The 142,966-nt window shown below is 46.7% G+C and overlaps 2 protein-coding genes and 2 long non-coding RNA genes across 15 annotated transcripts; 1 reads left to right on the forward strand and 3 right to left on the reverse strand.

Moving 5' to 3' along the window:
- Positions 1-23,633: 23,633 nt before the first annotated feature.
- Positions 23,634-80,886, reverse strand: ZNF449 (zinc finger protein 449). Of its 9 annotated transcripts, XM_082717650.1 has the most exons (6): positions 48,509-48,910; positions 47,681-47,775; positions 46,357-46,805; positions 44,118-44,322; positions 26,768-26,881; positions 23,634-26,576 (listed from the first exon to the last, which is right to left on the reverse strand). In XM_082717650.1, exons 3-6 carry the CDS (start codon positions 46,708-46,710, stop codon positions 25,693-25,695), a joined length of 1,557 nt encoding a protein of 518 aa, XP_082573776.1. In that variant the 5' UTR covers positions 46,711-46,805; positions 47,681-47,775; positions 48,509-48,910; the 3' UTR covers positions 23,634-25,692. The 9 variants fall into 9 exon arrangements, with proteins under 9 accessions (XP_082573776.1, XP_082573773.1, XP_082573774.1 ...); XM_082717647.1 differs by lacking the exons at positions 47,681-47,775; positions 48,509-48,910 and adding an exon at positions 80,867-80,886 and having other exon boundaries at positions 44,118-44,367; XM_082717648.1 differs by lacking the exons at positions 47,681-47,775; positions 48,509-48,910 and adding an exon at positions 48,938-49,013.
- Positions 60,235-64,466, reverse strand: LOC309855986. The gene is made up of 3 exons (XR_014307022.1): positions 63,810-64,466; positions 63,537-63,614; positions 60,235-60,610 (listed from the first exon to the last, which is right to left on the reverse strand). It is a non-coding gene; the product is annotated as an uncharacterized lncRNA (long non-coding RNA).
- A 22,049-nt stretch (positions 80,887-102,935) lies between the features above and the next one.
- On the reverse strand, positions 102,936-115,988 carry ZNF75D (zinc finger protein 75D). 4 transcript variants are annotated; one of them, XM_082717300.1, is made up of 6 exons: positions 115,719-115,988; positions 113,729-114,255; positions 112,097-112,289; positions 111,348-111,439; positions 110,887-111,013; positions 102,936-103,869 (listed from the first exon to the last, which is right to left on the reverse strand). In XM_082717300.1, exons 2-6 carry the CDS (start codon positions 114,173-114,175, stop codon positions 103,160-103,162), a joined length of 1,569 nt encoding a protein of 522 aa, XP_082573426.1. In that variant the 5' UTR covers positions 114,176-114,255; positions 115,719-115,988; the 3' UTR covers positions 102,936-103,159. The 4 variants fall into 4 exon arrangements, with proteins under 4 accessions (XP_082573426.1, XP_082573427.1, XP_082573429.1 ...); XM_082717302.1 differs by lacking the exon at positions 102,936-103,869 and adding an exon at positions 110,496-110,640 and having other exon boundaries at positions 115,719-115,977; XM_082717301.1 differs by lacking the exons at positions 111,348-111,439; positions 112,097-112,289 and having other exon boundaries at positions 115,719-115,977.
- An 18,030-nt stretch (positions 115,989-134,018) lies between these two features.
- LOC309855987 lies at positions 134,019-142,193 on the forward strand. The gene is made up of 3 exons (XR_014307023.1): positions 134,019-134,279; positions 141,392-141,629; positions 141,831-142,193. It is a non-coding gene; the product is annotated as an uncharacterized lncRNA (long non-coding RNA).
- Positions 142,194-142,966: the final 773 nt, after the last annotated feature.

The raw sequence follows: 142,966 nt of genomic DNA on the forward strand, positions 1-142,966 counted from the left end.
TGTGTGTGTGTGTGTGTATCTCCATCCATTTCATCCCATGTCGGGATTTCTGTAATCACCACTACAATCAGTACTCACTAAGCCATGTGTACATATTTTGCTAGAGTCGTATCTATTTCACTTTGTTTGGAGTGGCTGTAGTACTATGTGTTTAATTTCAGTTTCCACATGTTCATTGTTAGTATATAGAACTGCAATTGAATTTTTAGTTTTATTTTGAGATAATCATAGATTTACATGCGGTTGTGAGAAAAAGTACAGAGAGATCCCGCGTACTTTTTCCTACTTTCACATAGTCATAACATCTCTCAAAAGTGGTACAGTATCAAAATCAGGATTTAATACATCTATCTGTTTTGTTTCTGTCTGTCTTGTTTCCCCTGGTTTACTTGTTTGAATGTGTGTGTGTTTGTGTGTGTGTGTGTGTGTGTGTGTGTGTGTGTGTGTGTAGAATTGCTCTACGCAATTCTACCATGGGTATAGATATAGCATATAGTTCATTTCTTATTTTTTTAACAAAAAGCTATAGCTTAAGGATTTATTTATTTATTTGAGAGGGAGAGAGAGAGTGTGCACATGCACCGAGGGAGGGCAGGCGGAGAGAATCTCAGGCAGACTCTCGGCTGAATGCAGAGCCCGTCTGGGGGCTCCATCTCATGACCCTTGAGAACATGATCTGAGCCAAAACCAAGAGTCTGGTGCCCAACTGACTGAACCATGCAGGCGCCCCTATAGTTCATTTCTTTTTATTGCCAAGTAGTGTTCTTTGGTATAGTTGCTTCATAGTTTGTGTGTCATTCACCCATGAAGGCCATCAGGGTTGTTTCCAGTTTTTGCCATTATGGATAAAATTACTATGAGTATTTGTTTATAGGTTTTCATGGAAACAAAATTTTTTATCTGGATAAATCCTCCAAAATTCAATTGTTGGGTTGTATAGTAAGGACATGTTTGGTTTTCCAACTCTGCCGAACTATTTTTCCAGAGTGGCTGTAACATTTTATTTTGCCATCAGCAATTTATGAATATATCCAGTTTCTCTGCAACTTCGTCAGCACTGGGTATTATCACTGTTTGTTTGTTGTTTTTGTTTTCATTTTTGCCATTCTGACGGAGTGGTCTTTCATTGTGGTTTTGATTTGTATTTCCCTGATGGCTAATGATGGCAAAAATCTCTTTATGTGTTTATTTTCTATCTGTATTTCCTCTTTAGTGAGATGTCTTTTGTCATTTTCTAATGGAGCCATTTGTTTTTTATTATTAAGTTTTGTGAGTTCATTATATATTCTACATATGAGTCCTTTGTCAAACACGTAGTTTGCAAATATTTTCCTTCCAGTCTGTAGGTTGTCTTTTCATTCTTGATTCACAGAGCTAGATTTTTAAATTTTGATGAGGTCCAATTGATTCATGTGTGTTTATGTGTTTAGAAAACCTAACCTATGCTATAAATAGTGTTAAACTTAAAGACCACTTACAGGGAGAATTGACATTATTTCTGTTTGAAGTCTTCCAATCCATGAACACAGTGTGTCTCTTTATTTATTTATGTAGATCTCTGATTCCTTTCACCAAAATTTGTAGTTTTCTGCATTTGATCCTATACAAGTTTAATAAATATATTCCTAAGCATTCCTTCTCTTTGAAGCAATTATAAATGATACTTTTTAAATTTCAGTTTCCACATGCTCATGGTTACTATGTAGAAATTTTGTTGAATTCATTAGAAGTGTGTTGTTTATTTTCCACATGTTTGGATATTTTCTGGCTAATTTTCTGCTATTAATTTCTAGTTTGAGCCCATTGTGATCAGGAATCGAACTCTGGATGTTTTCAATTCTCTTAAATATTTTTAGGTTTATTTTCTGATTTTAAGAAGAGCACTACTCTGCCATGTCTCCAGAGGAAGCCAGTGTGGATGATAAAAGAACTAGATCCATTTCTTGTGATGAATGACTGAAAGAAATGTTCATAATTTAGAGAACATAGACATAAAGGAGATGTGACAGCTCTTTCAAATACTTGATGGTCCGAAAGTCTGGGTCACTCAGTCGGTTAATTGTCTGCCATAAGCATCTGCCTTTGGCTCAGGTCATGATCTCAGGGTCCTGGGATAGAGCCCCACATCCAGCTTCTCCCTCTCCCTCTGCTTCTCCCCCTGCTTGTGCTCTCTCTCTCTCTCTCAAACAAAATAAATAAAATATTTTTTAAAAGTCAGAGATATCATGGACAACCTGCTTCTCCCTCTCGTCCCCACTTGTGCTCTCTGTTGCTATCTCTCTCTCTCTCTCTCAAATAAATAAATAAAATATTTAAAAATACATACATACATACATACATACATACATGTACCTGAAGGTCAGGGCACCTGGCTGGTTTGGTCGGTGGAGCACATGACTTTTATTGGGGGAGGGTGGGAGGTTATGGGGGTGTTGTAAGTTGGAGCCCCATGCTGGGTGTAGATTACTTAAAAATGAAATCTTTTTTAAAAACACTTGAAAGTCTACTATGCTCAAAAGGGATTAAACTATGGCTTTACTATGGGGTGCCTGGGTGGCTCAGTCATTAAGTGTCTGCCTTCAGCTCAGGTCATGATCCTGGGGTCCTGGGATCAAGCACCACATCAGGCTCCTTGCTTGGCAGGAAGCCTACTTCTCCCTCTCCCACCCACCCTGCCTGTGTTCTCTTTCTCACTGTGTCTCTCTCTGTCAAATAAATAAATAAAATCTTTAAAAAAAAAAAACACTGCCTTACTATTCCATGTTTTAGAATTTAGACCAATCAGCTGAAACTGTTCTTGGCCAACATAAGAAATGGACAGCCCTAAGAAGTAATGAGGCTCCCATCATCTTGAGTGTCCTAGAACCAATTAATCATTGGTCAGGGATATTGTTAAATTAAGCTTTCTGATGGAGCCATTAAACTTCAGTGGCCTGAACAATCCTTTACAATTCCAGGCTCTTTTGCTTCCAAGTTCACTCATGTTTATGTTCATTACAAAGTTAAGCAATTCTATTTTGTAATTTATTTGGAAGCATATTTTTTGTATAAGAAGCATAAAATTATGCTTAAAGGTGAATAAATCTTTAATGTAAAATTTGTAGTGGCACTCTTGTAGACAGCATAGAGTTGGATGATGTTTGTAAAAAAAAAAGCTACTCTGTTAATTTCTTTTTTTTAAAGATTTTATTAATTTGAGAGAAAGAGAGCACAAGAAGGGGGAAAGAGCAATGGGAGAGGGAGAAGCAGACTCTGGGGGAGCAGGGAGTCCGACATGGGGCTTGATCCCAGGACCCTGGGATCATGACCTGAGCCGAAGCCCCTTTTGATTGTCATTCTTACACCACTTACATTTAAAGTAATTATTGATATGTTAGAGCTTAAGTCTGTCATTTTACTGTTTTCCATTTGTTCATTTTGTTTCTCATTCCTCTTTCATTTTTCTTATCTTCTTATAAGATACTTGAACATGTTTTAGGAATCCCATTTTTATTCATTTATAGTGCTTTTTAGTATATCTCTCTGTATAGATGTGTATCATTTTGTTTTCTTTATTTTATAGTTTTAGTATTTATTTTATAGTTTTTCAATGTAATATACCTGTGTACCTATCACAGTTTACTGGTATCAGCCCTTAAAGCTGTGGAGTGACATAGAGAGAATTTACTTCAATTGAGGTCCCTTTATCCTCCTCCCCTTTAAATAGAAATAGGTTGGCTATTTTCCTCTATGTATACTGAGTCCACATCAGATGATGTTATAGCTTTTGCTTTAACCGTAAAACAGGATCTTGGGTGCCTGGGTGGCTCAGTTGGTTGGGCGACTACCTTCAGGTCAGGTAATAACCCTGGATTCTCAGGATTGAGTCCCTCATCAGGCTCCCCGCTCAGCAGGGAGTCTGCTTCTCCCTCTGGCCTTCTCCCCTCTCATGCCCTCGCACTCTCTCTCAATAAAACAATAGCAGCAACAACAACAACAAAACAGGCTCCTAAAAACTCACGAGGTGATGGTGATTCTATTCTATTTGCTGCTACCTTTTCTCACTCCATCCATCTGCCTTACTGCCTGGAGTGCCATCCTCCCTGCCTTATCATTTCTTTTCTGATTTTAGGGGATTCCCTGTAGCCATTCTTTAAGGGTAGGTCTTCTGGCAACCGATTCTCTTGGGTTTCCTTCATCTGAGAATGTCCTTGATTTGCCTCATTCTTGAACGATATATGTGCTGAATATGGAATTGGTGGTTGATGGTAAGTGGAAAAGCAGAAGTCTAGATCTGTCTGTTGTCAGGAGGGGGTCATGGACGGGGGACTGAAGGGCGGCTCCCCACCCACCCTGCTGAAACTGAGAGGAGGAAGGTGGGTATTGTCCAAAAGGTGTCCCGTTGGGGTGCCTGGGTGGCTTAGTCAGGTGGCTGGGTGCCTGGGTGGCTGAGCTGCCTTCAGCTCAGCTCGCGATCCCAAGGTCCTGAATTTGAGCCCAGAGTGTCACGCTCTCTGCTCAGTGGACAGTCTGAGTCCCCCTACCCCCTCATTTTTGTGTTCTTTCTCTCTCTCTCTCTCAAATAATTAAATAAAATCTTAAACACACACACACACACAAGGTGTCCTATTCTGCTAGGTCACCCTTTTCCCAGCCTTGAGCCAGGGAATAAGCTTTTCTTGAAGCTTTTCTTCGCTGGCAGTTCGGGGCTGCTGGCTTCTCCAGCAGCACATTAGGCATATATGGCGGGCGAGGGGCAACCCAAGAAACTCGTTGTCGTGTCCTTCCTCAAATCTCAAGTTCCCCGGGCAGCCTTACTTCCAGGTTTCAGAGTTTTTCTATGTTTGAGGAGCCATCAACATACAATAAAATGCAACTCTATTATTTTGAGGAGTTCTGTTTAAGTGATACATCTGTGTAGTCCTCACTACAATCAAGATAGGGAACATTCCATCACAACAGTAAGTGCCCTGGTGCCCCTCCCAGTCCCTCCTCCCCCCCACACCCACACCTAGGCCATCCCTGGTCTGTTTTCTGTCATCACAGATTTGGCTTCACCACCTTGAATGTGGGCAGGACTCACTGACTTAACATTGAACAGCAATGCTCGCTAGTATCTTTTTTTTTTTTTTTTAGTGTGAGTCTTTTTAATTTTAGCCATCTTAAGGGGTGTGTCTGATATCTCACTGTGGTTTTCTTTTGCATTTCCCTTATGACTAATGATGCCAAGTATCTTTTCATAGGCTTGTTTGCTATTCAGTATCTATTTTCTCTTAAAGTGGCCATCCAAATCTTTTACCCCCTTTTAAACGTTAGGCTGTCTATTACTGAGTTGTAAGAGGCCTTTACCTACTTTAGATACCAAGCCTTTCTGGGATAGATGTTTTGCAAATATTTTGTCCCAGGCTGTAGCTTGCCTTTTAATTTTTGCTGTGTATTTCTGTCATGAGCACAATATGACAAGCACACGTGGCTTGTGTCTTTCCACAGTGTCCACTTTATTGCGTCCTCGAGCAAAGCTAACATAATTAAAAAACAGGTTCAGGATCCCAAACTCCATGACATTTCACCACGTATTTGACTTGGCTTCTTACACGGCACAAAAAGCAAAGCACAAGACAAGTCACAAGACAAGTAAGATAGAGTGGTGGGGGGGAGGGTAGGAAGCTAAGGAAACAAAAGGGAAGTCAGTCTGTGTGTGTGCAGTTGAGATAAGGCTCCAGTTCAGGTCAGCTCTCGGGGTTCACTGTTTCTGGTGTTCCAGCAGCCAAGGATCTCAGGTCTGTTCCGAGATCGACTGGGCAGAGCCTTCTGCTGAGTGTGTCACCTGCTGATGCTGGTCTCGTGATATCTGATCTTAGCTGTTCCATCATTGCTTGACACAGGCCCCTGCTTGACAGGTGTGACTCCATGTTGCTCTGGACAGTTTCAAAGACCAGAAGTTTTTAATATTGATAAAGCTTCATGGATCAGTGCTTTCCTTGGGGTGCATGGTGTTTGGTCCTGTGTAAGAAATCTGTGCTGGTCCCAAAGTTACCACAATCTTCTTGTATGCTTGATTTTCGAAGTTTTTTAGTCTCAGGGTTTCACTTTGCTCTACTACCCATTTTATTATTCGATTAAATATTTATTTATGTATTTGAGGGAGACAGATTGAGAGAGAGAGCATGTGCCCACACGGGCGTGTAAGTGAAGGGAAGGACAGAGGGAAAGAATCTGAGTGCGGAGCCGGACAAAGGGCTTGATCCCACCACCTAAGAGATCACAACCTGAGCCGAAACCAAGAGCTGGATGCTTAACTGACTGAGCCACTGAGGCACCCCGATCTGTTACTCCTTTTATTTTTTTTTCTTAAAGGTTTTATTTATTTATTTGACAGAGATCTCAAGTAGGCAGAGAGGCAGGCAGAGAGAGAGGGGGAAGCAGGCTCCCTGCTGAGCCGAGAGCCCGAATACAGGACTCGATCCCAGGAACCCGAGCCGAAGGTAGTGGCTTAACCCACTGAGCCACCCAGGCGCCCCTCTGTTACTCATTTTAGAACAATTTTTGGTCTTCCTCCATCCAGCATGAGTGGTGGCTGGGCACTTTTGACCCACCATGCAAAGGTCTGTCAAGAGAGTGGGAGGGTGGGGCTTCCCAAAGCTTCTGCACACAGGCAGAGAAATTTCCCGCTCTGAAAAATAATAATATGTGTGTACAGCCTGAGATAAAAGATAAGGTTCATTTCATTTATCAGACACCGTTATTCATGTATAACTGACATCCCATATATGCGGAATGTTTAACGTGTATAATTTCATCAGTTTTGGCACACGCATATCCCTTTGAAACCATCACCGTGCTCAAGTGACTACATCCATCACCCTCGAGTCTCCTCTGGCCCCTTTGTAATTTCTTCCTCTCATGGTTTTCTAAGCTCACCTAACCACTGATGCATTCTGTCACAACAGATTCACAGGAGGAAGTCCCCACTCCACCAGAATCCACCAGAAGCTACAATGTTGGACGGACATAGCCGCTGCCAGAGACGCAATGACAAGTCAGGGCTGCAGGAACAGTTGATGGAAAAAGTCCAGCACTGGGGCACCTGGGTGGCTCAGTCAGTCAAGCGTCTACCTTCGGCTCAGGTCATGATCCCAGGGTACTGGATCAAGTCCCGCATCGGGCTCCCTGCTCAGTGGAGAGTCTGCTTCTCCCTCTCCCTCTCTCTGCCTGTGGCTCTGCATACTTGTATGCTCTCTCTCTGTCAAATAAATAAAATCTTTAAAGAAAAGGTCCAGCACTGGTCAGCCTCTGGCCTTCTCATGTGAGGAGAGTAGAACCAGAACTGTTGATCGAGACCAGCCAGACAAGTAAGTGCATTTCTATGTAGTGAGAGGTGAGGGGCGTTGGGCAGAAGGTAGCCCCTCTCTCCTGTCTCCTGGGCCATCATTAAAGATGGTGCTGAAATCCCATTTCTGGGTCTCTAGACATGGGAATTACCAGCAGTGGTAGGGTCACTACTGGGCATTTCTACAACCTACTTTTTTATTGTGTGGTGACTCCTTTCTCCAGTTCTTATTCATGTTCCTCTGTCAATTGTGGGTGCCACTGTTACAGACATCTTGAGGTTATTAAATGGTTCTCATTTAAAAATAAACCTCAATTTGAACTCTTAAGCACCCAAGTTTTGTTTTGTTTTGCATTATTATGTTCTGTAGTGTTCAACGATCTATCAGTTGGGTGAAACACCCAGTGCTCATCATCACACGTGCCCTCCTCAGTACCTGTCACCCAGATACCCCCTCCCCCCACTCCCTTTCCCCATTCAACCCTCAGTTTGTTTCCTGAAGTCCAGAGTCTCTCATGGTTTGTCTCCCCCTCTTCCCATTCAGTTTTTCCATCCCTTCCTCTATGGTCCTCCATGCTTTTCTTTGGCACCCAAGTTTTGATCTTTATTTTTCTCCTTTTTTCCCAGAAAGCCTTGCCATAGCAGGAAGCAGCAGGAAGATGGGCTGGATGGTGCCTTTGTTGCGGGGGCCAGGATGTGAATCCAAATGTCCTTCAAAGCCAGCTCTATCTAGGAGAAAGGGAAAAGATGGGACCGGCGGACCAAGTGGAGAGCAGGGAGTGGTCTGCCCAGCCTCTCCCTGCAGTGGTGGTGTGGGGTGGGTGCTGCTGGGGGTCTTGGAGGCATAGGCTGACAATCAAAGTAATAAGTACATGAGTATCACTCTAATCGTCACCTTTGATAGATCGTCCATTTTTTAAAATTTAATTTTATTTTTGCTTTGCAGACATTGATGGAACCACAAATCATGTCTTATTTACAAGTCCCCCATGTCTGCCGCGTCTGGAAGCCCCTTGGCTCATTCCCTGGAAACCTCAGGTTCAAGCATGAATTTCCTCAGCCATGAAATGGGAATCACGCTGTGCTGTGAGGAATGTTGCAAGGACCCGGGGTGATTATCTTTGAAAGGTGCGTAGCATGCAGGAGATAGTCAAGGTATCAGTAGCCTCATATCCTTAATCTATATTTGGGGCAGCACATAAATGGTGCCTAGTCAAGCATTTCTTCCTACCCCGTCTTCCCACTCCCTGCCTCCCACCCCCCCACACCCACTCCCCATCCAAGCTCTTCACAATCAGTCATCATTTCCTTTCATTGTTTGTGTCTTTTCCCAGGGCCAGCCGCTTTCCTTGGGGATGCAAAGGGCTTCTCTTTGGAAACCACGCTTCTATAATCTTGCTCTGAAACAAGAGGTGGCCCAGGACCCCAGGCTTCTTCTTGTGCTGAGCCCCATTCTGTCATGCACCACTTGGACACTTTAAGTGGAGGCTTCTGTGGCTCAGAACCCAGCACCTGGGAGGACTACCCAGGATGGGGACACTGCACAGGCCCACGGTGCCTGTTAACAGGCAGTGGCAGAAAGCGTTCTGCTCTTTCCCTTCTTATATAAGGTCACTTCTTTTCTGGGCGGTCATTAATGCAATGAAGATTGCGTGAAGACTTGACACTTTGAGACTCAGGTTAGACTCAGTAACGAACTGTTAGGAAATGTTCTCAAAGAGAACTTTGACCTTCATTCTCAACAGACATCTCTAGCTAGTCTGGTTTTCTGGAGGCACGGGTTTGATTGCCAGGTTGACGTCATACCTCTGAGGTCAGGAAAAGCTACAGAATTGGCAGGTCCTCCGTGCAAAATGAAAAGGAGAAGTCTCCTTTCAGGAGTTACTAGGCATTCCAAGAAACCAATAGCAAAGCCTCAAACTGAGCCCGGGGCTTTGCTTCTGCACCTGAGATTCGAACCTGTATATTTCTATCTGACCAGAAATCAAACACCTGACCTCAGTTTTACAGAGGACGTTGACATTGAAAAGCCTTTAGATTTATAACAATTGATTAAATAATGTAAAAACCTAGGAAGGTGGGGATCATTCTACTTTCCACCTGTGAAAAGCTGAGGCCTTATGTATTTAGAAAAAGTTGAAGCCTAAACCACTAATTTGAACTGTGGCAGCCAAGTTCATGTGCCAGGTGCCTTGATGGTGACCAAGGGCCAGTTACCACCCAGATTTATCATCGGCTCTTGACTAAAATGTTGCTTATTTGCTAGGGCAAGAACGTTGTGAAAGAGAAATGTATCTTTAAAACCTCTTTTACCAGGTGTCTGGGTGGCTCAGTCGGTTAAGCATCTGCCTTCAGATCAGGTCGTGATCCTGGGATCCCGGGATTGAGCCCCATGTCGGGCTCCCTGCCCCGTGGGAAGTCTGTTTCTCCCTCTCCCTCTGCTGCTCCCCCTGATTGCACTCTCTATCTCTGTCAAATAAATAAATAAAATCTTGAAACAAACAAAAACTCTTTTACCTTATAAACTCAGTCATCTTGAGTGCCTTTATCGTAGGCTGGGGGAAGGCCTCCCTGACTGATTTGGTTTAATGAGCAATCCCACTGAGAACTGGCATTTAAAAGAGGGCAGGGGTGCCTGGGTGGCTCAGATGTTGGAGCATCTGACTCTTGATTTCAGCTCAGGTCATGGTCTCAGGGTCATGAGATTGAACCCTGAGTTGGGCTCTGAACTCAGTGTGGAGTCTGCTTGTCCCTCTCCCTCTGCTCCATGCCCCACTCGTGTGTGTGCATTAAAGAATTTAAATAAATTGGGGCACCTGGGTGGCTCAGTGGGTTAAAGCCTCTGCCTTTGGCTCAGGTCATGATCTCAGGGTCCTGGGATCGAGCCCCGCATCAGGCTCTCTGCTCGGTGGGAAACCTTCTTCCTCCTCTCTCTCTGCCTGCTTCTCTGCCTACGTGTGATCTCCATCTGTCCAATAAATAAATAAAATCTTTATATAAAAAAGTATTTAAATGAATTCTTTAAAAAATAAATTAAAGTTAAAAAGGGCAAAGGAGAGTCCAGGAAGGGGTACTCTAATTGGTGGCAATCCCAAAACTGGAAGACCACTCCCCCAGGGAAAGGGAAGGAGGTTACTTTCCTCCTTGGATCACTCTCAAGGAGTTGACTCTTAGACAAGCTTTTGACTTTTCACTCATGGACATCCCGCTCAGTGGGTGTTTCCTCACTGGTGGGACTATTCATTTGCTATAAATTAGGGGTGATGTACCCCACAGCAAACAAAGTACCGGATTAAGTGTGTTGTCCTTCTCTTTATTATCATCCTTATTGACAAGAGAATGAGGCCTTAAGACAAGGGCATTGACTTAAACCCTGTGGACTACCTAGCGGGGAGGCCCTTTTGCTAGTAACTGATGAAACAGCACAACGTCCAAAAAGTCTGGATGTGCTCAATTTTTGTGCTTTTTAACATTTTAGTTTTTCAAACAATAGATGTGATATGTGCTTAGGTAGAAGGTCTAGAGGCTTCAGAAGTATATAATGAGATTTAAAATCACCAAAAATTGGGGTACCTGGGTGGCCAAGTTGGTCCAGTGTCCTACTCTTGATCTTGGCTTAGATCTTGATCTCACAGTGGTGAGTTTGAGCTCTGTGTTGGGCTCCATACTGAGCATGGAGCCTGCTTTGAAAAAAATATAAATAAATAGAATAAAATAAAATCACCAAAAATCCACCTACCTAGAATTATACCCACTGTTAGCATTTTAGCATATTTGGAGTTAAGCTTCCCTAACTCTCCAGTTAGACTGGGCGGAAAGTCTTTTTGTTTCTACCATGCTATTGCATAAAGTGGCACAGACTAGCCTAGTAAAGGGCAGATTTCCAAAAAGCAGACTTACAAGCTTCTGCCAGAGCTCTCTGATGATGCAGTAATTGAGGTCTGGGCAAGGACTTCACCAGAGGGGCGCAGCTAGAAGCGTTGTGGGAAAGGTGCAGAGAGAGACCAGACTGTTCCTAGGGCACCAAGGAACCAGCGTAGCCTCCCACTCAAGAGGGTAACTCTATCCCTTCTCTAAATGAACCATCTATGGGGCACCTGGCTGGTCCAGTAGGTGGAGCATATGACTGATCTCAGGGTCATGAGTTCCAGCCCCATGTTGGGTGTGGAGCTTACCTTGGACAAATAATAAAAATAAACATAAATAAATAGATGAATAAATAAATAAATACATATACTATCAACCCAACAAATCCCAATTTCTTGTTTTTGCCATCTTCCCCTTGGCTGCTGAGTAGCTGTCTCTCTCGGGATCCTTGTGAGGTGAGGGTATATGCCAACAGTAGAAGACGAGAAGAAATTATATGTGGGGGCAGGGGTGGAGGGGAAGGCACTCCTCCCCTCTGCCCTCTGCTGGAAGTTTCAGGCCTGTACTTGCTGCCCCGAGTGCCACCTTCAGTCCTCCTAATGACTAGGTTGTTTTTCTGGACCTTAGGTTCAACCACAGGTGGGAAACATTAGCCTTGGGGGCAGAAATGTAGCTGTGTGTATTCTTTCCTGAGAGAGAAGGGGTTCCTATTAAACCAGTCAACACAGGAACCCACAAAGCAACTGTTCTTTTGAAAGAGGCACTAGGGCCGCCTGGGCTGCTCGGTCAGTGAAGCGTCCAGCTCTTGATTTCCACTCAGGTCCTGATCTCATGGTCCTGAAATCGAGCCCTGTGTCGGGCTCCGTGCTGAGCGTGGAGCCTGCTTGGGATTCTCTCTCTCCCTCTTCCTCTGCCCCACCACCTGCTCACATGTGCACTATCTCAAAAAAAAAAAAAAATCCAAAAAAAGCAAAATGTTTCAAAAAAAAAAAAAAAGAAAGAAAGAAAAAGAGGCCCTAACTTGCTGGAAATGACCATTGGATGGTGGTGATGGTAACAAGGAGACAGCCAGAGCCCCCAATGACTCAAAGCCTAACTAAGACCAAGAACTGTACTCAACTCCTCATCTGTCTCAATCTTTTCAAAGCCCCTATGGGATACACAACCACGTTTATCTCCCTTTAATCTCCCCAGGAGATTGACTATTCCAGCATTAATCATCACATTTGATACCCGCCTCGGTCCAGTCGCCGTCTACGTGCGAGCTATCACACATCGAAACTTAGTCTTCTCTAGTAGCCATTTTGCTGCCCGTAGTCTCCTGTGGGACTGTAAAATTATTCCAGCAGCCATTCTCATGGCTGTCAGGCTACAGCGAACCCTCCCCTTACTGTAGCCTCTCTTGTTGTGTTTGCTACCTCACAGCGAAGCTCCTTATTCAGGAGACCGCACTGTGCTAGCCGCCTCCCACTGCGCCTTGACCTCACTGGGGTGCTCATCTTTGTTCCTGGCCCACAGTGCAGTGTGAGCCTTTGAAGTGGTTGTCTTCATGCCTGTGGTCTTGCACTGAATGAATTACCTTATTTCAGCCTTCATTGCCATGCTGGGGTCAAACACACAACTTCAAATTATTCTGGCGGTCATTCTCCTCGTTAGTATCTGCTGCCGAACACTGTTCCTACCCCAGCAGTCCTCTTCCATCGTCATGCTGTTTGTCTCACCTGAATGTTGCCCCCTTATTCCAACAGACGTCTTCTTGGTAGTTATGCCACACTGAATGTTTTTTTTTTTAAGATTTATTTATTTTTATGTGTGAGAGAGAAACAGAGAGCAGGAGGAGGGGCAGAGGGAGAGACAGAGAGTCCCAAGCAGACTCCACACTGAGCATGAGCCTGACTCGGGGCTCCATCCCACAACCCTGAGATCAGGACCTGAGCCAAAACCAAGAGCCTGACGCTTAAACAAATGCCCCACCCCGGTGCCTCTGTGCCACAAAGAATCTTAACCTATCCCATCAGTAGTATTCTAGATTGTTGACACACTTTAAACCTAACTATATTCCAGTGATGTTAATGTTTTGGGGGTCAAACTGAGCTTCGGCCTTTCCCCACCAGTACTTGGTGGTTTGTGTTGCCTTGGTGAACCTTAACTGTATCCCAGCACTTATCTTCATCCTGGTTGCCACTCACTGGACCTCAAACTTATTTCATCATCTTCTTTGTTAAGAAACCTGGACTGGATCATCCCATGGAAGAACCAAGCAGCACTCGTACATTTTGGAGGGTCAGAGGTTTATTTAACACCAGCGGGCTCAGAGGATAGTGATCTCCAAAGGTCTGAGCCCCGAGCACAAGCAAGGGGGGTAATTGATACACTTCTACTTCTGCACACTTCACACTTTTGCTGCACAAGGGAAGCAGAGCAGGGAGAAGAACCCATAAGAGCCCTGGGGCAGGGACTGGGACTCCCCCACTGGCTCACTCAGCCATCTTAGGAAACGGATTTTTCCTCTTCTTCTTCATGGTCTTATTTAGACTGTATAATTCACTCTATCCCAGCAATCGACTGAATGCTTCATATCTCCCATGAGGCAAAACATTCTTCCACCGGTCATCGTCACCCATTTTGTGTCATACTGAAGCTCACCCTTACTTGAGCCATCCCCGTCATGCTGGCTGTCTCATGAGGAGCTTTCATCTAACACCCGTGGCCATGTCGACGCCTGTTGTCCCTTGTTCAACCGTAACCTGATTCAAGCAACCATGATCCTGACAAGGTTCAATCTTATGACACTTACCCTTACCCTGACCTCAGGGGTCATATTCGGGTTTCTGGACTCCCACCGAACCACAGTGGTGATGACAGGGGTCAGCTTCAGGCTTGATGCCTCACAGTCAACCTTATCCATACTCCAGTGGTCTTCTGCATCACTGTAGTCTCACATGACCTTATCCCAGAGGCCATGTTCACACTTGTCTTCTCACACTGAAGCCTAACCTCCTCCAGCAGTCATCTTCATCTTGTTGCCTTGCACTGAAGCTGTACCATTTTCGTAATTCATCAACTTGCTTCTTGGTTGTGCACTGAAGCGGACCCTTATTCTGGCAGATGTCATCATACACAGTGCCACGTGTTGAATGTTAATCATCCATGTGCTTGTGTGTCACACTGAGCCACATCTTCATTCCAGCAGGAATCAGATCAGCGCACTCATTTCTCACAGCAACTACCACTGTCTTCCAGCACTCAATTCCTAGATTTTCTTTTTTTCATTTTAAGCATAGTTTATGTATTATTCAAACTGTTTTTTTTTTGAGTTCTAGAACTCTGTCTTTTTTTGATTGAAGTCTAGTTGGCACAGAACATTACATAAGTTTCAGGTGTATGACATAGTGATTGGACCAGTCTATACATTATGCTGTTCTCCGCACAAGTGTGGCTTCCATCTGTCACCATGCAACACTAATCCAGTACTGCTGGCTATAGTCCCCATGCTGTGCCTTCCATCCCTGTAACATTCATTCCATAACTGGAAGCCTAGACCCCCCATCCCAGCTTTTTGTTGCATGCTAAAAATAACCTGAATTTAGTGGTTATCCCTATAATCACTGACTCACACTGAACATGAACCTCATTCCGGCTGCCATCTTCAGCTGTTGTCTCACTCTGATCCTTAACCATAATCCATCAGCCATCTTCTTGGTTGTTGGGTCACACTGAACATTAGCCTATCCCTGCAGTGATCTTCTAGCTTGTGGTCACACTCAAACTCTTTGCCTTACTCCAGACATCAAGTTCATGGTTGTTGTGTCTCACTAAACTTTATTCCCCCAGTAACCTTCTTTCTTGGTGTGTCACACCAAACCTAACCTCAGCCAGCAAACAGCTTGATGCTCTCTGTCTCACACTGAGGAGTAAATTCACTCCGGCATTTGTCATTAGCTTTGTGTTACGCTGGAACAATCCTCTCTCCAGCAGCCATCTAATGGCTTTTGTCACCCAGTGAACCTGAACATTCCCATAGACATCTTTAGGATTGAGGACAGCCTTTTTCCATTGCTCATCTGAATGCTTAGTGTCTCACACTGGACCATAACCTTGATCCCACTGATCATACAAGGAACAAGTGGTCGTCTTCGTGCTTCTGCTTTCTTTCTTTTTTTTTTAAGACTTTTTTTTTATTTGTCAGAGAGAGAGGAGCGAGAGTGAGCACAGGCAGACAGAGTGGCAGCAGAGGCAGAGAGAGAATCAGGCTCCCCGCCGAGCAAGAAGCCCAATGTGGGACTCGATCTCAGGACATGTGGGATCATGACCTGAGCCGAAGGCAGCCGCTTAACTCACTGAGCCACCCAGGCGTCCCTCTCGCTTCTGCTTTCAACCTGAATCTTAATTTCACTCCACTGGTCACCTGTTTTCAAACCCTGAACCCTTAGTTTATTCCGAGTGCCACGCATACTGGCCGTCTCACTCTGAACTTTAATCTACTTCATGGAAGTTATTTTAAAAAGTAAATGTGAGGAAGTGGGAGGTTGGGGGAGCCAGGTGGTGGGTATTATGGGGGGTGTGGAGCACTGAGTGTAGTGCATAAACAATGAATTCTGTTACGCTGAAAAGAAATTAATAAAAAATAAAGTAGATATGACTTTATCTGTTTGGTGTTTAATATTTAAAATAAAATTGCTGTAGTTTAAAAATAAATTTTTCCATTCTCTTTTAGAGGCCCCCTCCAGGGGCGCCTGGGTGGCTCAGTTGGTTAAGCATCTGCCTTTGGCTCAGATCATGATCTCCAGGTCCTGGGATCCAGCTCCAAGTGGAGCGCCCTACTCAGCCGGGAGCCTGCTTCTCTTTCTCTCCCCTGCTTCTCCCTCTCCCCCTGCTCGTGCTCTGTCAAATAAATACATAATTTTAAAATATTTTTTAAAAATATAAATCCTGCAGCACAAATTAACTCAGTAGGGAGTAGTGAAAACAATTATATTTAAAATACATTTCGAAAACGGGGTGCCTGGGTCAGTTAAGAGTGCGACTCTTGGTTTTGGCTCCAGGGGTGATCTCAGGGTTGTGAGATCCAGCCCTGTGTCCAGCTCCGTGCTCAGCACGGAGTTTGCTTAGGACTCCTGCTCCCTCTCCCTCTGCACCTCTCTCTCAAACAAATAAATAAAATCTTTAAAATATATTTAGAAGGGGCGCCTGGGTGGCTTAGTTGGTTAAGCATCTACCTTCGGCTCAGGTCATGATCTCAGGGTCCTGGGATCAAGCCTTTCATCGGGCTCTCTGCTCAGTGAGGAGTCTGCTTCTCCCTCCCCCTGCCCGCCACTCATGCTCTCTCTCACTACCTCTCTTTTTAAAAAATAAATAAAATCTTAAAAATATAAAAATGTATATAAGTAGGAAAAACTGTCCCTTGTTTATTTTTACCCCAAATTTTCTTCTATATTCAGTAAGAAAAAATTGATACTTTTCCGAAGTCTATGACAGCGCTCAATGAATTTCTCACTTTAACATTCACATTTCATTTTGTGATACATGGGTTCGGTATTCATGATGCATTTTCGCATCGAATAATTTCAGGCTGAGCCCGCGCTGCGTCCGCGGAACCGGAGAAAGCTAGTGCTGCTACTACTGCCCTCTAGTGGGAGCGTCTGGCACAGGCCCGCCAGCGCAGCCATGGAAGCCACAGGAGGGGGCTGCCCTCGTTTCTTGGATTTTTTCTTCTTCGGCCTTGGGAACGCCAGGCACGGCAGAGGAAAGCTCAGTCTTTTTCTTTTCTTTTCTTTTTTTAAAAGATTTTATTTATTTACTTGACAGAGATCACAAGGAGACAGAGAGGCAGAGAGAAAGAGGGAAGCAGGCTCGTTGCTGAGCAGAGAGCCCGATGTGGGGCTCGATCCCAGGACCCTGAGATCATGACCAGCTCAGTCTTTTTCTATAAAGGGTCTTCAGGAAAGGATTCCTCCACATTTATGGGGCCTGATGACATCTGCTGATTCGGAAGACTCCGCCGTCTCTGTAGCTTCTACTGCCGGAACAGTGTGCGTTTGCAGATAGAATAACCGAAGGCTGCGGCCTCTGTTGCTCGCGGGTCACAGTCACGGACGCCCCTGCCTGAAGGTAACTGCGCACTCCAGACTTATGGCTGGGGAGCCTCGCCCAGCACCTGGGCCGGCTGCAGAAACGCGAGCTGAAGCAGGGCTTGAATGCGGACCAGTCTGACCTCTGCACTGCACCCCACGCTACCTCCCCCACCCCGCCACCTCCCCACCCCCGTTAACCACCGCCCCCCCACCCCACCACCCCGCTGACAAACACCTGGCACTAGGCAGAACCTTTGGCAGAAGGGCGAAAGGGCTTCTGGTTAGGCCCTAGGGGCCTGGCATCGTGTGTTGAAAGGGTAGATTCCCTCCTGGACACCAGAATCTGTTCCAAACTGTTGAGATTCAGTTGTTTCCATGATCATTTGTCTTAATATATTTTTTCCTGCCAATTTTGCTCATCATTAAGGCATTTGTAATCAATGCTATACTCCTTCTTCAGTTCATTCAATGATCCAGGGGTGACGTGATTTCTGTAGGGGACCTGGTCACTGAGTACAGACAGAGGAGGGGGAGATGAGCTGCCCACTGTCCCTTGGGAACAGCACCCTGCCCCCGGCCTCCCAGGCAGCTCCGATGTGCTGTTGTCACACACTGGACATTCTCATTATTTGAGTCTTGGTCATCATGCTCCTTGTTCTCCACCGGGAGCTGTCCCCAGTATTATCATCGTTCTTGTTGTCTCACAGTCACCCTTAAACTTACTCCACTGACCACCCCCGTACTTATCTCACTTCTAACTTAAACTTCTCCCGAGGCCAGCTTCATGCTGTGTCGTAGAGTGAACCTTACCCTTTCCTGAGCTGGAATCCTAGGGCACCTGGAGAAAACACTAGGGCCCCAGCACGGTCCCAGGCCAGGTCTGCAGGCTGGCTGCAGGAAGCTGCTATTCCTCGGTGCCCCCCAGGGCCCAGAGCTACAGGCTGCTGCAGGGGCAGGAAGAGGCTTGATAGCAGGAGAATTGCTAAATGTCCTGAACCACACAGAGCTCCCATCCAGCATGATTATGCCAGGAACCACTAGACCATGACCAAGAAGCAGACCACCTCTGTATAAGTTTATTCGATGTGGCTTCAAGTCTTAAGTAAGACACTCCTGAGGGCTGCCTGGGTGGCTCAGTGGGTTAAGCCTCTGCCTTCGGCTCAGGTCATGATCTCACGGTCCTGGGATCGAGTTCTGTGTCGGACTCTTTGCTGGGCAGGGAGCCTACTTCCTCCTCTCTCTCTCTCTCTCTCTCTCTCTCTCTCTCTCTGCTTGCCTTTCTGCCTAATTGTGATCTCTCTCTGTCAAATAAATAAAATCTTTAAAAAAAGACACTCCTGAAACCAATATTGCACAGTACATTAACTAAAATTTAAAATAGACTTTTTTTTTTTAAGTAAGATTGGGCACCTGGGTGGCTCTGTCGATTAAGCATCAACTCTTGGTTTTGGCTCAGGTCATGATCTCGTGAGATCGAGCCTCATGTTGGGCCCCACACTGGGTGTGGAGCCTGCTTAAGATTCTCTCTCTCCCCATCTTAAAAAAAAAAAAGACAATCAAATCCTATAAACCCACATGAAACCATGTATTGTTTACTTCTCAAGGGAACAAGGCTGTTACACTATCAGGTGCAGACAAGAAAGGGTAAATGAGTTTTGTAAAGCGAAATGCAGAAGACCGAGGCTTCACAGGTAAAGCTTCAATAAGCAATACGCCTTTGAGGCAATGCAAGGGTCCCTCTGAGAAGATCCAAATGACAACTCGGTTGGGACTACCAACAGCCAATGGCTTTTAGCAGAGGAGAAAAGGAGAGTGAGCCATTTTCTCGAGGGCAAATCAAGTTCTCCATACTAAGGACTAAATCCTGTGGTAACACGCACCTTTACTATGAACGAGTGACTTGTACTAAGAGGCTTTCTGGCATCACTTGAAGAATGGAATTTTCAGTTCCACCTTTATACCAATATGAGGACCCCTCGCCTTGTTGTTTTTTTAAGATTTTATTTATTTGACACACAGAGAGATCACAAGTAGGCAGAAGCAGGCTCCCCATTGAGCAGAGAACCCAATGTGGGGCTCGACCCCAGGACCCTGAGATCATGACCTGACCCAAAGACAGAGGCTTAACCCATTGAGCCACCCAGGCGCCCCAACCCGTCGCCTTGTATATGGGCTATGGTCTTGGTGCGATGGCTCTGTTAATCCAAAGAGTTGTTGATGCTCTTAACATCAGAGGCCTTTAAAGAGATGAATCAGAGCATAGATCCACGAGAGACTTAAGACATAGCTTCTGAGGGAAAACCAGACTCCAAAGTGTGGAGATTTCACTATCAGAATGCAGCACATGGAGAAGTAGGTCTGAAAGGAACTTGAAGATTTCCAGAGGAGGTAGAAGGAGCGCCCTGGCTTGAATTCATCCCTCTCAAGGAAGGTGGTGTGAACACAACACATTTATTCCACTTCTTATAGCTCCTCAGCAGCTGGAGTGGTTGAAGGCTGAGGGATGTTACATTCAGGGGGTGGTTTCGTTTCTGTATTTCACACTTTTGCCTTCTCTAGATGCATGAAATCTAGGTCAGTTTATGTGGGAGTCAGAGTAGGGGCTTTGGTGAAGCTCATAGAAAAGGAATCTTGGGGCGCCTGGGTGGCTTAGTGGGTTAAAGCCTCTGCTTTCGGCTCAGGTCATGATCCCAGGGTCCTGGGATCGAACCCCACATTGGGCTTTCTGCTCAGCGGGGAGCCTGCTTCCCCCTCTCTCTGCCTGCTTCTCTGCCTGCTTGTGATCTCTGTCTGTCAAATAAATAAATAAAATCTTTAAAAAAAAAAAGGAAAGGAATCTTGTTTTGAAAGGGATTATGACAAAGTGAGTAGTTCAAGGGACATAAAAAATCTGGCGTGATGTACAGCGTATTATTCATCCCAGACATTCTTCTTTAGCAAATAGCACTTCAAAATGCCGACTATGGGGGCGCCTGGGTGGCTCAGTGGTTAAGCCGCTGCCTTCGGCTCAGGTCCTGGTCTCAGGGTCCTGGGATCGAGTCCCGCATCGGGCTCTCTGCTCAGCAGGGAGCCTGCTTCCCTCTCTCTCTCTCTGCCTGCCTCTCCGACTACTTGTGATTTCTCTCTGTCAAATAAATAAATAAAATCTTTAAAAAAAAAAAATGCCGACTATGTGTGGGCGCCTGGGTGGCTCAGTCCGTTGAGTGTCCAGCTCTTGATTTCAGCTCAGGTCATGATCTCAGGGTCATGGGATCGAGCCCCGCATCAGGCTCCACGCTCAGCTTGGAGTCTGCTTGTCCGTCTTCCTCTGCTTCTCCATCACTCCCCCATCACTCTCTCTCTCTCTCTGTCAAATAAATAAATAAAACCCTTAAAAGTTTTATTTATTTATTTGACAGATAAAATATTTAGGGCCACCAGATGCCCCTAAATAAAATCTTTCTTAAAAATTATTTTAAAAAGAACACAAGGACGCCTGGGTGGTTCAGTGGGCTAAGCTGCTGCCTTTGGCTCAGGTCATGATCCCAGGGTCCTAGGATCGAGTCCTGCATTGGGGTCCTTGCTTGGCAGGGAGCCTGCTTCTCTCTCCACCTCTGCCTGCCTCTCTGCCTGCTTGTGAGCTCTCTCTCTCTCTCTCTCTCTCTCTCTGACAAATAAATAAATAAAATCTTTAAAAAAAAAACAAAAAGAACACAAAATGCAGGCCATATTGAAAGGTGAAGAGGTGGTAAGGCGTCCAGGAGAGGGAGGCTCATGGATGAGATCTGCCTAACACATGAGTAATAACCTAATCCCCTCAACATATGAATCAGGATTTCAGGCAATCCTTGGAGATAAAACTTCAATTTTGTGTATCAGTGTTTCATGTATATTGGGTGTTGTGATGGGTTTCCCTCATTCAGAGGAAAGAGAAATATTATTTTCATATCTTCCATCTGCAAAGAATGTGAGATTCGGCCTTGTAAGACCTCTGAGAAGTCTGGTCTGACAAAGCAAGATGGAAAAGGCTGGACAGAGACTAACTTATCCATCACTCTGGTAAGAAAAGCAGCTACCACCACCCTTCAATCCCAGTAGTTAAAATTCCAGAATTAGGGGACCGGGGACATTGATAGCTGGGCACCTAGGAACAACTGCTATATGACATGCAGAACATAGTCCAAAGAAACCTTTCACCGAGGGAACAGGGGGTCCAAAAATGCAGGGAGGCAGAACGGGGAGCAAGCCAATCTCTTCTGTCTCACTGCCCCTTCACACACATCAAGGACACCCCTGAAGATACTAAAGTAACTGAAAGGTCCCAGACTGTTTTCTAAGTGTCTCCCTTACATCTAGAACCCTGGTTTTCCAGGGCTTTAGGATACGAACTAAATTTTATCCCATATAACTCTTAAAAAAAAAAAAAAACCTAAATGGGGGCACCTGGGTGGCTCAGTCAGTTAAGGTGCCCGACTTGGTCTCGGCTCAGGTCATGGTCTGAGTGTCCTGAGACTGAGCCCCACCTGGAGCTTCCCCATCCCTCTCCCCCTGCCTTTCCCCTCCCCTGCTCTCACATGCATGCGCACATGCGTGCACATGCTCTCAAATATTTTTTTTAAATATAAATGAATCTTTTTTCCTAAATGAACTTTAAAAGCAGAAATAGGATGAACCTAATATTCTAATCACAGTGCGGCAAAACGAGAAAAGTTAAAAAGAAAATAGCAGGGCGCCTGGGCGGCTCAGGTCATGATCTCAGGGTCCTGGGATGGGCCCGCATCAGGCTCTCTGCTCAGCAGGGAGCCTGCTTCCTCCTCCTCCTCCTCTCTCTCTCTGCCTGCCTCTCTGCCTACTTGTGATCTCTCTCTCTCTGTCAAATAAATACATAAAATATTTTAAAAAAAGAAAATGGCAATATCATATAGCTTTGAATCAAAGAGGAATTATAATGAAAACTGCAATTATGAATAATTCTGAAATCATCAGTAATAACACCGTGGTGATTAATTTAATGTGCCCACTTGACTGGACTACGAGATGCCCAGAGAGCTGGTAAAACATTATTCCTGGACTTGTCCGTGAGGGTGTCACCAAAAGAGATCATTAGCATTTTGACTCTGTCTCAGTAAAGCAATTTGCCTTCAAGAGGCGGGTGGGCTGCACCCAAACTTAAGGGCCTGAACAGAATGAAAAGGTGGAAGAGCAAATTGCCTTGCTCTCTTCTTGAGTTAGGATGTCCTGTTCCTGCTCTTGAACACTAAAGCTCCTGGTTCTGTGATTTCCAGCCTCTGGGACTTACACCTGCGACCTCCCAACCTTGGACTGGGAGTTACTACATCGGCCTGGGAGTTACATGTTCCAACTAGAATTGAATTGTATCAGCAGCCCCCCTGGCTCTCCAGCTAGCAGACAGCCGATCACGGGACTTCTCGATCTTTGTGAATGTATGAGCCAATTCCCGTAATCAATCTGTCTCATTTTCTTGCTACACACACACACATACACACACACACACACACACACACACACACACACACACACACACCATGGGTTCAGCTTCTCTGCAATGTCTCTAATACAGACATTACCGATAAAACTATAGAATGTGGGGCGCCTGGGTGGCTCAGTGGGTTAAGCCTCTGCCTTCGGCTCAGGTCATGATCTCAGGGTCCTGGGATCGGTCCGCATAGGGCTCTCTGCTCAGCAGGGAGCCCGCTACCCCCCCTTCCCTCTCTCTGCCTGCCTTTCTGCCTACTTATGATCTCTCTCTGTCAAATAAATAAATAAAATCTTTTTTTTTTTTAAAGAACTATAGAATGTGACTAAAGCCATATTTAGGGGAAAATCTGTTAAGTGTTTTTATCATTAAACAGAATGAAAGCTTATACCGTGTAAGGCCTGGACAAGAAACATTTCATTTAACCCTCAGAGCACTTATGAGGTGGCTGCTGGGTTTTGTCCTTCATGGCACTGTGGAGGTAGGGACTGTATTTTGCTATTACCTTTTGGAAACGTTCAGAAATAGAATTAGGCACATCCACGGGGACATCTGTTTCCAAGAACTACTTCACCTATTTCTTGACTCAGTGCCACAAATATGGGTTAATGCCTGTTACATACAGGATACTAGAACAACGATAGGTAACAGACATTCTCTCACCAGCAAAATCCAGTTGTGCGTTTAGGCTATAGATGGGGGGGAGGAGCTCATGTGATGATGGCAGCTAAGCCTCCCAGCTAAAACTGACTGTATTAAATGTTCAGAATGATGCCTAAACCCAGCACCGTGGTAGGGACTGCGACGTAGGGTGGGAGCAGGAGTCAATCGCAGTGCCTGTCGCCACAGCTCAGGGAAGTGGTCCTGAGTTGCGCAAACCACTATATAAATATGACTGAAGCAGGAAGAGCATACACATTTCCACTTTATTAAAATATTGCATAGATACAGAGCAGTTGGGCACATCCATTCTAAGGCACTGTCCTGGTTTGAATGCAAGTCCACAAGAGAGAAAAGAGAAGCCGTTACATTCCGTATTGTTCATCTCTACATTCAGACTCCTCCCACGTTATGTGTTTATTGCTACTGGGATCTCAACGTGAACCCCACACTTATAGCAGCATCATACAGGGACCCGGATGACAAGAATTAAAGACACACCCTGGCTCTAGCACTTGGTATGATTTGGCACTTAATTCCAAACTCTCTTGCATTGTTCTCCATGTGTTTCCCAACTCTTGTTTAACTAACGATATCATAAACTCCTTATGAACCGGACTCATGGATTCATGTCTTTACTGGTTTCCATTAAGCCTGGAACAGGAGTAGTTGGGCACATAGTAGTTGCCCCCGAAATATGTATAGTCAATATCACTTCCAAGAACGTCAATGGAATAGAAAAAATATATATACTTTCCCTCATTCTTGATTAGGGAAAGGATGACTGGTGTCTTCAAAAAGGGAAAATTCTTGAACGTCCTACCTCTTGTGTTTCGTAACAAGGAACTAGGCTGAATGATTATTTTCAGGTACCAACAGCTATAACTGACAAAGAGAGTTCTTCCCTTGTTATAGGACTTTGAGTCATTACCATGATTACATGAGAATGTTTATATAAGTAGCAATATGTGTGTGTGGTTATAAGTAAATTCCAAAGAGGCTGAGAATCACTGAGCGATGTACAAATGATCTCAAGTAGTGACCCCCACCTCCTTAATGATGTGTGTATTACATAAAAAAATGTATATATGTAGAAAACTTTTCATAACACCCCTGAAACAACTGGAAATAACTAGGCTTGGGAGCAACAAGACTATACTGATAGCTACAGATATATTTGTTAAAGACAGTGTGTTCCAAGGAATATTTGCAGGATACTAGTTCCGTGGGTTATCACTGGGTGTACATGACAAAGGGTTCTGGGGTCAAATAGGCTGGCAAAACACTGTGCCAAAAGAGGTGCTTTTTTCCACCTTTACCAGAGGGCCTCTCAGACACTCCCACAGGCTGATGGGCACTGTGAATCTAGAAAGTGGACACAGCAGGGAGTCCTGGAGTTATTTGTAAAATATCTTGCAGAACTAAGTGCCCTATGACATACAGTTAGGGGGCCACTGAATTAAAGAATGGGTAAAATTTTAAAAGCACTAAGAGACGCATTGGGTGAATACCAAAGGAGAGTACAAAGCAAAGGACACTGGTTCCTCAGTCAGTCTAAATTGAATCGGATTCTACTTGTATGACATCAACCGTCAAATGGACTCTTCCACAAAGAGCTTACTTACTCTATGAACAAAAGAAATCCTCAATGGAATACTCAGTTCTATGTAGCATCACCCCAGACCGCCAACTAAGCAGACTAGCAAACTCTGCACAACTCATAACTAAAGGTTAAAATTTTAATTTCCTTAAACATAAAAACTTCCAATGGACATAGCCCCATTCTTACCAGGTACATGTGTTCCCAACACATTTCTATCATTTGACAAAATACACTGTCTCCTTTCTTGCTACTTAGGACACATAAAGCTTTGAACTAATATAATCGCCTTTAACAATGACAGCAGAAAAATTCTGGGGCTGCTATAGGAGATACGTTGATGGACATGGTTATCCATCATATTAACACTACCCTTAAAAGGACTGTCATCGATTATATGCTTTATGCTTTATATCTATGATGCGGTTGGCCTGGAACACAAAACATTTCATTGTAATAAAAAAAAAAAATAAGAGACAGAATAAATCAACTCTGGGAACATTGCAAAGGTAGATGGATACTCTAGAATTCAAATACTTTGGAAGATGGGGTTCAGAATAGTTTTTAAAACCTGTTCTCACAAGCTCAAACAAAAAGGTTCTTCTAAGACAAACAGGCTGCTTTAAGTTAGTGTCAATTTCTTTTTTTTTTAATTTTATTTTAGTTAGTGTCAATTTCTGTGGCAGCCTGTTGCCTTTAACAATTCTCAAAGAAGTCCTCTAAAGTGAGTGACCTGGTGCATAATGAGGCCTGCCCTCTGCCTGAAGCTTTTAGAACAGTGACTGCACTTGTAAGGCTTCTCCCCTGTATGAATTCGCAAATGAATAACAAGGCTGGGTCTCTGTCTAAAGCTTTTCCCACAATAATTACATTTAAAAGGTCTCTCTTCCGTGTGAGTTCTCTGATGCAAAGTGAGAGCTGTCAGTCTACTAAAACTTTTACCACAACTGTGACATCTGTGAGGTTTTTCACCTGAGTGCGTTTTCAGGTGTCTTTTGAGACTCGATCCATGACAAAAGCTTTTCCCACACTCCAGGCATTTGTACGTTTCTTCTTCCGAATGGGTTCTCTGGTGGCCAATCAGGTGCGACCGCCGAGTGAATCTCTTGTTACACACGGTGCACTCATAGGGCCTCTCCCCTGTGTGCAGCCGTTGGTGTCTATATAGGTCTGAACTACGGAGGAATCTTTTTCCACACTCGGGGCATTTATGGGGTTCCTCTCCTGAGTGAATTCTCTGGTGCCCTGTAAGTTGCGACTTCCGAGCAAAACACTTCCCACACTGAGGGCATCGGTGAGGTTTGTCCCCTGGACTCTTTTTCTTCTGGGGCCTGGGGTTGAGAGGTTCTTCCAAGTTGGAATTTTCAGGTTTCTCTCCTGCCGAGGGCTCCTGCTGATCTACCAGTTTTGTTAAATCTGTCTGTAGGTCCTCTGGGGGGCTCTCCCACTGATTCTCCAACGGCACATAGTCCTTCTGCAAAATGGGACCATGGAGAGCATTCCCCTCTAGAGTAACAATAAATGGGTACATGCTCTCCAGTTTTTTCTGTTTGGAAGTTTCGTCTTCATTTTCTATCCCAATCTCAAAACCTGAAAGAAGAAACAAAAACAGCAGCTGTCACCGTGTCCCACAGAGGAAAAAACCGTGAGGGAAAGTGAAGAGTTGTATTAAACCACCTGTAGGAAGGCAGAAACTTTGAGGAGAATCCCAAACTCTTTATCCTGATCAAGGTTGAATTTTTCTTTTTGCTCTTCTGTGGGATCCGCGAATAATTACTTACCGATCTTGGAATCAAGTAATTGCTTCATTTCTTTGGACTCTTGTAGTTCCTTCACCCACGCTTCTTCCCGAGGCTCCAACGGAAAGCTCACGTCAAGCTTTGGTATTGGATATCCTGCCCGTAAGAAAGACGAGAAGTGTAACAGTTGATGTCACCAAGGTTTTTCCTTGATGGTATCTTGGACATGTGGCTGCTTAATGTCTACTTCCTCCCCAGTTAGAATGACTTGACCCCCAACTTCTTACAAGAGTCTTTTTCAAAGATGAGACAAAACATGAAATTCAAGGCTACTCTCCTCTAATCTACCGAAGGGGAGTAAATTTTTCTGTGTTGAAATCAATGCACTAAATGATTTCTGTATCTATTTTGATATTCAATTATTCAGGTCGGAGCCAAAACGGGAAGTAAATCTTCACAATGTTCTGGCATATTAAAACCGAGAAATGCTGCTCTTGAGCACCAAGCAAAGAGAGAGCTGAAAGTAGGGGTTATGAAACTGTTTACTAGCATAACTTCCATGGAGATTTTCAAATTAAAATGGAAAAGGATGAAGCTGGCAATGAGCAAAAGCAGTGTTTGTTTCAGCCCAAGTCCAGAAGTGCACTCTCTTGAAATGAACCCAAACAACTCTCAAAGTGTTTCTCACTGCCAGTCTAAGAACAACTCAAACAAGAGAGCGCCCAGGGGGCTCAGTCTGTTGAGCATCTGACTTTTTTTTTTAAAGATTTTATTTATTTATTTGACAGAGAGAGATCACCAGTAGACAGAGAAGAGGAAGCAGGCTCCCTGCTGAGCAGAGAGCCCGATGTGGGACTCGATCCCAGGACCCTGAGATCATGACCTGAGCCGAAAGCAGCAGCTTAATTAACCCACTGAGCCACCCAGGCGCCCCAAGCGTCCGATTCTTGATTTCGGCTCAGATCATGACCTCAGGGTCGTTACATCGAGCCCCGAGTCACACTCTGCACTGAGCGTGTAGCTTGGTTAAGATTTTCTCTTAAAAAAAAAAAAGAACTAGGACAAGGTTCTACACTACTGTTCCCTACCACCCCTTTCCTCACTGAGAGCTGCTGTGGCTTGTGTTCTCTTTCCACAACCTTTCCTCACCTTCCTCAGCTCTGGCGAAGTGTATTGGTCTGCAATACAGTGTGGGATGGAAATTGCTGATTTTAAATCTAAATGGAGGGGCGCCTGGGTGGCTCAGTCAGTTAACTGACTGCCTTTAGCTCAGGTCATGATCCCAGGGTCCTGGGATTGAACCCCGTGTTGGGCTCCCTGCTCGGTGAGGAGCCTGCTTCTCCCTCTTCCTCTGCCTCTCCCCGCTGTGTGTGCGTTCACTCTCTCAAATAAATAAAGTCTTTTTAAAAAATAATATAAATCTAAAGGCAGGATGCTGTTTAAATATCAGTATTAGGGCACCTGGGTGGCTCAGTCAGTTAAGCTTCTGCCTTCTGCTCAGGTCATGATCCCGGAGTTCCCAGATCAAGACCTGTGTCTGGCTCCTTGCTCAGCGAAGAGTCTGCTTCTCCCTCTGCCCCTCAACCCACTTGTTCTCTCTCTCAAATAAATAAACTCCTTATAAATAAATAAATATTAGCATTATCTTCTTAAATATTATCATGATTAAAATAACATTAGCAAGTTAATGACAATTTAAGTTTCAAAACATGTCAAAACAGCAAGTGGACTAAAATACCTTATTTTATATTTTTATGGAAAAAAGACCTTTTAAGATTAGCACAAATGCATTTCAAATAAAATGCTATTTAAACTCATATTGTTTTTGCTTAGATTTCAAAGCTATGACTGGGATCAAAGGGTCATAAGGCACCGGGAAAAGTGAGAGCAAACAGAAACTTGAAACAAGCAGAGTTAGCAAAGGCATACGCATAAAATATGGATTTATGACCTAAACGTAGCAGGGGAGATGGACTTCCAGCATAGGACCACGAGGAGCTCTGTGGACTTACCTCCTGGTGAAATTGGTGAAAAGTATTAAAAATTTTAAAAAACAAAAACTGGTCCTAAGGGCCTATAGCAAACCAGGAAACATCTTTTTTGGTTAATCTGCTAAAATTCACAAATAATAGGGAGAGTCTTAAGATTTTAAACCGCAACAGTGTCTTCAGTGCCTCTCCCAGCTCCACTCTAGACTGGCACAGCTAAGGGTCCGGGGGAGCCGCTCCCTGGCTCCCCTTCAGAGGGCTACCTTCCTGGGAAGAGCAGGATGCCAGCACTTCTCATCCTACACCACCACCACCACCACCACCACCACCACCCCTCCCTGCGGCTAACCACTGTTGATTCTCCAATCCAAGCAATGGAGGCTGAGAGGCTGGAGGCTCCTTATGCACCCAGCCCCTCCCAGTGGCAAGAATAATCTACCCCAGGTACTAAGAATCCGAGAGGACTCCCGGATGGTCCTTGAAAGGCAAATGGGACTCAAAGGCAGTGGTTCTATGCCTGCAGCAGCAACCCAGAAAGGCCTGACACTGGGACCTCAAGCTCAGCTCCTAGAGTGACAAAGTTACTGGGAGACTTCACCCACCTCCAGAGAGAGGGATCAGAGATTTGGCCTGAGGGGCGGGGGAGAAGCAGGCGGCAAAACAGGCAGCTCCTAACATATTCGCACAGTAATGGATTCATTTGCAACAGAGAGTGAAAACAGTTGAGCCTAAGGATACTCTCAAAAAGAGGAGAGGTTACAGTGCAAGGCAACCGGAAAGAATCTGACAGATTTATTGACTATACACCCTGAACTGTAGGCTGACTAGTTTGTGGGAGAGAACTGGGGAGAAAGACAGCTAGGAGGAACCCTCCTGGGATCAGAACAAATCTCAGAAATTGACCTCAGTTATTAGCCCAACAAAGGTATCTGAAATGGACTGGCTTCCTCTCCCAAGAGCTTATGCTCTGGAGCACTGTTGGAAACAGTAGAGCAATTGTTGGCAATTAATGGCTAGGTCAGGTCAGAGAAAGAGACAGGCAAAGAAAACCCTGTAAAAAGTATTGTCATTCAAGGGTGACAGTGACTGTGTGCACACCCAGGGCTGGGCTCCCTTATGAGCAACATCGAATGCTTAACATTTCAGAGTGGACTAGACCTCACTAAAATAATACAGCCATTTACCAAACAAATAAACAACCAACAATAACAAGCCCTGGGGAGAAAAAAGAAGGACAGAGAATTGGTACAATATATTATCTAAAATTTCCAGTTTCCAACAAAACATGCTGAGACATGTATGTGGACAGGAAAGTATGACTCATACTCTGGGGAAAAAAAAAGGGGGCAGGCAACAGAATCTGCCTCTGTTAGTGACTACATACTAAATTCGACAAAGACCTGCAAGTAGCCATTATGAGTATGTTCCAAGAAGGAAAGGAAACCCTGATTAAAGAAGTAAAATTGGATGACAAACATCACAACACATCAAACAGAGAATATCAATAGAAAGTATAAAAAGCATCCAATGGAAATTCTGGAGTTGAAAACTACAATAACTGATATGGAAAATTCACTAGAACAGCTCAGGAAGAGATTTGAACTGTCAGAAGAATTAGTGAACTTGAAGATACATTAATAGAGACTATATTATCAGAACAGAGGGAAAAAGAATGAAGGGAAATTAATGGAACCTCAGAGAGAAGTGGGGAGCCACTCAGTGCACTAACAGGTATATAATGAGAACCAGGAGAGGAAAGAAAGGAGCAGGGAAAAAAACGGAACAAATAATGGACCCAAACTGCCCAGATATACTGAAACACATTCATCTACTCATCTAGGAGGCTCAATGAGCTCCAAGAAGACAAACAGTAAAAGACCTACAAACAGACGTATGATAGTAAAAACTCTTAAAAGTCATAGAAAAGAAAGAAAACCTTGAAAGAGAGGAAGAGAAAAACGACTTGTCATTTACAAGGGAATCCAAATGAAATTAAAAGCTGAGTTTTCATCAGCAACAGTGAAGGCCAGAAGATAGGAAGATAGCATATTCAAAGTGCTCAAAGAAAAATGAAAAATGCCAACCAAAAATCTTTATCTGGAAAAGCTAGCTTTAAAATGAATGTGAGAAACCCCTAGGTGGCCCAGTCAGTTAAGCATTAGACTCTTGATTTAGGCTCAGGTCATGATCTCAGATTCATGAGACTGAGCCCCATGTCAGCCTCTGCACTGGGCAGGAAGCCTGCTTGAGCTTTTCTCTCTCCCTCTGCATCATGCCCTCTCCCAACACTCTCCTCTCTTTCAAAAATAAACAAATAAATAATAATAAATGAATGTGAAATAACATTTCTGATAAGCAAAAGAGGCCCGGTCAGTTGAGCATCTGCCTTTAGCTCAGGACATGATCACAGGGTCCTGGGACTGAGTCCCGCATCGGGCTCCCTGCTCAGTGGGGAGTCTGCTTCCCCCTCTCCCTCTGCCTGTCCCCTGCTTGTGCTCTCTCTCTCAAATAAAAAATTAAATCTTTAAAAAAAGAAAAACTGAGAGGGGGTGCCTGGATGGCTGAGTGGGTCAAGCCTCTGCCTTCGGCTCAGGTCATGATCTCAGGGTCCTGGGATCGAGCCCCACATCAGGCTCTCTGCTCAGCAGGGAGCCTGCTTCCCCTTCTCTCTCTGCCTGCCTCTCTGCCTACTTGTGATCTCTCTGTCAAATAAATAAAATATTTTAATAAAATGAGAGAATTCATTGGTAGCAGTCTTGCCTAACAAGAAATACTAAATAAAGGAAGTTCCTCAGTCTGAAAGCTAGTGATTCCAAATGGTAATTCAAATACACACACAAAAGGGCACAAGTAAGGGTGATTATATAATTATAAAAGACAATATATACTAATTTGTTTCTTTTTTCTCTTAAAATATTTTCAAAGCAATTGTATAAAACAATATATATGTAGTACATATATGTAGTATATATGTTGGGCAAATAATCTAGAAATGTAATATATGAGAGCAAAATGTACTGGGCTAAAGAAATGACTCCAGGGGCACCTGGGTGGCTCAGTGGGTTAAGCCTCTGCCTTCAGCTCAGGTCATGATCTCAGGGCCATGGGATCAAGCCCCATGTCGGGCTCTCTGCTCCACGAGGACCCTGCCTCCCCCTCTCTCTATTTGCATCTCTGGCTACTTGTGATCTCTCTCTCTGTCGAATAAATAAATAAAATCTTAAAAAAAAAAAGAAAAATAACTCCAATTAATAACTAAAATCTACAGGAAACCCCTAGGGCCAATAACACATTATATGTTAATTAAAAAAATAAAATTAAATAAATAAAAAATAAATACATCTATAGGAAAAATGAAGAAAACCAGAAATATAAATAAGGTTAATATAACAAAAGCTATAATAGCTATTTGTATTCCTTCTCTCTCTAGCTCTTTTAGAAGTCTTAAAATTACATAAACTAGTATCTTTAACAATACACAGTTGAGTTTCTAACTTTTTTTGAGTTTCTAACATTTTTAATTTTATATGTATGATAGCAATATCACAAGAAGGGAGAAAAGAGAATACAGCTATATAGGAAAAAAATTTTTAGGGGAGGGAGGGGCAGAGAGGGAGGGAGAGAGAGAATCTTGTTTTTTTAAATTTTATTTGTCAGAGAGAGAGAGCACAAGCAGGGGGACCAGCAGGCAGAGGGAGAAGCAGGCTCCCCACTGAGCAAGGAGCCCGATGTGGGACTCGATTCCAGGACCCTGGGATCATGACCCTAGTGGAAGGCAGACACGCAATAGACTGAGCCACCAGGTGTCCAGCGAGAGAGAATCTTTTTTTTTTAATGTTTAATTTTTTATAAACATATAATATATTTTTATCCCCAGGGGTACAGGTCTGTGAATCACCAGGTTTACACACTTCACAGCACTCACCATAGCACATACACTCCCCAATGTCCATAACCCCACCCCCCTCTCCCAACCCCCCTCCCCCCAGCAATCCTCAGTTTGTTTTATGAGATTAAGAGTCACTTATGGTTTGTCTCCCTCCCAGTCCCATCTTGTTTCATTTATTCTTCTCCTACCCCCTTAACCCCCCATGTTGCATCTCCACTTCCTCATATCAGGGAGATCATATGATAGTTGTCTTTCTCCACTTGACTTATTTCGCTAAGCATGATACTCTCTAGTTCCATCCACGTCGTCGCAAATGGCAAGATTTCATTGCTTTTGATGGCTGCATAGTATTCCATTGTGTATATATACCACATCTTCTTGATCCATTCATCTGTCGATGGACATCTAGGTTCTTTCCATAGTTTGGTTATTGTGGACATTGCTGCTATAAACATTCGGGTGCATGTGCCCCTTCGGATCACTACGTTTGTATCTTTAGGGTAAATACCCAGTAGTGCAATTGCTGGGTCATATGGTAGTTCTATTTTCAACATTTTGAGGAACCTCTATGCTGTTTTCCAGAGTGGTTGCACCAGCTTGCATTCCCACCAACAGTGTAGGAGGGTTCCCCTTTCTCCACATCCTCGCCAGCATCTGTCATTTCCTGACTTGTTAATTTTAGCCATTCTGACTGGTGTGAGATGATATCTCATTGTGGTTTTGATTTGTATTCAGAGAGAGAGAGAATCTTAACCAAGCTCCATGCCCAGTGCAGAGCCCAGCACTGGGCTTGATCTAACAAGCCTGAGATCATGACCTGAGCTGAAATCGAGAATTGGATGCTTCATCAGCTGAGCCACCCAGGCACGCCTGGAGAAATATTTCTGTATTTCACTAGCATTAAATTAATGTAAGTCCAAAGCTGATGATAGTAAGATGTATGGCTAATCTCTAGAGTAACTACTAAGGAAATAACCAAAAAAAATGCTGTAACTTCACTTATGTAAAGTGCTACATTCAAAATAATTACTTTTGTGCCAAAGAACTCAGCAAATGAAGGAAAGAGAAACAAAAAAGATATGAGACATATAGAAAACAAAAAGTAAAATGGCAGGTGTAGATTACACCATATCAAAAATAAGATTAAATATGTATGGATTAAACAATTCAATCAAAAGGCAGAGACTGTCCTACTAGATTTTAAAAATCCAAGTACACGGGATGCCTGGGTGGCTCAGTGGGTTAAAGCCTCTGCCTTCGCTTCAGGTCATGGTCCCAGGGTCCTGGGATCCAGCCCCGCATTGGGCTCTCTGCTCAGCGGGGAGCCTGCTTCCTCCTGTCTCTCTCTGCCTGAACCCTCTGCCTACTTGTGATCTGTCTGTCAAATAAAAAAGTAATAATTAAAAAATAATAATAATTAAAAAAAATAAAAATCCAACTACATGCTGCCTATGGGAGACACTTTAGATTCAAAGATAAAGAGACCAAAGTAGAGGGATGGACAAAGATGTATCATGCAGAAAAACACAAGACAGCCAGAGTGACTACACTAAGAGCAGACAAAATGGACATCAAAACAAAAAAAAAGCTACTAGAGATAAAGAGGATCATTTTATAATGATAAAATGACCAATTAATCAAGAAGATAGAATTATTATAACCATATAAACACTGAAAAACAGAGTACCACATGCATGATTGCAAAAACTGACTGAAGTAGTAAAAGCAGTATGACAACTGAGCAATGACAGTTGGAGAATTCAATCCCTCTCTACACTGCTGGATAGAAAATTAGGCAGAAGATCAACAAGAGAAGACAAAAACTTACAAGCCAACTAAATGTCACAGACATTCATAGAACACTCCAACCAAGGGCGCCTGGGTGGCTCAGTTGGTTGACCTGAGCTGCCTTCAGCTCAGGTCATGATCCCAGAGTACCGCAATCCAGTCCCGTATCGGGCTCCCAGCTCCACGGGGAGTCTGCTTCTCCCTCTGACCTTCTCCTCTCTCATGCTGTCTCTTCCTGTCTCTCAAATAAATAAATAAAATCTTAAAAAAAAAAGAATACTCCAACCAAGAAGTGTCGAATATGCATTCTTCTCAAGTGCATATGGAAAATTCTCCAGGGCAGTCAAAATGCTATACCATAAAACAAATGTTCAAAAATGTAAAAGCCATACCCTTAGGCCATTTCTGCTTCCAAGCAAAGTGAACAGCCAGATAAACCACTCGAAACAATGTTCTCGGAGGCGCCTGGGTGGCTCAGTCAGTGAAGCATCTGCCTTTGGCTCAGGTCATGATCCCAGGGTCCTGGGATTGAGCCCTGCATTGGGCTCTCTGCTGAGCGGGAGGCCTGCTTCTCCCTCTCTCACTCCCCCTGCTTGTGTTCCCTCTCTTGCTGTCTCTCTCTGTCAGATAAATAAATAAAATCTTAAAGAAAAAGAAATAACACTGATTCTACATAATGTCTCACTGAACAAAAGAGAATGCAATACTTTCCAACACTCTTTAATGGCATAAGGAAAGAAAAATGTATCGATGGAATAGAATCAATATTTAAGAAGTATCAAATATCCTTGACATGTATTAGCAACTGACTTGTTATAAAGGTACCAAGACAATTCCATGGGGAAAGAACAGTCTTGTCCACAAATGATGCTGGGACAACTGGATGTGTACAGGCAAAAGCATGAAGGTCCCCCTCCTCACATCACATACAAATGTTAATTCAGAATGGATCAATGACCTAAATTTAAGAGCTAAATCCACAAGACTCTTAGAAAGAAACATAGGTATTAATCTTCATGACCTTGAATTAGGCAACAGTTTCTTAAATATGACGTCCAAAGTATAAACAACAAAAGAAAAAATAGAAATTCTCCCTAAACACTTCCAAAAACTAGAAAAGGAGGGAAGACTTGGCCACTCATTCTATGAGGCTGGTATTACCCTGATAACAAAATCTGATAAAGACAGGACCAAAAAAAACTATAGACCAGTATCTCTGATGCAAATGGATTCAAAAATCTTCAACAAAATATTAGCAAACCAACTCCAACAACATATAATATGAATTATACACCAGGATCAAGTGGTATTTATCTCAGGAATGCAATGTTGACCTAACATTCAAAAGTTAAAGAAATAGGGGCGCCTGGGTGGCTCAGTCAGTTAAGCATCTGTGTTCAGCTCAGGTCACAATCTCGGGGTCCTGGAATTGAGCTCCATATCAGGCTCCCTGCTTAGCAGGGATGCCTGCTTCTCCCTCTCCCTCTCCCCCTGCTTGTGTTCCCTCTCTCACTGTCCCTCTCTCTGTCAAATAAATAATATATTTAAACAAGAAGTTAAGGAAATATACCATTACAAAAGAAGAAGAGTAAAAACCACATGGTCATCTCAATAGACACATAAAAGACATGTGACAAAATTCACCAGTTTCTTGATAAAAACACTCAATATTCCATGAGTAGAAGGGAATTTCCTCATCCTCATAAAAGGAATTTATGAAAGACTCATAGCTAATATTATAAATAATGACAAAAGACTAAGTACATTTCCCCTGAAATAAGGAACAAAACAAGGATGCCCAGTCACACTATTTATGTTCAACATTGTACTAGGGGTCCTAGTCAGGGCAATCAGGAAAAAAAAAAGAAACAAAAAAATATCACTCTGTGGAAGGCTCTTCTCCCAGAACTTGATGTGACTGGCTCCTTATTAATCAGGTCCAGCTCCAATGTCACCTCCTCAGAAATAACTTCCCCGACCAGAAACAAAACAGCCCTGTCAGATTTCAGTATCATCTCCCTGTTTTACTCTCTGACATTTACTACTTTGTAACATTCATTTGTTTATAAGTTGGTCTCTTCCATCTAGAATGTAAGCTTTGTGAGATCAAGGACTTCACTTATCTAGGGGCGCCTGGGTGGCTCAGGAAGTTAAGTGTCTGCCTTCCGCTCAGGATGATCCCAAGGTCCTGGGGCAGAGTCCCCTGCCAGGCTCTTTGCTCAGCAGGAAGCCTGCTTTTCCCTCTGCCTGCCACTTCCCCTACTTGTGCTCTCCCTCTCTCTCTAATAAATAAAATCTTTTTAAAAAAAGAAAAAAGAAAACAATTCCACTGACAATGCTATTAAGAAAGAATAAAATACTTAGGAACAAATTTAATAAATGCAGTTTAAAACTTACACTGCCCTATGACCCAGCAATTGCACTACTGGGTATTTACCCTAAAGATACAAACGTAGTGGTCCGAAGGGGCACGTGCACCCAAATGTTTATAGCAGCAATGTCCACAATAGCCAAACTATGGAAAGAACCTAGATGTCCATCAACAGATGAATGGATCAAGAAGATGTGGTATATATACACAATGGAATACTATGCAGCCATCAAAAGCAATGAAATCTTGCCATTTGCGACGACGTGGATGGAACTAGAGGGTATCATGCTTAGCGAAATAAGTCAAGCAGAGAAAGACAACTATCATATGATCTCCCTGATATGAGGAAGTGGTGATGCAACATGGGGGCTTAAGTGGGTAGGAGAAGAATAAATGAAACAAGATGGGATTGGGAGGGAGACAAACCATAAGTGACTCTTAATCTCACAAAACAAACTGAGGGTTGCTGGGGGGAGGGGGGTTGGGAGAAGGGGGGTGGGGTTATGGACATTGGGGAGGGTATGTGCTTTTCTGAGTGCTGTGAAGTGTGTAAACCTGGAGATTCACAGACTTGTACCCCTGGGGATAAAAATATATGTTTATAGAAAATTAAAAATTTTTTTAAAAATTAAAAAAAAACTTACACTTGGGAAATTATAAAATATTATAAAATCTGAAATAAGATCTAAATAAATGGAAAAGCACCCCATGTGCATGCATCACAAATTTAATATTGTTAACACGGCAATACTCCCCAGATTGATCTACATGATTGAACACAACTCCTGCTAGAAACCCAGCTGACTTATTTGTAGAAAGTGATAAGCTGATTCTAAATATCATATGGAGTTGTAACAAACTCAGAACAGCCAAAGCAATCTTGAAAAATAGAAAAGTTGAGAGCTGTCACACTTTCATGTTTCCAAAATATTACAATGCAATAATAAAGACACCGTGGTATTTCCAAAAAATAGACATATATATCAGTGGAATAGACATGACTGTCCAGCAAAAAGCCCATATACCTGTGGTCAACTGATTTTTTTAAGTTTTTGTTTATTTATTTGAGAGAAAGAGCATGAGTGGGGGGAGGGGCAGAGGGAGAAGCAGATTCCCTGCTGAGTAGGGAGGCCCCCCAAACTGGGGATCAATTCTAGGACCCTGGGATCATGATCTGAACCTAAGGCAGAGGCTTAACTGACTGAGCCACCCAGGTGCCTCATCAACTGATTTTTGACAAGGGTTTCAAGGCCTTTCAATGTGAAAAGAACGACCTTTTTAGTGAATCATGCTAAAACAACTGAATATGCAAAAATATATATAAATAGGGGTGCCTGGGTGGCTCAGTTGGTTAAGCATCTGCCTTCAGCTCAGGTCATGATCCTGGGGTCCTGGGATCAAGCTCCATGTCAGTCTCCCTGCTCAGTGGGGAGCCTGTTTCTCCGCCCGCCCCCACTGCTTGTGTTTTCTCTCTCTCAAATAAATACAATTTTTAAAAATATAAATATACATATACATATTATTTGGACCCCTACTGTGCAACTTACATAAAATTAACTGAATATGAATTAAGTGGTTAAATGTAAGCTAAAACTATAAACTCTTAGGAGAAAATTTAGGGGTCAATTTTCATGACCTTGTATTAGGCAATGATTTCTAAGATCTGACATAAAAAACATAAGCAACAAAAGAAAAAATAATTAAATTGGACTATCAAAATTTTTTAAAAACTGTGCTAAAAGAACACAATTAAGAGAGTGAAAAGAAGGGCGCCTGGCTGGCTCAGTCACTGAAGTGTCTGCCTTTGGCTCAGGTCACAGTCCCAGGGTCCCGGGATCGTGTCCCACTTCTGGCTCCCTATTCAGCAGGAAGCCTGCTTCTTCTCCCTCTGCCTGCTGCTCTCATTCGTGCTCTCAAATAAATAAAAAAAATCTTAAAAAAAAGAAAGTTAAAAGACAAACCACAGAACATGAAAGAATATTTACAAGTCATATATCTAGTAACAGACTTTATCTAGAATATGCAAAGATCATATACAATTCAATAATAAAAACACATATAATCCAATTTAAAAACAGGTAAAAACTCTAAATAGGCATTTCTCCAATAAATATATACAAATGACTGCTAAGTCCATGAAAAGATGCTCAACACCATTAGTCTTTGAAGAAATGCAAATCAAACCTCAATTAGATAGCACTTAACACCTACTAAGATGGCTAGAATAAAAGTGTCAGATTCTTTTCAAGTGCACCTGAGACAATTTCTGGGATACAGACTGTATGTTAGGCCACAAGTTAGTTCCAATATATTTAAAAAAATGGATATCATTCAAAGTACATACTCTAACCACAATGGGATGAAATAAGAAATAAAACAAAGGGAAAACTGTAAAACTGACTAATTTGTGAAAATTAAACAACACCTCTTACACAACCAATATATGCAAGAAGAAATCACACAAAAAAATTAGAAAATACTTAGAAATAGGGGCACCTGAGGGGCTTAGTGGGTTAAGCATCTGCCTTCAGCTCAGGTCATGATCTCAGGGTCCTGCGATGGAGCCCCACATCGGGCTCTCTGCTCAGCGGGGAGCCTGCTCCCGCCCCCCACCGCCTGCCTCTCTGCCTACTTGTGAGCACTCTGTCAAATAAATAAATAAATAAAATCTTAAAAAAAAATACTTAGAGATAAATGAAAATGAAAATGCAAAGTACCGGGAATTTATAGTTATAAGTACTTACATTAGTAAACAAAAAAGATCCCAAAACAATAACATAACTTTATAACTTAAGGAACTAATAAGAAAAAAAACCTAAACCCAAAGCTAATAGAAGGAAGCAATAAAGAATAGGCAGAAATAAACAAAATAAAGACTAGAAACACAATAGGGAAAATCAATGAAACCAAAAATTGTTTTTTTGTAAAGATCAATGAACTTGAGAAACCTTTAGCTAGAAGAACTAAGAAAAAAAGAAAGGCTCAAATCATTAAAATTAAAAAGGGAAAATAAAATAAGATGAAACAGAGAGGGAGGCAAACCATAAGAGACACTGAACTTTAGGAAACAAACAGGGGGAGGGGAGAGGCAGGATGGGGTAATTGGGCATTAAGGAGGGCATGTGATGTGATGAGCACTCGGTTATTTGTAAGTGACAAATCACTAAATTCCACCTATGAAACTAATATAATATATATTAGTATATGTTAACTACACTGAATTTAAAGAATTTTAAAAATTAAAGCGGTGATATTACCAATGATTCTACATAAATAAAGAGAATTTTAAGAGTACTATGAACAATTGTACACAAACAAATTGGATAACCTAGATGAAATGGATAAATTACCAAAAACACAAAACCCACCAAGACTAAATCATAAAGAATGAGAAAAATCTGAACAGACCTATAACCAGTAAAAAGAGATTGAAGCAACAATCCCCTGACAGGGACGCCTGGGTGGCTCAGTTGGTTAAGCAGCTGCCTTCGGCTCAGGTCATGATCCCAGCGTCCTGGGATCGAGTCCCGCATCGGGCTCCTTGCTCAGCAGGGAGCCTGCTTCTCCCTCTGCCTCTGCCTGCCATTCTGTCTGCCTGTGCTTGCTCTCTCCTCATCTCTCTCTCTGATAAATAAATAAAATCTTAAAAAAAAATCCCCTGACAAAGAAAAGCCCTAGACCTGATAGCTTCACTGGTGGCTTCCACCAAACATGTAGAGAAGAACTAATACAATTGTTTTTAAACTTCCAAAAAGGCATGTCTGAGTGGCTCAATCAGTTAAGTATCTGCCTTCCGCTCGGGTCATGATCCTGGAGTCCTGGGATCAAGCCCTGCTCTGGGCCCCCTGTTCAGTGGGGAGTCTGTTTCTCCTTCTCCTTCTGCCCTCTCCCTGTTTGTGTTCTCTCTCTCAAATAAATCAATAAATACAATCTTCTAAAAAAAGCTTTTCAAATAAAGAAAAAAATGAGGGGAAGGAGACACTTCCTAACTAACTTATTATCTGAGGCCAACATTATCAATACCAAAGCCAGAAAAGTCACTATTAGAAAATGACACACCAATATCCCTTATGAACACTTATTTAAAAAAAAAAAAAAAAAAACCTGAAAAAATTTTAGCAAATTGAATTCAGCAGCATATTTAAAGGATGATACATCACAACCATGTGATATTTGTTCCTGGAATGCAAGAATGTTTCAACATATGAAAATCGGTCAATACAATATGCCACATTAACAGAATGAAGGGAAAAAAATTATCATCTCAAACGATGTGAGGAAAGCAACTGACAGAATTCAACATCCTCTCATGATAAAAAAGAGAAACACTCAACAAAATAGGAACAGAAGGAAACTGCCTTCACATAATAAAAGCCATACAGGAAAATCCAACAGGGAACTTTATACTCAATGGTGAAAGACTGAAAGCTTTTCCTCTGAAGTCAAGTAGAAGGCAATGATGCCTGCTTCGGCCACTCTATTTAACACAGTACTAGAAGTTCTAGCTAGAGCAATTAGATGATAAAAAGAAAAAGGCATTCAAATTGGAAAGGACAAAGTAAAATGGTCTCTATTGGAAGATGATATGATCTAATATGCAGAACTCTTGAAGTTTCTACTAAAAAACTGTTAAAATTCATAAACAAATTCAGCAAAATACCAGGATACAAAATGAACTTGCAAAAATCAGTTCCATTTCTATATACTAACAATGAACAATGAAAAAATCTGGAAACTATGAAAACAATTCCACGTCTAACAGCATTGAAAAGAATAAAATACTTAGGAGTTAACTTAAACAAGTATGTGAAAGACTTGTACAATCAAAATTACAAAACATTGATAAAAGAAAATAAAGAAGATATAAAGGAAAACACATCCCATGTTCATGGACTAGACAACTTGATATTGTTAAGATGTCAATACTCCCAAAAGTGATGTACAGATTCAATACAATCTATCAAAACCCCAATGATACTCTTTTTTCCATTAATAGAAAAACCTGGTGTGCCTGGGTGACTCAGTGGGTTAAAGCCTCTGCCTTTGGCTCAGGTCATGGTCCCAGGGTCCTGGGATCGAGCCCCGCATTGGGCTCTCTGCTCAGTTGGGAGCCTGCTTCCTCCTCTCTCTCTGCCTGCCTCTCCATCTACTTGAGATCTCTATCTGTCAAATAAATAAAAATCTTTAAATAAAAAATATATAATAAAGAAAAAAAGAAAAGCCCAGGAGCGCCTGGATGGCTCAGTCAGTTAACCATCCAGCTCTTGATTTCAGCTCAGGTCACGAGATGGAGCCCCACATCAGGCTCCGCCCTGGGCATGGAGCCTATTATAATTCTTTCTCTTCTTCTCCCCCACAACCACTGCTCACTCTCTCTAAAAAAAAAAAAAGAAAAGAAAAGAAAAGAAAAATCCATACCTAAAATTTATATGGAATTTCCAGGGATGCCCAAATAAACAAAAAAAAAATTGGAAAGGAAGAACAAAGCTAGAGGTCTCATACTTCCTGATTTCAAAACTTAGTAAAAAGTGACAGTAATCAAAAAAAAAAGTGACAGTAATCAAAATAGGTTGGTACTGGCATAAAGACAGGCATATAGACCAACAGAATACAATAGACAGTGCATAAATAAACCTTCATATATATGTGGAAGTGATTGTTACCAACAATACCAAGATCATTCAATAGTGAAACATTAATCTTTCAACATACGATGTTGGGAAAACTGGATTATGCACGTGCAAATAAATGAAGTTAGAACCTTATGTAAGAGCACATGCAAAAGTTAACACAAAACGGATCAAATTCCTAAAATTAGGACCTAAAATTATAAAACTTGGAAGAAAACCTAGAGGAAAAGCTTTGGCAATGATTTCTTGGATATGATATCTAAAGTACAGGCAACAAAAGAAAAAAGTGGGCACAGAGTACTTCATGAAAAATTTAAAAATTTATCCATCAAAAGCTTCAACAGAGTAAAAAGGCAACCAACAAATGTGAAAAGTATTCGCCAATTCTATCTGATATGGAATTAATATCCGGAATATATAGAGAACTCTGAAATTCAATGGCAAAAAGCAAGTGGATTTTGCAATGCTCAAAGGACGTGAACTGAAAAGAAGATATCCAAACGGTCAATCAGCACATGCTCAATACCATTAATCACTTGAGAAATGCAAATCCCAACTACCCTGAGAGGGTAGCACCAATGAGGAATGCTGCTATCACAAATCGGAAAGCAACAAGTGTTGGTGAGGATGTGGAGAAACCAGAAAGATTATGCACTGTCGGGCGGCATGGAAACTGGTGCAGCCGCTGTGGAGGCTGCTCTTCAATTAAAAATAGAATTCCTGGGGCCCCTGGGTGGCTCAGTGGGTGAAAGCCTCTGCCTTCGGCCCAAGTCATGATCCCAGGATCCTGGGATCAAGCCCCGCATCGGGCTCTCTGATCAGCAGGGAGCCTGCTTCCCTCTCTCTCTCTGCCTGCCTCTCTGCCTACTTGTGATCTCTCTCTGTCAAATAAATAAATAAAAATCTTTAAATAAATAAATAAATAAATAAATAAATAAATAAAATAGAATTCCCGTATGATTCAGCAATTCTACCTCTGGTGTGTGCCCCAAAGAAGTAAAAGTGGGGCCTCATAAAGGTATGTGCACACCCATGTTCATACGGGCATTACTCACGACAGCTGAAACACAGAAGCAACCCAAGTATATGCCTATGGAAAACAGATCAACAAAATGTTATTTAGCCTTTACTTAGATAGAAACACTGACCCACACTACAACGGGCATAAACCTGAAGGACATTCTGCTAAGTGAAATAAACCAGTCTCAAAACGACAGATACTATATGATCCCGTTTATACAAGTTACATAGCGGAGTCCAATTCAGAGAGATGGAAAGTTGAATCGTAGTCTCCAGGGGCTGGGGAGATGCGGAGGTTTTGTTTAAATGAGTATGGAGTTTCAGTTATACAGAATGAAAGTCGTTATGAACATGTATGGTAGGGATGGTTCCACATTACGAATGTATTCTATACCACTGAACTATACATGTCAAAATGATTAAAACACCAAATCTTGGGATGTGTGTATTTTACAATAATAAAAAAAAAACAAAACACTGAAAAGAGAAAAATGGGCTTCTTGAGCAGGGTCATCAGCTGAAGGGGTTCTGAACCCCACTTGATGTCCCCCACTCTGTTCCCAGCTATTCCCAGAGGGCACCCCTCCTCATACTCCTGATCCCAGTGACCCGCTTCCATCCGGTAATCGGTGTTTCTAACCCAACCCCAAACCTGGGGAGCTCTCAAAACACGAACCACAGAAAGGAAGTGAACCCCTTGCCTTACCAGGGTCCAGGAAGGGCTGGCAGTCCTCAGCAGCTCCGTAGCCCAGCTCTGGCAGCCCTGCTTGGGGCATCCAGGCCTCGGCACCAGGGGCGTCCGGGGCAGGTCCCATCACCTGCAGCGGGGGCGACTCCAGGTGGATGTTTGGTGGTACATGCGCCGGGCCCACTGGTGCCAGCTCCTCCAACAGCATTTCCTGCCTATCGATCTGGGGGAAAGGGCACATCCCATCACTCTCCAGTCGACACCGGCGCTGCCCAGGGACAACAAAAGGAGCCACCCATGTGATTTTAATTTACTAGGACCCACATAAAAAAAGACACTGGTGAAGTTGATCATAATGACATGCACGATTTCACCCAGTATGGCTAAAATACTGTACTTCCAGAATGTAATCAATATGGACAAGCATTCATCAGACATTTCACCTACTTTCTCTTTCTGACTCAGTCTTCTGAATGGGAGGAGCATTTTATACTCACAGTGCATCTCAGTGTGGACTAGCCACATCTCTAGGTGCTCAAGAGCCACTCTTGGCTGGTGGCTACCGCACTGGGCAGTGCACAATGAGGCCAAAGGCAGATAAAATCCTAGAGAGCAAGCCAAAGCCAGCAGACAGAGAAATAAAGGGAACACCATGATTTCATTCTCTCCTGGGGGCTTGGGGTGGGAAACTTTGGAAGACTCTGGCTCTGGCAGGCTACCTGCAGATACCTCTCAACACACGATGCCCGGCCCCTAGGGCCCAACAGGAAGCCCTTTCTCCCTTCCGCCAAAAGTTCTGCCCCATACCAGGGGACTCTGAGTGGGGGGCAACGGTGCCGCCACCAAAGGCTGATGCGGCACCGTGGCAGGTGACTGTCTGAATTTAGCGGACAGAGATGGGAGTCTCATTCCCGGTGCGGAATTGCTCTGGGCCCCCACCAACTCTGGAGTGTCCCCACAGACTTTCATCTAGGGACAAAGAGCCTGTCAGCATCTCCCCAGTACTCATACAGTCACGAAATATTTCTGCATGATTTAGCATGACTCGAATCTTCTGGGAATGCCCTACTTTGGACATCAGGCAACCACTCTATCACTTATTGTTCAGCCTGACTAACACGTGTGGCCACTTGGGAAAGTCAGAGACTAGCCAAGCCAGTGGCTGTCGCCTTTGTGGTGAGTCTCTGCATAGACGTGAGCATGTGACAACCTCATGAGGTTTTCTTTCGGGTGCGGTCAAGCCCCAACGTGTATGTTTGCACACTCATTCAATGGTGACAAACTATATTACTTTATATCTTTTCTGGGCTCAACTTCACTCAGGTTGGCAACATCTTCTTATAGAGTTAGTTAAGGCGCGCCTGGGTGGCTCAGTGGGTTAGGCCTCTGCCTTTGCCTCAGGTCATGATCCCAGGTTCCTGGGATCGAGCCCAGCATCGGGCTCTCTGCTCAGCACGGAGTCTGATCCCCCCAACCCCGCCTGCCTCTCTGCCTACTTGTGATCTCTGTCTAATAAATAAATAAAATATTTTTTAGAAAGAGTCAGATAATAAATAATTTACACTTTATGGGGCATGTTAGTCTACTGTGTCCCGTTCTTGTATTAACAACCCTCTAAAAAGGTAATAACGAGGGGTGCCTGGGTGGCTCAATCAGTTAAGCAGCTGCCTTCGGCTCAGGTCATGATCCCAGAGTCCTGGTGTCAAGTCCCACATCAGGCTCCTTGCTCAGCGGGGAGCCTGCTTCTCCCTCTGCCTGCTGCTCCCCCTACTTGGGCGCTCGCTTGCTCTCTCTCTCTCTCTGACAAATAAATTTTAAAAATCTTCAAAAAATAAAAATTAAATGAATAAATAAAATAAAATAAAAAGTAAAAACAAAAAAGGCAATAATCATTATTAGCTCACAGGCTGCAGAAAAGAGGCCATGAGGGGCATTTGGCCCACAGACCACAGAGCACAGACCACAGAGCACTTCTCATAGTAATGTTTTTGATTTTGTGTACGGAAGCTGGTTACATTCTACATAAATTTCGTTTCAGGATAGTAGAAGGTGCAGTACCAAGTATTTGTTCCAGAACAGGAGTGGGGTTTAACAGCTGAGAATTGCTGAGCCATATCTGCTGATTCCAGCAGAAGGGAAAAACGAAAATCACTTCAGGGAAAGCACGGAGCTCGCAACAGAAAATGTCTGCTCGAGTATCAGATGTCTCTGCTACTTCTTTTTGTCTCATGACCAAGATCCCAAACTCCTTTCTCACCTGCTGCTCTGGGATCTCCAGTTCTCTCTGTAAGTCTTCTATCAATGACACAACTCTTTCTCTATTCTCTGGGCAATGCTCCCTCACCCACGTCTCTATCTCTGTGGGCAGGATGGTTAGGAACTGCTCCAACACCAGCAGCTCCAGAATCTGCTCCTTAGACCGCATCTTTGGCTTCAGCCACTGACAGCAAAGCTCCCAGAGCTTGTTGAAAGCTTCATGAGGCCCAGCTGCTTCTTTGTACTGGAACTGCCTGAAGCGCTGACGGAAGACTTCACAGTCGGCATCGTAGTCTTGAAACACGGAGCCCTGATTCAACGAGGCCTGAATGGCACAACCCAGGGCCACCGCCATCGCCCCGCTCTGGCCGTGTACACTTTCTCTGGGGCCTGAAGTCTCAGATTCCAATGTGCTCCTCTCTTTAGGCGTCAAGGGGGAGCCACCCACAGCTGAGGACAGGACAAAACGAGAAAGGGGGAACAGCAGTGGTTACCAGTGGCCATACTCGGCTCCCTTAACTTGCTCACTTTCCACCACGCCCTAGAGCAGCGGACCTTAATCTTTGTTGGTGATTTTAAGTATCTAATGAAGGCCATGGAATCACTTTCTAGAAAAACACACAGACATATCGAATTCTGCATCCATTTTCCAAAAATTTACAAAATGTTCTAGAACATACACAGACCCTCTAGAGCTCCACTACCCGATATGGTAGCCACAGGTTCCATGGGGCTGTTTCAGTTTAAATCCATTGAAACTGCACATTCAGTTTCTCATTCGAACTAGCCACATTTCAAGTGCTCCAAAGGTAACACTGTAGAAGGTTCTACCAGACAGCTCACCTCTAGAATTCCTTTGATCCAAGGTTAAGACCTCTTCCTATAAATGACCCACCATAGATGTGCTGGCCTGTAAACTAACACCCAGTCTAATACAAGCTATCTTGTGTCTCCAAATATATATACAGGCCACAAAAGAAACAGGGGAGCACTGATGAATGACCGTAAAGTCCATGTGCCTTGCAGTGACCCATGGTCACCTTCAGCCATCGGCATCTCAGCTAGAGCCTTGCCTCCACAGGATGCCAATGCACAACCCTTCATTCTTCTCCACTCAACCTACATATACTTCCGCCCACATCAGCCTGAACCTCGTCCTGTGATGGCAAGTCAGAGGACTTTCTCATGACAACAACACACTGCCACAGGGCAGGCCACCAGCCATCTGGTCTGCACGGATAACCAAGGACACTGATCACATTCATGACACTATGTCCCAGTGCTGTTCCAAGTCTCCCTTACGTGGCAGGTCACGTGTTGCTCACCCAGAGCGAGCAGGTGGGGACTAGCATGATGTCCTGGGTACAGATGAGCTGACTGAGGCTGGAGGCTCTGGAGCACTGAATAAGCTGTCCCGGGTCTCATGGTCAATGCCAGAGGGAAATGGTTGAGAAGGTTAGAATGAACAGATCTCTGCAACATTCATATCTAAAAATCATCCAGATGTTCTCAGTGCAATGTCTGAGGTCACCGCCTGGTACAGACCAGGTCTCAACACCAGTAACCACCCTATGCTATGGATTCTCTCTCTCTATTCGCCAAGATGCCTCACATAACCGTCCTCTTCCCTGGAGTGGCACAGGGCAAAAATAATCTCCCTACTTAGTCATCCCAAACGTACACCGTGACCCTATATCTTGATAGTAACCTGAACTTTTAGCAGCAGACCCATCCACATGTGATCACCTGCTCGCTTTGTGACCCTAACACCCAGTTTCTCCTTAACATGAAAATAATCATAGTACCGAGTTCAGAAACTGCGGTGGCTGCAGCTGCGTGGAAGCGAACAGCAGCCACGCCTGGCCTGGCCCGGCCCAGAGGAAGCGCTCGAGCAAGGTTACTGCTCCCCACGACTCATTCCTAGAAAGCCTCCACGTCCCCGCCTGGGCACCGAACCCTCTCCTCTGGAAGGCATCCAGGAACCCAGCCGGCTTGGGCTGTGGACCCGCCCTGACCCTGCTCAGCCTCGCAGCCCGCCGCCCTCCCCAGAGGGGCCCGAACCCTCCACCGCGTCCCGCGGGGCCCTCACTGTCCCGCCGTCCCTCCACCCGCCCTCCCGCGGGGAAACCTCGCTGCTGCACCCCAGGACTCACGGCTTCTCCCCAGACCGGCCCGAGCGAGCCCGCGCTCACACGGCCCACGGATAAAGAGGGTGTGTGCAAAGCGGGCACTCGCGGAAAGGCGAGGAGAGACACGTCGCGGGAACGTCTAAAAGCCGGTTACAAATCGGCTGCCTGGGGCGCGGGCACGGCCCCCGCGGGCTCCCCACAGGATGTCCCGGCGCCCCGACGGGCGCTCTGGCCCGGGACAACCCCGGGAAGGCCCGGCTGGGTCGCAGGGAGCGGCGGCGGGGACCCGGGCCGGATAGGGGCCCGCCGCCCGTCGCTCGTCCACGCGGCCGCCGCCGGATCAGGGTTGGCGGCCGCCGTTTGGTGTAGCCCTAGCGGGATGTGAGCCCCGCCGCCCGCGTCCGCGCCCGCGCCCCAGGGACGGCCACGCCCTCTGGCCGCTCGGGGACTCACCGCCTCGGCGCCCACGGCTCTCCCAGGCTCCCTGGGGCAGCTGCGCAAGACGCAGGCGCGCGCCCGCCCTGCGGACTACATTTCCCGACAGGCGCCAAGACATGCTCCTCGCTGACTGGGCCCCGGAGCCTGCTGACGTGGGAGGGGCCGCCACTTCCTTGGCCTCCTAGGGGCCTCCTGCCGCTTTGGAAGCGTAAGCGTTTCCGGTCTTAAGCGCTTCCAGAGCCCAGGGGCATGGGTGGGACATCCCTGGTTCCTGATCCTAGCAAGGGTTTCTCTTACAGCTGCCCCGGAGTAACCCCAGCGGTAGGGAACTCCTTTAACTCTTTTACTCCTGGGTCACTGATTCTCAAGCCTCTTAGTGCACAAGAATTTCTTGGGAGAGGCCGTAGTTAAACTAAAGATTTCTGGGCCCCTTCACATCTCTGACACACCGCATCTCCCGTGAGCTGAAGAATTCGCATTTTTTTAAAGATTTTACTTATAAGAGAGGGAAACAGGAGCACAGGCGGGGCGGGGAGGGGCAGAAGGAGAGAGAGCAGTAGACTCTCCACTGATCCGGGAGCCCCAGGGGTTCCATCCCAGGACCCTGGGATTATGACCTGAACCACCCAACCTTCCCTCCCCCGAAAATTCGCGTTTTATTTTATTTTGTATTTATTTATTAGATAAAACAGTGAGTGAAAGCATGGAACGGGCAGAGAAAGAGGGAGGAGCAGACTCCCTACCGAGCAGAGAGCCCCACCCAGGACTCCATTCAGGGAACTCAGGACCAAGACCCCAGCCTAAGGCAGACGTTAAACCAACTGAGCCAACCACGCGGTCCTCGCATATTGATAATCTTTCTTGGGCTTATGCCTTTGGTCTGTTCTTGCTGGTCACATTGGCCTAGAGCTTTTTAGTTTCCTCTCTTGAAGAACCCAGCTTCGACCTTGCTACCCCGACCACTCCTCTCCTAAACGCGGCCACCACCAGAGGGCTCCTGGGTACTTGGGTCACGCCCGTGGCCCGCCTCTTGTCTTCCAGTTGGCTACACCGCTGGGGATCACATTTTCCCTCCTGGGTGAGTTGGCGCGAGGAGAGACGTCGTCCACACACTGGTCCCCAGCTGGAGCTGCTGCTGTTGAGACACCAGACTTGAGTGCTAGGACTTCCCTGGTGGGCCCCGGACCCAGGAGAGAGACGCCTGCGATTGTGCCCTCCAACCCCGGGCCAAAGTGGGTCGAGGGGAAGGCGCCCAGCCGCCCCCAGCCCACAGAGGCCATAGCCCTGGTGACAGCTCCGTGGGGACGGGGGTCCCAGGGCACGCCGATCCTGCCGGCTATTGTCCCCCGGGGTGCAGCTGCTTTCGGGGTCAGAAGGTCCAGGAACCTGACCCTGGCGTCCCGCCCAGGCTCCCAGGAGCGAAAGGTTCCTGATGAAGACACCCCAGGAGTGACTCCGTCTGCCGCCAGGAGTTGCCCCCGCACCCCACCCCAGGGCGCAGCCTGGTGGTCTCCCTCCTGCGCTAGTGGCTTAGTCCCTGGGCCCCGGGGAACCGTCAGGCAGCGCCTGGAGCTTTGCCACCGCTGAGATGCGCACCCTGGAGCAGGTCCTAGCGATGTTGGGGTCCGAGCGGCTCCTGGCCCTCCTGTCCCGGGAGATCCACAGCCCGGTGCAGAAGCTGCTTCCGCAGAGCCTCGAAGAAGCTGTGCCTCCTGCCCCGTCCACGCAGAGAGCTTGCGAGATGAGGGAATCGGTCAGGCGGACAGACAGCGAGAGCGGGCTTTTACATGGTTTGGGTTGGTCCCGAAGACTGAGACACCGCGGACTCTTACTTCCCAGTTCGGGTTTTCTGGATCACCCCGAGGCGACCTTACTTGGGCCAGTGGGTTTTTGTGGTTCCATCTGGGACTTGGAGCCTCCAGATTTGCGCCAGGCGCAGGGGGAGCGCGAAGAGCGCCTGTCCCCGCGGGGAGGCGCTGTTGCGGCGGCAGTCGTCGCGGTCCAGGGACTTGGAGCCCAGAGGTCGCGATCCCGGCTCTCCAGGCCCCTGGCGGTGGGACTTTGGGCAGGTTACTGCCCACCACCCCCTTGGGCCTCACTTCCCGTGGCTCAGAGGCTCCAGGGAGGTTTGGAGGACGGAAAGGGGAGCAGCGTGTACGTTGGACGACCCTGCCGGTGTGTAGCTGGTGCTTCCAACTTGCAGTCCTGCCGTGGTGGCCGCGCCCGGAGACCCGCGCCTCGGGAGGCTGAGGCGGGAGGACCGGGGAGCCCGGCAGCGGGCGCGGCGCTGCTCGGGTGCGCGGGCGAAGCGCGCAAGTTCGCCGTCGCTCTGGCTAAGCTCCCGGGAGCCGGAGGCCGCCGCGTGGCCTGGGGAGGGGTGAAGCCGCCCGGGTCGGGGACGGAGCGGGTCCAGCTTGGCGTGGGGACCGGCAGCAGCCCCTGCCCGTGACCAGCCTCCGCATCCAGCCTGGACAGCACAGGGAGACCCGTCCCGGAACGAACACAGCCTTCGCTGCGGTTCTGTTCGGGGCAGCGGTCTGGTCCGTCCGCGGGGCCGGGTCTCCGCTGAAGGGGAAGTCAGAAAAAACCTTTTGGCCCTGAGGCTCGAGATCAGCTTACCTCGCAGTGAGGCAGGGGAGCAGCGGGAAAGGCGGGGAAGGGAAAGAGGGCGTGCAGGACAGCAGATGGGGGGGGTGTCCTGGGAAGGGGGTCCCCCCACGCCCTCCACTCACAGCCACATACACACATTTTCACTCACCCTGTTCTTTAAACTGTTCTTCTTCTCTTGTTGAATGCGAAGGGACAAACTGTGGTCTTAAGATTGTATTTATTTATTTGAAAGAGAGAAATCACGAATGAAGGGGAGGGGTTGCTGAGGGAGAGGGAAAAGCAGACTCTCCGAGGGGCTGCATCCCAGGACCCTGAGCTTGTGACCTGAGTGGAACGCAGATGCTTGCCGACTGAGCCACTCAGGTGCCCCCAACCCGTGGTCTTCTATTGAAGGTCTCCCCGAAATCTCTCTTAAGAATTTCCCTTGCTTTGGGGCCCTTTTCTGGTGATAAGTGATGGCAGATTGACTTCTGATCAGAATCAACAGGCCGGGAACAGAAATCCTTTTGAAGGAAACTTTGCCTCAGGGAAGAGCATGAAGGTCACTGAGCTTCCAGCTGGAGCCAGTGGACACTCAGGGGAGCTTGAAGTCTGGAGGAGTTGCTGCTACTTTTTGCTCACTAGATCCAGTCAGCTTATCTTCACCAGTCCTAGTCCTTTGTGATATCTTGTGGAAAGAAGGTTGACCAAGTTCCCAGGAAATAAAGCAGGACACAGGATTAGAAAGTTGAGATGTCCGTACAGTGGGTTGATGAAGATATATTGCTGGCCTTGCCAGTTGACCTCAAATGGTTTCTGTTGTTTTTACTAACAGTTATTGAGGAATCAAAGAAGCATTAGCCAGATCACTAGAGGCATAGCAGCTACCAGGTTATCTGTTTATTTGCTCCAGCAATGAAATTGATGTGGGAAACAAAGGTAGAAGAAAAATTATGAGATTCCCTTACTACCTATAGCCCACTGACAAGTCCTTGAAAGAGGCAGAGTGACATTCCTCTAGGGACTCAACTGCCTTAATGTTGATACTTTGCTAAGGGCAAAAGGCAGGCCTAGCCTGACCTCCCCATCAACACAACCACCAGGGTCCTCTAAGTCTACTTTAACGTATAAAGATTGCTTTGGAAACTTCCTTTATCTCTAACCCCCCCGAGATATGTTTTGGCAATCATTCCTCAATCATATGGCCCACCAATATACATCTGAAGGGTCTCTTAACTAAGGTTTTATTTGACGGTAATAAATGATCTTTTCCCAGCAATAGCTAGCCCCTTCAAGGTGCTGGAAACCTTGCTTCCAAAATTCCTTAGAGACTTGCGATATCCCTAAGCCCCTCCCAACTTGGAAGTCCATAATGGACCACTCCTCAGGACCTCAGTGCGGCTCTTTCTGCCCACGGGTTTGTCCCCGTGCTTTAATAAAATCACCTTTTTGCGCCAAAGATCTTTGCACCAAAGAAAGAATTCTTTCTTGGCCATCTACTCCAAACCCTAATAACATCTTTCCTTTATCAAAATCACATCTGAAACAGTAGCTACAACTGGAGTCCCCACCTGCTTAAGTTTACAATAAAGCACTGTGTCCCTGAGATCGCCACCCCCCAGCCAAAACCAAGAGTGGGGCGCTTATCCTTCTGTGAAGGAGCCCCAAGATATATTTGTTTTCTACACGGGCTAAATATGCAAGGTGACTAAATGGAATTTAAATAAAAGTTTGAGAAAGCAGAAAATATGCAAGGTGACTTGGAGTGTAGCGGGAATCACCATTCTTGCATGTTCAGGTCCTTGATGGCAGCGCTACCCTCTGAATCCCTTGAGGAATGTAGCATGGCTTTTGGATTACTCATTTCCTAGGTAGTGGAAGTTCTAGTGGTTTCCACTTGCCCTTTCTTACCATAAGAGCTGTCACTCCACAGGTCAGGGAACCAATGTGGGTATCCTGCCAGTTGCTGAGTATATCTATTCCAGTTACAGTCTGGAACTGGGGAAATAGGAGAGGGTGAGTTTGGGGACTTAATGGGCCCATGGTGAGTCAGGACTGCACTACAATTCCACTGATCACCGGACCTCCATGAGCCCCCACACAGATGGGGGCGGGGCGCAGCAATGCCTGGAATTAGCGCCAGCTCTGAGACAGTGTTCACTACCTCCCCACACATCTGGTTATTTCCTTCTCCCTAATGCACCGTGACCCTGGTAATGGGCCATAGGTCCCTTTGGGAGAGGCTGGCTGAAAGATCTCCGGTATGTGTCTCCAGGTACCTGGGTGGCTCAGTCGTTAGGTGTCTGACTCTGGCTCAGGTCATGATCCCAGGGTCCTGGGATCGAGCCCCTCATTGGGCTCACCACTCAGCGGGAAGCCTGCTTCTCCCTCTCCCGCTCCCCCTGCTTGTGTACCCTCTCTCGCCATCTCTCTCTCTCTCTGTCAAATAGTTAAATAAAATCTTAAAAACAAAAATAAAAACGGGGCGCCTGTGTGGCTCAGTGGGTTAAAGCCTCTGCCTTCAGCTCAGGTCATGATCTCAGGGTCCTGGGATCAAGCCCCGCATCGGGCTCTCTGCTCAGCAGGGAGCCTGCTTCCCCTTCTCTCTCTGCCTGTCTCTCTGCCTACTTGTGATCTCTGTCTGTCAAATCAAAAAATAGAGTCTTAAAAAAAAAAAAACAAGAAAAACAAAAAACAGTATGTGTCTCCAGCTGTGTAGTGAGATCTTTCTAAAGAGGACCTGGCCTCCCTTTCATCGAGGGATTTCGGGTCTATAAACGGACTCAAAGGGGCACCTGGGTGGCTCAGTCAGTTAGACATCTGCCTTCTGCTCAGGTCAAGATCCTAGGGTCCTGGGATCAAGCCCCACATCAGGCTCCCTGCTCAGCGGGGAACTTGCTTCTCTCTCTGCCTGCCACTCCCCTGCTTTTGCTCTCTCTCCCTCTCAACCTGACAAATGAAAAAAATCTTTTAAGAAAATAAAAATAAAATAAACTGGCTCAAATCTGGGAGTCAATTGAGGGGCCATGACTCTGTTTTGATGATTGAGGTTAGATTTAAGTGCATGCACTCTACCAGACACTCTTCCATTTAAACAGCTCAAGTGAGAATTTGGTAGACTCCCATGGGTTTCTCTTCAAGGGACACCACGATCAGCTATGACAAAATGCTAATCACTGGATTTTGGTGGAGAGTATACTCTGTGCACTGTCCCAAGTTGGGGAAGGTTTTGTTTTAAAAAATCATGGTTCCTTCTCACCCAGGGACCCACAAAAAGGGAAAAACCCCATAAAACAAGACCCATGAACCTTATGATCACAAGCGCATCGAAGCACAGGGAAGACTAACCCTTCCATCTGCTTCCATGCACCAAGTACAGGAAGCGAGTCACAACTGTCAAAACATCGCCACTAGCTCTGCAAAGGGGTCACCACTTCTGTTTCCTTTCACTGGGACGGTCTCCACTGTCTCCACGTCACTTTTCCACTGCTCTGCCGGCCGAAGTGGAGCCCAGCCCCTCCGGGAAACACCAGATGTGGAGAAGAGTCCGGATCCCCACTTCCTGGCGCTGAACTTGTGTGAAGCCCATCTGCTGGTGGGGGAGGGACGGTTGCTGCTCCTCTTTGTAGCATAGCACCCACCAGCTGGGGTGTGCATCCTTGACTTCACTTTCCTGTGCACCCCAGAGCCCTTTCTGGATACACGGCTTTTTATTTTTTTCCTCCTGGAGTTTCCCAGTCACATGTAGTTCTATTGCATATGGACACATAAGAATTAGGATCTTGTCATCATATCAAACCCAGGCTCCAAGGTGTCACCTCTCTTCCACACTGTCACCTCCCCCCAGGCAGACCTGCCCGTGTCATCCAACGTCGGTTGCTCTTCCTCAAGGCCTTACGCCTTGAACCCAGAAGAGCAAAGAGCCCCAGGCACTGGAGAGGCAGTAGAAAGGCACCCCAAGGGGAGCCCTCGCCCGGCCCCCAATCTCTCGCCCCTGCTGGCGACTGTCCCAGGCAGAGCTGTTCTCTGCTGCCTGCATCACAAAACATCACATGTAAAACACTCAGCACAAAACAGTAAAATGAAATAAAAGAGAAAAGTAAAACAGCACAGAGCCTGGTGCGCACACGTGTGTGTGAGCTGACTGGGGGCAGATCAAGCTGGCAGATCTCCTTTCTTCTAAGTCCCTGCCCCTGGGGTCAGGGTAAGAGAACACTGGCAGGACCTTCAGCGAATAACCTGCCGTGGGAAGGCAGGATGGATGTCCTCCCATTCTCTCCTGGCTGGATTTCAAACAGCAGGTCCAAGCCCCTTCCTCTAGGATCCTGTGACATCACTGCAAGGGACAGCTAAGTTTTTTATATTCTTACTTGGGCATCACATACTATGCACTTTTATGCTCTAATATTCCTGTAAAAGAAACCAGAGCAGATCTCAACTGGTTTGATATAAAAGCGAGATCGATGCCACGGACAATAAAGATCCGTGGCCCTTAAGACCCAGTGGACACAAGAGAGTATCTGGGAGACATGAACGGACCCTGCAGGAGAGCCATGCCCCTTGTGGCACGGGTAGCAGGAGAGGATGGCAGGAGGCTCCTGGGTAGAGAATTGGTACCATATTTATATAACAATGGAAACAAAGCCCTAGTAGCAGATCTAGGGCGGGAGGTGGAAGACGTTTTATAAAAACAAAAATCACTGGATTGTTTGATTTTTTTCAAGAAGTCACATTATCTAAACATTTTTACAGCAGCAATTAAGGAATGTATAGATCCAAACATCATAATCAGATATTTGAGGTTTTAGGGGTGCCTGGGTGGCACAGTCGGTGAAGCTTCTCCCTTCAGCTTTGGTCTTGATCCAAGAGTCCTGAAATGCAGGCCCAACCGGGTTTGGGCTCCCTGCTCAGTGGGGATTCTTGCTTGTCCCCCTTCCTCTGCCCCCCCCACACCCCCCACACATTCTTTCTCTCTCTCCTCAAATAAATAAATAAAATCTTTTAAAAAAAAGAAATTTGAGGTTTTAGACTCAGCAGCATTTTAAAAAGAGGTTAGAAAGATTACTGTAGAATCACAGTATCCACACACACAGTTTTAGAATGTGCAAAATCACCCCAGAGGTTTAAGAGTTACAACTTCTCAAAACATTTCCCAAGGCGTTGAAATAACTAAGTCTCAATTTATATTACAGGAAGACCTACTAGCAAATTGCTTAGCAATAGAGGAATTCCTGACTCTGAATGTCAGGAGCTCAAGAATATCAAGAACAGCTGAAGGGAGGGGAAATGCATGTATTTTGAAACATATTTTAGCCTTCAATCTAGCTTGCAAGCACTTTTAATAAAAACTCACTTCCTTTCTTGGAAGGAGGTCTCATTTCTTTCTGATAATATGATTTGTTATAAAGAGTGAATTATAGGGGCGCCTGGGTGGCTCAGTGGGTTAAGTCTCTGCCTTCAGCTCAGGTCATGATCCCAGGGTCCTGGGATGGAGCCCCGCATCGGGCTCTCTGCTCGGCGGCGAGTCGGCTTCCTCCTCTCTCTCTGCCTGCCTCTCTGCCTACTTGTGATCTCTGTCTGTCAAGTAAATTACTTCCACAAGAGTAAAGACATAAGATTACCACTTGCCTGGTGGTAACACATAGTCGGTGGGCAGAGTGTGGCTTAGGGAAGTTCAAGTGTGTCACACAATGGTTGCTGATGAAAAATATTCAGACGACCCCAAAAAGAAACCTGATAAATCTTTCAATGAACATTAACATCCTCAGTTTATTCCTCAACCTCATGAAGAGTATCTGTGAAAAATCCATAGCTTAATGGTGAAAGAATAAATGCTTCACCACCCCCCATGATCAGAAGTGAGACCAGGATATTTTATAGATTTCCCCATTCTATGAATGGAATCATACAAAACGTGCATTTTGTTTCTGGCTTATTTCGCTTAGCACAATGTTTTTGAGGTTCATCCATCTTGTAGCATGGATCACTATACCATTCCTTTGCATGTCCAAATAATATTCCACTGTATGGTTATACAATTTGTTTATCCAATAAGCATTTGTTGGACATATGAGTTGTTTCTTCTATTGGGCTATTACGAATAAGGGTAAAATTCACATTTATATGCAAATGTTGGTGTAGACATATGTTTTCATTTCTCTTAGATATATACTAGGCCATTGGGAACTCTATGTTTACTTGTTTGAGGAACTGCTAAATTGTTTTGCAAAGTGTCTGCACCATTTTACATTCCTGTAATGTTTGAGGGTTCCAGTTTCTCCATATTCTCTCCAGCACATGTTAATTTCTGTTTTTTTGTTTGTTTGTTTGTTTTTGGCTAGCCTAGGGAGTATGAAGTTATACCTTATTGTGGTTTGGATTTGCATTTCCCTAGTAACTAATGATGTTGAGCATCTTTTCATGTGCTTGTTGGCCATTTGTCTATCTTCTTGGAGAAATTTCTATCCAAGTCCTTTGCCAGTTTTTAAATTGGGGTTTTGATTTGTTGTTGTGGTTGTTGTTATTCAGTTGTAAGAGTTCATTATATATGCTGGATATTAGGATAATCAACTGATTTTTGCCAAAGACACCCAGACCATTCAGTGAAGAAAGGAAAATCCTTTTAATAAATGATCCCGGGACATCTGGGTAAACACATGCAAAAGAATGAAAAGACTCTTACCTCACACCATAGACAAAACTTAGAATGGATCAAAGACCTAAATGTAGGTCCTAAAACTATAAAACTCTTAGGGGCACATTGATGGCTCAATCATTGAGTGGCTGCCTTTGGCTCAGGGTCACGTCACAATCCCGGGGTCCTGGAATGGAGCCCCACGCAGAGCTTCCTGCTTGGTGGGAAGCCTGCTTCTCCCTCTTCCGCTCCCCCTGCTTGTGTTCCTTCTCTCGCTGCCAAGTAAATAATTAAAAAAAAAAAAACAACTATAAAACTCTTAGGAAAAACATAGAGGTGAATTTTTATGACCTTGGGTTTGGCCCTGGTTTCTTACCTACATTCCAAAAGCACAACTAACAAAAGAAAACAAATAGATAAATTGTGCTTCATCAACGATTTTACAATTTTTGCATCAATGGACAGCAGGAGCCCCAAGGAGATGTGAAGTAGGTGGTGTCAGCTGCTCTGGGGCATCCCGAGTGCCACCCGCTGCTCCAGGTCGGGGACCTGTGCGCACAGCTGTGCGCCCACGCCGCCTGTGGCACCAAAAGGTCCATGGCCACGGCTCTCTGCGCCACGCGTCCCGTCGCTCGAGGTGGCGGCTGTGGGACTCGTCCCAAGCGCCCGTCGCGCCTCTCTTTGTTGTGAGCCGCGCGACAGCGGGTGCGCAAAGCCGCCCCTCCCGCGACCCCGGAGGCCAAGTCAGACGGCGGCGGCACAGGGGACAGGCCCGGGGGGGGGGGGGGTGACTGCATGTGGAGGGCTGCAGCGGTTGCGCTTAACCGCGGGTAGGAGGGACACGGAGGAGCGGGCGTCCCGAGCTGCCGGCAGGCGCCTGTGGGGATGGCGGAGGACTGTGCCCGCCCGGCAGGGGGCACAGGGACTGGAATCATTCCCCGCCTCCCGGGACAGGCGAGCCCAGGGCTGCGCTGCTCCCACAGCTCCGCCCTCGCTCGGGTGCCCTGGTCGTCGCCCCCTCCCATCCCCCGCGTCCCCACGGCGCACGACGGCCCACTTCTGCACGCCCATGTCCTCACTCAGCCCCGCACATTCTCCGCTGCCAGCTGCCGCCCACCAGGCTTTACCCCACCCTGCCGAGAGGGTCCCCCAGGGGACAGCGAGAAGATCCAGTTGCCTTCAGGACTCTTGGAGTGTACTGTATTGGAGAACCGGTTCCCAACTCAGATTCAGCTGCTCAAAAGTCAATACTTGAGAGACAAGTGATGGTGGGAAAGGAAAGGTTGCTTTATTCAGGAGGCCAGCAGCCTGGGAGATAGCGGGCAGAAGTCTCAAAGACCATTTTCCCCATCCAGGAGGAGCCTGGCCATTTTCAAAGAGAAGACTCAGGAAAAGGGGGTGGGGGCGAAGCTGTGCACGGGAGAAGCAGACAGACTTGGACAGACTTGCTGGCACCAGCCGGAGCTGTTTTCGCAGGCCAACAGGCCTTATCTCCTGGGAAAGTCTGGTCCTTCACTCCTCAAGGCCAGCGGTCTGCAAATCTCAAGGAAAGAGGTTAGTTCCACCACACACCAAGGGGCTTAGGTCAGTAAGCAAGGAGCCCCTAAGCTTAAGGCAAGTTCACCCCTAAGACTGGCTGGAGTGTGCTGTTACAATGGGACATTGCCATATTCAAATGCCCAGTGCTCTAAATTCTTTTAAATAAAATAGAGCCAGCAAAGAAGTAATGCTGTAGTTTCTAAATGATAGTCTCATGAGCCTCAGAATTTAAAATATGGGTGTCCTCAATTTCCCAAGGGCTTGAACCCTGTTGTCAGACAATGTGTTTCACCAGGGTAGCGACTAGGTTTCCCAGGGGGCCACACCCAGGCCTAGGGACAGGAGTCTCGGTTCTGGAAGGACCCACTTCTGCATCACCATTCCCCGACTCTTGTTTCAGGTTAAGGTGGACGAGATGGGACCTGCTGTGGGATCTCACCACCTCCCAGGCCGGGAGAGCCCCAGCATTCCGCATTACCAGGCACGGAATCCCCAGAGTAACTAACCCAAGAAAGCTGCTTGGTCATAAAAACGTGTCAAACCATGGGAGTGAAAATGCAGCTTTTATTTGAACAGCTGAAGCAAGGCTATTGTTATTCTAAACCGGTTTTTTGCATTTTCCAAAATTGCATGGAGGCATGAGCACATAGGTTATGTGATTTTTTGGCAAGGGCCACCTCCACCCTGGTGCGGCTCGCGTCAGCATCCACAGCCACTTGGACAGATCCAGATCATTTCTGTGGCTCCCTAACTGCCTACCGAGTAAAAAGCTCAGGACGTTTTTGGAGCCCAGGGTGGGTTTTAAGTATTCGTCTGCCTTCCTCTTGATGCTCGGAATGGGTATGCTGGGACGGACTTCAGAGCATACCCTCTCCATGACTTGTTGGCACTACGGATGGCTTCACAAAGAGCACAATGGAGGAAGCCTGAAAAAGATGAGTCGATCCAGTGAGCCCAGGGGTCCCTTCCCCTGGCCACCTCCCGCCGCACACATTGTCCCAAGTCGTCGGAGGCACCATCTGTCTGGGAAATGCCAACCTTGTCATTTCTTCCCTTCTGTTGTGTACATGGGTCTGCGTCTAGAATCTGTTCAGCTCCACTGGCATATTTTCAGTTCCCGTTTTAATTGCTAACTAAGTCCGGTGTAGATTTTTGTAAGCTCACCATCACAGCTAACCCCACATAGGTTCTCCTCTATTGAATTGAATAATCAGCTCGTTTTATTTCATGGCAAATGAAACCTAATGGGATTCATGACTGTGCTGAATTCGTGGATTTATTTTGGGGAAAATTTAGAGGATCACAACAATGCATTTTCCTCTCCAGCAAGAAATGGTATTTTTTAAAAGATATTTATTTATTTGTATGTGTGTGTGTGTGAGAGAGAGAGAGAGAGAGAGAGAGACAGGGTGGGAGGCAGGGAGGAGGAGGAGCAGAGGGAGAGGGACAAGCTGACTCTACACTGAATGTGAAGCCCTAACCGGGGCTCGATCCCACAACTCTAAGATCACGACCGAGCTGAAACCAAGAACCAGACACTCAACAGACTAAGCCACCCAGACATCCCCAAGAAATGGTATTGTTAGCATCAAAACAGTTGGCTCGCTAAAAAGCTTCATGCATATTTCCCTCTATTTTTTTTTTTTAAATCAGGGGCACCTGGGTAGCTCAATCAGCTAAGCTTCTGATTTCAGCTCAGGTCATGATCTCAGAGTCCTAGGATGGAGCCCCACATCAGGTTCCCCATGAGGAGTCTGTTTGTCCCTCTTCCTCTCCCTCTGCCCCTCCCCCTGCTCATGCTCTTGCTCACTCTCTCAAATAAATAAATAAAATCTCTTAAAAATAAAATAATAAAAAAATAAAATTCACATGTCTTATGGCTAGTATGAGCTGCATATATTATTTCATATTTTATTCTTGGAAAAGTATACAATATCTTCTTTTTTAAAAAAATAGATTTTATTTATTTATTTGAGAGAGAGAGAGAGAGAGGGGGCATGCTGAGGGAGAGGGAGAAGCAGGCTCCCCACTGAGCAGGGAACCCGATGTGGGGTTCAATCCCAGGACCCCGGGATCATGACCTGAGCTGAAGGCAGCAGGTTAACAGACTGAGCCACCCAGGTGCCTTCCAGTATCTTCCTTCATGTCTTTAATTTGTATCTAACCTTAGTTTTTGGTAAAACTTCTAGGTGAATGATTTGGTGATTCCAGAAACATTTATTTAAGAAGACAAAGGCAATTTTTCAAGTTTCCTTATGTAAATAAAATCTAATATCTCAATAATATGAAATAAGATTCAGCTATTAAAAAGGGTAAAGAAGGGGGCTCCTGGGTGGCTCAGTCGGTTAAGTGTCTGCCTTCAGCTCGGGTCATGATGCCAGGTCTTAGGATCAAGCCCCACATGGAGCCCCACATAGGGCTCCCTGCTCAGCAGGGAGTCTGCTTCTCCCTCTGCCCCTCCCCCTTGCTCGTGCTCTCTCTCAAATAAATAAAATCTTATTTAAAAAAGAGTAAAAGGGGTCCTCTATGCACCCACAAGGAAACAATCTCCAAGAAGTAGTCATTGGAGGAAGAAACTTGAAAAACAGTGTCTTATGCCCTCTGTTTGTTCTTCACAGAGTCATCTATACAGATAAAAGTAAATGCAAAGAGTAAGATCTGAAAAGTTTACAGCAAGCTGCTAATGCTGGTTCTTCTGGTGCAGGGCTATAAGATGCTGGAGCATAGGAAATGAAAGGGTTATGAATTGATCCCTATAAATGCAATTCTTGTATTTTCTCCAACAAGAATGCAAAAATACGTGTAAGTGAGTTCTGCAAATTTCTTTAAGTAGAACAAGATTCCTCAGAAGCATAAGCTTAAGACAAAGATGCCAACACCAGAGTTGTTCTCCAAGGTTGCTCCGCTTGTTTCCTCCAAGGGAAGGGCACTGGAGCTCAGAAGAAAGGCACCAAAACCCCAATCAAATGAACAGGGAACCAACCTGTAAATGGAGTTCAAGGCTAGAGAGCTGACCTAGCCAGGAAAGATTCCCCACCCTTGTCTGTGACTCCAAGAAGTTTCACTCTGGAGGGAGTAAGGAGGTTTTGACACCCACTGTCTGGTCTGTTTCGCACAATAGCTCATTTAACTTCTCCCAACGTTGGTGGGTGCGGCTGTCACACCCATTTACCCAGGAACCGAGGCCCAGGAAAGGTATGCAACCAGCCCAAGGTCTCATAGCTAGCCTGTGGCACAACCAGGATAGGAAGCCAACCGGGCTGGCTTCAGAGCCCCATCCTTCCACGCTTTCAGGATGCTTGCCCTTGATCCTCATGGAAGTCAAGGAGACAATTCCCATTGTATGTTTACATGGTCTTTCAATTCCCAGAGTATGTTTACATGGTCTATCTGGGATGGGAAGAAACCAGGACAACTGAGAATTCCCTGCCACTCTGTGCCTGAGTCTTCAGCTGTTAGGTGAGACTGAGTGGGGCAGCCAGTGGGGAGGCAAATCACATCTCATAATAGTCATTTGCGTCCCTCGGTGCAGTAGCTCTACAGCAAACACAAAATCCCGTCCTCCCCATCAGTCCTCCAGCATCCTGTGAAAACCCATGTCCTACCTCCAGACAACACCCACACGGTCACACTCGAATGTCAACAATACAGCCGTGGGACTACTTGGCTGAGGTCCGTGCAATGGCACGTGCCATGGATGTGAACTGCCATTTAAAAAGCAGGAATCAAAAACTTACGACGTACTGTATGGTGACTAAAATAACATAATAAAAAGATAAATAAAAAAGAGGAAATCTAAGAGTCATGACCATGAGCTGGATCCAGAGATCGGGGAAAAATGGAGAATCCTACCTGGGACTGAGTTCCCTTGCCGCTCTCACTGGGTGATTGGATCTCGAGGCCAGAGTCACTGACCATTGCCCAGTGGACCTGTGGAAACGCATTGAACACCGTTATGACAGTGTGGTGAGCCCCACAGGGAAAACGTTCACGGAGAGATTTTGCATCATCCGGCGAAGAGGTCTGACATAAGACAGAGTGGTGCGTCGCAGGGAGAGGGTATGGAAATGGTACCCTAGGACCTGTAATAGCTGACCCCCCTTCCCGTGGCACTCCCTCACTCACCGTGTTCAGCCCTGAACCAGAAGTAACCCAGGTGGTGTTAGTCAGTGTCCATAGCCTGCCATTCATTGCATGTGGTCACAAAGTTTTGAGGACCATTGTGAGTCACCATGGCTCCTCTCTGGGCACTTAACCAATCAGGCCCTGGGACTTAGAGAAAAGTAGAGGGAAAAAGAGGAAAGGGAAAATTTCCCCCCCTTCAGACCAGTTGTTACTCCTGGAGGAAACACAGTGACTGAGAACAGGCCCTGTGGGTCTGGGTAAAACACAGCCAGCCCATGCCATGTTTTCATCTGCCTCACAAAATAAATTGACCTGATGCCCCCCTCACCACCACCCCTGCCAGCACTGCTGGGTGATAGTTGCAAGGATGATTGACTCTTGCCCACAGGAGTAAGATGTTGCTGCGTGAAGCGGTTAGGAACCTAAGCTCAGCGGACAGGACAGGACAGAACTCCTGATTCTCAGGATTATTGGGGAAAAGCACTCATAGCACCCCTGTGACACAACCAAGGGGTTAATTCAAACTTGACTTAGGCCTGGGCTCTTTAAAGCCAGTAAAGCAATCATTGCCATAAAGGAGGATCCTAACTTTAGATAGAGAGCAAACAGGGGTGCCTGGCTGGCTCAATCGGGAGAACATGCAACTCTTGATCTCAGGGTTACAAGGTAGAGCCCAACGTTGAATACAGAGTTTACTTTAAAAAAGAAAACCTGGATGGGGCGCCTGGGTGGCTCAGTGGTTTGGGCTGCTGCCTTTGGCTCGGGTCATGATCTCAGGGCCCTGGGATCGAGCCCCGCATCAGGCTCCCTGCTCCGCAGGAAGCCTGCTTCCCTCTCTCTCTCTCTCTGCCTGCCTCTCTGCCTACTTGTGATCTCCGTCTTTCAAATAAATAAATAAAATCTTTAAAAAAAAAAAAAAGAAAGAAAACCTGGATACAGAGGGAAATTTTTTTTTAAGATTTTATTTATTTGACAGAGAGAGACACAGCGGGAGAGGGAACACAAGCAAGGGGAGTGGGAGAGGGAGAAGCAGGCTTCCAGAGCCTGATGCGGGGCTTGATCCCAGGACCCTGGGATCATGACCTGAGCCAAAGGCATATACTTAACGACTAAGCTACCCAGGCACCCCTACAGGGAGAAATATTAAAAATCTGAAAGAGGGGAGTCTCTGGGTGGCTTAGTCGGTTAAGCAGCATCTGCCTTGGTTCAGGTCATGGTCTCAGGGTCCTGGGATGGAGCCTACATCAGGCTCCCTGCTCAGGAGGGAATCTGCTTCTCCCTCTCCCTCTGCCCGTCTCCTCATGCACTCTCTCTCTCTCTCAAAAATAAATAAAAATCTTAAAAAAAGATTTTCCCTCTCTTCCACTCCTCCACTTCACCCCCATTCGCTCTCTCTCTTTCTCTAAAAAAAGAAAAAGAAAACAGAGAGGTCCATAGTTTGACCCAACTGGAAATCTAACATTTACTAGAAAAAAAAATATATATATATATAAAATTAAAGGATGCTGATGGACTTTTATGTTCTGGGCTTGGAATGAAATTTATCATCAGCTGGTGAAACTTCACGGCCTTAATCAGTATTGGGACTCAAAGTACAATTGTACCTGGGAATTTCACTAAATGTAAACAAAGTACCTCCATACTCTTAGGGTAGTTACCAAACATAAAATACAGGCAAATAAGTGTTCCATGGTCAAAAGTCCCATTGCCCTCAAATATCCCATAGTGGGCATGGAGACTCTGACCCACTGAGTAAAAAATTAGAATTAAGTCTTTGTCGCTTACAATTGACTTGACAAAATGGAACCCCATGGAACTCCCCTCTCCCCTGCCTGAAATAGTTGATGAAGGCCAATATGAATTAAAATAGGGCCTTAGTATTGGAAGCTATTATGCATGACCTATTTATAGAAGTCATAATTCTCCCTGCTGCCTCTCTATGGAACAGTCCACCCTGGCCTGTTCTTAAACTTAGAAAAAAAATGAATGGCACTCCACGGTGGGAAGAATCCATTCTCTTGCCTTTCCAGCTTCTAGAGGCTGCCCACATTTACTGGCTAATAGTTCCTACCACTCCAACCTCTGCTTCTGTCCTCACAGCTCCTTCTCTGACTCTGACACAGCTCTGACTCCGACACGGCTCTGACTCCAGTCACAACCCTCTCAGCACCCACAACATTAAAAAAACAAAAACCCTGCAACATCTTTTAGTCACTTTTGGTTTGTGGAAACAGCATATTCCTCATTTTAAAACTTCATTTAAAAAAATAAAAATAAAGGGTGGCTCAGTCAGTGGTTAAGCATCCAACTCTTGATCTCAGCCCAGGTCTTGATCTCGGGGTCATGAGTTCAAGCGCCTCATTGGGTTCCATGCTGGGCATGAAGCCTACTAAAAAAAAACATATATAATAGTAAGATAAATACATAAAAATTTAAAAATGAAAATTGTATTTATGCCCATTTATGCTGATACTTTCAAATAAGCCCACTTTGAATGCAGTGCCCTCTAATAAAAGACCCCAGAATCTGTCCAAATTGCAATACAGTGGGCACTCTTATTAGTGCCCTCCCCCACAGAGGCCCTTTCACTGTAGAAGATTTAGAATAGTTTTTTGTTGCTGCTGTTTTTTGTTTGGTTTTGTTTTTTACTGCTTGCAGTCTCTGGACCATATGTGAGTCCATGATCTTCTAATGCAAGCATGTGGCTCCATGCTACGTGCTATAAGAAGGCCAATCAGCGGCCACATAGTGGGCTGTCCCGGAAATAGGCCCTGAGCCTATGACTCTCCATATCCAGCTATCAATTATGCCTTGGGTCGTGCTCGCTTCGGCAGCACATATACTAAAATTATGCCTTGGGTCATGGAAGCAGCACCCCGCAAGCTGGGCAGACACTGAGATCTCCTTGCTATGTGGTACAGCCAAATCTGGTCCCTCTGGCATATCCTACCTGCAGGAGAGGGTGGCACTCTTGGCCTTCACACTCTTCCCAGAAGCCATAGTGCTGAAGTAGGTCATCCTTATCATGGAACCCTTGACCTAATGCGGAAGCCCAAGGAATCAGCTGGCTGAAAGGCAAAGGGGATTTACACACCTTATCACCACCATCGTATGCAGTGGAACTTGACCAAGAAGATTCTCACAAGGCTGAGAATAAACACATATGATCAAACTTCAGACAGTTGCCTTAGGCTAGATGGCCTTGCCAATGATCTCCTGAATCTGCTAATTATCACAGGCTCTTTGGCCATTGCCAGTGGTCTGGCCATCTGATCCAGCCAATGGCTGCAATAAGTTCTTATCTAGGGTTTCTGACATCAGGGTAAAGAATTCTAGTAATGCCTTGCCTCACAGATGCCAAAAACATTAATAAAGTATCTAAGGTTCATTCAACATTTGAAGATTGATTAATGTCATCCATCACATCAAGGAGATGGGGTGGCAACAGAAAACCTGGTTCCGGGGCACCTGAGTGGCTCAGTGGGTTAAGCGTCTGCCTTCAGCTCAGGTCATGATCTCAGGGTCCTGGGATCGAGTCCCGCATCAGGCTCTCTGCTCCGCGGGGAGCCTGCTTCCCGTCTCTCTGCCTGCCTCTCTGCCTGCTTGTGATCTCTCCCTCTGTGTCAAATAAATAAAGAAAATCTTTTAAAAAAAAAAAAAGAAAGAAAACCTGACCCCATACTGGAGGAGACAATGAAGAGCATCAGCCGCTCTAGCCAACTTGGGGTTTCATGGATCCTCTAGAGCCAATGGCAGGAGGAGGAAGGACAGCAAAGACAGTCTTTGCTGCAAGCCCTGTTATGCCCTGTCACAAAAGGCAGGTGACACTCAGATGGCATTGCCAGGGAACAGTCCCCAGCCACAGATGTTGAGTTCTATAGTAGCGTCTATGGTGACACACGTCCAGTCATCTGGTTCTTCTAGAAACCAAAAGGCCTCCAGATGTGATGTCTGGGAATACCACTTGGCTTGTTCGTCCCTAGAGCTGACTTTACACTTGTTCCTTGAGAACATGTCCTGGAAAGAAGTCATTCTCAGACACAATTAGCTGACATATATTCTGAAAACTATGCCAGGATGCTGGAGACACAATTTTGGGAAGGGACATAAGTCATCCTCCAGAGCTCACAGCGCAACATGGAGCACCAGAGGTGGTTCTAAAGCTAATGAAAGTGATACACAGGCTGGGGCCCCTGGGTGGGTGCAGTCGATGAAGCAGCTGACTCTTGGTTTCAGCTCAGGTCATGATCTCAGGGTCATGTGATCGAGCCCTGCATCAGGGTCCACACTCAGCTGGGAGTCTGCTTCAGATTCTCTTCCCCACTCCCTCTTCCTGCCATCCCACAGCTCATTCTCTCTGTCTCTGTGCACACAGGTCTATTTTTTTTAAGTTTTTTTAAATAAATAAATAATTTTTTTAAAGTTATACATAGGGTAAGCTGACTTTTATCTTCTAAATTTGTCTTTCTGCATACCCTGATTTTTCTTCCAACTTTTAGGTTTTAAAGCTTTCAAACCTACAGAAGAGTTAAGAGAATGGTATAGTAAACACCCATATACCATTTACCTAGACTCAGCAATTGTTCCAAGTTTACTGTGGTTGACCCTCAGACTGTATAAGTTTGAACTGTGCACACAGGTCTACATATAAGCAGTTTTTTTTTCCAAAAAACAGTATGGTGTAAATACAACACAGTATATAATACATATAACATACAAAAATATGTGTTCATTGACTGTTTATGGTATCAGTAAGGCTTCTGCTCAACAGGAGGCTATTAGTAGTTAAGTCTTGGGGGAGTCAAGAGTATTAAATTTTTTTTTAATTTAGTGTAGTTGACACACAATGTTATATTACTTTCAGGTGTACAACATAGTGGCTGTTCACCACAGCATAAATACCACCTGTCACCATGCAAAACTATTATAAGATTAGTGACCATATTCTTTATGATGTGCTTTTTTTTCACAGATTCCTGTGATCTATCCATCCCATAACTGGAAGCATGGATCTCCCACTCGCCTTCATCCATTTTTGCCCATCTCCTCACCTCCCACCCCTCCAACAAACATCAGCTTGTTCTATGTATTTATAGGTCTGATTCTGCTTTTTGTTTGCTCAATTTTTTTGCTTTTTTAAATTGCACGTATGAGTGAAATCATATGGGATTTCTTTTGCAGTCTGACTTATTTCATTTTGGATAATACACTCTACGTCCTTTATGTTCGTAAATGGCAAGATCTCATCTTCTTTATGGCTGCATGATATTTCAATGTGCACAGGAAACAATCTTCAACATCACTCAACATCAGGGAAATGCAAGTCAAAAACACAATGTGATATCACCTTACACCTGTTGGAATGGCTAAAATAAAAAAGACAAGAAATAACAAGTGTTGGTTAGGATGTGCAGGAAAGGGAACACTTGTGCACTGTTGGTGGGAATGGAAGTTGGCACAGCCACTGTGGAAAACACTAGGGAGTTTCCTCAAAAAATTAAAAATAGAAATACCATATGATCCAGTAATTCCACTACTGGGTAGTCAAGAGTCTTACTCAATTTTTTTTAAGATTTTATTTATTTATTTATTTGAGAGAGAGAGACAGTGAGAGAGAGCATGAGCAAGGAGAAGGTCAGAGGGAGAAGCAGACTCCCCATGGAGCTGGAAGCCTGATGCGGGACTCAATCCCGGGACTCTGGGACCATGACCTAAGCCAAAGGCAGTCGTCCAACCAACTGAGCCACCCAGGTGTCCCTTACTCAAATTTTTTATTACGCATTGAGGAGGGATGGTTGGTGCTCCAACCACCGTATTGCTGTTCAAAGATCAACTGTATATTTTGGTCTTCTCTCTCTCATTTTGTGCCTCTCTGTTTCTGTTTCTCTCATTCTCTCTCACACAAACATACCCTTATAGTTACAATTCTTCTATCAGCCCACAATTAAAATTCCCCAATTGTCTCAATATAATCTCCTTTGTACCTTGTTTCTAATCAAAACTATACAAAACATTTACTCGTCATGACTCTATAGTCTAATTCGACCTAGAAAACATCTGCACTTCTCCAGTATTTTTTTCTTACAACATAGTGATGTTTTTGAAAAGTTCATTATAAGTATAATTCCTCTAAATTTTGATTTGTCTGATTTTCTTTAGTATCAGACCAAAGTTAAACATTAAAGAGCCTCAAGATTTCTCCATTGTAATTGATGGAGAATATTCTGTTTATAATAAATAAGAAATCTAAGAGTGTGTAAATCCCTGATTTTCTTACAATCTTTTTACTCAGTGATTTTAGCATCCTTTAATGCTCTTTTCCTGAATAATTTTAAGGGTGGTTAAAAATGATGATGTTTCTAGGGTGCCTGGGTTGGTCAGTCAGTTAGGCATCTGCCTTTGGCTGGGGTCATGATCCCGGGGTCCTGGGATCAAGTCCTGCATGGGGAAATTCTTGCTCAGTGGGGAGTCTTCCTCTCCCTCTGTTGCTTCCCCTACTTGTGCTCTCTATATCTCTGACAAATAAATAAAATCTTTTTTAAAATGGTGATATTTCTAAGGAGATCTTTTTCTTCTCCACCTGTTAGTTAACATTATTAGCTCATCACAGCTTAAACTTTCTGCACTTTTCATGAACCCTTCAGCTTAGAGATGTTGTGGAGGGATTCTGTTTGTTTAGATTTTGACCATTTGATTACTTTTGAATATGTCAATCTTCACAAGCTAGGACAGAATCAAACCACAGCAATCTAGTCTTCTTGGGGTCCAGGCCCCATCTTTCCCTCTTTAGTGGAGTGACAAGCTAAAACAAGGTGCTAAGAACAGAATTTTAATCTCTAAATAATACCTACTTATCTACATTTTCCCTCAGGAAACACCGCCGGCAAGGTCCAGTCATTAAAGGCAGGATACACAGAACATCTTGATCTACGAAGGACAGAATGACCCCAATTATACACTTGCCAATGTACTGGTGAACTAAATTAGAGGTGGGCAAGGACTGGTGAACAGAGAAAGTGTTTACATTTTGAAAACTGGCTCTGAAGTTTTAAAAATTGCCTGTTACCAGGGCATCTGGGTGGCTTAGTCGATTAAGCATCAGACTCTTGATTTTGACTCTGGTTGTGATCTCAGAGTCGTGGAATCGAGTCCCGCATGAGTCTCTGTGCCAGGTGTGCAGTCTGCTTGAGCTTTTCTCTCTCTCCCTCTCCCTCCATCCCTGTGCCAAACCCCCTCTCCCTGTGTAAAAAAAAAAAAAATTGCCAATTACCATCAAGAAGAAAGCAAGGAAAAAATATTGCAGATGTGTCTATGTGGATACTTGACTTTGCCAAAGTCTCCCACTAGAACGCATAGTTAGAGATGAGTGTCAGGGATCAGATGCTTAGATAGTTTCAAAATACATGCTTTGAGCAGTGGCAGTATCATAGCCAATGGGGTTTATCCAAGGCGTGGTTATTGCTAATTGAAAACTTTTTCCAAAATACAATCCTTAGTAATAAGAATTTGACCTACTGCATCCCTCCATCTGCCACCCGAACACATAATGACAACCGTAAGGACTATTGAAAAGAAATGCTCAAGTCTACAAAGGGTGGTGGAAGCCATACGTCCCACTACAAAATAACCTCCAACTTTCCTGTCAGAGTAACAGGGCTACTCTTCCGGAATGGACATTCCAAGTGGCCAAACTTGTCGGCTGCGTTCGCCAGGGCCGGGAGGTGAAAAATAGAGCTAAAAAGTGTCATCCGCTCAATGTAAAATCAGAGTCAGCTAACACCCTCGGAACAAGCTCAGAATCTGCCCATCATTTGTTAAACATTTGCGATAAAGGCCCTCTGTGCCATCTCAGGAGGGCTTTTCTTAAACTGAAGGTCAGTATAGTCTGTGCTGGAGAGCCTTAAGCATTTGGCTTTACTACTGGGGATTCCAGCAGCCAGGCTGGTTCGAGAAGTCATCCAACAGGGCTGCCTCGGCGACAGTCAGAGCTCGCCAGCCAGCCCACCCTGAGCTCCTCATGGCTGCCCTAGGCCAGCTAGCAGGCCTCACCTAACTGCCCCAACCTGGCCACCCCACCCCCAGATCCAACCAGCAAGACACCCATCCATCTCACTAGTGCTCCTGCTAGGCACTGTATGCACGGGGTTTTTAAAGATTGAGATACTCACCCAGAGCCAGAAGTCAAACTCCTGAGTCCATTTTATTCAATTTGAGACCACTTGGCCTGTGTGTGTTTTATCTTTCATAAGAGGACTCGATCCTTTGGGTGTTTTCCAACAGCTCTCGATACAGAGTTCACTGAACTGTGTTACTACAAGAATACCCGAATCCAGCACATTTCATGAAAATGTATGAACCCCAAAGAGTATTTATAATGCAAACAGCAGATACGGAAACTCAGGTTGCCCCGGAAAGATGTTACTGGGCTCTCACTGGGACCAGGAAGCACCGAAAGGACCCTGAAGGTAGCTGGCTCAGACCCAGCCTCTGGTGGCTAAGGATGGGACCGTCATGCGAAGAAAGTTCCACACAGGGAAGCGGAAGCTCCTGCAGCCTCCCACCTGCTTGGAACAACCACGGCAAATCTCACTGGAGTCTAAGACATCTATGAAATCATCTGAGATGACCACAACTTTTGAAAGCAGGATGGACTGAAATAGTAGAAATTTCTTTTTTGAACTAGGGAACAATTAATATCCATGTCACTGAATGTATCGCTATCTCATTCCTTTTTTTTTTAAAGATTTTTTATTTATTTGACAGACGGAGATCACAAGTAGGCAGAGAGGCAGGCGGAGGGGTGGGGAAGCAGGCTCCCTGCTGAGCAGAGAGCCTGATGCAAGACTCGATCTCAGGACCCTGGGATCATGACCTGAGCTGAAGGCAGAGCTTTGACCCACTGAGCCACCCAGGCACCCCTATTTTGTTCTTTTCTGTAGCTGAAACTCCCCCATTGTATGGATTTACTATGTTTCTGTATACAGTAATAAACTGCTGTGCATGCAGGGTTCCGCAGGCCAGCATGAATAAAGGAGCAATAAATATTTGTATACAACCACCTGTGTGCACATAGGGTTAGAGTTGTGTTGGATATATACTAAAGAGTGGGATTTCTGGGTTATGTAGCAATTCTATGCTTACCGTTTTTGAAATATTTTAATAATTTAAAATTTTTATCTGGTCTATGACGTCCCTCAAGTTTAAGGTCTCTCATGTGTCTTAATTAAGCAAAAATAACAAAACCCAAGAATGCCAATTTGGGCGCACTGGGGCCAAATCCCCAGGAACCCTTATTAAAATGCCCATGTTGAAGCCCCTGCTGGAGCCAACGCCTCAGGGCGTCCAGGTGTGGTGAAGAAATCGGAGTGTTTAACAAGCTCTCCCAAGAGCTTCTCCCCTGGCTAAGGGGAAGGTAGACAGTGCTGAGCCCAGATTTAGGAGGTAGTGGGGTCCCTGCCCAGGCCTGCCCCTCTCCTCCTGCTGGCCTCCAGCTGAGCCGGCCCTTGCTTGGAGGGCGAGCAGATCCACTGGCCCTCCCTGGGGCCACCAAGGGGACTCCCCGCCTGGCCTCAGCGGCTCCCATTGGGCAAGGTCATGCCAGGCGACTGACCCCAGCAGCAGCAGACCCAGCACCATCGAGAGCCTGGGGCAGTGAGGCCTGGGGCCAGAGGCGCGGACTCCCCGAGGGCCAGTGGCAGGGCTCCCTTGGGTGGCTCACAGCCCGCGACGGCCGCCTCCAGTGCTGACAGACAGGCGGGCGCCGGTAGAACAGCACAAGGGCATTGCGCGTCTCCAGGTCCGGGAATGGAAGGGGCGGCCGGTCCCTGTGCGTCCCCTGTCCGGGAACGAAGGGCCACGGCCTGGCGGGTCCCTGTGTATCCGTGGGCTGGAGGATGGAAGGACTGACGCGTGGATCGCCCCTGTGCGTCCCTGGACACAGGAATGGAAGGGGCGCGGGTCCCTGAGCATGCCTGGGCGGGGGAATGGAAAGACCATTGCGGTGCTCGAGCCTGCGCATCGCTGGACGCCGGAAGGGAATGGGAGGCTGGTCCCTGTGAGCGGGAATGGAAGGGGCGGTGCGAGGCGGGTCCCTGTGCATCCCCGGATTCAGAGACTGAATGAGACGAAGGGCACTGTGTGTCCCTGGGCGGGGAAATGGAAGGGGCGGCTCGTAGTGGGCCCTGTGCATCCTAGAGATGCTTGCTTGCCCAGGGAGTTGGGACTCCTTTGTTCCCTGAGGCCGTGGGACCTGGTTGCCTCCAGCCCTGACTTGGGATTCAGTGGGAGTAGGTGCGACCTGTGACGCACCTCTGTCCTTCCAAAGAGCCCACGGATGAGTGACCAGAGGGCGGTGGGCTCCTGTCCGGCCCAAATCCCTGCCGCCGCTCCCTGGAAGCTGGCTGGGCCTTCCCAGGGTTGTCCCGGGCCAGAGCGCCCGTCGGGGCGCCGGGACATCCTGTGGGGAGCCCGCGGGGGCCGTGCCCGCGCCCCAGGCAGCCGATTTGTAACCGGCTTTTAGACGTTCCCGCGACGTGTCTCTCCTCGCCTTTCCGCGAGTGCCCGCTTTGCACACACCCTCTTTATCCGTGGGCCGTGTGAGCGCGGGCTCGCTCGGGCCGGTCTGGGGAGAAGCCGTGAGTCCTGGGGTGCAGCAGCGAGGTTTCCCCGCGGGAGGGCGGGTGGAGGGATGGCGGGACAGTGAGGGCCCCGCGGGACGCGGTGGAGGGTTCGGGCCCCTCTGGGGAGGGCGGCGGGCTGCGAGGCTGAGCAGGGTCAGGGCGGGTCCACAGCCCAAGCCGGCTGGGTTCCTGGATGCCTTCCAGAGGAGAGGGTTCGGTGCCCAGGCCGGGACGTGGAGGCTTTCTAGGAATGAGTCGTGGGGAGCAGTAACCTTGCTCAGTGCTTCCTCTGGGCCGGGCCAGGCCAGGCGCACTGCCTCTGGCTTCCACGCAGCTGCAGCCAGCACAGGACATTTTCTGAAGCTGACATTGCAAGGAGAGACCCCGGGTGTCCTTGGAGAAACTGGCACGGGAGGGGGGGGGCGCCTGGGAGGCTCAGCCGCTGGAGCTGGTTTCAGCTCAGGTCCTGATCTCGGAGTGGGAAGGTCAGGCTGCAGCCCAGCCCCGCCCGAGTGGCTGGACAGTCTCTCTGTCTCCCTCGGCGCCCCCCGCCCCCAAAGAAATTAGTCCATGTTTCAGGAAGAGACACTTGCCCGGGGATGGGCGGGGAACAGTGCCGTTCTCCATGACTGGGCAGCAAGAGTCCCGAGGATGTTTTCACCTGCTCCCCTGCAGGGAAGAGGGAAGGTCCCCGAGTTGGGGATGGGCAGCTAGAGGGAGAGCATGAGGGCGGGTACAGGTCTGGAGACCTGTGGAGACGCATGTCCCCACCTCTGTCACCACAAGCGTGGCCTCAAACATTGCACGTAGAACACTTGAATGTTTGCGGACATGGGCATCACCAGGTCGGTGCATTGTGGCCTTGGCACCGTTTCCCTCTGGCACTGACCGTGGGACCTGGGACAGCTTACTCAGTGCCCGTCAGCCTCCAGCCTCAGTCCCTCCATCTGTACCCAGGGCATCGTGCCAGTCCCCACCTGCTCGCTCTGCCTGAGTGCCACGTGACCTGCCACGTGGGGGTGACTTGGAACAGCACCGGGACATAGCGCCATGAATGTGATCAGTGTCCTTGGTTCCTGGTGCAGACCAGGTGGCTGGCGGCCTGCCTTGTGGCAGTGTGTTGCTGTCATGAGAAAGCCCTCTGACTTGCCATCACAGGACAAGGGTCAGGCTGATGTGGGCGGAAGTACAAGCGTGTTGAGTGGAGAAGAATGAAGGGTTGTGGATTGGCGGCCTGGGGAGGCGAGGCTCTAGCTGAGACGCCGATGGCTGAAGGTGACCGAGGGTGACTCGGGGCCACATGGACTTTCAGGGTTATTCACCAGAGGTGTCGGAATTGCTCCGATGCCTTCTGTGGCCTGTGTATCTGCCGAAACAGAAGAGAGCCCACATTAGCCTGGGAGCGGGTCTCCCGCCAGCATGTGGATGCTGGCTTCTCCTCAAGGCAGGTGTTCTTAGCCTTGGTGAAATTCTAGAGCCAAGCCGCTTGGGAGAACTTCCTGCCCTGATGGCTGGGGGGCATGTGAAGTGTAGCGAGGACAAGAACTGTACTTGAATCACTCTGCACTTTATGTCCGCATGGCTCTAGTGGCTGCCCTATGGGACAGCACAGTGCTAGAGGGTCTGGGGATGGGCTTGGACATTTTATGAACCTTTTGGAAACTGGACGCAGATTGGATGTGTCTGTGTACTTTTCTAGAAAGTGAGTCCAGGGCTTTGCCATCAGCGTCTCTGACCCATCTGAAAGGTCAGGGTCGGCCGCGGGAGGGCTTGGTGGAAAGTGAGCAAGTCAAGGGAGGTGAGTATGGCCTGGGGTGATCGCTGCTGCTCTTCCTGTCTGCTTTTGTCCTGCCGTCCACTGTGGGTGGCTCCTCCTGACGCCTGCACAGAGGAGCACACTGGAATCTGAGACTTGGGGCCCCAGAGCCATCAGAGCTGTGGCATCCCGCCAGAAGCGGGCAGTGGAGGAGGCCATGGGCTGTGCCACCCAGGCCGGCTGAAGATGGGCTCCCGGTTTTGAGACTGTGATGCAGAATGAGAAGCCTTCGCTAGCGGTCCAGGCAGTTCCAGTACAAAGAAGCAGCTGGGCCTTGCAGACTCTGGGAGCTTTGCCATCCGCAGCTGAAGCCAGACCCACACTCTGAGGACCCAGTCCCGGAGCTGCTGGTGTGGGAGCCGTGACTCAGCATCCTGTCCTCACAGACAGAGAGCTGTTTGAGGCCCCCAGGGCTGCCGCACAGAGAGGCGTTGTGTTCCCGAGGGAGGGCTTCTGCCCAAAAGCCGAGCCACCAGGGCTGAGGGTGGGCGTCGCCTTTGGCGTCTTGGGGTGAGACCCCGGGAAAGGAGTGGAGCCGGCTGCCACTGTGTCAGACGTCTGTCTCTGCATCCCGTTCGGCCCCAGCATCTCCCAACGGACCTTCCTATTTGTCTTCCTCTCGGATCAGTGTATGGCTCGTTTCTCCCGGTATCAGACCCAGCCCCCCTCCGATGATAAATAGTCTGTCATGTCCCCTTCGATACACTCAAATGGAATTCCTAGGGAACACAATCTACCCACCTCCATCCTCCAAGAACATCAATATCGTGCTGGACGGGGTGCGGGCCAGATCCGGCCACAGCCTGTGTTTGTAAACCCCGGGAGCTACAGCACGTTTAACCCGTGAGATGGTTGTTGTTGTTAAGATTTATTTATTTAGAGGCACCTGGGAGGCTCAGTGGGTAAAGAGTCTGCCTTTGACTTAGGTCATGATCTTGGAGTTTTGAGATGGAGCCCCTGTTGGTCTCCCCCGTCAGTTCAGAATCTGCTTTTCCTTCTGCCCCCTCCTCTGCCTCTCCCCTTGCTCATGCTCTCAATACTTTCTCTCTCAAATAAATAAGCAAAATCTTTAAGAATTGTTTTTCCAAAAGGCTTATTTATTTATTTGAGGGGGAGAGAATGAGCAGGAACGGGATGGGCAGAGGGAGAGAGAGTCTCAGGCAGGCTCCTCGCTAAGCGCAGAGCCCGTTGTGGGGCTCAATCTCAGAACCATGAGATCAAGAACTGAACCAAAACCAGGAGTCAGATGCTTTACTGACTGCACGCCCCCGGGTGCCCCCAAAAGGTTGCTTTTTTAAAACAAGGAAGAAGGACAGTAAGGGGCAGACTGAATGTGGCCCACAAAGCCTAAATTTTCCCTGTCTGGCCCTTGTTTTTTTAAAAAAAGATTTTATTTATTTATTTGACAGAGAGAGAGCGGTCATAAGTAGGCAGAGAGGCAGGCAGAGAGAGAGGGAAGCAGGTTCCCCACTGAGCAGAGAGGCTGATGCGGGGCTCCATCTCAGGACTCTGGGATCATGACCTGAGCCAAAGGCAGAGGATTAAACCCATTGAGCCACCCATGCGCTCCTAAAGTAGGGCTTTTCTAGAAGATTAAAGACATGCTAAATTATGCAAAAATACTATGTGTTTATATGAGCACAAGGTGAGGTTCTTTTTTATTTATCTGACAGGTCACAAGTAGGCAGAGAGGCAGGCAGAGAGAGAAGAGGAAGCAGGCTCCCCGCTGAGCGGGAGCCCCGATGTAGGGCCTGATCCCAGGACCCTGGGATCATGACCTGAACCGAAGGCAGAGGCTTTAACCCACTGAGCCACCCAGGCACCCCTCAAGGTGAGGTTCTTGACAGGTTCTTTTACCTTTAGTACGGTTTCTGTGAGTATCACCCAGGATAAGTGGGTTGTACTCTGTTCCAGTTCCAGTTTTCATTGTCAGACAGGACTTCTCAGAGTTCTAGCGCAGGCTAGGTCCTCATGGTGAGGGTGTTAAGGTTCTTGAATAAAAAACTGTTACAAATATAGTGAAAATTTTTAAAAAATCAAAAAAATTTTTAGACCATGAGAGCATGAGCAGGGGAAGGAGCAGAGGAGAGAAGGAATCTCAAGCAGACTCTGTACTGAGTGCAGAGGACAATGTAGGGCTTGATCTCATGACCCCAACATCTTAACCCAAGCTGAAATCACGAGTCAGATGCTAAATCAACTGAGTCACCAGATGCCCCAAATATATTGGTAATTTTAAAGATTTACTTCCATCAGTGTCTTTAATACCCGAAACAAGAATAGGTGCTGGCAGAGAAGCCTGTGGGCGGGGTGCTTCCCCTCCCCTGCATTTCTCTAGCAGCTCCAGCAGACTCCTTCCTGAGTCCCCATATGCTCAGTCTCCCTGATTAGAGGGTGCATTTGATTTCGTTGCCCAAACACGCGTGTATTTGAAGCCAAGTGACCAAGTCCTAGGTCAGTTGCTGGAAGGAGGTCTGGGGCCACATGGAAGTGGCTGCCCTTTGTATCCTGAAATCCTGCCCCAGAGTCAGGGACTGAGTGGGGTTGATTCAGGGGACACCTGGGCAGGCATCACGGTGTCAGGGGCACCCGTGAGCACCAAGAAGTTTTGCTAGGGTGGACAGTGGTCCTACCCTGAAGCATGGATCCAATGAGCCGAGCCCGTGTCTCTGCCAAGCACTAGGCTCAGGGCTGTCCAGACATTATTGCCACATGGCCCTCAGAAAACCCCATAGGGAGATGGGAGCATCCTCATGTCCCCATTATGGCCAGGGGCAGGGGGACACATGCTCAGGGGAGAGTGCACACCTGGCTGGTGTCACCTAGAACCCAAGACCCAGGAGCCATCCCCTGCCATGGACCTCCACCTCCTTCTGCAGGATGAGTGCACCGTGGACTCAGAAGGGTCCCTTCTGTGGTCGGCGTCACCCCCCAGCAGTGTCCTGGTCTGCCTGGTACCATAATCACCTGTCAGTTGATAAGTAAAGCTTGCTACTGAGTTTGCATTACAGGGCACTGTGACCTCTGGACCATCCAGTGGTTAGTTCCTCTCTCTGTGGGTATGTAGTAGGAGTGCGTATCCTGTAGAACGTAGGATTTCACCCAATGGTTCGCTGCACAATTCTTACTGATTCCCTTTTATGTGCCAAGCACTGTTGTAGTCACTGATTTGTAGTCTTTTTTTTTTCTTTAAGATTTATTTATTTATTTATTTATTTATTTGACAGAGAGATAGAGAGCACAAGTAGGCAGAGTGGCAGGCAGAGGGAGAGGGAGAAGCAGGCTCTTCACTGAGCAGGGAGCCCAATATGGGGCTCCATTCCAGGACTCTGGGATCATGACCTGAGTTGAAGGTAGACACTTAACTGACTGAACCACCCAGGCATCTCTATAGTCTTGAACCAAGAGGACAAAATCCTCTGCCCTGATGGAACTTGCCTTCTGTTCATGCTCACCAGGCTTCCTGAGCCATAGAGTCACGGGACAGGACGGGGCAAGTGGAAGCACTGTTGGCTCCAGGTTCCCCTGAAATTCATCCTGCTGAAGCAGCCCTAACCTCATGGGAACCCCTGAGAAGCCCACCCCGGACAGGAAGGATGCAGAGGCCCTGGATTGTCTCACCTCCCCCCCCACCCCCGCACTCTCCCACCGGGTTCCTGTGGGGAGGGAGATCTTGAGACGGATGGTGGCTCACCACTGTCCTTGACCATCTATCTTGCCCCGTCAGGGCATCACCCTGGCCTCCCTGAATGGATGGTGTCATGGTGCCAGGACCAGGGAGCAGGAAGGATCCGTCTGGGCTTTGTTAGCAACGAGGTTTTAACGAGTCACATGAAAGCCCAGGGACCCGGCACCCCCTGTTTCTGGGCCCGGGTGTTCTGCGGTAGAGCTTCCCAACGGGTGTGCTGGGACTGAGTAGCTCACTTAGGGGTCAGTGCACTGAAAGAAAGGAAGTAAGAGAGTCCTCTTGAGCAGAGGTTGCGAAGTATGACCCTTGGGCCTGCTCCTGAGCTGATTCTTTAAAAAGTGACATTTCAGTAATGGACCTGGAACCTAATCTGTGTGCCCTGCGCTGACCTTACTGTCCTCCCCATCTCTGGGGTGGTCATGTCAATACAGGGCCTTGAGTTCTCTCATCCTGAGTGGAATACTATTTGTATTCCTAATAGCATGTAATTTGTTAATTTTCCTGTAAGGGCGGGGCTGGGACAGGTCCTCTCCCTGGTGCACAGGCTTTCCCAGGATCAACAGTCCCTCTTTGTCCTGCTCCATCTGCGGCTCTTTGGTTTGGTTGGCTGCAAATGGGAAATGCCTTTGCTTCCACCATTCCTCCAAGGTTCTGTGGCCCCCTGTTACTGGAGAAACTTGAGTCTAGAGTTTAGAAGATCTTATTCCAGTGTCTGTCGGCAACTGTGAGAGGACAGGGTCTGTGTGGTTCTCATGTGGAGCACAGGGGTCGTCCCAGGATCCGCTCTGTCTCCACCTGTCCGTGTTTGCAGCTGGCTTCCCCCATGAGGAGCACTCCCGTGGTATCTTCAGTCTATGGGCTGCTTCCCACCGTCCTGCTGAGGACCCTCTGTGGGCAGCCTTTGTGGGAGAGTCTCATTCGCTCCAGGACTCACGGCTTCTCCCCAGACCGGCCCGAGCGAGCCCGCGCTCACACGGCCCACGGATAAAGAGGGTGTGTGCAAAGCGGGACTCGGGGAAAGGCGAGGAGAGACACGTCGCGGGAACGTCTAAAAGCCGGTTATAAATCGGCTGCCTGGGGCGCGGGCACGGCCCCAGCACGCTCCCCACAGGGTGGCTCTGCGCCCCTACGGGCCCTCCCAGACCCGGACAACCCCAGGAAGGCCCGGCCAGGTCGCAGGCAGCGCTGGCTGGGACGCGGGACAGACAGGAGCCCGCCGCCCTCTGATCACTGGTCCCTGGGCTCTTTGGAAGGAGAGAGGCGCGTCGCAGGTCCCGCCTACTCCCACTGAATCCCAAGTCAGAGCTGGAGGCAACCAGGTCCCACCGCCTCGGGGGACAAAGGGGTCCCAGCTCCCTGGGCAAGCAAGCGTCTCTAGGACGCACAGGGCCCGCCACGAGACACTCCTTTCATTCCCGCGCCCAGGGACACACAGTGCCCTACGTCCCATTCTTTCTCTGCATCCGGGGACGCACAAGGACCCGCCTCGCACCGCCCCTTCCATTCCCGCTCACAGGGACCCGCCTCCCATTCCCTTCCGGCGTCCAGCGATGCGCAGGCTCGAGCACCGCAATGGTCTTTCCATTCCCCCGCCCAGGCATGCTCAGGGACCCGCGCCCCTTCCATTCCTGTGCCCAGGGACGCACAGGGGCGATCCACGCGTCAGTCCTTCCATCCTCCAGCCCACGGATACACAGGGACCCGCCAGGCCGTGGCCCTTCGTTCCCGGACAGGGGACGCACAGGGACCGGCCGCCCCTTTCATTCCCGGACCTGGAGATGCACAATGCCCTTGTGCTGTTCTACCGGCGCCCGCCTGTCTGTCAGCACTGGAGGCGGCCGTCGCGGGCTGTGAGCCACCCAAGGGAGCCCCGCGGGGAGTTCGCGCCTCTGGCCCCAGGCCTCACTGCCTCCAGGCTCTCGATGGTGCTGAGTCCGTTGCTGCTGGGGTCAGTCGCCTGGCATGGCCTCGTCCGATGGGAGCCGCTGAGGCCAGGCGGGGAGTCCCCTTGGTGGCCCCAGGGCGGGCCAGTGGGTCTGCTCCTCCCCCACCTCCCCAAGCAAGGGCCGGCTCAGCTGGAGGCCAGCAGGAGGAGAGGGGCAGGCCTGGGCAGGGACCCCACTACCTCCTGAATCCAGGCTCAGCACTGTCTACCTTCCCCTTAGCCAGGGGAGAAGCTCTTGGGAGAGCTTGTTAAACAGTCCGATTTCTTCACCCCGCCTGGATGCCTTGAGACGTTGGCTCCAGTATGGGCTTCAATATGGGCATTTTAATAAGGGTTCCTGGGGATCTGATCCACTGTTGAGCTGAAATTTGCGTTTTTGAGCTTTTTTGGTTTATGAAACATGAAAGACCTGAAAATATGAGACATAATGGGCCAGTCTGAATACTGTAGGATCTCACTTTTATTTGGAATCTTAAAAAGCCAGGGGCGCCTGGGTGTCTCAGATGGTTGACCGTCTGCCTTCAGCTCAGGTTTGATCTCAGGGTCCTGGGATGGAGCCCTGCCTTGGCCTCCCAGCTCAGTAGGGAGTCTGCTTCTCCCTCTCCCTCTACCTCTCCCCCTGCTTGTGTGCTCTGTCTGTCTCTCTCTCAAATGAATAAATAAAATATTTTTTAAAACCTGCCAACTCATATAAACAATGGTGTTTGGGGGTCTGGGGTTGCAGGAAATGGGGAGATATTGGTCAACAGGGACAAAATTTCCATTACAAGATTATAACTTTAACAAGTTAAATAATTATAAATCACAAATAGTTTTTTTTAAAATTTTTATTCATTTATTTGACAGAGATCACAAGTAGGCAGAGAGGTGGGCAGAGAGAGAGAGAGGAGGAAGCAGGCTCCCTGCTGAGCAGAGAGAACGATGCGGGAAGCAAAACAGATCATAGGGGAAGAGAGGAAAAAATTAAACGAGACGAAATCAGACGGGAAGACAAACCATAAGAGACCATTAACTCTAGGAAACAAATGGAGGGTTGCTGGAGGGGAAGGGGGTGGTGGATGGGGTCACTGGGTGATGGACATTAAGGAGGGCAGGTGATGTAATGAGCACTGGGTGTTCTGTAAGACAGATGAATCATTGACCTCTACCTCTGTAACTAGTAGTACATTATATGTTGATTAGTTGAATTTAAATTAAGAAAATAAACAATTCTGCAGTGAAAAAAAACATAAAATGTAACTCCTGCATCATTGTCAGGGACTTTGGGGGAGATGGGAGGGCTTTTCCCCTTGAAAGATGACCATCCTGGCATGAATTGACCTTTTCTCCCCTCATGTAACATATCAGAAATCAGGACTTGTATTATGATCAATGACATTTTAGGGAAAATGTGATATAGAATTATACAGTTTGTTAATATTTGGCTTATACTATGCTATGTATACATAACTGGCCAGATTTGTAACATTTATCTATAACCTCTTTTGGTTTTGTCTGTTTCAAAGCAGAGAAAAGCAGAATGCTTTAGCAAAGGATTGATCTGATGATATAAAGGTTGGATTGTATGTGTATATATATGTATGTACAAATTATAAAGAATTATATCGCAAGATAATGGAGGCTCAGAAGTCCCAACACCTGTAGGCAGCAAGCTGGAGACCCAAGAGAACCAATGATTAAGTTCCAGTCCACGGGAAAGAGAAGATGGATTGTCCTGTCTTAGGGAGTCAGGCAGAAGTTCCCTCTTACTTGGCTTTTGTTCTATTTTGCTCTTTAACTGCTTAAATGAGGCCCACCCACACTGGGGAGGCAATCTGCTTTACTCAGTCTACCAATTCAAGTGTTCATCTCAACCCAAACTGCCTGCATAGACACATCCCAAGGAATGTGTGATGGAACATCAGCGCAGCCTGTTACCCAGACAGTCTGATGCCAAAAATTTACCATCATGCCTTCCTGAACTGTGGTCCTTGCAAAGTGAGTGGTTCTCTTTCCTGTTTTCCTAAAGGACGGGCCAATTTTAGGAATTGTGAAGAGACAGGCATCAAACAGAAAGTTTGGCAGCCTTGTTCCTGTCAATGAGATGTGCAAGAAAGGGTAGGGTGACTGTGTGTGCACGTGCGTGTGTGCGTGAGCGTGTGCGTGTGCACATGCGGCCTTTGGTGCTGCCTGCCCTGCTCTCAGCTTCTTGTAGAGGGGCAGGGCCGGCCTCGGGCACCTGAACCAGGTTGCGCTTCCAGCAGTGCCAAGCCTGCTCCTGGCCCCTTAGCACTTCCTGTCTCCTGGCATCATCTTTTCTTGAAGTGCCTTAAATATTTTGCAACCTGCACAGTCACACTAGGGAAATCAAATGCCAGCCCGCCCTGCCGAATCACTGCTCCTTCAGAGAAGGCGCTCACTCACCTCCATGTTGCTGTTCCCAAGTCCATCTGCAGCGGTGACTGGAGGATGGCTGTCTCCGCCCCTTCCTCCCCAGTGCTGTCATGGGACCCCACTGCGTCCTGAGGTGACGAACTAGAAGCCTCCCAAATCGGAAATGTTTGCACAGTTGGACATTCACAATTAGTTCAATTAGATGTCTGTAATTCTTCGGCGGTTTTTTCCTTCTCCACTGCACAGTACGCTCTGTAAGGTCACAGACCTGTGCGCTTTGCTCGTGCTGTAATGCAGCGACTTGTACACACGGTAGGTACCCAGCCGCTACTCCGTGTGCACAGGCTGAGCCTTTCCTAATACAGATGGTGTCCCATGGAATGTTGATTTCCCACAGGGAGAGTTTCCTCCACAAAAGTAATCCACACGAGGTCAAATTATGAGAAAAACAATTGAATATCATCACTGCTAGTTTGCACATGCCTTTCCTCTCTTTCTCCTTCCCTGTGCTTCTCAGTAACAAGGAAAACCAGAGCCTGCACTGCCCTTCTTACCCTCGCTGCACTGGGGGAAAAGTCGGTGAGAACGCAAACTGCTCGACCAGATGATGAGAATGGTGGGAATGATAACCTCCGATATTTGTAAACCGATTCAGAATTAAAGTGTGATTTCCCAGCCGTAAATGCGATCCTAGAAGCCATCCGCTAAAGCAAGCAGAGCACGTGTGACCACCTTAGCTTACAGAGGCAGAAACTCCGGCTCATCCGCAGAATGAGACTTGCTCCAGACCTCGCGGGTCCACAGGAAACGTGGACACCCAGTTCTCTGACCTTTGACTCTTATTCTAGCACCCTTTCCACCTGGTCCCACCACCCCTTAGCACCTCACAGTGGAAGAAGTGGACACAAATGCTAAGATACCCACGTGTCTTCACTGCCGAGGGCTGCCCTGAGGAAGTGCCACTGACCCAGGGCCAGGGAGGGGGTAGTTTAAACAATAGAAAGTGACCATGCGATTCATGATGACAGAGCTGCACACCGAGTCAACACTGGTATGGCTTCCTAGAGCTCCGAAGCTAGGCCTGTAGGTCTGTGCTGTCCTTATTTGCATCAGACATATAGAGGCTGTGACTTTCTTGCATGGGGACTCTTGATGGCTGATGCCCGCGTAGCTGTCCCTGCCTCTGATCTGGACTCAGGGGAAAAAGGAGCAAGATGGCTCATCTCGTACTGGCTACATGGAGAACATGAGAAGAGTTGGAGTAAGAGGAGAAATGGGAAAATAGGGATCTGAGGAGATGAAAGGAGGAGGCCAAGGTATGTGACAAAAAAGAAAACATCCACGGCCTTATTACAGATCGCTGAGAGCTTGCTCAGAAGAACACGGAGATGTGTGTTTATTTATCCAGCAAACATTCAAATGAGCTCCTTCTGTGAGGCGGGCGTTGGCTGTGGACCAACGAATCAAACGTGATCCTTGCCATCCTGCGGCCTCACAGCAGACTGAGAGGTCCCACCAAATAAGTAGTCAGCGGAGTTCGGTTTCTGTGGCCCATCATCCCTCTTGAATGAGGTAGCAACAAGCAGAACGTTTCATAAAATTAAATCCAAATAGTACTGGCCCCCACAAACAACTTTGAAAGGAAAAAAGGTACAATTTGTTGTTTGGGTTTAAGGGTGGAGGCCTTGACCAGTGCTGGGTGTTGAGCTCTTTAAAGCATTTTCTGGCTTTCTGCTATAAGCCAGGTCCCGGCTATAAGCTAAGTGTTTAAGGTGAAAACACTGACTAGAACACATTTTCTCATTCTAAGAGAGAACGCAGGGGCACCTGGGTGGCTCAGTCAGTGAAGCTTCTGAATCTTAATTTCAGTTCAAGTCATGATCTCAGAGTTGTGGGATCAAGCTCCACCTCTGGCCCCACGCTGGGCATGGAGGCTGCTTAAGATTCTTTCTCTCTTAAAAAAAAAAAAAAAGAATCTTTCTGTCTGCGCTGCCGGGAGGGCTCAGTCAGTTGAATGTTCGGCTCTTAGTTTTGGTTCCAGTCAGGACTCAGGGTTGTGGGATCAAGCTCCTTGCTCAGCAAGGAGTCTGCTTCCCCTCCCCCTCTCCCTCTCCTCATCCTCCCCAGCTCTCTCACACCCTCTCTCTAAAATAAATACATCTTTTTAAAAAAGATTTTATTTATTTATTTGATGGAGCAAGACACGGTGAGAGAGGGAGCACAAGCAGGGGGAGTGGGAGAGGGAGAAGCAGGCTTCCCGCAGAGCAGGGCTCCATCCCAGAACCCTGGGATCATGACCTGGGTCCAAGGCAGATACTTAACAATTGAGCCACCCAGGCACCCCATAAATAAATCAATCTTTTAAAAAAAATCTCTCTCTCCATCTGCCCCTTCCCCATTTTCTCTCTCTCTAAATAAAAAAAAAAAGAGAGAGAGAGAGAGAGAGAGAAAGCCCCACAATAAAATGGAGGCAGACATGCATGTAAACTAGAAAACAGATCTTATAAAATGTGCGGTTCCAGAGTGGACCACGGAATGCTACTGGAGCACAAAGGATGTATTTAAAGCAAACTTGGAAGAAGGAAAAGGTTTCCTAAAAGACATGATGACCATTGAACTGAGTTTCAGAGGGTGTGGTGAAAAGGAGTTAGCTCAGTTTTCTAAAAGGCAGTGAAAGATGAGGGGAGACATTTAGAAAAAAAGAACAGTTCTTGGACGAGGCATAGATTTTCCAAATAGTGTATTAACAAGTTTGATATGACTAGAAGATAGATCACTTGTGGCTAAGCGGACAAAGATGAGGCTAGAGTAGTAGGCAGAGGCCAGATCAGGAAGTATCTTGTGTCCTAAACTAAGGCATTTGAACTTCAAGCTGAAAGCACCGGATATGTCTTGAAGAATTTTCAACAAAGAATGTTTTCAGAACTGTACCCTGTTCTACTCTGAAAAGCAGTGTACAGGAGGCGTTGGAAGGGGCCAGAGCAAAAGTAAGGAAATCAGGAGGCTAAAGTAGACACAAGCTCTTTGTCCAACATCGTGGTCATCAAAATACCAACTCTCTCCCATCCTCATATCCTTCTCAGCCCACGTGACTCAGGTGGGGTTGGTATGCTTTCTTCCAACCTCAGAAGTGGACAGATGACCAGAGGCCTGAACAATCACAATACATCTTTATCAGCTTCAGCCCTGCTCACTCTTTCGCCCCAGTGATTGGGCTGGGGTTGGGCACGTAGCCCAGCCCAAATGATAAAATGGCTTTTACTGAAGCCATCAAGGAAGATGCTTTGCTCTTTTTTGGAATCGCTAACCAAAATGCTTGTGTAGGTTTAGGGCTGCCAGTGCTCATCTTCCTCTGATGGAAGGCTGCTGCTGGAGACACAGGGTGGGGAACCGAGTCCTGGCAATGCGATGTGAACCTCTTCGTTCAGGAAAGCCTGAGAAAAATTCTACTCTTCTGACTCCTCAATGACACAAGCCAGTACATTTTTCCTCATCTTCCTCCTCTTTTTTTTCCCCTTTCTTTTTGTGCTTAAGTTAGTGGGAGTCCAACTTCTTGGACTGGAAACCCAGAGTTCTTATTAATCCAAGGTCCACTACAGTCATCCAGACCAAAAATAGAATTCAAATGGGGCCAAAGTGGGATGAAGAGGGAAAAGAGACACAAGAAAAAAAATAAGGAAGCACAATCTATAGGCTCTGGGGGTCGATTACATAGTGGGTGAGGAGAGGTAAGGGTCTTTGATTATGTCATACTCTGGTTTGGAATGCTGTGTGGACAGTGGTGACGTCAATGAGGAAGTGAATATAGGTGGCAAAACAGGGTTCAGAGGAAAAACAGAGAGTTAGCTTTTGGGTATGTTTATGCAGATAAGGGTTGGAGACTTAAAGAAACGGTCCAGACGTGGGTTCTAGCTTTAAGAGTGGTCCACGGAGCTATCACTGTAGGCGTGTTCAGCCAGGGTAAGTAAGGAGAGCGAAAACATCACCTTCCAGTGAAAAGACAGCCTCAAGGACAAAGCCCAAGTCAATGACTGTTCCAGGACAGTGAGCAGAGAAAAAGGAGCCACAAAGGAGGCTGAGGAGAAGACACTGGAGAGGCTATACTAAAACCAGAGTGTGCATCTCAAGAAGCCTGACAGTAATTGAGGAGTGAGAGTTTTAAGAAATCCTGAAGATTTATTCAGTAAACTCAGTGTAATAAAACAAAACAAAACAAAAAACAAGTGAGGGGCACCTGGGTGGCTCAGTCAGTTAAAGGTCTGCCTTTGGCTTGGGTCATGATCCCGGGGTTCTGGATCGAGCCCCACATCGGGCTCCCTGCTCAGTGGGGAGTCTGCTTCCCCCTCTGCCCCTCTCCCCTCTCATGCTCTCCCTCCCTCCCTCTCTCTCTCTCTCTCAAGTAAATAAACAAAATCTTTAAAAATATAAAAAAGAAAGAAAAAGTGTCCTTAATGGGTTTTAAAAAATCAATTATAAACAAAAGAAGGCAGCATTGGAGGAACTGAGGAACAAAAAGATATAAGATATATAGAGAACCATGATAAAATGGCAGTAAGTCCTTCCTTACCTTATCATACTGACTTTATTCTTTTTTTCAGTACTGACTTTAAATGTAAATGGATTAAGCTCTCCAATTAAAAGGCAAAGATCAGGAGAATGGGCTTAAAAAACAAACCATGTGGGCGCCTGGGTGGCTCAGTGGGTTAAGCCACTGCCTTCGGCTCAGGTCATGATCTCAGGGTCCTGGGATCGAGTCCCGCATCGGGCTCTCTGCTCAGCAGGGAGCCTGCTTCCCTTCCTCTCTCTCTGCCTGCCTCTCAGCCTACTTGTGATCTCTCTCTGTCAAATAAATAAATAAAATCTTTAAAAAAAAAAAACAAAAAACCATGATCCTTCCATTGTCTGTCTACAGGACCCGCATTTTAGACCCAAAGACATAAACAGGTTTAAAGTGAAAGGATGGAAAAGATACTCCAAGCAAACTGAAATCAAGAGACCTGAGGTGGCTATGCTAATATTAGACAAAATAGACTTTAATCAAAACATGTTACAAGAGGCAAAGAATGACCTTACATATTGATAAAAGAGACCATTTATCAAGAATTAATGTAACAATTATAGGCATATGCACACCTTACAAGAGAGTCCCAAAATATATGAAGCAGTATTTGACAAAATCAAAGGGAGAAATAGTTTTACAATAGTCCAAAATTTCACTTCTCACTTTCAGTAATGGATACAACACCCAGACAGATCAATAAGGAAATAAAGGACTTGAACAACACTATAAATCAACTTGACCTAACAGACATATATCCCACCCCCCAAAAGTACATTTTCATGTGCACATGGACTATTCTCAGGATAGACTATATGTTAGGTCACAAGTCTGTAGCCTGCCCACTTTTTATTCGTTTTTGGTTTTTTTCATTTTTGTTTGTTTGTTTGTTTGTTTGTTTGTTTGTTTTTTGCTGTTAAGTTGTAGGAGTACCTTATACATTTTGGATGCTAACCCCTTATCAGATATATGGTTCACAAATATTTTCTCTCATTCCATAGGCTGCCTTTTAACTCTGTTGTTTCCTTTGCTGCGCAGAAAATTTTTAGTTTGACATAGTCCCACTTGTCTATTTTGGCTTTTGTGGTCTGTGCTTTTAGTGTAATATTTATGAAATCATTGCCAAGACCAATGTTATGAAGCTTTCTCAATATATTTTCTTCTAGGAGTTTTAAGTCTCACATGTAAGTCTTGAGTACACTTTGAGTTGATTGTTGCATAAAACTGTAAGATAAAGGTCCAGTTTAACTATTTTGCACGTGGATATCCACTTCTGCCAATACCATTTGTTGAAGAGACTTACTTCCCCACAATGAACTCATGCTACCCTTGTCAAAAATCAGTTGACTGTACATACACACATTTATTTCCAGGCTCTCTATTCTGTTCCACTGGTCTATGTGTCTACTTTTATATCTGCACCATACTGTTTTGGTTACTCTAGCTTTGTAATATATTTTCTAATAAGGAAGAATTATGCCTGCACCTTTGTCCTTTTTTCGCAAGACTGACTTCGCTATTCATTGTCTTTTGTTGTCCCATATTAATTTCAGAAGTTTTTTTCGATTTCTGTTTTTTAATTTTTTAATTATTTTTTAAAAGATTTTATTTATTTATTTGCCAGAGAGAGAGAGAGAGAGTGAACACAGGCAGGTCAAGCGGTAGCAGAGTCAGAGGGAGAAGCAGACTCCCCGCTGAGCAAGAAGCCCGATGTGGAACTCGATCCCAGGACGCTGGGATCATGACCTGAACCGAAGGCAAACGCTTAACCAACTGAGCCACCCAGGCGTCCCCAATTTCTGTTTTTTAAAGAGCCTATGGGATTTTGATAGGATTGCACTGTATCTGTAGATTGCTTTGGGAAATATGGACATTTGAACAATAGTAAGCTCAAATGTTCTAATATTAAGTTCAAAAAAGTTCTAATATTAAGTTGAAAAAGTTCTGATCTATGAATATGGTGTGTCTTTCCATTTGTTTGGGTTTTTAATTTCTTTCATCAGTGTTTTGTAGAAAATAGGCTAGAACTTGAACAGACATTTCTCCAAAGAAGACATACAAATGGAACAGCAGATATATGAAAAATGCTCAAAATTACTAATCATCGAGAAATGTAAACCAAAACTATAATGAGATACCACATCACACCCATCAGGATGGCTATTATTTTTTTAAAAAAGACAACAAGGATTGGCAAATATGTAAAGAAATTAGAACCCTTGTATACTGTTGGTGGGAATGCAAAATAGTGCAGTCATTATGGAAAACAGCATGGAGGTTTCTCAAAAAATTAAAAATAGAATTACCATATGATCCATTAATCCCATTTCTGAGTATTTTTCCACAATTACTGAAGTCAGGGTCTCAAAGAGGTATTAGCACTCCCATATACATAGAAGCACTATTCACAACAGCCAAGATGTGGAAACAACCTCAATGTTCAATGACAGATGAATAAAAAAATGCTGTATATACATGCAAAGGAGTATTAATTGGCATTAAAAAAAGAAGGATGCTCATTTCAGCAGTACATACACTAAAATTGGCCCTTTACAGAGAAGATGAGCATGTCCCCTGTTCAAGGAGGGCATGCAAATTTGTGAACTGTTCCAGATTTTTTTTAAAAACACCACATAAAAAAGGAAATTCTGCAGAATATGACTATATGGATGAACCTCAGGACATTCTGCTAAATGAAGTAAGGCAGTCACAGAAAGACAAATACCATGTTATTCCATTTTTAGGAGGTTTCTAAAATAGTCAAATTCACACATAGTGGAATAGTGGTTGGCTGGGGCTGGGGGGCAGGGTGAAATGGGTAGTTGCTAATCAATGGGCATAAGGTTTCAGTTAAGCAAGATGAGTAAGTTCTAGCTGTACATATATTCAGTGATACTGTATTGTACACTTCACAATTTTTAAGAGGGTAGATCTCATATTCAGCATTTATAAAAATTAAATTGAATTTAACTTAAAAGTCCCCCCAAAAAGTCCCTTAAATTTTTAAATAACTGATGGGGCGCCTGGGTGGCTCAGTGGGTTAAGCCGCTGCCTTTGGCTCAGGTCATGATCTCAGGGTCCTGGGATCGAGTCCCGCATCGGGCTCTCTGCTCGGCAGGGAGTCTGCTTCCTCCTCTCTCTCTCTCTGCCTGCCTCTCTGTCTACTTGTGATCTCTCTCTGTCAAATAAATAAATAAAATCTTTTAAAAAAATTTTTTTTAATGACTGAAATCACATAAAATATCTTCTCTGACCACAACAGAATGGAGCTGTAAGTCAAAGCCAGAAGGAAAACTGGAAAATTAACAAATAGGTGGCAATTAAACATGCTCTTAAAAACACTGAGTAAGGGGCGCCTGGGTGGCTCAGTGGGTTAAAGCCTCTGCCTTTGGCTCAGGTCATGATCCCAGATCCTGGGATCAAGCCTCACATTGGGCTCCCTGCTCAGCTGGGAGCCTGCTTCCTCCTTTCTCTCTCTCTGCCTGCCTCTCTGCCTACTTGTGATCTGTCAAATAAATAAATAAAATCTTTAAAAAAAAATTGAGTCAAAGAAGAAACCAGAGGGAAAAGAAATGTATGAAATTAAATCACAACATAACAAAACTTAGATGTACCAAAGGCGGTGCTCAGAGAGAAATTGAGAGGTGTAAAGATACACATTAAAAAAGAAGAAATATCTCAAGTTAGTAACCTGACATTACATTTTAAGAAACCAAGAAAAGAAGCTCTAACTAAATACAAAGCCAGTAGAATGAAAGAATGAAGATTAGAGTAGAGATAAAGAAAAGAGAACAGAAAACTATTACAGCGAATCAACAAAACAAAAAGGTAGTTCTTTGAAAAGACCAAAGTTGACAAACATTTAGCTGAAGTAAGAATAAAAAGGGGAAAGGCTCAAATTACTAAAATCAGAAATATATTTATATTTACATAAATATAAAGGATTATAAGCAAATACTATGAATAACTGAACACCAACAAATCAGGTAACCCAGATAAAATGGACAGCACTGTACATACTGGAAGTTCTAGCCAGAGCAATTAGACAAATGAACAAACCAAAAAACCCTCAAATTGGAATGGAAAAGGTATACCTATATTCATAGATTTCATGATCCTATAGATGGAAAATCCTCAAGAATTCACACACAAACTACTAAAGTTAATAAACAAATTCATCAAAGTTGCAGGAAAAAAGAGCAACACACAAAAATCAGTTGTATTCTTTTTTTAAAGACTTATTTATTCTAGGAGCGGCTCAGTTGTTAAGCAGTTGACTTTGGCTCAGGTCATGATCTCAGGGTCTTGGGATCGAGCCCCACATCAGGCTCCCTACTCAGTGGAGAGGCTGCTTCTCCCTCTCCCTCTGCCTGATGCTCTGCCTACTTGTGCGCTCCGTCTCTCTCTGTCAAATAAATTCTTAAAATCTTTTAAAAAATATTTATTTATGCTATTTGAGAGAGAGAGAGAGAACATGAGGGGAGAGGAGCAGAAGGAAAGGAAGAGAATCCCAATCAGGGCTCAATCCCACAACCCTGAGATCATGACATGAGCTGAAATTAAGAATCAGATGCTTAATCAATTGAGCCACCCAGGCACTCCAAATCAGTGGTATTCATATATAGGAGCAATGAACAATCTGAAAAGGAAATTAATGAAATAATTCCATTTATAGTAATAGCAAAAAGAATGAAATACATCAGAATGAATTGGCCAAGGAGGCTCAAGATCAATTTGTAATAAATATTACAAAACACTACTGAAAGAAATTTTAATATACCTAGAAAAATTAAAGGACATCCTATGTTCACGGAGTGAAAGACTTACTGGTAAATGGTAATGCTGGGGGTGGCTAGGTAGCTCAGTCAGATAAGCAGCTGACTCTTGGTTTCAGCTCAGGTCATGATCTTGGGGTGCTGGGATCAAGCCCTGCATCAGGTTTTGAGCTTAGTGGGAAGTCCGCTTGGTGATTTTCTCTCTCCCTCTCTCTTTGTGCCTACCCTCTTTCACATACTCTCTCTAAACCAATAAACCTTTAAAATAAATAAAATGGCAATACTACACAAACAATCCACAAAACTCAATACAATTCCTACCAAACTTCTGATAGCCCTTTTTACAGAAACAAAAGCCAACCCTAAAATTGATATGAAATTGCAAGACAAGTCAAAGAGTCCAAAGAACCTTCAAAAAGAAGAACAATGTTGGAGGCCTCCTACTTTCTTTTTTTTTTTTTAAGATTTTATTTATTTATCAGAAAGAGGGAGAGAGGGAGCACAGGCAGACAGAATGGCAGACAGAGGCAGAGGGAGAAGCAGGCTCCCTGCTGAGCAAGGAGCCCGATGTGGGACTCGATCCCAGGACGCTGGGATCAGGACCTGAGCCGAAGGCAGCTGCTTAACCAACTGAGCCACCCAGGCGTCCCGAGGCCTCCTACTTTCTGATTTCAAAATTTATTATAATCAAAACAGTGTGGTATGGGCATAAGGATATATACAAAGAAAGTGAATAGAACTGTGAGTCTAGAAATAATCCTGTACACCTACAACTAACTGATTTTTGGCAAAGGTGCAAGTTCATTCAATGAAGAAAAACAGGCTCTTCAAAAAATGATGCTGAGACAATTGGATATTCACATGAAAAAGTATGAAGCTGAATGTCATACTTTACATATATGCCCCAAAATTAATTCAAAATGGACCAAAGACTTAAATGTTCAATGAGCTAGAACTTTAAAATTCCGAGGAAAACAAAGGTCAAATCTTCATGACTTCGGATTTGGCAGTGATTTTTTTAGATATGACACCTAAAATACAATCAACTAAAGAAAAAATAACTTGGATCTCAGTAAAAGTAAAAAAGTTTTGTGCATCAAGAAAGAGATGCACTTCTCCAGAATGGGAGAAAATATTTATAAATCATACATGTAATAAGGGCCAGCTACTCAGAATATATAAAGAACTATTACTATTCTACTATAAAAAGACAAACTGCCCAATTAAAAAATGGGCAAAGGGCTCAAACAGACATTTGTTCAAAGAATATATACATGTGACCAATAAGCACACGAAAAGATACCTGACATTATTAGTCATTGGGGAAATGCAAGTAAAAATCACAAAACCTCACACCCACTAGTATGGCTATAATTAAAAATGAAGGGAAACTAACTAGTCTTGGCGAGGCTGTGGAGAAATTGGAATCCTTGTACTTTCTGGTGGGAACGTAAAATGGTGCAGCTGCTGTGGAAAACCATTTGGAGGTTCCTCAAAAAGGTAAATATAAACATAAACATTTAATTACTTAACTGATTCAGGAATTCTCCTCCTAGGTATATACCGATATAGAATTGGATTCTCAATTACTTTGAAAATTATTTCAATTATTTTGAAAACAGACAGCCAAACAAATACTTGTACACGATTTTTCATACAGCGCTATTCACAAAGCCAAAAGATGAAGGTAAGCCGAACGTTCTTCAGCGGATGAGTGAATAAACAAAATATGGTATATCTATTCAGTGGGATATAATTCAGCCATAAAAAGGAATGAGGAACTGATACATGTTCCAATGCAGATGGACCTCAGGAAAAAGTGTACAATTAAAGTAGCATTTGGTACCTTCGACATGCTGTGTATCCAACACATCTACTTTGAAAACATTCTCATTACCCTGCAAGAGACTCCCACCCACCCGAGCCTCTGGCAACTGCTAACTGGTATTCTGTCTCTATGGATTTACCAATACTGAATGTTTCATATAAATGGAACCACAGAGTACGTGACCTTTGGTTTCTTCTATTTAGCAGATTGTTTTTTGAGGTTCATTCACCTACACATTGTCCACATGTCCTATATCCAGGTGACAATATTACATTCCTTTTTTGGCTATACAATTAGCTACTGCATATACCACACTGTGTTTAAGAAGTCAATTCCAGATGAATTTTAGATCTAAATGTGTAAGGTAAAGTAATATGACTTGTAAATAACAACACAGAAAAATATCTTCATGACCTTGGCATAGGTGATACTTACTGCACCAAGACTCCAACAGCACTAATGATAAAGGAAAATACTGACAAACTAGAAGACATTACAACTGGGAACTTTCCCTCCTTGGCGGACATCAAGTGAGTAAAACAGCAAGTCATGGAGGGGCAGAAGGTACCTGCAGTACATGCAGCCAACAAAAGACTCAAATTCAGAATCCACCAGATCAGTAAGAAAAAAGAGCCCAATAGAAATACTGGCAAGAGACTTAACAGGCACTTTGAAAAAAAAAAAAAGTATACTCAAATGCTCACTAATCACATATTAGACATGGGGAAAGGTGCTCATCTTAATCGACTGAGGAAATGCAGATTAAAACCATAATCCTACTACTCACCAGGGTGGCTGAAATAAAAGCCCATTTCAAATATTGACAAGGACAAGGAGCAACGGAAACCCTCCCATGCTGCTAGTGGGAATGCAGATTGTTACATTTTGAAAAACATTTTGGCAGTATCTAAAGAAGGCGAACATATCTAAACCCTATGGCCACCCATCCCACTCCTAGAGTGCAATTAATGGTCTTTTTCTTGATCTGGGTATTAGTTACAAGGATGTACCCTTAGTGAGATCACTTTTACTTCTTGAGCATTTTCTGTTTGTGTCCAGCTTCAGTAAAGTTTCTTTTAAAATACATATAAATGGGGTGCCTGGGTGGCTCAGTTGTTAAGCAACAAATGCCTTTGGCTCAGGTCATGATTCCAGGGTCCTGGGATGGAGCCCTGCATCGGGCTCCCTGCTCTGTGGGAAGCCTGCTTCTCCCTCTCCCACTCCCTCTGCTTCTGTTCTCTTTCTCTGTCAAACAAATAAATAAAAATCATAAAATAAATAAATAAAATAACATAAATGGAGGGGGGATGTCCTAAGACCATGAGGTTTTAAGTGTCAATGTGTTTCTTTTTATTATTATAAGTATTAAATGCTCTTAATTAAACAACATAAAGTTGGGTGCTTATAAACAAAAAATATGACAAATATATGTATTTATTAAAGATCCCACTCCTAATGATATAGATGACTTCATTGAAATTAGTTCATATCATGAATTAATATTAGTTATTTCCAGAATGAGGCCTGGCTCATCACCAATTATATCCTTATTTCTCATTTTCAGAGAGGATATGTCAATGGGTGTGGACTGAATTTTGTTATAGCGGGGTCACTCAAAATTTTAAATTTCCGTTAGAGTTACCTGGCATCAATCAAGTACTGAGCCATCACCAATGTTTTCCCCAGTGATCTATCAGCTGGCCTGTTGATGAGTAAGTCCTTCTTCAGTTCTGTCTAAAGGAAACTGTCTGATATGCAGGATTCCCTGCCCAGGCATTCGTCAGTCAGTTTCCCAGCGGGAATATCTTAATGGCTGTTCGGCTCCTCAGACATGTTAAACTCTGCGCCATGGGAAGACCAGAGCAGACGAGCGGATGGAGAGCCTCCCTTCGGGCTTTCCTCACATCAGTTTTAGGAAGAACGTATGGAACTAAGGGTTCAGAAATAGATTCCTGTGGAACTATCCAGGCCCAGTCTCCCTTGGACGGTCCTGACGGACCCCTGCCCGGTGTAAGTGAACCTTAGTCACCACAGGGCTCCTCAGAGTCACCTGGGTGACTCAGGTCATGATCCCAGGATTCTGGGATCAAGCCCCGCACTGGGCTCCCTGGTCAGTGGGGACACTGCTTCTCCCTCTCTGCGCACCACCATCCCCCCCATCCCACTCATGCTCTCTCACACGCACTCTCTCTCTCAGATAAAAAAAATCTTAAAAAAAAAAAAAAAGAGGCTACTCAGGCTGCGTCTCCCAAGAGGCTTCTCTGGGTCCTGATCACCCAGGCCGCTGCTGACCTACAGGGGCTGGGGAGCTGCAGGCCACAGCGAGGGTGCAGAGTCTCCCTTACTGCACCAATTGCCGAGTTCACCTCTGGAGCACTGGATGGTTCTTGCCCCCACCTATCTCCAAAATGAGGAAGGCGTTAGGAGCACGCAGAGAAAGGACAATCAGCCTCCCTGGAGACCATCAGGCCCCTGTGCTTCCCTCCTGCATCCTTTTGGGCTGCTCGATGACCTCTGCCAAGGTCAATTCCAGCAAGGACAGCCTGTTGGGCAGGACACTGGAGGAGACACAGCATCAAGACGGAGAAAAACCAGTGTGTGGAGGTGCTTCCAAGGTGTTTCGGTCAGAGCCACTCCCAGGGGTCACCGGAGCCCAGAGGTCCTCGCAGCGCGACCGGCCATCTTCGCGGTGACTGATCCACCAGGGCACAGCCAGCATGGGCCTGTGTCCAGAGAGAGGCAAGGAGGGCCAGCACGCCGGCCATCCCAGAGGCTGAAACAGACGGCAAGATCAGGCAGATGGGAGGGAAGCTGCAGAACTCCGGAAACACCCAGAGCCTGGACAGCCAGGCTTAGCTGTCGTAGTCATTTGCCAATTATAGGAGAGTAAAGTGCAGATTAAGATCCCATTTAACCCTAAAGTGATCAGCCCCAGGCATTCAGGGAGCTTACATTGACATCTAGCCTGCGCCAGCTGTTGCCAGTGACCGAGGTTCTAAGACCATCCCTGCCTACGGCAGAAAGTACACGAGAGGTGTTCTAAGACTGCGGTTCTCAAACGGGGCGTGCTGGAGCATCAGCGCCACGTGGGGTCTTGTCAGAAACGCCCATTTCCTGGCCCGACCCCAGGCCAACGGAGATAGAAATTCTGGGGCTGAGGCCCAGCAATCAGTGCTTTAAGGAAATCTGGGTTTTAAATGCTGTTCTAAGAGGACAGTTGGTATGGAGTGAGTTTGGGGAACAGGAGGAGGAAGATGTGGTGTGACATTGGAAGGATTTGGACAGGTCAGGAGGGCCTCCTGAGGGCTCAAAATCAAAGACTAATTGAAAGTGCATTCACAGCGTGGTTCAGCGTTGGGTCTGTGAGCGGGAGGGGTGGGGGGACAGGAGAGAAAAGATGTGGGAACTGGGGGCTGCTGGAATCTTGAATGAATACAGTGCTGGAGGAAAATTCTGGAATATGTAGCACAGAAATAAGGACGTGGGGTGTTCTGAGGAGAGGCTGCGTCTCCAGGATGCGTCCCCCATGTCCAGCTCTGCCTGCGACTCTCCTCCGGGTCCCACACCCCTCTGGGCAGGAGAGCGGGTGGAGGGGGGATGGTTCCTGGTCCTAGTCTATGGACAAGGACAGGATGTGCTTCTGGAGGACTGGCACCTCGTTAACGGGGCAGCTCTTCTGTGAAGAGCTCAGACACGGAACCTCCAACCTGAGGGTTATCTTGAGAGAAGAGGGTTTGGAGTCCTCCGAGAACAAAGCCGACCATCACTTAAAAGGGATTCCTTGCCCTGCGGGAGAGAGCCAAGAAGCTGAAGAAGGACCCTTCCCAAGAAGCCACTGCTGCGAGCTGAATGTATCCCATCTGGGGAGAGAGAGGCCTGGGCCCACAGAGATCATCTCAATCCTTCCCTCTCCCTCAGAAGGGAAACCCCCTGAGCTCCAGGGGCCTCTTCTGTAAAGTAAGGAGTGGTGGTGTCCTCAGCTTCCAAGGGCCCTTCAGCCACAGTGCACTACGGGACTGGAGGGCATAGGGAACACAGCCCTAAGCAACTGCAGTGGTCACTGCGGAGGGACCTCAACAGGCTCTTGGGTAGCGGCCGTGCCATGGTTTGCTGGGAGAGAGAAGGTCAAGACCTGGGTCCTGCACAAATGGGCCTGGACCCAGACATGCCCTTGGGCCTCAGCCAGAGCAAGTGGTGGCGCTGCACTGAGCCCCAGACCTCCCCACTCTGGCCGTCTAGATGAAGACCCGGGCGGCAGAGGGCAGCTGGCCTCTGCTTACCCAGCCCATCTTCCCCGTGACACCCCTCACTTCCCGAGGACAGGAGCACAGACACTGGGGTATGAACCCACAGCCCTCAGCTTGGGCTCAGGCCAGCTTGTGTCTCCTCAGGCCCGTCTCTGCCTGTGGGATCAGAACTTGGAGCCTTCTGCCTCTTTGCTCTGCCCCTTGGATGACTCATCAGCTTGTGTTTTCTGCTCTCCAAGCTTCTGTGCACTGTCCTCCTGTCTCGTCCTCAGAAAGGCCGCAGAGCTGCCATCGCTTAGCCATACGCTGGGGACGTGGCAGGCCACATAAAGCAGCCTGACGTCTCTCCTTTATTCCGTTCTGCCATCTCTCTCCCTAGTGCCTGAGGTCTCTCCTCCTTTGTCTGAGATGGTCAGGGCTGACATGAGTGGTCAAGGATGCTTGGGAAATGGGGCCCCGGGAAGCTATGTCAGAGGGCTGAAAAGGAAAAAAATAGGTACTGAGAGGTCAGCCAGGAGCCTCAACTTCTAAATCCTGTCCTACAACCGCAGGGACGAGAACGTCCTTTCTTCCTGGAGCCCTTGCCTCCGAAGGGCAGTGGAGTCTGAATTCAGAACCGGGAATCCTTAGTTCTCTTCCTGTTTCTGCCCGTTCGCATTGGAAGGCCTTCCTGCTGCTTGCCTTAAATGACTGGTCTCTACAATAGGCCCCAGATCCCCGGATTCTGACCCCTCCTGGGGATGCCAGTGTAGACGAGGACCTCCAAAGGAGCTTTCAGCCTAACAGGTGTGATAACGGGGTTTGGCAGCTTTATGACAATGGGCATGGCCTTTTGCAGACTCACGCTCAGGCCCTCTATGGAGTCTCTGAAACGGGCCATACCCGCTGGCTCCATCCATGTGGTATCTCCTTCACTTCCCGAATCAGTCTCCTCTTCCTATATGCAACTTGAATGAATGTCCTTTGAATGGTGGTATGACAGCAGCCGCCCAGGGTGGTACAGGACACAGAGCCACACGAAGAGAGTGCCCTCTGAAAGAAGCTGAATGTCCCCTTAATCCCAAGAGCACAGTCACAGATAGTTCTAGAAGGGGTGGTGGGGCCATCAGTCTCCAAGCCTTCAGAAATATAATGGGATCCTTTCCTTCCAGGTCACTTCCTCCTCTGGGCTTAGAGCTTGCTTTCTTTTTAGTGGCCATTCTAGTCACCTCTTTCCTCTCCCATCAGTTTGAGGATGGATACACCCAAGAGGGCAAATATTGTCCACAAAGTGTCCTGCCCCTCGCCATCACCTCCCCGTCACAATGCAGGGATGTCAAGTTGGGGGCTTTGGGTTTATTTTGATCTGTTATCTGCTAGCAGTATACCCAGCTCAACGGGGACATTAGCTTATTGCTTCACAGTGCCTAGGGAGATTTAGCTCTAGAAAAGACTGGTGTACCAGGCTACCCTTCAGACCACCAGGAAGAGACTTAAAAAAAAAAAAAAAAAACGGCTGGGAATGATGGAAACACCATTCATTAAGGATGCTCAACTTTTCTGCCTAATTGAGCTTCTTTTCAAAAGAGCTGAGGGGGCACCTGGGTGGCTCCGTTGATTATGCATTGCCTTCAGCTCAGGTCACGATCCCAGGGTTCTGGAATCGAGTCCCGCATCAGGCTCCCTGCTCAGCGGGGAGCCTGCTTCTCCCTCTGCCTGCCACTCTCCCTGTGTGCCTGCACCCACTCTGTCTCTGACAAATAAATAAACCTTTTTGAAAAATAGCTTAAAGGGATGCCTGAGTGGCTCAGTTGGTTAAGCGTCTGCCTCCAGCTCAGGTCATGATCCCCAGGTTCTGGGATCGAGTCCCACATCAGGCTCCTCGCTCAGTAGGGAGCCTGCTTCTCCCTCTCCCTCTGCCTGCCACTTCCCCTGCTTGTGCTCCCTGACAAATAAATAAAACCTTTTTAAAAAAATAGCTGAAAGATGAAGGAAGAACGTTCCAAATGCTTATGAACACCGACTGCGGTCCATCAGTGTGAGGCAGGTTCACATCTCATTAGATCCTCACAGCAGCCAAGAGGACGAGGTTATCATTTTGCAAGCCTGAAAACAGACATAGAGCAGTCTCCTGATGGGAAAAAATATCTGGAGAGATCTATGCCAAAAAAGTGACTGTCCTCTCTGGCTGATTCACTAACCATGGAGTTTTGTTTCATGTTTAGTATGAAACAACATTCCGTATCATTAAAAAAGTAAAATTTTATAATAAATATATTGAAGCCTTGGCCAACATCTTAAACTAGGATCTGACATAGCTACAAATCCATGTCCTCCAACTTCCCTGCCCTGCCCTTGACCTGACATTGTCTTTTCCAGAGATAGATAATCCCTGAGGCCAATGGGGGAGGAAGAGAAGCTACCAGTATCACAACACAGTTTCCACCTGACGTCGTTCTCACTGGGGCCATGTCTCTAGGCCTGACTTTGCTCTGACACTTCTGGATGTTCCCTCCTGCTATCCAATGTGTGCTGAGGCCGTAAGGCCACCGGGTTCACCTTGCCATTCTCAGCACCTCCCTTTGCAAAACTTCCAGACTTTCCTGCAGAGCATCCAAAGCATATGGCTTTGTGGCTGAGCAGCCATATAAACAGGCTTCCCTTGAGGCTCTGGAGCAGTGTGGCACCAATCTGAAAGCCTTAGTCCACAGGGTGAAAAGTTAAAAAAAAAAAAAAGCCATTTACCACGGTCCTGGGCCTTCTCTAAAGAAGTACGTATGTGGATAAGGGCCCGGAGTGCTTCCTTCATCATTTCCTTCTATCAACGTCAGTGTTGAGAGGATCAGGTGAGGTATGAAGCACTTGCAGGGTCCCTAGGTCTGTGGTGGCATTAGAGGGCTTCGCCTGCTGCTTCCAACTCCTTGATAGAAACCACGGCGGCAGTGGGCCCTGAGGGGAACGGCCTGGGGGCACTTCTCCCAGGCGAACACCGAATGCTCCCTTCCTGCTGGAGAATCAGGTTCCCTCACAGCCCCAGGCTTGGCTGTTCCTGTCAAAAGAATAATAGCCATAGAAACTCTCTCCAGCTTAGTAATTCTCTCTAAGCTCCCTTCAGAGGACCTGAATACTCTTATTTTCCATCTCTCTGGAGAAAGAATGAGAGTAGGACTCACGGCCATTACGTGTCTGCTGAGCACCTGATACTTGAAGAATTCCGATCACCGAGGGTGGGGAAGCTGAGTAAGCAGACAGATACACAGACAGATAGATGAACAGATAACTATAGATAGATGACAGCTGTATTTCCACTCTTTTATTGATCAAGTACTCATTGCGTATCAGTCTTGTGCTAGGCACTGAAGATACAATGCTGAACAAGAGAGACGGCTTAGATTCCTTTCTGTGAAGTAGGCCATGGACCCCTCCCACATTTCCTGTGGGTGCCAAATTCCTATCATCGGTGCTTCATAGTTTTATATTCTTTCGTCACCTCTAGGGTCAAGATCCGTTTGGTGACTTTCTTCAGACTGGAGACACCGGACAGGACTCCCTTCTCCTGTGGAGTTTCTGGTGTCTAAGAAGGCTGGAGCGCCGGCTGAAGTTTCTCCTGCACACGCTACAAGTATATGGCTGCTCGCCTGTGTGGGTTCTCTGGTGCTTAATAAGGTGGCAGTTCTGAATGAATCTTTTCCCGCATTCGTAACATTTAAAGGGCTTCTCTCCTGTGTGAATTCTTAGGTGTGTGTGCAGATTTGTATTGTGACTGAAGCTTTTCCCACACCATGAGCATCTGTACGGTTTTATTCCTTGGTGGGCCATTAAGTGCTTATTAAGATCTGAACTCCATCTAAACCTCTTATCGCACTGTTGACACTTATAGGGCTTCTCTTCAGTGTGAATTCTCTGGTGCTTAATGAGGTCAGAGCTAACTCTGAAACTTTTCTCACATTCCTGACACTTAAAAGGTTTCTCCCCTGCATGGCTTTTCCCTTGGAGATCCTTGTGTTTTGGAAGCTCTTGTTTACAAGTTGAAAGTTTCTTTCTTTTCCTGCCTAGAAAAGCTCGGGGCCGTCTCCGCACCCTGCGTGTCCCGCCATGATTTTCTTTGCCTGTTGTTTTCTGGGCAACTTTCATTCTGGCCTTTCTTAACACTCTGCATCCTGACGCTTGTATTTCTAATGCAGAAAGAGATATAGGTTGGTCATTTCCAGTGTCATTTTTGAGCTTTAACCCTGTTGGAATAAACAGAAGAGTCAGCCGCCGGTGTCCCAGAACAAGAAAACTACAGGAATGGGGAGAAAAATCAATGATTGCTTTAAAGAAAAAAAAAAACACAGAACAAGTGATTTCTGGTCCAATATGGACAAAACGAAACTGATGCATTTCCTCCTAATCCTCCCCGCTGGGCACGACAAGCCAATGAAAGAATGCCAGCCACAACCAACAGAGAGTTCCAAGAGACCGTAAGGAGAAAGCAAAATGGTTTGGGACGCCAGGACTAGCAGAATAACACAGCAGGGCATCCTGTATCCCCAGAGCCCCAGAGGAAGGCAACCCCAGCCAGCATCTTCCAACCCTCAACCCAGCAACACAAAGCTGCCTGGACAGGTTTATCTCTTCAGCAGGTCGAATGGGAACACCTGAACCCCAGTCGGGAGACACCGAAGTGGGCAGGCAGAAGGAGCAAGAGGCACCTAGCCACACTGGCCTGGCCCCCCAAGCCTCTTCGTCCCTTTCCGACTGAGAGGCACTCTGGGCCTGTGTAAATCCCTTCCTCCCCCTCAGGAGACAGAAGCAGGGACATACAGGAACCCTAGCTGTACAATATAAACCAAGGAAACCACAGTAACACCAGGAAGGCTCTGAACATAAAACTGTCACTGGGGTGGCTCAGTGGGTTAAAGCCTCTGCCTTCGGCTCAGGTCATGATCCCAGGGTCCTGGGATCGAGCCCCGCATCGGGCTCTCTGCTCAAGCAGGGAGCCTGCTTCTTCCTCTCTCTCTCTCTCTGCCTGCCTCTCTGCCTACTTGTGATCTCTGTTAAATAAATAAAAAAAATAAAAATAAAATAAATAAACTGTCACTGGAAGTGTAACCCCCCAAACTAGGAAAGAACCTCTGTGCTAAAGTAAAACAGGGTGACTGATGAATTAAAATAGTTAAAAAGGACCCCGACCCTCCTAAACTAATAGACAAAAGGATCAGAATACAAGCAAACAAAAATGGCACCAGACTGGAAATCAAAGACATTAAGACAAGAGGAAAATCTAGAAGTATGTGGAAACAAGCAGCGCCTGGGTGGCTGAGTTGGTTAAGCCTCTGCCTTTGGGTCAGGTCATGATCCTGGCGTTGGATTCAGGGATCAAGCCTTGCACTGAGCTCCCTGTTCAGCGGGCGGTCTGTTTCTCCCTCTGACCTTGCCCCCTCTCATGCTCTCTTTCACTCTCTCTCAGATAAATAAGTAAAATATTTTTAAAAAAATATGTGGAAACAAAAAAAAATACACTTCTAAAATCTCCACAGTTCAGAGAGAAAGTCACAAAGAAAACTTAAAAATATGTAGCTGAATGAAAATCGAATTCCAGGGCGCCTGGGAGGCTCAGTTGGCTAAGTGTCTGCCTTTAGCTCAGGTCATTACCCCAAAGCCCTGGATCGAGTCCCACATCGGGCTCCTTGCTCAGTGGGGAGCCTGCTTCTTGCCCTGCTTGTGCATGCTAACAAATAAATAAATAAAATATTTTTTTAAAAAAAGAAAAAAAAGGAAATAAAATTCCAGGGGCACTTAGCTGGCTCAGTTGGTGCAGCAGAAGACTCTTGATCTCAGGGTCATGAGTTCAAGCCCCACGTTGGGTATAGAGATTACTAAAAAATTAAAAATACAAATAAAGAAAGAAAGAAAGAAATTACAATGTATTAAAATATGTGGAATGCAGCTAAAGAAGTGCTCAGAGAAAAAGGTATAGCCCCAAGTACATACAAAAGAAAAGGGGAAAGCTCTCAGATCAATAATCTAATTTTTACCTCAATAAACTAGGGAAAAAAGCAAACCCAAAGCAAGTTAAAGAAAGGAACTAATAAAGATCAGAGCAAAAGCCACAACCAAAGAAAAAGCTTGTTCTTCAAGAAAACTAATAAAATTGACAAACCGCTTTCACAACTGACAAAAATAAAAGGAGGAAAAATCCAAATCACTAGTATCAGGAAGGAAGCTGGATATATCAGTACACCTTCTGCCGTAACTGAAAAGATGGTAAGCGGGGCACCCGGGTGGCTCAGCCTTCGGGCATCTGACTCTTGACTTTGACTCAGGTCAAGATCTTAGGAACTTGAGATCCAGCCCTGCCTCGGGCTCTGCCCTCAGCAAGCGGTCTGCTTCTCTCCCTCTCTCTCTGCCCCTCCCCCTGCGCTCTCTCTCTCAAATAAATAAATAAATCTTTTAAAAAGATAAATAATAAATAAAAGGATGGTAAGATAATAGTATAAATAACCTTACGTTCATGACATTTTATTTTCTAAAGGTTTTATTTATTTATTTATTTGACAGAGAGAGAGAGAGAGATCACAAGTAGGCAGAGAGACAGGCAGGGGAAGGGGGGAAGCAGGCTCGATCCCAGGACCCTGAGATCATGACCTGAGATGAAGGCAGAGGCTTAACCCACTGAACCACCCAGGTGCCCCTATTCATAATATTACTAATAGAATTCAACCAACATGAAATAGATTTCTGAATAGGACTATCACCATTAAACACACTGAATTCATAGTTTAAAAGCCTCCCCCCAAAATCCAAGACCACATGGTGTGACTGGAGAATTCTACCAAATATTTAAAGAATTAACACCAATTTTACACAATCTCTTCCAGAAAGGAGGAGGAAATCCTACACAACTCATTTTATAAGGCCGGTATTACCCTGATAGCAAAATCATATAAAGGCAACACAAAAAGTAGAAAACTACTGGGGCGCCTCGGTGGCTCAGGTGGTTAAGCAGCTGACTCTGGATTCTGGCTCAGGTCATGGTCCCAAGGTCCTGGGATTGAGCCCGACATTGGGCTCCATGCTAAGCAGGGAATCTGCTTGAGGATTCTCTCTCCCTCTGTCCTTCCCCCCCAACCCCGCTCATGCACGCATGTGCACTCTCTCTCTCTACAATAAATAAATCTTTTTTTATTCTTTATTTTTTAAAGATTTCTATTTATTTATTTGAGAGAGAGAATAAGCATGAGAGGGGAGGGTCAGAGGGAGAAGCAGACTCCCTGCTAAGCAAGAGCCTGACACGCAACTCGATCCCAGGATTTTGAGATCACGACCCAAGCTGAAGGCAGTTGCCCAACTGACTGAGCCATCCAGGTGCCCAATAAATCTTTTTTTTTTTTTTTTTTTTAAAGAAAACTACAAACATCTCTCATGAACTTAAATGTAGAAATACTCAACAAAATACTGGCAAACAATACAGCAATATGTAAGAATTAGATACCACAATCAAGAAGGATTTACTGCAAGTATGCAAAGCTGATTCAACATTTGAAATCAATCAACATAACATACCATTTCAACAGGCTTTGAAGGTCATACTCTTACCAAAAGACACAGGAAAGTGTTTCACAAATTCCATATCCATTCACAGCAAAATACTAAGTTAGGAATTATATTGACTTGATAAAAGAGTATCAACAATAAAAAAAATTCATACTAACATAAATAGGTAATGGTGAAAAACTTAATGTTTTCATGATAAAACTAGGACAAGACAAGGATGTTTGCTCTTTCCACTCTTATTCAACATAGCAAGAGGTTGGAGCTACTACAGTTATGGCATTAAAAGGCACTGCAGAAGTGATTATCTATGTGTAAAAATCTCAAGGAATCTACAAAAAGAACCTCTTAGAAATAATAAGTGAGTGAGCAGGATCACAGAATACAAGATCAAAATACAAAATCAGTGCCATTCCTATATAAAAATAATGAACACACAGAAACCAAAATTAAAAATAATACCATTTACAAATGTTCCAATGAAAATGAAATGCTTTGGCCTCTATTTAACAAAACAGAGGATCTGTACACTGAAAATTACAAAAAGTTGACAAAAGAAATTTGAGAAGACCTAAATAAATAGACACACGCTGTGTTCACTGAGCAAAAAATATCAACATTGTAAAGACATCAATCCTCCTCAAACTAATACATACGTTTAATGTAGTATCTAGCAAAATCCCAATAAAGTTCCTTGTAGACATAGATAAGAGTACTCTAAAATTTACATGGAAAGGCACAGGCCCCAGAAACGTTAAAATAAGATTTTATTTTACAAAAAAGAATAAAGTAGGAAGCATCAGTCTACTTGACAGACATTATGGCCTTGATACTACAGAGCTACAGCAATCAAGACAGTGTAACATTGGCAGCAGCACAAACACAGAGCCCAGTGGAACAGAACAGATGCACAGAAATACACTCAACTGCTCTTTGACAAAAGTGCAAAAACGATTCAATAGAGGGGAGGCCTGGGTGGCTCAGTCGGTTAGGCGTCTGTCTGCCTTCGGCTCAGGTCAGGATCCCAGGGTCCTGGGATCGAGTCCCACATTGGACTCCTTGCTCAGTGGGGAGCCTGATTCTCCCTCTGCCTGCCGCTTCCCCTGCTTGTGTGCTCCCTCTCTCTCTCTCTGACAAATAAATAAATAAAATATTTTATAAACAATTCAGTGGAGGAAAGACAGCCTTTGTGAGAAACGGAGCTGAAGCAACTGGCCCTCCATAGGCCAAAAAATGAGCCTCATCCTAAACTTCGTACCTCATATAATAAATAACCCAAAATGGATCAGGGACTTACATATAATACTATAAAACTTTTAGGAAAAAATGGCAGAAAATTTTAGGGATCAAGGGTTAGCCTGAGTTCTAACCTTGACACTAAAAACACAATGTATAAAAGGAAAAAAACTGAAAAATTGGTCCTCATCGAAATGAGAACCTTTTCCTCTGTGGAAGCCCATGGGAAGAGGATTAAAATGACAATATACAGACTTGGAGAAACTATTTGCAATCTACATATTCAACAAAGAGCTAGAATCTGGAATACAGAAACTCTCAATACTCAAGGGTTAAAAAACAATCCAATTAAAATATGGGTAAAAAAGATACTTCACTGACGGAAAACAGAGATGGCCAATAAGCACAGGAAAAGCTATAGAACATCACTGACCATTAGGGAAATGTAAATCCAAATCACCACAAGGTAACTCCACAGGCCGATCAGAATGGCGAACATAAAATGGAGGTAATATAAACACTGGCAAGGAGGTGGAGAAATGCGACCACTCGTCCTCTGCTGCTGGGATTGAGGAATGGTACAGTCATTGCAGAGAACAGTTTGGCAAGTGCTTAGGAAATTAAACATGTTACCATATGAGCCAGCAATTGCACTCTTAAGGGATTTACTCCGGAGAAATAAAAACGTATCTCTAAAAATAAAAATTCTGCACACAAACACTCAGGACAGCTTTACTCATGCTAGCCCAAAACTGAAGACAGCAAAGATCTTTCAGTGGTTCATGGGTATACAAACTGGTCTCTCCGTATCATGCCATGCTACTCAGTATTAAAAAAACAAACAAACAAATCAACTTTTGGTACACAACAATTCAGATCAATTTCCAGGGACTTATTCTGAATGAAAAAAGTTAATGCCAAAGGATTACACATTTTATGGTTTTATTCATGTAACACTTTTGAAACAGCAAGATTTCAGAAATGTAAAACAGATCAGTGGTTGACATGGGCCAGTGATGGGGTGAGGTACAGAGGACAAGCGTGTGATGATAAAAGGGCAAAACAAAGGTCCCTGCGGTCAAGTAACTATCCAGTATCTTTTATTTTTTTTTTAATTTTTTTAAAGATTTTATTTATTTATTTGACAGACAGAGATCACAAGTAGGCAGAGAGGCAGGCAGACAGAGAGAGAGGAGGAAGCAGGCTCTCCGTGGAGCAGACAGCCTGATGCGGGGCTCGATCCCAGGACCCTGGGATCATGACCTGAGCCAAAGGCAGAGGCTTTAACCCACTGAGCCACCCAGGCGCCCCAACTATCTAGTATCTTGACTGCAGAGGTGCATATGCAAACCTACGCTTGCAATGAAACTTTACAGAACTAGGAGCCCTGGGAGGGCTGTCAGTTAAGCCTCTGACTCTTGATTTCACCTCAGGTCATGATCTCATGGTGATGAGATTGAGCCCAGTGTCGTAGGCCCCACTCAGTGGGAAGTCTGCTGGACAATCTGTCCCTCTGCCCCTTCCCCTGCACACACACACTCTCTCCCTCATTAGAATAAATAAATAGATCGTTTAAAAAAAACTTTATAGAACTAATTACACAGACAGACAAATAAAATGGAAAATATAAAGGTCACAAGACCATCAGTATCAACAGCCTGGTTGTGACATTATATAATACTTTTCACAGAAGTTATCATTGAGGGGAGCTGGGTGAAATGTATACAGGTGCTCTTTGTATTTATTTTAAATCTGCATGTGAATCTACAGTTATCTCAGTAAGAAGTTCGGTAGGAAAAACATAGGGAAAACATAGGAATAGAATCCTGGAGTGTCAATCCTCTGTAACAGTTCTCATCAAGGAACATTTCTCTTCTCCCTGTGTACATACTTACCTGTAGGAGACTCTCCAAGGCTGTCCTCGAACTCTTGGGGACCTTGGATCTATTGTTCTCCTCCTAGTTCTAAGCAGATTACTTCAGGGTTGGGGGTAACAAAGATGCTCTGGGGTCATGGCTGCCATCTTAATTCCAGACTCTTTGCAGGAAGAGGGAATGACTCTTTCATACTTTCATTTACTCCGAATGTTTAAATGGGCAGAATCTTAAGGCACCTTCTTTCTAGTCTGTGGTCGTGGGCGGAGATGCAAGGACCGGGCGGAGATGCAAGGACCAAGCGGAGAAGGAAGCCTCAGGGGGGCAGGAGGAACGGGGTGGGAAATGGGGATCCGCCTACGGAAGCAGACTGGGTCAGGGATGGCGGCGGCTTGGACGAGGGTGGTCAGAGCAGAAGATGGGGAGACACGCTGGTGGTGAGGATCTATTCTGAATCACCTGGATATGCCTCGCCTTCCCCCCACGCCATCAAGGTCAGACCCAAACAGCTACTGGAACCCGGGGACTCTCCCACAGGAGACGGTTTTCCATAAACTGTGGCCAGATTACTCAACTTCTACCCAAAGCAAAGGAAGACTTTACCTAGAGAGACGACAGTCTCGTAGTTCTCCTGCATTACGTCATTGTAAAGGCTCTTCTGAGTAGGGTCCAGTAACCGCCATTCTTCCTCAGAGAAAGACACCGCCACATCCTCAAATGTCAACAGGCTCTGAAGAAGAGAACAGGTTTCGGTTCAGTACAGGCCACCACAGCAGCTGTCCTCTCCCTCATCTCTGAACTACGCAGCAGGCCAGCCACCGAAGACAGTATTAAGATTCGGGGCGGGGGAAGGAAGACGGCAGAAAAGGAAAAAAGCCAGAGATCAGTGAACAGCGTGGGAGAGGCCTGGTCCCCACCGTGCCAAGCCTACTTGCCTCAAGGTGAACATCCGGGGCTAACACGCCTCAGAGCGCCTGCTGAGCACTGTGGGATGCGGGCAGCAGAGAAAAGCACAGACAAGGCCAGGTGCGGGCTGCCTGAAAAAGCTGCAAAGTACGGCTCACCTGGAACTCAGGCAAGATGAGCTCAGACGCCATCTTCCAGTTTGGGGTGCTTTTCTGCTCAGAAAAGGCTAGAATCTGTTGAGCAGGCCCAGCTGTGGATGGAAAAGAGCCAGAGAAAATGTCTCTCTTTTGGGCTGACAAATATCCTCAGCTGATTTCTAGAACACAGAACCTCAGGAGTCCTTCAATAAGGGTGGCTCACATTCACAAGTGTGTGTGTGCTGCCAAAGAACCGGTTCCCCAGATTTGGTGAGAGAAATTAATAGGAGATCCATTATTTTTTTTTCCTCTCGTAAAATAAATTATTTACCGAGCCAGGCACGAATTAGAGGGGACTGAAAAATCAAAGACTCGGGTCCTGCAGTGTAGCCGGTTTCTGTCTTTTATCATTTTTTTTTTCCTGGTGCACAACTCTCTCCCCATTCTGCCACGATGACCCATTTCCGAGCCCAGTTTCTTCTCTATCACAGAAGGGTAAGATGACCCCACCTGTCCCTAGTCCATCCATTTTCTCTCAAACTTCTGAGGAGCGAGGTCCGCAGTGTGAATACCAGGGTCCTCTGGTTTGGACATTTCTGCACCCCAGGCTGACCCTGACCTTCACCCACCCACTGGCCTACTGTCCTGGCACTTGAGACACATCCTAACAGCTGGCAAGGCTGGGCACCTGGAAAATTCCCGTGACATTCCGGCAGAACCGATTCCTAGGACAGTGCCCAGGAGAAGAGAATGATGATGAAACTCCTCACCTCTTTCACATACAGGCTGGGTTTCTTTGTGAGTTTTCCAGCCCAGCTCTTCCTGTAGTACCCGGTATGTATTCCAACATTCTTTCTGGAACATACCCATTGGTTGGGGCTCTGCGGGCTTCCACTTAAAGCCTGGGGCCACTGCTGTTCCTCCCAAGGGCACTGCCTCCTTTCCCAGCTCATGGGCTGTGACCTAGAAATAATCCCCATCCTCATTAGCACAGAACTTACTTTTCGTTTGGGGGTAGTGGTGGAGGGATGGGCAAGAGGAGAGCCCAGATTCAGGAAGCTGTGACATTCCAGGAAGTCATTAAAAAAAAAAAAGGCAAAAAGAAAAACTAAAGAGATACTGCGCCACCGTTTCCTCGCGAAGAACCATATACATCATCTGAGGAAAGTGGGATCCGATGAAGCAAGCGTACCAGGCCAGCCACAGCTCAGGCCCCTCTCAGCGTGGACGCTGCCTTTTACTGTCCTTTCACCGGCTTGCTTTCTTGCCTGGGACCCTTGCCTAAAGGCATTTTTAATGTGTCAGTTTTCTCTAAAACAGAAGGAGTTGAATAAAAAAAGATCCCCAGTGGACTCCTGAATGGCTCAGTCAGTGAAGTGCCTACCTTTGGCTCAGGCCCTGATCCCAGGGTCCCAGGATGGAGTCCCGCATGGGGGGGGCTGCCCAGTGGGGAGTCTGCTTCTCCCTCTGCCTGCCACTCCCCCTGCTTGTGCTCTCTCTCTGACAAATAAATAACATCTTTTTAAAAAATAAAAATTAAAAAAGATCCCCAGCCAGTCAGATTTTCCAATCCTTCCACAGCCAGGGAAGGATTTCATGGAGAAAGGGGATACAGTGAAGGAAAAATGAGAAGGAAGTTTGGACTCTCACTTCCGTCCAAATGATTCCATTGTAGTAAAACGCCAAAAATATACCCTGCCCTGTGTTCCTCAAAGTGAACACTTCCTCAGGCTCCCAAGGAAAGGAAGGGTGCTGCCATCTCCCAAGGGCATACGCTGGTTCCCCACTTCCCAGGAAGGCCAAGGGAACACCACCAAGGGAGGGCAATGGAGGCTCTTTTCTCCAGGCCCAGAGACAGGCGCTCCCACTAGAGAGGGTGCTCCCCCTCCGCACCTGATTCTGTCCACTCCTCTCTTGGCAGTTTTCTTCTTTCTGTATGTTTGCTTCCCTTTTATCTTCCCATTTCTTCTCTTCCTTTATAGTCTTCCCAGAATTCTTTGATTTATACTTCTGTTTGCCGCCCTCTCTCTCCTTTGATCTCTAAGTGCTCTGCTTTTTTTTTTTTTTTCAGATTTCCCCCCTTTCCCAACTCTGCCTTGCCTTTTATTTCTCTAAGAACTCAAGTCCTCTCTCCTTGGCCACACCAGCCAAGGCCCACCACCCCTAGTTCACCCTGGCCAGAAAGAGGGCAAAATGCATTTCTTTTTTCCAAGGCCAAGAACTCTGAAACCTGTCATCTACTACTCCCACGCATCTGTGGTTTCAGATCCTGCTTGGCTGTCCTCAAGGAATGACAGAAGAGTCACCTACTCCTCCTTGTTCCTCCACTGCTCCCCCCAACACCCAACCTGGACAATTTCACCTTCACACTATTTCAGTGTCCACATAAGGGAGCTTCTCACCTCATCACTTATTCCACTAGGCTCTCTCTGAAAGCGCTCTACCAGGGCCACAGCCTCTCTGACGCTCTGTGGACGATACTTCTGCACCCAGTTCTGGGTGTCCCTGGGCAGAATAGTCAGGAACTGCTCAAGCACCAGCAGTTCCAAGATCTGCTCTTTCGAGTGGATCTCGGGCCTCAGCCACTGCTGGCATAATTCCTGAAGTTGGCTGACAGCCTCCAGAGGTCCAGGTGCTTCGTGATAATAGAAGCTCCGAAAGTGCTGTCGAGCGCTCTCCGGACCAAGACTGTCGGTTCGCGGGCTGGATTTCTTACTCTCACCGGAGCTCTCTTTCGCCGACCCCTTAGTCCCCCACAAAGCCTCCATGTGTGGGTACAAGCATGCATTCACTTCCAGATGTCTCATCATCATTTGCTCTAGGAATAGTTTTACTCCTATGTGTGACATCCTCCTGGTGCCACCTTTGACAACCGAGGCTTTGTCAGGTTTGGTATAAAACCAATGAGTGGATCTTCTCCCCAAGGGCACTGAGGGAGGGGAGAAAAAAAGCACATGTCAAGAAGATAGCCACATGACACATATTTCCTTGCTATTATAGTTATCAGAGAAGAATGAACAGAAAAGGACCTGTCCAGTCCACCCTTTAAAAGCAACTGCCAGGTATCAGGAAACTCACGATGACAGATTACTTCAGGACATGTATTTCTCTCTGTCACTCAGCTGTGAAACAAAGCACAGCAAGACAAATGTCAACTGATAACTTATTTTTTTTTAAGGTCGAGGAAAAGCTGGTGGATGAAAAAACTGGCACCCATTCATTAAAAGGAACTTTGAGAATATACAATATTTAATCTGTGTGCCTCCTGTCTCATCTTCACAAATAGGGCATATCTGAGTGTGTCGCAATTTTAACAGATCATCCCCGACTTTGGTCTTTAGTTAGAGGAAGATGATTACTATGCCCCTTCATCCTCTTAGGAAGACATAAACCTTTACTTCATGGAACATCTGATAGTCTCCTTTCCGTTGTATTAATACCAACAGGAGAACTGAGACAACCAAATCAGAGAAGAAGTAAAGCAATTAGGGAAAAAAGTAAACTTATCCCTCTCAGCAAATATCCCCCAACTGGGCAACCAGATGTCAATTTTTTTTTTTTTTTTTTGCTACTTTTTGGGAAGACTATCAAGGGCATGGTGCAGATTTGTACCTGTGTATTAACTTTTTGCTTACTTTACTGAAAACACAAGTTGGCCTCATTTACCAAATACAACGTCAGCTTGTAAAAAATGAAAGAGAAAGGGTGATCACTGAGGTTCTTCTGAGACAGGAGGGGTCCTAGTAAAGGTAACGCTTCTCCTGACTTTACATTTCCTCAGGGGCACACAGATCTTTAAGTAAGGCTAAGGGTGGCCTTAAGAGGCTGATTTTCCCTGAGGTATCCCAGCAACAACAGCAACAAAGTTCTTTTGAGGATGCCACGGGTATTCAGAGAAACGCTCGGTTCCTTGCTGCCTATCCAAGTGCAGAAGGTATAGGGGCGCCTCCTCTATTTCTATGCCAGCAGAAACTAACGTCTTTGGGAATGAAAGGCCCCTTTCTCTGGCGACCTATCAGCCAGAGGAAACCGGGGAATGTCGTCGGGTGCAGAGCGAGTCACCCCACCCCCACCCCGCGAATCCGCGACGCCCTCGCTCCCGACCACCAGCGCGCCCCAGAGCACTGGCCGGTCCCCCAGCGTGCTCGGGGAGCATCCCTGGGCTGCACGTGCCCCTGGGGGACAAAGACGTTGCTCGCCCAGGCTGGACAGGGCGCTCGGAGCCCGGGTACCCGCCGGGCCGCGCAGCGGCGGGGCTGGGACCGCCCGGCGCGCCGCGGGAAGCTGCCGGCTCCGCCCCCCACCCCCCGGGGCCTGCCAGTGGCACGTGCGGCCCGCAGCGCTGGGGGCGCGCGCCACCAAATTCCAGGGGCGACGCGGCTTCTCCATTACCTCCGCCCAGTTCGGGCTTCCGCGGGCGCCACTTCCCTCTTCCTCGACTGGGGCCGCGACGTAGCCACGCCTCCCCGCCGCGCTGGGGAGGAAGCGCCCGCTTCCCGCGCCCCTGCGGGCCTGGCGAGGGCGGCTCGGAGCTCCGGAGCACGGGGGGGCTTGGAGGACCAGTCCCCCAGTCGATCGCTCTAGCTCCCCGAGACCGTACCCCGACTCGCCATTTTGGGGTCGAGGTCTGTGGACCTGGCCCGACCGGAAAAGAAAGAATGCGCTTCCGGCGGCTTCGTGACAGCCACGCCCAGCCATCCCCCTGTCTCTACCTGTGGCGCCTCGGCGCAGCCGGGCGGGAACCGTGCCGCGGCTCCTTCCCGTCCCGGGGGCGCGGCCTCCTGCTCCGGCTCAGGCCGGGACGCGAACACGCCTTCCCCAGGCGCGGGGCGGGCCCAGGGCAACCCGGGAAGCCTCTGGTCGCCTCGGAGGCTTGTAGCCCTCCGGCTCAAGGTGCCGCGATCTTGTGGCCGTGACTTGGTCAAGTGCAAGTCGTTCAGGTTGCCTTCTGGAGGCCGCAGCCCTTCCTACTGGGAACAGCAGCACCCCCCCCCCCACACACACACACACATCCGCCAAGGGAGGAACGCCACCCCTGAAAGTCGTCACTAGACTTGTCCCGAGCCTCCCGAGTTGTAGGACATGACGTCCTCAGGGTCACATGGATTGCCAGTGGCAGTTTTTAGACAAGAATTGGGGTCTTTTAGTGCTATATCCCTTGCTTTTTCTACTGCATTATGCCTCCCGGTGAGACAGGAACCTTGTTTCATCACGTAACTCCTGTAATGCTCAGCGTAGTCTTCTGGATAAGTCCTCTTTCTAGGAACCTGAGTAACTTGGGTTGTCAGAGTCTTCAAAGTATCAGTGTTTACTTAGTGTTGAGTCATTTGAATGGAAACTGTCCCTATGAATCCAAAGAGGAGAAACTATGTAGCTCAGCAGGGCAATGGGGATAAAACGGAAGTCTTTTGGAAGTCAGTGCAAGAAACTCCCCAGGCAAGCAGAAAAGAGACCTACAGGCCTAGGAGAAAAATCAACAAAGAGTGCCTATCTGACTTTTTACATGCAAAAGCGGAGGAGACTCAAGCTAAGGTCAGATCTTCATTTGAAAGACCCGGCTGCCCAAAAGCTGCAGGAAGATGATGAGGGAGCAGAAGGCTAGCGGAAGACAAAGCAGAAGCTGACAGCCTGCAACCTCCCCCACCCGCCGCTCCTGGGTGGGACACGTGAGATGTTCTTCCAGGGATCCAGCTACTATCTTAATGGGTTTTTTTGAGATTTTATTTATTTATTTGACAGAGAGATCACAAGTAGGCAGAGAGGCAGGCAGAGAAAGAGAGGAGGAAGCAGGCTCCCTGCTGAGCAGAGAGCCCCGATGCGGGGCTCAATCCCGGGACCCTGAGATCATGACCTGAGCCGAAGGCAGAGGCTTTAACCCACGGAGCCACCCAGGCGCCCCTACTACTTTAATGTTACTACCTTGCTAGAGGGGAAAACAACCTTCATTTGACAATAGCAAGACTTCTAGCATCTTGTAGATACCTTGTAGGTCGGTCCGCTTTAGCATATGAATGTTCTTTTGAAACCCTCCCTTGTCCTTACTTTCCCCCCAGCTCTTGAGTATATAAGCGCAGGTGCTGTCGTGTACTTAAACCACCATTTTGCCCCAAAGACATCTCAAGAATTCTTTCTTGGTGGCTGGCTCCGGACCTCACGCCACGGAACCCCACCTGTAATCCAAAATGCCATCAAAGACACGGTGCACTATCCGTGATATATCATCCTAGTAAAGATGTTTGCCTCACCAGAGAAACATTTTCAGAATCATCCTCTCAAAGCTCTGTTCCTGAGGTCAGGCATTTTTCGACCTAATGTTTTTTTGATGATGAAGAAATCAGGGCACTGTTACTTCTGAACAATTCCTGGGCTCATCCCTCAGTTGAATCACTCAACTAACCGGGTAGTTAGATAAAAGTCATTTTCTTTTTCTTTCTTTGTTTCTTTTTTTTTAGTCTTAAGGTTTTTACACTATGAGAAATTTATATATTAATCTGCATAAAGTTATTCCTCATAATTGTCTTCAATAGAAATTATCTGTAGATTAAACAGTTAAGCATTTAGAGTGAATATAGAATTAAGTATAATGGTCTCTTCAACCTACTACGGTTTATAAATTTGACACGGAGCGGGGGGAGAGCAAATGCGAGCAGGGGGAGCAGCAGACAGACAGAGAAGCAGATTCCCCACTGAGCAGGTAGCCTGACATGGGGCTCCATCCGAAAACCCTAGGACCATGACCTGAGTTGAAGGCAGCCACTTAACCGACTGAGCCACCCAGGTCCCCGAAGAGAAAAATCTTTCAAAGGACTATAGACTCCAGGAAGACAAGTTGTAATTTACTTAACAACAAATTTCATTATGTGTTGTTAATACGGTTAATAGTAAAACCAAACACTGAACAGTGTCTGCATAATTGAAGGTTTCTAATTAAACGCATACTGCCCAGATGCCACTTATAGTTAAATTTTGGCTAATATGGGGGCGCCTGGGTGGCTCAGTGGGTTAAAGCCTCTGCCTTCAGCTCAGGTCATGATCTCAGGGTCCTGGGATCAAGCCCTGCATCGGGCTCTCTGCTCAGCCAGGAGCCTGCTCCCTCCTCTCTCTCTGCCTGCCTCTCTGCCTACTTGTGATTTCTGTCTGTCAAATAAATAAATAAAATCTTTAAAAATTTTTTGGCTAATATGTTTTAAACAGCAGAAGGAGAAGTATGTAAAATCTATAGGGCATTTTCCTCCCTTCAAATACTTCAACCTTTATTCAACCAAGGAATCAAGGTATGATCCTGAGCTACAAATGACTCTATAGGTGGAAACAACTTGAAGAAAATCATAATTCTGAATAAGGTTACAATGAGCATGACAAGGAAAAAGAGTTTCCAGAATTAAAATCCACAACACAAAAAAGTTGTGAATTTTTAAGTGGGTCAGAGCTGGGATGGAGTAAAACACAGTACTATAGCAGCTTCCTAGGAAATCTTTACAGAAAGGAACCTGACTATGATCTGAAAGCCTTAGAAGAGGGCAATTGTAGATAAATTCTTAAGAAACATTGGGCGTCTGGGTGGCTCAGTGGGTTAAGCCGCTGCCTTCGACTCAGGTCATGATCTCAGGGTCCTGGGAACGAGTCTCGTATCAGGATCTCTGCTCAGCAGGGAGCCTGCTTCTCCCTCTGCCTCTGCCTGCCATTCTGTCTGCCTGTGCTCGCTCTCTGCCTCTCTCTCTCTGATAAATAGATAAAATCTTTTTTAAAAATGGTGGCAGAGTAGAATCCATTCTAAAATTGGTAGCTTTTCTTAAGATTTTATTTATTTATTTATTTGACAGAGAGAGAGATTACAAGTAGACAGAGCAGCAGGCAGAGACAGAGGGGGAAGCAGGCTCCTTGCTGAGCAGAGAGCCTGACGTGGGACTCGATCCCAGGACCCTGAGATCATGACCTGAGCCTAAGGCAGAGGCTTAACCCACTGAGCCACCCAGACACCCCTAAAATTGGTAGCTTTTGAAATGGAGGCCCAACTATATTAATGAGTTATTACTTTTTTAAGTAGGCTCCACGTAGACCCAACATGGGGCTCGAACCCATGACCCCAAGATCCAGACTGGAGTCAAGACCAAGAGTCTGACACTGAATTGACTGAGCCACCCAGATTCCCCTATATTAATAAGTTATTAAACATGACTTTGACTTCTGGTTCTAGGAATTAGATTTTTGTAACCGCTTTATTGTGTTATAACTCACAAACCCTGCGATTCACTCAATTTAAATATGCTAAAAGACAGTAAAGATTGTACCACCAACATGGCAATGGATTATAGAATATTTACATCACCATTACATTTTATATTATACATTACATATTATATATACTATATAATACATATACAATATATCGTACATCACCATTACATTTTAATTACATATAATACATATATTATATGTATTATGTAATACATTATATATTACTTATAACTCATTTCCTGTAATTCCCCTTCACCAACCCTAGGCAGCCAATCATCTCTTTTCTGTCTGTATACATTTACCTACTCTGGACATTTCATATAAATGGAATTACACGGTATGTGACCTTTCGTGTTTTCAATCTTCATCCACGTTATCTCACGTATCAGTACTTCATTGTGATGTAGTGTTTGAATGTAAGTGAGGTCCTGAGCCCACGACCAAGAAAGAATTCCTGAGACAGCTTTAGCACCAACAGGCAGATTCTTTAAAGCACAGGGACAGGACGGCGGGGGCGGGCTGGGTGGGGAGAAAGAGCAGGGCACTGGGCTCGGGAAGGGTGACTGATTATATACTTGGGAGTTGGGGGAAGCAAGGGAAAAGGGAGGGTTTCAAAAGAACTTTCATATGCTAAAGACCACCTACAAGACACTGAAGGCCTTGCCATTGTCAAAATTAAGGTTGCTTTTCCCTCTAGTAAAGCATTAACATTAGGATCTTTGGGAGATTCCTTCTGGAAGTTAGGTTATTGTAAGAATGCTTTTTCCTTGTAAATCCCTGGCACATTTGTAAACTGAGGGAGACGCCAGTCCTGCAGGACTGTGATCTTTATCAATTAACCATTTGCTTTTTCCTTTGGCTTTAGGGCATCGGGAGTGCCTGAGGATGGTCACACAGATGCCACCTGAGATTGGGGCAGGTTAGGGGGTGTCAACTTGGGCTCTGCCCTCAGCTTGCCCTCTGCTCCCTGAATTGTATTTTACTGCTGAGCGGTTTTATGTAGGTACGTCATACCATTGTTTGGCTATACAACCTTGTATGAATATAGATCTGCGTAGGAAAAAGAAAAATGCCGTGAATTAAAGTTGACACAGTTTCTCTTTTTACTTAGTGTTGCAGAATGTGATATAACCACACAGTGGTGTGGATAAACAAACCCAGATCAGTTACAGGATACTGGGGGGTTTTCCTACCTTTGGCCATTATACATAATTCTGCTATGAACATTCATGTACAAATTTCTGTGTGTAGACATGTTTTTGTTTCTTTTGCATAGACAGATAAAGGTATGATTGCTGGATTATATGGTAACTGTATGTTTCATCACTTGGGGAAGTGTTGGACTATCTAGCAAAGAAGATACACCATTTTACAGTAGTGTAGGAGGGTTCTAATTTCTCCACATCCTCTCTACCACTTGTTATAATCTGTCTTTTTCATCACAGTACTGTGACATGGTGTCTCACTGATTTATATGGTTGATAATGATATCAACCATATCTGCATATGCTTACTGACCACTTTGTAAAGGATATTAATGTTAGCTACAAGATTTATCAAATATTTTGTGGGTGTGATATGAGCAAATTTTCATCAATAGCCATTATCTAATGTTGTTCAATTTCCCTGGGTCACTCCTACTGCCTTTTCTGTATACCAGTGTCAGGGAAGAGGCAAACATAAACTCTTCTTGTAGAAGAAATACATATAATCCCTGCTTTGTAAGAACTTACATGATCACAAGGAGTCTTGTTTTCCAGAATGGAAATCAATTTTTAGTCAGAAGTGCTTGTAAACTAGATTGAAAGATAAAGGCAAAATGCTTCAAAATAAACATTTTTCCTTTTGTTGACCTTGATATTGATATGCTCAAACTCCTGGGCAGAAAGAAAAGATAGAAATTCTCTTAGTGCTAGAGGCACCTGGTTGGCTCAGTTGGTTGGGTGTCTGACACTCCTGATTTGGGCTCAGGTCATGATCTTGGGGTCGTGGGACTGAGCCCCTGCACTGGTCTCTGCCCTCAGTAGGGACTCAGTTTAAGACTTTCTCCCTCTCCCTCTGCCTGCCCCCCTGCTCATGTTCAGGCATATTCTCTCTCTCTCTCTCTCTCAAATAATAAATAAATAAATAAATAAATAAATCTTTTTCTTAAAAGAATGTATTCCCGTTAGTGCTAATAAATTTGCTAGTTGATTTTCTTATAACACATATTGAAGACTTAGCCATTTCAACCACTTGTAAAAACGTCTAGATAAACTCACCTCCCCAGCAGTGTTAATGATTTTGCACATTCCAGAATTATATGAATTGATGTAGCAGTTCCACCGTAAGCTTTGAAATTTTTCTCAAAAGGATGCTGACTTTAAAACCTCAGGTTTAAGGGCCCCTGGGTGGCTCAGGGGTTAAGCCTCTGCCTTCACCTCAGGTCATGATCTCAGGGTCCTGGGATTGAGGCCCACATTGGGGCTCTCTGCTTGGCGGGGAGCCTGCTTTCCCCTTTCTCTCTGCCTGCTTCTCTGCCTACTTGTGATCTCTCTGTCAAATAGATAAATAAAATCTTTAAAAAAAAATAAAACCTCAGTTCTCTCTTATGATACTTAGAACTATAATGTCCTTCATTATTGCAGTAAAAATTTAAACTGATTTCCTGGCCAAAAAAATCAAAGTTTGGTGATTGTTGCTATAAAATGTCTTCCACCTCCTGCTCTAGGTCTGGTACTAGGGCTTTATTTCCACTGTTATATAAATGTGGTACCAATTCTCTACCCAGGAGCCTCCTGCCATCCTCTCCTGCTACCCTTGCCACAGTGGGTGTGGATCTTGCAAAGGGTCCATTTGTGTCTCCCAGATATCTCTTGTGTCCACTGGGTCTTAAGAGCCATAGATCTTTATTGTCCTCTGCATTGATTTCGCTTTTATATCAAACCAGTTGAGATCTGTTCTGGTTTCTTTTAAAGGAATATTAGACCATGAGAGGGCATAGTATGTGATGTACAAGTAGGAATATAAAAGCACCTGGCTGGCTCAGTTGGTAGAGCATGTGACTCTTGATCTTGCGGTTGTGAGTTCAAGCCCCATGTTGGGCAGAGAGCTTACTTAAAAGGGAAAAAAATTGAGGTGCCTGCGTGGCTCAGTTGGTTAAGCCTGCCTTGGGCTCAGATTATGATCTCAGAGCCTTGGGATTCAAGCCCTACATCGGGCTCCCTACTCAGCAGGGAGCCTACTTCTCCCCCTCCCTCTGCCTGCTGCTCCCCATTTGTGCTCTCTCTCTGTGTCAATAAATAAATAAAATATTTAAAAAGAAAAAAAGAGAAAAAATTAAGTGTTTACCAGGGCACATGGCTGGCTCAGTCGGAAGAGCATGTATGACTCTTGATCTCAGGGTTGTGAGTTCAAACCCCACATTCAGTGTAGAGATTACTAAAAAATACTTAAAAGGAATATAAAAGGTATGAACTCAGCTGTCTCTTTGTTGTGTAATGGTTTGGTATTATTTCAGATCAACTTGTTTCTGACTTAAGTCTGTTTTAATCCACTTGTTTATGACAAAGACAAAAAAGTTTTGATAGAAGAAAGAAGCAAATTGTGTCAGGATGTCATCCTCTCATCTGTTCTCACTGACAAGGACACACCAGCTCAGAATGCACCACCCACTGGTGGCTTATCTGTAAAAAAAACAAAAAAACAAAAAAAAACATGTGAAGGAGGGGCACCTGGGTGGCTTGCTTGAGCGACCAACTCTTAATTTCGGCTTGTGTCAGGCTCCTCACTCAGCAAGGGCAACTATTTAGAGATTCTCTGTCTCCCTTTCCCTCGGCCCCTCCCCCCACCATGCTGGCTGGCTCTCCCCTGCCTCAAATAAATAAATCTTTAAAAAATATATGAAAAGGGGCGCCTGGGTGGCTCAGTTGGTTAAGCATCTGCTTTCAGCTGAGGTCATGATCCCAGGGTCCTGGGATCAAGCCTGCACTGGCCTCCCTGCTCAGCAGGGCTTCTCCCTCTCCCTCCTCTCCTTCTCCCTCTGCCTGCCACTCCCCCTGCTTGTGCTAGCTTTCTCTCTCTAGCTCTCTCGCTCTCTCTCTAGTAAATAAATAAAATCTTTTAAAATATAAAGAAGCTGGGTGCCTGGGTGGATCAGTGGGTTAAGCCTCTGCCTTCGGCTCAGGTCAAGATCTCAGGGTCCTGGGATGGAGTCCCGCATCGGGATCTCTGCTCAGCGGGGAGCCTGCTCCCCCCCACCCCCCGCCTGCCTTTCTACCTACTTGTGACCTCTCTGTCTCTCTCTCTCTGTCAAATAAATAAATAAATAAATAAAATCTTAAAATAAAATATGAAGAAGGAACATGTCCATGTAAGGGGACATTTTGATTATACGTACCAAGAATTTGGGAGGACTATCCAAGAGTGTTTGGTCTGGACAAGGCCACACTGTGCTGATCTAAACAGTTCTCCAAAGACTTTGGGAGCAATTAGCTACTGCCACAGTAAAGACACCTCTTTTTTCCAGCAGTGATGAAAGCCACACACTGGCCCTGGGAAAGACATCTTCTTGCCTAGCAACACTGGTGGGCCCACTGGTTGCCTAGCTACCTGCTCCAGCAACAGGGGACTTTTACTTTTACGCTGGCAGCTGGAGGTCAGCTTTCCATTGGCTAAGTCAGCTCTCCCTAGTACCAACATATACAGAGGTATACCTCCACTAAATCTGGACTTTATTCTTTTCATCTTCCTTAACTGGAACAATAGTGTGATCTATTTGGATTACAATGTTTCTGTATTAGTCTACTGAAAGACGTTATCCTGTGTGCTATTGGCTTATGCAATTCCTAAGTCAACCTGCGTTAAATATATTGTTCAGGGACACCTGGCCGCCTCAGTAGGTAGAGCATCTGCCTTTGGATCTGGTCATGATCCTATGCTCCTGGGATCAAGTCCCACATTGGGCTCCTAGCTCAGCGGCAAGCCTGCTTCTCCTTCTGCCTCTGCTGCTCCCCCTGCCTATACTCTCTCTCTCTCTGTGACTCTTGCAAATAAATAAATAAAATCTTTTTAAAAAAATACATTGTACAGGGGCACCTGGGTGGCTCAGTGGGTTAAAGCCTCTGCCTTTGGCTCAGGTCATGATCCCAGGGTCCTGGGATTGAGCCCTCACATCTGGCTCCCTGCTGAGTGGGGACTCCGCTTCCTCCTCTCTCTCTGCCTGCCTTTCTGCCTACTTGTGATCTCTGTATGTCAAATAAATAAATAAAATCTTTTAAAAAATACATTGTAGAGTCTCTGATCATAATTTGCCTCTCACCATTGCAGTGACCTCACGGGATCCTAGAGGAAGGGGCTTGGACCTGCTGTTTGAAATCCAGCCAGGAGAGAATGGGAGGACATCCATCCTGCCTTCCCACGGCAGGTTATTCGCCGAAGGTCCTGCCAGTGTTCTCTTACCCTGACCCCAGGGGCAGGGACTTAGAAGAAAGGAGATCTGCCAGCTTGATCTGCCCCCAGTCAGCTCACACACACGTGTGCGCACCAGGCTCTGTGCTGTTTTACTTTTCTCTTTTATTTCATTTTACTGTTTTGTGCTGAGTGTTTTACATGTGATGTTTTGTGATGCAGGCAGCAGAGAACAGCTCTGCCTGGGACAGTCGCCAGCAGGGGCGAGAGATTGGGGGCCGGGCGAGGGCTCCCCTTGGGGTGCCTTTCTACTGCCTCTCCAGTGCCTGGGGCTCTTTGCTCTTCTGGGTTCAAGGCGTAAGGCCTTGAGGAAGAGCAACCGACGTTGGATGACACGGGCAGGTCTGCCTGGGGGGAGGTGACAGTGTGGAAGAGAGGTGACACCTTGGAGCCTGGGTTTGATATGATGACAAGATCCTAATTCTTATGTGTCCATATGCAATAGAACTACATGTGACTGGGAAACTCCAGGAGGAAAAAAATAAAAAGCCGTGTATCCAGAAAGGGCTCTGGGGTGCACAGGAAAGTGAAGTCAAGAATGCACACCCCAGCTGGTGGGTGCTATGCTACAAAGAGGAGCAGCAACCGTCCCTCCCCCGCCAGCAGATGGGCTTCACACAAGTCCAGCGCCAGGAAGTGGGGATCCGGACTCTTCTCCGCATCTGGTGTTTCCCGGAGGGGCTGGGCTCCACTTCGGCCGGCAGAGCAGTGGAAAAGTGACGTGGAGACAGTGGAGACCGTCCCAGTGAAAGGAAACAGAAGCGGTGACCCCTTTGCAGAGCTAGTGGCGATGTTTTGACAGTTGTGACTCGCTTCCTGTACTTGGTGCATGGAAGCAGATGGAAGGGTTAGTCTTCCCTGTGCTTCGATGCGCTTGTGATCATAAGGTTCATGGGTCTTGTTTTATGGGGCTTTTCCCTTTTTGTGGGTCCCTGGGTGAGAAGGAACCATGATTTTTGAAAACAAAACCTTCCCCAACTTGGGACAGTGCACAGAGTATACTCTCCACCAAAATCCAGTGATTAGCATTTTGTCATAGCTGATCGTGGTGTCCCTTGAAGAGAAACCCATGGGAGTCTACCAAATTCTCACTTGAGCTGTTTAAATGGAAGAGTGTCTGGTAGAGTGCATGCACTTAAATCTAATCTCAATCATCAAAACAGAGTCATGGCCCCTCAACTGACTCCCAGATTTGAGCCAGTTTATTTTATTTTTATTTTCTTAAAAGATTTTTTTCATTTGTCAGGTTGAGAGGGAGAGAGAGCAAAAGCAGGGGAGTGGCAGGCAGAGAGAGAAGCAAGTTCCCCGCTGAGCAGGGAGCCTGATGTGGGGCTTGATCCCAGGACCCTAGGATCTTGACCTGAGCAGAAGGCAGATGTCTAACTGACTGAGCCACCCAGGCGCCCCTTTGAGTCCGTTTATAGACCCGAAATCCCTCCATGAAAGGGAGGCCAGGTCCTCTTTAGAAAGATCTCACTACACAGCTGGAGACACATACTGTTTTTTGTTTTTCTTGTTTTTTTTTTAAGACTCTATTTTTTGATTTGACAGACAGAGATCACAAGTAGGCAGAGAGGCAGGCAGAGAGAGAAGGGGAAGCAGGCTCCCTGCTGAGCAGAGAGCCCGATGCGGGGCTTGATCCCAGGACCCTGAGATCATGACCTGAGCTGAAGGCAGAGGCTTTAACCTACTGAGCCACCCAGGCGCCCCATTTTTGTTATTGTTTTTAAGATTTTATTTAACTATTTGACAGAGAGAGAGAGATGGCGAGAGAGGGAACACAAGCAGGGAGAGGGGGAAGCAGGCTTCCCGCTGAGTGGTGAGCCCAATGAGGGGCTCGATCCCAGGACCCTGGGATCATGACCTGAGCCAGAGTCAGACACCTAACGACTGAGCCACCCAGGTACCTGGAGACACATACCGGAGAGCTTTCAGCCAGCCTCTCCCAAAGGGACCTATGGCCCATTACCAGGGTCACGGTGCATTAGGGAGAAGGAAATAACCAGATGTGTGGGGAGGTAGTGAACACTGTCTCAGAGCTGGCGCTAATTCCAGGCATTGCTGCGCCCCGCCCCCATCTGAGTGGGGGCTCATGGAGGTCAGGTGATCAGTGGAATTGTAGTGCAGTCCTGACTCACCATGGGCCCATTAAGTCCCCAAACTCACCCTCTCCTATTTCCCCAGTTCCAGACTGTAACTGGAATAGATATACTCAGCAACTGGCAGGATACCCACATTGGTTCCCTGACCTGTGGAGTGACAGCTCTTATGGTAAGAAAGGGCAAGTGGAAACCACTAGAACTTCCACTACCTAGGAAATGAGTAATCCAAAAGCCACGCTACATTCCTCAAGGGATTCAGAGGGTAGCGCTGCCATCAAGGACCTGAACATGCAAGAATGGTGATTCCCGCTACACTCCAAGTCACCTTGCATATTTTCTGCTTTCTCAAACTTTTATTTAAATTCCATTTAGTCACCTTGCATATTTAGCCCGTGTAGAAAACAAATATATCTTGGGGCTCCTTCACAGAAGGTTAAGCGCCCCACTCTTGGTTTTGGCTGGGGGGTGGCGATCTCAGGGACACAGTGCTTTATTGTAAACTTAAGCAGGTGGGGACTCCAGTTGTAGCTACTGTTTCAGATGTGATTTTGATAAAGGAAAGATGTTATTAGGGTTTGGAGTAGATGGCCAAGAAAGAATTCTTTCTTTGGTGCAAAGATCTTTGGCGCAAAAAGGTGATTTTATTAAAGCACGGGGACAAACCCGTGGGCAGAAAGAGCCGCACTGAGGTCCTGAGGAGTGGTCCATTATGGACTTCCAAGTTGGGAGGGGCTTAGGGATATCGCAAGTCTCTAAGGAATTTTGGAAGCAAGGTTTCCAGCACCTTGAAGGGGCTAGCTATTGCTGGGAAAAGATCATTTATTACCGTCAAATAAAACCTTAGTTACAAGACCCTTCAGATGTATATTGGTGGGCCATATGATTGAGGAATGATTGCCAAAACATATCTCGGGGGGGTCAGAGATAAAGGAAGTTTCCAAAGCAATCTTTATACGTTAAAGTAGACTTAGAGGACCCTGGTGGTTGTGTTGATGGGGAGGTCAGGCTAGGCCTGCCTTTTGCCCTTAGCAAAGTATCAACATTAAGGCAGTTGAGTCCCTAGAGGAATGTCACTCTGCCTCTTTCAAGGACTTGTCAGTGGGCTATAGGTAGTAAGGGAATCTCATAATTTCTCTTCTACCTTTGTTTCCCACATCAATTTCATTGCTGGAGCAAATAAACAGATAACCTGGTAGCTGCTATGCCTCTAGTGATCTGGCTAATGCTTCTTTGATTCCTCAATAACTGTTAGTAAAAACAACAGAAACCATTTGAGGTCAACTGGCAAGGCCAGCAATATATCTTCATCAACCCACTGTACGGACATCTCAACTTTCTAATCCTGTGTCCTGCTTTATTTCCTGGGAACTTGGTCAACCTTCTTTCCACAAGATATCACAAAGGACTAGGACTGGTGAAGATAAGCTGACTGGATCTAGTGAGCAAAAAGTAGCAGCAACTCCTCCAGACTTCAAGCTCCCCTGAGTGTCCACTGGCTCCAGCTGGAAGCTCAGTGACCTTCATGCTCTTCCCTGAGGCAAAGTTTCCTTCAAAAGGATTTCTGTTCCCGGCCTGTTGATTCTGATCAGAAGTCAATCTGCCATCACTTATCACCAGAAAAGGGCCCCAAAGCAAGGGAAATTCTTAAGAGAGATTTCGGGGAGACCTTCAATAGAAGACCACGGGTTGGGGGCGCCTGAGTGGCTCAGTCGGCAAGCATCTGCGTTCCACTCAGGTCACAAGCTCAGGGTCCTGGGATGCAGCCCCTCGGAGACTCTGCTTTTCCCTCTCCCTCAGCAACCCCTCCCCTTCATTCGTGATTTCTCTCTTTCAAATAAATAAATACAATCTTAAGACCACAGTTTTTCCCTTCGCATTCAACAAGAGAACAAGAACAGTTTAAACAACAGGGTGAGTGAAAATATGTGTATGTGGCTGTGAGTGGAGGGCGTGGGGGGACCCCCTTCCCAGGACACCCCCCCCCATCTGCTGTCCTGCACGCCCTCTTTCCCTTCCCCGCCTTTCCCGCTGCTCCCCTGCCTCACTGCGAGGTAAGCTGATCTCGAGCCTCAGGGCCAAAAGGTTTTTTCTGACTTCCCCGTCAGCGGAGACCCGGCCCCGCGGGCGACCCAGACCGCTGCCCCTAACAGAACCGCAGCGAAGGCTGTGTTCGTTCCGGGACGGGTCTCCCTGTGCTGTCCAGGCTGGATGCGGAGGCTGGTCACGGGCAGGGGCTGCTGCCGGTCCCCACGCCAAGCTGGACCCGCTCCGTCCCCGACCCGGGCGGCTTCACCCCTCCCCAGGCCACGCGGCGGCCTCCGGCTCCCGGGAGCTTAGCCAGAGCGACGGCGAACTTGCGCGCTTCGCCCGCGCACCCGAGCAGCGCCGCGCCCGCTGCCGGGCTCCCCGGTCCTCCCGCCTCAGCCTCCCGAGGCGCGGGTCTCCGGGCGCGGCCACCACGGCAGGACTGCAAGTTGGAAGCACCAGCTACACACCGGCAGGGTCGTCCAACGTACACGCTGCTCCCCTTTCTGTCCTCCAAACCTCCCTGGAGCCTCTGAGCCACGGGAAGTGAGGCCCAAGGGGGTGGTGGGCAGTAACCTGCCCAAAGTCCCACCGCCAGGGGCCTGGAGAGCCGGGATCTCGACCTCTGGGCTCCAAGTCCCTGGACCGCAACGACTGCCGCCGCAACAGCGCCTCCCCGCGGGGACAGGCGCTCTTCGCGCTCCCCCTGCGCCTGGCGCAAATCTGGAGGCTCCAAGTCCCAGATGGAACCACAAAAACCCAAGTAAGGTCGCCTCGGGGTGATCCAGAAAACCCGAACTGGGAAGTAAGAGTCCGCGGTGTCTCAGTCTTCGGGACCAACCCAAACCATGTAAAAGCCCGCTCTCGCTGTCTGTCCGCCTGACCGATTCCCTCATCTCGCAAGCTCTCTGCGTGGACGGGGCAGGAGGCACAGCTTCTTCGAGGCTCTGCGGAAGCAGCTTCTGCACCGGGCTGTGCATCTCCCGGGACAGGAGGGCCAGGAGCCGCTCGGACCCCAACATCGCTAGGACCTGCTCCAGGGTGCGCATCTCAGCGGTGGCAAAGCTCCAGGCGCTGCCTGACGTTTCCCCGGGGCCCAGGGACTAAGCCACTAGCGCAGGAGGGAGGCCACCAGGCTACGCCCTGGGGTGGGGGTGCGGGGGCAACTCCTGGCGGCAGACGGAGTCACTCCTGGGGTGTCTCCATCAGGAGCCTTTCGCTCCTGGGAGCCTGGGCCGGACGCCAGGGTCAGGTTCCTGGACCTTCTAACCCCAAAACCAGCTGCGTCCTGGGCGACAATAGCCGGCAGGATCGGCGTGCCCCGGGATCCCCGTCCCCACGGAGCTGTCTCCAGGGCTATGTCCTCTGTGGGTTGAGGGCGGCTGGGCGCATTCCCCTCGACCCACTTTGGCCCCGGGTTGGAGGGCACAATCGCAGGCGTCTCTCTCCTGGGTTCGGGGCCCACCAGGGAAGTCCCAGCACTCAAGTCTGGTGTCCCAACAGCAGCGGCACCAGCTGGGGACCAGTTTGAGGACGACGTCTCCGCATTGACAGCATCGTCTCTGGCTTCGCACCAACTCACCGGGGAGGGAAAATGTGACCCCAGCGACGGTGTCAATAAGACAAGAGGGGGGCCGCGGGGGAGACCCAAGTCTCCAGGAGCCCTCTAGTGGTGGCCGCGGTTAGGAGAGGAGTAGCAAGGTCGAAGCTGGGGTCTTCAAGAGAGGAAACTAGAAGGGAAACTCAGGCCCAATGTGACCCGCGAGAAGGAGACGACAGTCCTAAGCTTAGGGAAGTTTATTAAAATGTGAATTCTCCAGCTCATGCGAGATGCGGTGTGTCAGGAAGGGGCCCATTAATCTGAAGTTTTTCCAGGGCCTCTCCCTAGAAATTCTTCCTGCACTGAGAGGCATGAGAAGCAGTGATCCAGGAGTAAAAGAGTTAAAGGAGTGGGGTTACTCCGGGGCGGCTGTAAGAGAAGCCCTTGCTTGGATCAGGAACTGGGGACCTCCCACCCATGCCCCTGGGCTCTGGAAGGGCCTAAGACCAGAAAAGCGAAAGCTCCCAAATCGGTAGGAGGCCCCTAAGAGGCCAAGGAAGTGGCAGCCCCTCCCACGTCAGCAGGCTCCGGGGCCCAGACAGCAGAGCGAGTGCCTCTGGACCTGATGGGAAATGTAGTTCGCAAGGCCACCGAAAGCCTGTGCTCTGCGCAGCTTCTCTGAGGCTCCTTGGAAGGTTGTGGGACCAGACGCAATAAGCCCCTGAGCCGCCAGAGGGCGCAGCGGTCCCGCCGGGACGGGCGGCGGGGCTCCCATTCTGCCAGGGCGACGCCTACTGGCCGCCTCCAGCCTTGACCGGGTGACCCGCGCGTGGACGAGCGACGGGCGGCAGGCCCCTATCCGGCCCGGGTCCCCGCTGCCGCTCCCTGCGACCCAGCCGGGCCTTCCCGGGGTTGTCCCGGGCCAGAGCGCCCGTCGGGGCGCCGGGACATCCTGTGGGGAGCCCGCGGGGGCTGTGCCCGCGCCCCAGGCAGCCGATTTGTAACCGGCTTTTAGACGTTCCCGCGACGTGTCTCTCCTCGCCTTTCCGCGAGTGCCCGCTTTGCACACACCCTCTTTATCAGTGGGCCGTGTGAGCGCGGGCTCGCTCGGGCCGGTCTGGGGAGAAGCCGTGAGTCCTGGGGTGCAGCAGCGAGGTTTCCCCGCGGGACGCGGTGGAGGGTTCGGGCCCCTCTGGGGAGGGCGGCGGGCTGCGAGGCTGAGCAGGGTCAGGGCGGGTCCACAGCCCAAGCCGGCCGGGTTCCTGGATGCCTTCCAGAGGAGAGGGTTCGGTGCCCAGGCCGGGATGTGGAGGCTTTCTAGGAATGAGTCGTGGGGAGCAGTAACCTTGCTCACCGCTTCTTCTGGGCTGGGCCAGGCCAGGCGCACTGCCTCTGGCTTCCACGCAGCTGCAGCCAGCACAGGACATTTTCTGAAGCTGACATTGCAAGGAGAGACCCCGGGTGTCCTTGGAGAAACTGGCACGGGGGGCGGGGGGGCGCCTGGGAGGCTCAGCCGCTGGAGCTGGTTTCAGCTCAGGTCCTGATCTCGGAGTGGGAAGGTCAGGCTGCAGCCCAGCCCCGAGTGGCTGGACAGTCTCTCTGTCTCCCTCGGCGCCCCCCGCCCCCAAAGAAACCAGTCCATGTTTCAGGAAGAGACTTGCCCGGGGATGGGCGGGGAACAGTGCCGTTCTCCATGACTGGGCAGCAAGAGTCCCGAAGATGCTTTCACCTGCTCCCCTGCAGGGGAGAGGGAAGGTCCCCGAGTTGGGGATGGGCAGCTAGAGGGAGAGCGTGAGGGCGGGTACAGGTCTGGAGACCTGTGGAGACGCATGTCCCCACCTCTGTCACCACAAGCGTGGCCTCAAACGTTGCACGTAGAACACTTGGATGTTTGCGGACATGGGCATCACCAGGTCGGTGCATTGTGGCCTTGGCACCGTTTCCCTCTGGCACTGACCGTGGGACCTGGGACAGCTTACTCAGTGCCCGTCAGCCTCCAGCCTCAGTCCCTCCATCTGTACCCAGGGCATCGTGCGAGTCCCCACCTGCTCACTCTGCCTGAGCGCCACGTGACCTGCCACGTGGGGGTGACTTGGAACAGCACCGGGACATAGCGCCATGAATGTGATCAGTGTCCTTGGTTCCTGGTGCAGACCAGGTGGCTGGCGGCCTGCCTTGTGGCAGTGTGTTGCTGTCATGAGAAAGCCCTCTGACTTGCCATCACAGGACAAGGGTCAGGCTGATGTGGGCGGAAGTACAGGCGTGTTGAGTGGAGAAGAATGAAGGGTTGTGGATTGGCGGCCTGGGGAGGCGAGGCTCTAGCTGAGACGCCGATGGCTGAAGGTGACAGAGGGTGACTCGGGGTCACATGGACTTTCAGGATTATTTGCCAAAGTTGTTGATATTGCTCCTCATTTCTTTTGCGGCCTATCTATATTCTGCAACACAAGACAACCCATATTAGGGGCACCTGGGTGGTTCAGTGGGTTCAGCCTCTGCCTTTGGCTCAATTCATGATCTCAGACTCCTGGGATCGAGTCCCACATCAGGTTCTCTGCTAAGCGGGGAGCCTGCTTCCTCCTCTCTCTCTGCCTGCCTCTCTGCCTACTTGTGATCTCTCTCTCTCTCTCTCTCTCTCTCTCTGTCGAATAAATAAATAAAATCTTTTTTTAAAAAAAAAGACGACCCATTTTGGACTGGAATTGGGATTTCAGGCCACCAGATGTATAGGACTTCATTTAAGGGATGAGGTTCTTAGCCTTGTGCCCATGGCTTTTAAAGCCAAGCTGTCGGTAGGCCCTTCTACAATGTTATCTTTGGAGCATTTGAAATGTGGCTAGTTTGAATGAGAAACTGAATGTGCGGTTTCAATGGATTTAAACTGAAACAGCCCCATGGAACCTGTGGCTACCATATTGGGTAGTGGAGCTCTAGAGGGTCTGTGTATGTTCTAGAACATTTTGTAATTTTTTGGAAAATGGATGCAGAATTCGATATGTCTGTGTGTTTTTCTAGAAAGTGATTCCATGGCCTTCATTAGATACTTAAAATCACCAACAAAGATTAAGGTCCGCTGCTCTAGGGCGTGGTGGAAAGTGTGCAAGTTAAGGGAGCCGAGTATGGCCACTGGTAACCACTGCTGTTCCCCCTTTCTCGTTTTGTCCTGTCCTCAGCTGTGGGTGGCCCCTCACGATGAACCCCTGTGCTGTTTACTTCTTCGTCACAGGCTGGGACCGTTAGCCTGAACCCCACTGCTGTCACACTCAAACTCTCATACATTCAGTTGTTTTAAATAGTGCCAAAAAACCCATTTTCTTTTTTTTTTTTAAAGATTTTATTTATTTATTTGACAGAGAGAGATCACAAGTAGGCAGAGAGGCAGGCAGAGAGAGAGGAGGAAGCAGGCTCCCCGCTGAGCAGAGAACCCGATGTGGGGCTCGATCCCAGGACCCTGAGATCATGACCTGAGCCGAAGGCAGAGGCTTTAACCCACTGAGCCACCCAGGCACCCCCCAAAAAACCTATTTTCAAAGCCATTTGGGGCCTGCCTCATTTACATGCTCCATAAAACTTCACCCATCACCTGCAAACCACAGGTGAGTCGAGTACTGGGCTGTATAAATGTCCCCAAACTGTTGCTTCTCTTTGGCCTGTCTGACCCGGAGACTCCTCACCAAGCTGCTGGGTGACATTACTCAGACACAAACATTTCCTCTCTCATTTCCCCTCCTTCTCTGAAAATGCCCTTGCTGTATTCCCCATTTAGGGGGTGGTACCCATGCCTCTGCCTCTGGAAGGTTTCTTGTGGGGAGGAATTTCCCCTCCCAGACAGCCCTGTCCTTGTGCGGCCCAAATAAAGCTTGTTACTGCGTCTCATGGTCTTGTGTCTCCCTCGATCACCTCCCCACCCCAGTTCCTGAACTCACTATAAATCCTTACAAGAGAGAGACAGACGGAGCAGATGTGGTAGTAGGAGATATTACTTTGGAAGCCAGTAGTTGGTGTGATGCCAAGAAGGGGTCACGAAGCAAAGAATGTAGACAGCCTCCAGAAACTGAAAGAGACAAGGAAATGGAGCCTTGCCTGAAGCCACCAGAAGGAATGTCACCCTCTAACAACTTAAGTTAAAATTTCTCACCTCCAGAAGGCTAAGAGAAAAAAAGAGTTTTTCTTTTAAGCCACTAAATTTGTGATAATTTGTTACAGAAATAATAGGAAACTAACATACCTTGTATATATGCATACCTATAAATATTTCTACATCTACCCATCTGTGTCTGTCTGTTAAGATAAATATGACTTCATACCAGTGTCTCTGGCTCTGATCCATTACTGCGTAGATCATTCTAGCCTTCCCTTCCTGCTTATCTCTAACTGTGCTCACCTACAGTGGCTCCCAGCATTTGGCACCCATAAACTTCGTTTGTTCAACCAGTATACATGTAAGGCAGTTTCAGAAATGTTCAGCGATAACCCCGTGAGAATTTATCACCCTGAAGACAGTGTTTTGCCTTTCGCTTAGCCCCCTACTTTTTTATCTTTTATTCATCCCCAAATTTTTTTTAAGATTTCATTTATTTATTTGACAGACAGCACAAGTAGGCAGAGAGGCAGGCAGAGAGAGAGGAGGAAGCAGGCTCCCTATGGAGCAGAGAACCCGATGTGGGGCTCGATCCCAGAACCCTGGGATCATGACCTGAGCTGAAGGAAGAGGCTTTAACCCACTGAGCCACCCCGGAGCCCCTCATCCCCCAACTTTTAAGTTTTGAAATATTTTGAGATTTTATTTATTTGTCAGAGAGAGAGAGAGCGCGCGCCCACAAGCAGAGAAAGCGGCAGGCAGAGGGAAAAGGAGAAAGCAGGCTTCCTGCTGAGCAAGGAACCTGATGTGGGCTCCATCCCAGGACTCTGGGATCCTGATCTGAGCTGAAGGTAGATGCTTAACCAACTGAGCCACCTAGGTGTCCTAAGTTTTAAAATATTTTAAACATATGGAAAATTTGCTTTCTTCTTGGCAAGCTTAGTGCTATGGATGAAATTTCTCTCCCTGTTCTTCTTGTTCCTTCTGGATCTCAGTCCCCTTCCCCTGAGGAGCTCTCCCAGAAGATGCTTGTCAGGGTTTTTTTTTTTAAGATTTTATTTATTTATTTGACAGACAGAGATCACAAGTAGGCAGAGAGGCAGGCAGAGAGAGAGAGGAGGAAGCAGGCTTCCCGCTGAGCAGAGAGCCTGATGTGGGGCTCGATCCCAGGACCCTGAGATCATGACCTGAGCCAATGGCAGAGGCTTTAACCTACTAAGCCACCCAGGCCCCCTGCTTGGCAGGGTTTTAGACTGGCTTGACCCTCACCTCTACCTGGTTGCCTCACCCAAGCCCCTGGCCTTCCCAGATCTGCCTGACTCCTCTCCCGGTGGCTTTGTGGCACCTGTCACATCCCTCTTCAACCTCCAGCGTCTCCCAGGAGCTTGTCCCCGGGTAAACACACCTGTAAAATTGTATGCAGTGGCACTGGAGAGACAAGGCTACGTTCTCAGAGACTTGGAAAAGAAAGGGAGAATGTCAGGACAGGGAGCGCCTTGGTGGCTCAGTCGGTTAAGCATCTGCCTTCGGCTCAGGTCATGATCTTGGAGCCCTGGGATTGAGCCCTGCCCCCACATTATTGGACCCCCTGCTCTGTAGGGAGTCAGCTTCTCCCTCTCCCTCCGCCCCTCCCCTTGCTCTTGCTCTCTCTCTCTCAAATAAATAAATAAAATACTTTTAAAAAGAAGGCTGTTTGGAGATTTCAGTACTGATGGACCTTGTGTGTTACCCACTGAAGGGCACAGTGTAGAGTTCCCCAGACATCTTGGTCAAGGGAGTGCTTTGCTCACAGAACACTTACTCATTTCATAGATCTAGTATTCCACGGAAGACTTTGGGAACTATGGTTCTATACTTTAAACTGGTGATCAATGCATCTGGGCCCAGGACACAGATGGGAGGTGATGGGGATCCCTAACGGATGGGCAGTGAGACGCTAAAGAGACTGCCCCCTCTCACATCAGCTTTGAGTGCCCCTGGGGTGGTCATGGACTGAATCCCTTCTTGGGTTTTGTCTCACTGGGTCATGCCCCATTGAAGGAAAGTTCTTTCCAAGTTCCCTGAGCCTGTCTTACTGTAAACAGGGATTTTACTGGATCTCTTTTAAAGGGGACAACTCTACTAAAGTTAATTCAGAGGGCAAGCAGCTGGGATCCTCCAGGTCCCTAGGGGTCCCCAGTCATTTCCATGATGCCCCCAAAGCTGCAGCCGGAAGTTGTGATAGCTCTAAGGCATTTTGCCAGTATTAGATGACAGGTGGGATTGGTGACAGAAAGACAGCAGGAAACAGTGGGGCCGGGCACTGAAAGCCTATTCTGAACCTCGACAGAGATCCACAATTGGACTCAAGCCAACCTAAAGAAGGCCCTCTGTGGCATACAGTGGCCATGGTGGCGATGAACTGGACTCACCACCCAGAGACGCATTTCTGAGAACCCCTAGAGCAAGAGGCACACGTGATGGGGATGTCGTGTTGGGTGTGGTCATGGGTGAACCTGGTGGGGAGGAGCAGCCTAAGGCGTGGCCCATTCCTAAACACAGAGAGGGTAACAATGGGGATATTTATTTAGTTTAAAGATTTAATTTATTTATCTGTCAGAGAGAGAGAGTGCACAAGCAGGGGGAGCAGCAGAGGGAGAGGGAGAAGCAGACTCCCTGCTGAGCAAGGAGCCCAACATGAGACTCCATCCCAGGACCCTGAGATCATGACCTGAGCCGAAGGCAGACGCTCAACTGACTGAGCCACCCAGGTGTCCCGGATATATTTTTTAAAATTTTTTTAAAATTTTTTTATGATTTTATTTATTTATTTGACAGGCAGGGATCACAAGCAGGCGGAGAGGCAGGTGGGAGGGGGGACTGAGGGAGGAAGCAGACTCCCTGCTGAGCAGAGAGCCCGGTGTGGGACTCGATCCCAGGACGCTGGGATCCTGACCTGAGTGATGGGGATATTTATCAATCCGGTTCCAGCTGCCATGGGAGACTGGGAAGGGAGGTGCCGCTGCCCTCTGCACGCTGAGGGACCCCTCCTGCAGGACAGGAGACGCTGCAGCTGGGGCCCCTCTTGACTGGACGCAAGAACACAGCTGCTCACGCCCACAGCCTGAGATCCTTATGAAATCCCAGGGAGAGCCCCGTGCCCCACTGTCCCCCCGGGGTGGGGGCACACCTTCAGGTGGAACAGATGGCCACAGTCTTGCTCTCCCTTCCCGTGGAGGGAGATTGTAAAGCCTGCAATGCAAACGTTCTTTAGACATCTATAAACTTCTCTGAAAACTTTCTGGGACTGGGGCTCCCAAAACCAGATTGAATTATATAATTTTATAATTATAAAGCCACTTAACAGATTGAGCCAGCCAGGTGACCTGATCACGTATTAAACGTTTAACCAATTGGGTGGCTCAGTAGGTTAAGCTCCGACTCTTGATTTTGGCTCAGGTCAAGATCGGGGTTCTCTCTCTCCCTCTGCACTCTGTACTGCTTCCCCTGCCCCCCTGCTCATTCATGCTCTCTAATATAAATAAATGAATCTTTTTAAAAAAATGAGCATATGACCAGCCCTAGAGAAGAAATATAATTATACTTCATTGAAAATTTTACACAGTGGATAGAATATTGACATATTTAAGAAGCAGACAACGCCAAAAAGATTCTGACAGTGACTTAATATATTTTGATTCTTGCCCTTCAAAGCCAGCTGCCGCCTCAACACCCACAAGGCTGCTGACTAGTCACCCATGACTCTCAGCCTGAGAACATTTTCTCACTCTTGGAGCATGCCGGACATGATACAAGGCCATCAAAAGGGCCAGAGATTTACTGCCCCTGGAAGCTGCTAGTCCTTCATTAATAATGGTTGGTATTTCACAGCTACATGCTCCAGGGACCAAACCCAATGATCTTGTTTCCTGACCCCTCCAAATACCCCAGCCAAATCCATTCTGCAGGGCCCCTTCTTCTCTGTTCCCCATCATCAACCCCAGGGTCAACCTTGTGACTTTTCTGACCACTATCCGGTAACAGAACATCTTCAGTGAGCTTAGTATGCCACAAGGTCAGTGTCCTTTCCAAGGTAATAACCACAACTCTAATCTATTTTCGGAGCCTGTGCCTCTCCCTTCCCCCAGCTCTGGCTGGCGCCAGGCTGAAGCCTTGGGTAGGAAGGGGGAACAAGGTGTGGTGTGGCCTGGTCCTCCTGCTGAGACTTGGCCGGCACCTGCCTCCCTCTCTTTTTGCAACCCTTAGTCCCGGAGGGTCTGTTCAGCATGGGAAGGAACAAGAGGTCAGGATCATGACAGGTCTCCTTTATCTGGATGGATTTTAGCAGCTGTTTAAATCTGACTTTTTCTTCTTTGGTGGGGTCTTTCAAGGCAATTTGGAGACCTCATCTCTGGGTCTCCATACCACGCTTTCCCTGATATATGACCACGTAGAGAGCTGCCCCCAACCCTCCCAGTCACTCCCCCTCTTTTTTTTTAAGATTTTATTAATTTACTTCAGAGAGACAGCCAGAAAGAACACAGGCAGGGGGAGGAGCAGAGAGAGGGGGAGAAGCAGGCCCCCTGCTGACAGGGAGCCCACAGTGGGGCTCTATTCCAGGACCCTAGGATCACAACCTTGAGCCACCCATAAACCCCACAGTCACTCCCTTTTAAAATGTATTTGTGAGGGGCACCTGGGTGGCTCAGTGGGTTAAAACCTCTGCCTTCAGCTCAGGTCGTGATCCCAGGGTCCTGGGATCGAGCCCTGCATGGGGCTCTCTGCTCAGCGGGGAGCCTGCTTCCTCCTCCCTCTCTGCCTGCCTCTCTGCCTACTTGTGATCTCTGTCTATCAAATAAATAAATCAAATCTTTAAAAAATTTCAAAAAGATGTATTTGTGATTCTGACTTGTTCCCACTGTCTCCCTCAAGCTTGGAGGGCGAACAATGGAGGCATCCCAGCGGCCTCCTTGAAGACCCATCCCCTCAGTAAATGCGAGGTGTAAGGCATTTTCCACTTAGAAACTCCACAGTTTTTTCATCCTCTCCCAAGAGGGCCCCTCTCAGTTCCAAACCCCCAGACGCTGCCATGTCAGTAAACCTTCTCTTTAAGGGGGAATTGCCAGCCTTGCCCTGTAGCACGACCAGGAGTCACAAGGACAGTGAGCATGTGAACAAATCACACCCCAAACCACAAGAAGGGACCATGTAACTTCAGTTTTAATGGTGCCCTCAGGGGAAGGATTTGTTGATCCACATCATTTTCGTGGATTTTTCATAATCCCCAAGGATCGTGGGTGAGTAGGTCACGTGGCTTTTTGGCAAAGGCCAGCTCCACCCTGGTGTTTTCTGTGTCAGCGTCCACAGCCATTCCCTCAGATTCTCGTCATTTCTGTGCCTCCCCAGCTGCCTCCCCAGCAAAAAGCTCAGCACATTTTGAGAGGCCGTGGGTTTTAGGTACTCGTCTGCCTTCTTCCTGATGCTCGGCGTGGGCGTGCCGGGACCCACTTCAGAATGTTCTTCCTCCATACCTGGCTGACACTGCAGATGGCTCCAGGAAGAAGCACAACTGGAAAAAACCTGTAAAAGTGGATGGGATCTAGAATTAGCTATAGGGGAAATAACACGTGCCCCAGAAGTCCCTCTGAACGCCCATCTACTTGCACATGCATGTGCGTGTGTACACACACACACCTAACACACACACACACTGACTTAGTCATAAGATACCGCCTTGAGGTGATAGCTGCCATGAAATGCCAGCTTTATCATTTATTTGAACCCCACAGATATAATGAAGATACTTCTAGAAGCTCTATTTTGTTCCATGGACACGTTTATCAATTCCTGTTTCTATCACTAATCCTATAGAGTATGTTTTAATAGATAATATGATAACAGATAGATAATAGATATTTAATAGCTATTGGGATAATCCCTCACATTTTCTCTTTAAGATAATTGTATAACCCAGTCATCTAGTTCCAAGATCACACTTGTGATTTCTGACTGGAATTGCACTGAAGTCATAGATTTAGAGGAGAATTGATATCATTTCAAAGATTAGTCTTCCTTCCCCTGCCCCCCAAAATAATTAAGATATTAATTTAGTGTTCAAACAGGAAGTATATAAAAGGTTCATGTATATTTTCCATAGGTTTCTTTCAAAGAATTATATTGGTAGGTGTTTCAAAATGCTTGTGACTAATGAGAATCAGACATTGTATTTCTATTTTATTTCTTAGAATATGCAAAATGTGCTTTTTATGTGTTTAACTTGTATCAACTGACCTTTCCTGATCTACCTCCTGGGTGATGGCTTTGGTTTTTCTAAGAAGGAAATTCCTTTAGAAAAAGGCAGTTTTGCTTCTTTCTTTTAGTAATATAATGCACTAATAATAGTAATATAATGCACTAATAGTAGTTTTTATCCCTTTGTGATGTCTTTTAGACCCTGAACACCTTATCTGAGTGTCTTGACATGATTCTCCAGGGGGTGGGAGGAAAGCAAGGGGAAGGGTGAGTTGGTCTTCCTGCCTCTCAAAAAAAGGAGTGTGTGACCTGTCATTGACCTCAACTGCTTCAAGTGTCACATGAATGAGGATAATAACTGCCCCTCCTCTGGCACCCCTCACCCACTCACTGTTTTCAGCCCTGAACCAGAAGTAACCCAGGTGATAACCGCCAGTGTTCAGATCAGGCATGTGGCCTCAGGTTCTGAGAGCCATTGTGAGTCACCATGACACCTCTGGGGCTTAGCCAATGGGACCTCAAGGAAGAAGAAGAAGACAAGGAGAGAAGAATTGTTCCTCTCACTCCTCTCTCGACCTCTCTTCTGGACAGACCGTCGTCTCTGACCGTCGTCTACAGAAACCTCAGTGGTCTGTGAGGTAAGCCATCCATTTGTAATATGGTTTGGGGCCGTTACCACACTAACCCACCCGATGAATCCCAGCCCTACTGGGTAGAAGGGGGAGGTTACAGAACTACCATTTGTTCAAACCGGCATGGAGTCGGGACTGTAGAGACGTGGGGAGGAGCATGGGCTCTAGATCCGGGGCTTTCTAACTTCCTTCCTCATCTCTTTTCAGGCTTTCTCCGTTGGGTTCCTTTCGTGAAGGCATCTACGGTGTTGACCGGTCATGGAGAAAGAAAAGTCTGAAGTCCAGCCCAGCACATCCACACCCAGTGATGAGAAGAAGACGAGTGGCCGCCGCTCAAGACAAAACATGCCAACCAAAAATGTGCTGCACTTCCTGCTGGAAAGGCAGGTGGGCAGGCACAGGAGCGATGTGGATCTGTCCACATGGCTGTGGATGCTGACCTGAGCCACCCGGGGGGAGGTGGCTGGCCCTTGCTAAAAGAAACAAAAAACAGGGGCCTTACCTGCTTATGCCTACCCACAATTTTTCAAAGTGCAAAACAAAAACAAAATAAAAATTGATTTAATATGACATCCATCTCCCTTGTTTCAGCTACTACAATAAAAACTTTTCACCCCTTTCGGTTTGATATGCTTTTATTGCTCAAAGGGCGTTTTTCGCTTAGTTACCCTTAGTTACGCTTAGTTACGCTTAGTTACGCTGGGGATTCCATGCCTGGTAACGCGGAATGCAGGGGCTCTCCGGGCCTGGGAGGTGGTGAGATCCCACAGCAGGTCCCATCTCGTCCACCTTTAACCTGAAACAAGAGCCGGGGAACGGTGATGCAGAAGCGGGTCCTTCCAGAACCGAGACTCCTGTCCCTAGGCCTGGCTGTGTCCCCCTGGGAAAACTAGTTGCTACCCCGGTGAAAGACGTTGTTGAAGAACGGGCCACGAGCGGGGTGGGAAGTTTAGGGTACTGGTTTTGATTTTGTTATTCTGCTGCTCATGGGAATATCATTTTAGACACTATAGCATTGTGCCTTTGTTGGTTTTATTTCATATTTAAAAAAATCAGGGGCGCCTGGGTGGCTCAGTGGGTTGAGCCGCGGCCTTCAGCTCAGGTCATGATCTCAGGGTCCTGGGATCGAGTCCTGCGTTGGACTCTCTGCTCAGCAGGGAGCCTGCTTCCCCCTCTTTCTCTTCCTGCCTCCCTGCCTGCTTGCGACCTCTCTCTGTAAAATAAATAAAAAAAAAAAAAATCAGAGCACATGACATTTTAATACGGGAACGTAACACCTCCAGGGCCTCCTGAAGGAAAGGGCTCGCTGTCCCCCGGGGGCCCCCCTCGGCGGGGTGGGGTAA

Source organism: Mustela nivalis (assembly GCF_964662115.1).
Source record: "Mustela nivalis genome assembly, chromosome: X".
Lineage (NCBI taxonomy): Eukaryota > Metazoa > Chordata > Mammalia > Carnivora > Mustelidae > Mustela > Mustela nivalis.

What these genes read in the sequence shown, in the direction of transcription:
- ZNF449 (XM_082717642.1), bottom strand. Translation starts at nt 47,837, where the DNA reads ATGTTGCAGAGATCTGTTCATTCTAACCTTCTCAACCATTTCCCTCTG. An exon ending in CCAGCCCTTCCTGGACCCTG is followed by an intron (nt 26,882 to 44,117) that starts GTAAGGCAAGGG and finishes TCTTACGGGCAG; the next exon opens with GATATCCAATACCAAAGCTT. An exon ending in ATTACTTGATTCCAAGATCG is followed by an intron (nt 26,577 to 26,767) that starts GTAAGTAATTAT and finishes TTCTTCTTTCAG; the next exon opens with GTTTTGAGATTGGGATAGAA.
- ZNF75D (XM_082717300.1), bottom strand. Translation starts at nt 114,175, where the DNA reads ATGTCACACATAGGAGTAAAACTATTCCTAGAGCAAATGATGATGAGA. An exon ending in CTAGTGGAATAAGTGATGAG is followed by an intron (nt 112,290 to 113,728) that starts GTGAGAAGCTCC and finishes GATTATTTCTAG; the next exon opens with GTCACAGCCCATGAGCTGGG. An exon ending in TCATCTTGCCTGAGTTCCAG is followed by an intron (nt 111,014 to 111,347) that starts GTGAGCCGTACT and finishes TCTCTTCTTCAG; the next exon opens with AGCCTGTTGACATTTGAGGA.